At 44.0% G+C, this 144,179-nt stretch overlaps 2 long non-coding RNA genes across 4 annotated transcripts; one reads left to right on the top strand and one right to left on the bottom strand.

Annotated features, from left to right (window-relative positions):
- Positions 1-38,720: 38,720 nt before the first annotated feature.
- On the top strand, positions 38,721-143,979 carry LOC115098145. Of its 3 annotated transcripts, XR_003858431.1 has the most exons (7): positions 38,721-38,955; positions 97,043-97,083; positions 102,479-102,659; positions 104,950-105,159; positions 106,494-106,557; positions 119,787-119,873; positions 143,933-143,979. It is a non-coding gene; the product is annotated as an uncharacterized LOC115098145 (long non-coding RNA). The 3 variants fall into 3 exon arrangements; XR_003858433.1 differs by lacking the exons at positions 119,787-119,873; positions 143,933-143,979 and adding an exon at positions 114,572-114,736; XR_003858432.1 differs by lacking the exons at positions 102,479-102,659; positions 104,950-105,159.
- LOC115098154 lies at positions 81,234-85,969 on the bottom strand. The gene is made up of 2 exons (XR_003858435.1): positions 85,785-85,969; positions 81,234-81,918 (listed from the first exon to the last, which is right to left on the bottom strand). It is a non-coding gene; the product is annotated as an uncharacterized LOC115098154 (long non-coding RNA).
- Positions 143,980-144,179: the final 200 nt, after the last annotated feature.

Raw genomic sequence — 144,179 nt, 5'->3', positions numbered from 1 at the left:
TGGGGCCAGCACAGGAAGAGGAGCTGCAGAATATCTGCTCTCCACACAGAAGGAACAGGCTGGCAGCAACAGCAGCGAAGGAGAAATGACCCACGGACCCTGACTTCTGGGTCTGCATGTGTGTGTGAGTGAATGGGAGGCTGCCTGTGATGAATGTGTGTGAGTGTGTGTATATCTGTGAATGGGAGGCTGCCTAGAATGAGTGGGTGTATGAATGAGAGACTGCCTGTTATGGATGTGTGTGTGGGTGTGTGTGTATGAGGGACAGAGCGAATGAGCTGCAGGTGGATCCCAACCTGCCAGCAGCTGAAATTAAGATGAGGGCCTGGGGCTGCTGGCAGATCCCAATCAAAGAAGAGTGTTATGGCTGGGCTAGTGGACCCTTGGGCCGGCCGTGTGGAGGGGTGATAGAACGTGATGTGGACTCCGCAGAGATGGAAAGGCCGGGAGGCGGCACGGAGCCGGGAGACCGAGCAGGAGCTCGGTCTCCCGGCTTATTATTGTTTCATTTTTAATTAACAATTTTATTTTAAGCTAGTAATTACCTAGCTATTTAACTAAATTTATGTATTTTTATTTTATTTAACTTGCATTTTATTTTTCATTTTATTTTAAACTATTGTAAACCGTTTTGATAAAATTTTATTTTAAAAAGCGGTATATAAATACCTTTAAATAAATAAATAAATAAATAAACACCCTGGAAGCTCGAGGTCCCCCCAGCAGGAGCCCATGAGGACCCGGACCGCTGGGACTTAGGTGGGGTCTCCCGGGATGACGGGTCAGCAGCGTGAAGATGATCCAAGTACTAGGCAGGCGACAAACAAGGAACACCAACAGATGAACCGGAGTCAGGATCCAGGAAGTCAATCCGAGGGTGAAGCAAGGCTGGAACTGTAACGGAGAACTGGAGCAGGAGCGGAGGCTGGATCAGGAACGGAGCTGGATCAGGAACAGAAGCTGGAGCAGGAACGGAGGCAGGATCAAAGGTGAAGTAGGAACGGAACAGCAACTCGCTACTCACAGGAAGTGAACCTTGTTGCAAAGCGATTCTCTGGAGCAGGGACAGGGTTAAAATACCCTGCCGGCGTCTGACGTCACTCTGGGGGCCGGCCAAGGTTTCCCGCACCTGCAGCTTTAAGGTGCTTAGCCAAACCTTGTCCCCCAGCAGAAGACCAGAGCTGGCCGATGATGGCGGTCAGCAAACTGCTTTGCTGATGTTGCGGAATGTTGAAGTTTCCTCTGGATCATGTTCCAGAGTTTGTGAAGCCATTGTGCTGTCATTTGGGCGGCTGGAGAAGGAACTGTTACTGGCAGTGGTAAAGGTATCTGAGGTTGTTTCCCATTTACCAGCAGAAAGGGGGATTGCCCCGTGGCACCATGAGTATGGTTATTATAAGAGAACTCAGCCCAAGGTAACAAGGTCGCCCAGTTATCCTGAGTTTCAATGGCGAAGGTTCGTAAGAAGGTTTTCAGGGAACGGTTGGTGCGTTCCGCCTGTCCGTTGCTCTGTGGGTGGAACACCATGGTGAGATCTAACTGAACCGCAAACTTCTTGCATAGGGCCCTCCAATATCTTGCGGTGAATTGTGGACCTCTATCAGAAACGATATGTGATGGCAGGCCATGTGCTCGGAAGATGTGTTGCAAGAAGAGTTGAGCCAGTTCCGGAGCTGAAGGCAATTTGGGCAGAGTAACAAAGTGGGCCATCTTAGAAAACTGGTCCACAGTTACCCAGATTACAGTCTTTCCTTCTGACAGTGGTAAGTCCACCACAAAGTCCATGGCAAGGTGGGTCCAGGGTTCCATGGGAATGGGTAGAGGTTGAAGTAACCCCCACGGACGACCTGCTAGTGGTTTCTGTTTGGCACAGGTGGGACAGGAACTGACATAAAGGTTGACATCCTGCCTCATGCGAGGCCACCAGTAGTATTGTGTAAAGAGATTCAGAGTTTGAGCTCTACCGGAGTGCCCGGCAGTGAGAGAGTCATGAGCCCATGACAATACTTTCCTTCTGTGCTGGGGGGGTACTACCATTTTGCCTCCTGCTGTGACCGTAGTGCTGGCTATAGTGACTCTTGCTGGGTTGAGAATGTATTGGAGAGAACTGTTCTCCTCCTCCAGCTCGGTGATGCGAGATAGAGCATCCGCTCGTACATTCTTTGTTGCTGGCCGGTAATGCAGGGAGAAATTGAAGCAACTGAAAAGCAAAGACCAGCGGGCCTGTCTGGGGTTAGGCGCTGGGCCCAACACAGGAACTCTAGGTTCTTATGATCTGTGTATACAATAACAGGATGTTGGGCTCCCTCCAACCACTGCTGCCATTCCTTGAATGCCAGTTTGATGGCCAATAGTACTTTGTCGCCGATCCCATAGTTTCTTTCTGCATCCGAGAATTTTCAGCAAAAGTAAGAGCAAGGGATTAACCTCCCGCTCCTAGAGGTCTGGCTGAGTACTGCGCCCACGGTGAGATCAGAGGCATCTACCTCGGGTGATGTAGGCAGGTGTCTTCCAAAAATGCTTCTTTCAGGACCATAAATGCCTGGCGCGCTTCCGAAGGCCAATTCCTTGCGTCCACCCCTTTCCTTGTAAGTGCTGTTAGAGGAGCCACCTTGCGGGAGTAGTGTGGGATGAATTGCTTATAGAAATTAGCGAATCCTAAGAATCGTTGAAGCGCTTTTAGTCTTATGGGTTGAGGCCAGTCTCGGATGGCAGATACTTTTCTGGGTCCATCCTGAACCCCGTGGCTGAAACAATGTAACCCAAGAAAGGAAGTGATTCTTGCTCGAAGAGGCATTTCTCAAACTTTGCGAACTTTATTGTGCGTTGAGTAAAAAAGAATTTTCTCCAATTAGTCTTAAATGTGCTACTTGCTAACTTCATGGAATGCCCCCTAGTCCTTCTATTATTCGAAAGTGTAAATAACCAAGTCACATCTACTCGTTTAAGACCTCTCATGATCTTAAAGACCTCTATCATATCCCCCCTCAGCCGTCTCTTCTCCAAGCTGAACAGCCCTAACCTCTTCAGCCTTTCCTCATAGGGGAGCTGTTCCATCCCCTTTATCATTTTGGTTGCCCTTCTCTGTACCTTCTCCATCGGAACTATATCTTTTTTGAGATGCGGCGACCAGAATTGTACACAGTATTCAAGGTGCAGTCTCACCATGCAGCGATACAGAGGCATTATGACATTTTCCCTTCTATTAACCATTTATTTTTTCGAGTGTTATTTGTCGGGTCAGCTGTTTTGAAATATATTTTTGGTGTTTGGACATTTAAAAAACTTGTATATGAGTTTTTAAGTATTTGATCTTTTATTCATCAGATTTGTTTTAAATAATATTAGTATGTTTTTAGTATTATGATTATGTATTTATTTTATTTCTTGATTTTATTATTTGATGTTTGAGGAATGGTGATGGTTCTGTTTTTTCATTGTTACACTGAATAGAGTGTGTGGCTTCTTGTGATTTCCAGTTCTGTTTTGTCTGCATGATTGTATTTCTACTTTATGGTTCCTCTATTCTGTATTTGGTAAGGGTCTGTTTATGTTCTGCAAGTGTGACTGAGGTGAGGCATTTTCCTAATAGGAAGTGTGTTAGTGTATTTGGGCTTTCAGAGGGTCAAGCCCACACCCAACACACATCATAATAGGCCTTATAAGATATGGGTTCCAAATGTTCCACGTGAAGGTCCCCAGAAGGAGTCTCAATTGTGGATGAGACGATGGTGCAGGGAAGAGGGATTCAGTTTTGGAAGGAACTGGTTAACCTTTTGGGGAAGGGGGAGACTTTTCTGAAAGGATGGGCTTCACCTTAACCAGAGTGGAACCAGGCTTCTGGTGCTAACTTTTAAAAAGGAGATAGAGCAGCTTTTAAACTAGAACAAGCCATTCAGCAGTGCATGGTTTGGAAGAATGTTGAAATTAAGATGAGGGCCTGGGGCTGCTGGTAGATCCCAACTCCATCCTAAGGAGGGCCCTTCTGAAGAGCCCATGCAGTTGGGTCATGGGACTCTGTCTCCGAAGAATCGCCAAAGATGTCGGTGGGGCGGTCTCTGTCTCTACTGCGGGGCCACGGGGCACCTCATCGCCCGGTCCGGCCGGTAAACTCCCGTGCCTAGGTCTCCCCGGGGGAGTGACTCTAGGCCTAACTGTACCAGCTCCCCCTCTAACCCTGCCAGTAACCCTCTCCATAGGGGGCCATGATTTCCTTACTCTTGCCCTCGTGGATTATGGGGCAGATGGGAACTTCCTTTTACAAGAGATAGTTGACCAGTTGCTGATCTCTACGCACCCCTGCCCTGTTCCAATCATGCTCTCCTCCATCCATGGAGACCCCCTCCCGGGAAGGATTACGCACATGACCATACCCTTGCTATGCCACGTCGAGCCCGATCACCATGAGCATCTCTCATTCTATGTGATTCAAAGGGCCATTCATCCCGTGGTCCTTGGCATGCCATGGTTGCAATAGCACAACCCACACTTTGACTGGACCTCGTTGAGGCTCGCCCGGTGGGGTCCCTCTTGTCTCCAGACCTGCATGACTCAGCCCACAGATTCCATCTGCTGCATTTCCTCCCTGCTCCCTAAAGGAGTGCCTTCTCACTATGCTCACTTCGCTGCGGGGGGCTGAGGGGGGCTGCGAACATCTTGCCCCCCTCACCGGGAGTTCGACTGTGTCATCAACCTGCTGCTTGGTTCAATAACCACCTCGGGGAAGAGTGTTTCCCCTGTCTCTGCCGGAGACCCGTACCTGAGATCCCACATAAGTCCAGCCAGCCCCGGTACCCAAGTGCTCAACCTGTGGGGAATGAGGGCTGGTTGTGGTGAAGACTCCTCGAGGTCTCAGTCGCTCTTCAGCCTCGCCAGCCAATGGTGGGAACCTGTGGGGCTCCTCCCCATAGGTGGCGCCAACTCCCCCTCATCCAGGGATCCACAATCGTAACAGCCGTATCTCAAAAAAGTTATAGTTGCAGTGGTGAAGGTACAGAGAAGGGCGACCAAAATGATAAAAGGGATGGAACAGCTCCCCTATGAGGAAAAGCTAAAGAGTTTAGGGCTGTTCAGCTTGGAGAAGAGACTGATGAGGGGGGATATGATAGAGGTCTTTAAAATCATGAGGGATCTAGAACGGGTAAATGTCAATTGGTTATTTACTCTTTCAGATAATAGAAGGACTAGGGGGCACTCCATGAAGTTAGCAAGTAGCACATTTAAAACTAATCGGAGAAAATTATTTTTCACTCAACACACAATTAAGCTCTGGAATTTGATGCCAGAAGATGTGGTGAGTGCAGTTAGTGTAGCTGGGTTAAAAAAGGTTTGTAGCATGGGATCTACTTAGTGTTTGAGTACTTGCCAGGTTCTTGCTGGACTTGATGGACTCTTGGTCTGACCCAGTATGGCAATTTCTTATGTTTTGTTTTTTTATAATTTAAACTTTATTAAATTTTCCAATTCATGACAAAACACTGCCATATTACAGTAAAGATATCTACTTTGACAATACATCTGAAACCATTTGTTTTAATGAAGGAGACATAATTCATAATTTTCTAAAAAAAAAAAAAAATCAAAGTAAGCATTAGCATATCTCATTTTAGACATCCTATTACAATGAAATAAGCAAGAATCAGAATTTTTAGATTGAGCATAATTCAAAGAAGAAAAAAAACAACTTAATTTTAAACTGGAATAATATTATCCCCTCTATTTATTACTATGCAAATACCCTTATTCAGCTACCATATCCCCAATCAAATTGTTAGCCTCTAAAAACTTTTTTAAATCTGATGGTTTGAAATAGATGTAATTCGTATTATTCAAATTTAACATACATTTACTAGGGTAATGTATTATCATTTGAGCTCCCACTTGATCTACCAGTTGTCTCAACGCTAAAAATTTAGTTACGTCAGGGAAGATCCAGATTTGTTGGTTGCAATATTTAACAGTCCGGTTTCTCAAATATAATTTAAGTACCATATCCCTATCGGAGGGAAATATAAATTTTACCAGAACTGTTCCTCTTTTTTCAACTATCTCCTCATTCGATGACTCAAGCAGCTCAGTTACATTAAGAGGCCCCTGTTGCTCTTCCTCTTTCAGTCTTCTTTCAGATAGGAAATATATTTTTGCCAATGGTGGTGTAGATTCTACTGGTATTTTTAATACCCTATTCATGTATTGTTTGAATTGTTCTTGAATCGAGATGCATCTAATATGAGGAAAATCAATCACCCTCAAATTCAAATATCTCAGTTCATTTTCAATTCTTTCCATCTTTTTTAGCTGAACTGATTCCCCTTGTATTAACCCACTTTGTATCTTCTCTAGTTGTAATACCTTCTGGTCCAGTTCCTTCATTTGTGTACTCTGTAATTCATTCTGTTCCGTTTTTAACATCCTTTTATTTACATCCATTACTACATTTGTCAAAGTGGATATGGATTTTTCTAGGGTCATAATTACAGTCCAGACATTATCAAGCGTGATTACTGGTGGCTTTTCAAATTTTTGGGGGATAACAACAGCTAAATCTGGGACTCTGACACTAATCTCATCTTTGTGAGTGTCAGAGATTTCTCCTTCACCCCTTTTACTAAGTCCTACTCCAACTCCTTCTTGCAGGACCTTTTCCCTAGATGTTAAGGGGGTTGACTCAGACACTTCAGGTATAAATAATATTTCTCCATGAGGAGGGGAAGGAGTATTCTGTGCTCCCGGAATCAATGAAATGGCCGAGGCTGGTGAAACCACATTAAGCTCAGTTGTGGATATCACAGCGCCTCCTTCAATGGGAATATTTTTGGGGGCTAAGTTGAAAAAACTTTCAATTTTTGATGGGAAGGGTTCACTGGGGAGGATGTGGTTACTACCTCCCTCAGTTTCCCCTTCCTTTTAATACGTGGCATTTCTAAATACCACAAAGAAATAAACTTCAAGAAATCTGAAAGTATTCAACTTTTTCCAGTATTGCTTGTTTTAATTCTTGCTTATGGAGGCTTCGGAGAAAGATAAGAAAAATTTGCTTACTACAGGTGGAGGAGATCTGGGTAAATTGCCAAAGTTCAGGAATCTCGGGCAAAGCCGCGCGCCCCTTAGGCACGCGCAGCTTGGGTGGCACGCCGGCGTCGGCTGCGCACCGCAGGAAGGTAGCTTTTGAAGGCCTCTTCGCCGGCTCCTCCATAATGATGTCAGGCCCCGGAAGTTCCCTGCAGCTCCATCAGGGCAGGGCAACTCTCCTTACCCCTGGTGTCGGTTGCAGCGGGTAAGCAATGACAAGCAATTTCTTTCTCCTCCACCTCACCAGTCTGGCCGCAGGAGGGTCGGCTTTTGAAGGCTTCTTCGCCGCTCCCCCCTGATGATGTCAGGCCCCGGAAGTTCCCTGCAGTTCCGTTGGGGCAGGGCAGCTCTCCTTACCCCCAGTGTCAGCTGCAGCGGGTAAGCAATGACAAGCAATTTCTTTCTCCTCCACCTCCATGTTCTTATGTTCTTAGTTATTGCTAGTGGTCAAATCTCTCTTCTTTCTGGTATTGTGAATGTGTTATTACTGGCCTGTGGGCAAGTCTGGATTTAGGCATAGGCAACGAAGGCAATTACCTAGGGTACCAAAATTCGAAGGCACCAAATTCCCAGGCCAAAGAAGAGCACAATTATGAACAACATCTACTTCAAAGGAGCACTACTATGGTATTCTGGGACTCTGGAGGAGTATGGGAGGGGAGGAGGTCTCTTTCACTTTCTGGTCTCCAGAGTCTCCCACTCCCCATTCTCCAACCCTGCCTATGGATGTCGAAATCATAAACCCGACTCTGCCTCTGTGCTGCTATTGATTGGTGTGTTGATGAATGGGGAAAATAAACACCTCCTAATTTAAATGCATGCAAGTTTGATGCACTAATACAACAAAATGTGAAAAATGTTCAAGGTGTAGATTTTCGATAGATACTATATTCCCTCATAAGTTAAAGCAGGAACTAAGTGCAGCACAAATCCTTAACAAAAGCACAAACCACAAGACACCAGGACAAATATTGTTTTATTCAATAACCAATTATTACAAAAATAGAGTAGGTGTTCATATATTTCCAGTGATTCAGAGCACTTTCTATATTGGTTACTGTACAAATCCTGTTTAGTACAATCTCCTACCGTGATCCCTTTTTTAGCTTTTTACACTGTTTTGATCCTTTGGACACATTCAGACGTGCAGCCGTTTATGGCATACGTCAGCCTTTATTTCTGTGCCCTAACACTGCATGACCCTTCAGAAAGGAAGAAGGTAGAAAGAGCAGTGGGGTTAATTTATCCGGCTTTTGTGCTAATCCCCCATCACAGCAAAATTACTGAGGCAAAGTTATTCTTCCTCAAATTTACCTCCATTTTCTTTTTTTACATAATTTTTTTCCAAGCTATTTTTATGCTCTCCTTAGTAATGAATTGAGGAATTCCTACCATATTGCATATATTATATATGAACTCCTCTTAGTTGTCTGCATGGTTGTAAATCAAATCCTTTTCTATTTCCCAGCCTGCCACTGCCACTGATATCATCTTTTAAAGGGGAGGGGGTAGGATGAAGAGCACTGGGTTTCTCTGATGAACTGGACAAGAAGCTCAGACGTTTTTCACTGAGATGGCACTTGAAGAAAAATGGAGTCTGGTGATGCTTTTATCCTGGGGATCTGCATATGCTAGTAACCCTATGAGGAAAGACTAAAGAAGTTATGGCTCTTCAGACTGGAGAAGAAATGGCTGAGAGGAGATATGATAGAGGACTATAAAAAAATGAGTGGAGTGGAATAGGTAAACACGAATTGTTATTTACTTTTTCAAAAAATACAAAGACTAGGCGACATTCAATGAAGTTTCTAGGTGATACATTTTTAAGGCAAATAGGAGAAAATACATTTTTACTCAACACATAATCAAACTCTGGAATTCATTGCTGGAGGATGTGGTGAAAGATGTTAGTATAGTGGGTTTAAAAAAAGATTTAGATAGTTCCTGGAAGAACAGTCCATAAACCGTTATTAAGGCCGACTTGGGGAAATCCAGTGCTTATCCTTGGGACAGGCAGTATAGAATCTATCAACCTTTAGGGGTCCTGCCATGTACTTGTGACCTGGATTGGGCACTGTTAGAAACAGGATACTGGGCTTGATAGACTTTTAGTCTGACCCAGTATGGCAAGTCTTATCTTTTATTTATTTATATTTAAAAGGATGTATATGTTGCCTGTCCATAGTTCTAGGTGGCTTATAATGTGTACACACATAAAAAATAAAACAAAACAACACAGAAGCAAACACAAGGCAGCACAAAGGGTAACATCCTGCTCTCAACCATCAAATGCCTGGCAGAAAAGATGTGTCTTTAATAACTTTTAAAATGTTTTTGAGCATTCAGTTGTCCTTAGCTCCAAAGGCAAGGAATCCAAAGCACTGGTCCTGGACTGTTCTGAGATTTGGCCAAACGTACCTGCCGCATTAATGGGACATCCAACAGACCTCACTGTGATGAATGCAGCATGCACCCAAATTATAAATATGGAGGAGCTGGTTAATCCAAGGAAGAGAATCCATTTTAAGCACTTTGTGGGTTAGAAAAGCAGTCTTATATTGGATTCTATCTTCAATTGGGAACCAGTGGAATTCTCTCAAAACAGGGGATATATGTTCCAGTGTTTTTTTAGACCAGAAATCAACCTAGCTGCAGAGTTCAGAAGAACCTGTAGGGCATGCAGTGCATATTTAGGGTGGCCGATGAGCAGCACACTGCAATAATCAATAGTTGGTAACAAAAGAGACTGTATGACCATGCAAAAATTAGACGAAGATAATAAAGACTTCAAAGGTTGCAAAAGACAGAGCTTATAACCATGCTGATTTTTATACAGCTCGACATGTTCAAATTAGAATCCAGAACTGCACCCAGCTTCTTGATTTGAGATACAATCGAAGTTGCCTGAATCTGGTATGAAAGACAAGCAGGGACGTGTAATCGGTCAGACCACTGTAGAACGATCTCTATTTTCCTAAAAGGTTTGATGCTAACACGTTGTGTGCTAGCCAGCGCTGTACCTGCATCAAGACAAAAGCTCAGAATTCCAAATGACTCAGACTAAGCTGACCACACTGGGATAGAAAATTGAATGTCTTCCGCATAAATGTGGTATCCAGAATGAAGCCCAGCAAGAGGCTTAAACACGGGAACCATGTCTTAGATTCTGTTCTTACGTTCTTAATGAAATTAGTTCAGCACAAATATGTACGGTGCTCAGACTGCACGAAGGTAAAAGGTCTAAAGTCTCAAGCACTCCACCCAGAGTAACTGTTCTGTCCCTCAGTCCTTAGTCCTCTCTCTGAGGGTACAGTTGCTGCTAGCTGGACCCAGCGGTTAACAGTTGGGAGTTGGTGTGCTAGCTGAGAAGCACATCGCAGGCCTATTGCATTAGCACTAACCCCCCCCCTGAACACACTGCAAAGGACACCCATTCTTCAGACCGTCTCTGAGGAAGTTGCATTAAATGTACTGGCCCTTCCTCAGGCTTTCCATGCTACATTAATTTCCCTCTATCTAATTAAGGGCCTGATTCACAGAGCTTCCCCCCCCTCCCCCCCAATACATACAAAATGGAAAAAAGAAATCTTAGTATTTAGGCTCTAAATTAACAAGTGGGTATAAGAATATCTCCTTTTAACTAACAAGTTTGCAGTACAAGCTTCCAGTACAGTCCTGGCTCTGAGATATCTCTTCTCTTCACCAGAGGGCAGGTGCTTGCTCAGTTATCTGGCATTCCTTTGCAAGCAGACTGCTCTTCAGGCAAAAGGTTGCTGATGCTGCAAGCTATCACCTTCTCCAGCCTCTTTACGTGTTTGTAGCATGCTTTACTGGCAGTGGGTTCCTGCTCACTAGTTTCTGCAGACTCTTGGCTTGTTCCCCACTGGTGCGGCTCTAGATGTTGGTATCAGACTGCTACCCCTCTAGTGACTCTCTCTAGCTCCAGGTCCAAAAGTTAAGGCACACATGACAGATTCCTCTCCTTTCTTATTGACTTGGCAGTTTCTTTCTGTTCCTTTGGGCTTCCAGCTCAGTCAGACCCAGAACTGGGATGTGGTGCCCAGATCCTTCATTTGCAACTACTAGGGGATTTTTTTTCTCCTATGTAATATCCCTTCCCATCCCAAATTACAGTCCTCAGCTGGAGCCATGTATCAGGGGTCCTTCCAGAACCCTGCAATCATGGACTTTACATTCAGACATAAGGTGTTGCTGTTGGTCAATGACTATGACTTCCTCCCCTCAGGGGCCATGACAGCCATACTGGCAGCATTCCCAGCCCCAGCTGTCTCAGGGATCAGAAGACCTGAACTGGAAATATAACCCAAGGGCTTCCACATGAGCCAGATTCCTCTCCTCCTTGTGCTCGTGACTCAGAAGGCAGATCCTTGTCTCACATTAGTCATCAGGGATTATCAATCAACTGAAATGATTTCAAAATGAGCTGCTTCTGATCAGGGATGGATTAAGGATGTCTAGGACTCTGGGTGGTACCCCAGATGTAGGTCTCCCCACCCCCACCCACTTCCATTCACATTTATATAAAACCAAGTACTGTTTAACTTTACCCTTAAACTGACCTGGATGTAGCTCCTCTAGGCTTGGGTCATTTATCCTCCCTCCTCTTCCTTATTTTGTTATTGCTTTTGATTCAACTGGAAGCCTAAAAGGATTGGAGGAAAATCTGCCAGGTCAAAAAACAAAAGTAAATGCCTGTGCTCATGCAGTTCTGTTTGTATTTGTACATAAGAAGCTCATTTTATGTAACAGGAAAATGTTTCATTCAATGTGCTAGTGATTTGTGATGCTACACATTATGGGTCTCATTTAGTAAGCATTTTTCCCCACACACAAAATCAGAAAAAAAATTTTCAGGCCCTATATCAGAAATGTGGTCACAAAATTTCCAGCGTTAGCACATGTCTCATTTTTTTGTTTTGTCTGCACTCTGCTGTCTACTGGAGGTTGAGAGATGGAGCGTATGAGATGGCTGACTGCTAGGGAAGTTGCATTTGCTATGCATGTCAGTTACTGTACTCACATGAGACCATGACTATACACCAAGACGCTGCCTGATGACATCTTACTCTGATTCCTCAACCCCAGGGCCGGAGAGGTACTATATAATCATGCACACCACAAGGAAAGAACTGCGGTAGGGAAGACCCCTGCTACCTTTAAGGACTGGTGCAGGTGTCTTGATTGCAGTGAAGGAATCCTGCAATGTCAGCCCCAAGACAGTATATGACATCATATTCGCATCCTGCACACCTCATACTTTAGAGCTTTGTCATGGGATGCCTAGGTAGCAGGTTGTGATCGCCAGCTTTACCCTTCATTAAGTAATGAGCTTGGCACAGCGGAAGGGAAGGCAGCAGCATGGCGAGTGAGTCAACGCGGTGTTAATGGTAAATGCCATTTTAAGATATTGCATTGCAAGACTTCAAAGAGTTCATGAGGTGGTGGGAGATGGAAGAATCCGGGTGGAAGACCAAATCTACAGGAAAGTGAGATATTGTTAGTTATGTGCTCAACGGATCTGGTGGAAATTTAGCTAATCTAGCAGTGGAGGGCAGGTCAGAGGAAAGCAGCAAGGAATCTGGGGTGATGATGTAAAAAAAAAAAAGGTCAAGATCTGGAAACATGGGCAAATTAAAGAGGGAAGCTGAGCATTGCTGCATCATAGTTGCCAATTTTTGTTTCGAAGATAACACCAGATGATGAAGATGATGACGATGAGGACGATGATGTTGATGATGAAATAAACACAATTCTGTCAGGTGTTGATCTGCTGCTTGCTTATGGATTTGCTATCTGTGGCCTTCTCATGTATCCTCAGTAACGGATAAGGAGTTTGCACTGATTATAGAGTCTCTCTCTCTGTGACATTGGCTTGAGCATTGGCTGCTGCTATTGGTCTCATACTGATAAATAATACTAATGCCATTTGCAAATTATGGTTTATGGGGAAGGCAATTTTCAAAGGTTTTTACACAAGTAACACAAGTTTACTCATATAAAAACAGTATTTGAAAATACCTTCCCCTCCCCCCTCCTAAAATGTGAATAAAAATACACTTGCCTTCCCGGGCAATTTCAAAATTGTCCCTGTATGACTAAAGTACGATACGCTGTATTTAAACTAGATTTCTTTTACATTTCACATTAATGTTTTGAACAAAATTATTCTTGATCAATGCTGCCTTCACACCACTCTGAAATCTAATAGGCAATTTATTCCACTTTCAGACCTCTCTAATGCAGAAGTAATGCCTGTGTTAAACCTGTCCGTAGAAGCTGTTATGTTGCTCTCTATGCTGTTAATAGTTTTTTCACATTATGAAGTTTACTGTCCAGAACACTCAGACTGTCCCTTATAATTTTGCTTTGCTCCTAATTCAAAGAATTGTGCCTTCTTTTTTTTTTTTTTTTTAATGCCCTGATCTCTCTTATTAACTGCTGGATAATACCTTCGCCTTGCAGGCACCTTTGGTTGCTCACTCCTAATGTACCTATCGGAAGGATTACCCGAGAAGAATCCAAGGATTCCCGAGTGGCGTGCACTTCAGGTATGATTATTTCCTGGTTTGTACAGGTTATTTTGAAATATGGTAGTGTGTCTATCACTAGATGGCTTATGTACTAATGGATGTTAGTGTTGATGCCTGTGTTAAACACATGTCAATTTGGGCGTTAGCTAAACCCATGTACTAAGCGTATTGATGCACACTATTTTGTATATCTGTTAGCATTATAGCTGATTCCCCAATGGTAATAGTAGTGCACGTGCAGATCAGCCTTAAAATTAATAGTATCGGCCTCATTAAGTACTAAGACTGGATGCAATAGCCAGTGTTAATACCCATGATGACTAGCGCAGATCACTTAGGCAGAAAAGTTTTAATATACCTCAGTAGATGCAGTTTACTTTCTTTGCTAGAGGTCACTGAACCCCCTGCCCCGCTGCCCCCTCACCCTCACAAACACACGCACAATTTAGGGCTTCTGAGCCCTACCCCTCTCCCATCCCACTCCGCAAAGCGGTAAGCAGCCCTTTCAGGTCACTTTCCCCCCCCCCCCCCCCCAACTCCCCAAAACAGAATCGGTAAGAGATTTGAATCAGAGAGGTCAGGGATGCCATTTCGGAGCTGCTGCCAGCAGGAAGGAAACCCAAACCCCTCTCCTGCCAGCAAAGATTCAGAAGGAATTTTCTAGGGGTGAGTGGGGTCGGAGTCTTCTGGTCAGCCGTAAATGAAAGGGAACATCTATATGGAGATATGATTTTTATTAGAACACATGAAATTAAATAACCATGTCATATGGGCCGACTGGCTTGACCATTTTGGTCTTTTTCTGCCATCGTTTACTGTGTTACAATATGACATATACCCACTGTATTAAAAACCGAGATAATGAGTATGAAGCTTCATAGCATAATAATATACAAATGAATTTTCAAAAGAGTTACACATGCAAATGCAACATACTATCATAGCAATTTTCAAAAGCCATTTACCTGCATTAAGTGAATTTAAAGTGGGTAAAATCTATTGACATTCAACGGCATATATTGAAGCAATTTTCAAAAGCCCACTTACACAGATAAACCCCATTTAAAGCATGTAAATGCTTTTGAAAATCAGTCCCTAAGTGTATAACTGTTACTATTCTGATGACTAAGAGCACAGGGTCACAGTTCTTTCTCATTCTTATGTTTCCCTAGGTCTACAAGAAAGCTGAAACCCAACAAGTAAAAAAAGTATTTAAAATGTACTGCTATTGACACTACTTACATGGGCTGTATAATGAACACATAACTTGAAATTTTTATTTTTAAATGCCTATTATATTATATTGTAGCTCACAACAGTGTCACTCATGCGTTAACAGATTATGAAAAAGTCAATAGCTATTAATTTATCTCTTCATTCAGTCCTATGATTTCATTTTTTTAATCCACTTTTTTGTTCATACTAATATGTACTCTGCCACAAATAAGATTATGAGGCTTTATGTATCATTTTGTAAAAATTATGCCACAGGGTAGGGCAGCTCAGAAATTTGTAAAGCAGCCTGCTTTTATAAGCCCGGTCCTAAATAAATACTTGTCAAAGGAGAGGAGACCAACTAAAGAAGCACAAAATAACAATTGCACAAAAGCACTGATTAAAGATGATATCTAAAGCCAATAGAAAAGGCAGGGGAAAATGAATAACAACCCTGATACAATTTAAACATAATAATAAGTAAACAGAAATGTGCCTAACAAAAGAATGAATAACAAAACAAATAATATAACCAAATTAGAAAAAGTCCTAAGGAAAAAAAGAAAACAGAATTAACTTGTGTTGTAATCATCTGATCATTATTGGTTGTCCTGATAATTCTGTTTTCCTTTTTTCTTAGGATTTTTTCTAAGTTAGTTGTATTATTTGATTTTTTAAATTATTATTGTTGTTGATATAGTTTGGGTTTTTTTGCTTGCTTGTTATCCTCTGATTCCTGCACCATGAGCCTTCACTCACAACTACCGTATTTCCACGCATATAACCCGCGGGTAATGTGCGTTTTTACCTACCCCGCATGCCTCCGCGGGGTATAAACGTGGGCGGGTTATCCAGAAAAAATTTTACATGAAAACGACTAACAGAATACCTAACCAAAGGGAGACGTACCAGTATATCGGTAAACAAGCATGAATCAACTTTATTGTTATTGTTTAACATTATTGTTTCAGATTCTTATCTTTGTTGTTCAGAATCTGCTGCATTATTTGTAATTTTTATTTATTAAAACAAAGTTATATGGTATTTTGTTACTTTATTACTTCACTACTTTTAATACAGATTGTGAATCTTATCACTTAGCGGAAGCCCTACGGGAAGTTAATAGTAATTACGTTATATAGCGCATTTATAGGTAAAGCGTTAGTGTACAGAATGTTTGTATGAAAATTGAACAAATGGCAATATTAAAATAAAAAGAAAACATTTAATTAGAAAACATTTTCATATTATAAACGCATTCAAATCCGAACAGTAGTAATAAACAAAGTCAAAATATGAATAATTTTTAAATAAATCTCCAGTTCTTATACATCAATATAAAAGAGCCCTAAATAAGCAACCTAAATTAAACTTTATAAAATACTTGTCCTATAACTAGCAATTAATTTAAAAGACTTTAATTGTCCTCTTCTTCACTAGCTGAAGAAAACCCCTCGAAGTCATCATCGCCTGAATCATCATTAAGGGCGGCTAAAACGGTCTGCAGTCGTTCAGCCGTCACAGCATCTTCTATCAGATCGTCGTCATCTTCGTCTGCCGAGCTTAGGTCTGAAGCGTCTTCTTTTTCGTCAACAATGATGCCCGCCTTTTTAAATCCATTCTGGACAGTATCAGGAGAGATTTTGTTCCATGCATTAAGCACCCAGCTGCAGGCCTCTGCATGGGTTGCACGGCGTAAACGACCAGCCGGTGTAAAACTATGAGTCCCAGACTGCATCCATTTGTCCCATTCGGCACGAACATAGGTTTTAAACGGATGGTTTACTGCAATATCAAGTGGCTGCAGTTTAGAAGTTAAACCACCAGGGATAACAGAAACATGGGCCCCAAGTCCGTTCAATTTTTTTTTAACGTTTTCGCACTTGTGTGCTGCCATGCTGTCAAATACTACCAATGATTTCTTCGAGAAGAATCCGCCAGGTCGGGTTCGAAAACATTTATCTATCCATAACAGCATGACTTCATTGTCCATCCAACCTTTTCTGTTGCAGTGTACGAATACACCAGGTGGAAATTTTTCGCGGGGCATCGTGACTCGTTTGAATATAACCATTGGTTTAAGTTTTATACCGTTTGCGGTACATGCCAGAACCACAGTAAAGCAGGTCCGCTCATGACCGGTAGTCGATATGGCCACCGTTTTAATTCCTTTTTCAGCGACTGACCTCGTAGCAGGAATGTCAAAGGCCATCGGAACTTCATCCATATTAATTATTTCAGAAGGCAAAATTCCACGTTCTCTAATGCTCTCAATTGTGAAATCTCTAAAATTAGTGACTAGTTGCTCCCAATCATTCGGTAAATGTTGTCCAACTGTTGTGCGCATACGCACGGATAAATTGTTCCGTTTCATAAATCTGGCCACCCAGGTTAAGCCACATTTGAAATCGGGTATATTTCGTTCTACGGCAATAAGCCTAGCTTTTATTTGGATGGCCAATGTAGAAATGGCTAGGTTATTCACTCTCCTTTCTAAAACCCAGTTCTTTAGGTCTTCCTCTAAATGCGGCCATTTCGCTCCATGACCTCGTCTGGCGCGTTTTCTCGGATTCATTTTCTCTAATGCAGCCTTATCTTTTCTCCATTCTCTTATAGACTTTTCGTCAACTTCAAATTCTCGGGCAGCTGATCTGTTGTTGGTTGCTTCAGCACGTGCAACTATATTAAGTTTGAATTCGGCCGTGTATGACTTTCGCTTAGGCATGGTTCTCTAAAGAAAAAATTATTTGTAATTAGAATTTTTAAGTATTTAATAATCTTTAACATTTCTGAGAAATTTTAATTTGTCAGTAGAATTTTAAAGTCATATTGTTCATTTTTTATAATTTATTCAAGTGCAACGAAACTAAACATACCTCTTAGAATTCAGCGGCGGTGCGAAGAACTTTGTGAACTAAACTCGATCGACACATACTACACCACGCGCGCAATAGTTAAGCAACGCTATTGGGTGCAGCGTTGCAGCGTAAGCCCCTTGGCAGCCGCTATATATAGCTCACTCTGTCAATTGCAGCCGGCATACTGTTTGCTCCACTCTCTCAGCAACGTCCACTGAGCAAAAATTTCCTGATTCAGCTCTGCAGATCCAGCAATGTTGGGACGTAAGTCTGGTTAGTCTGTACGTCTGTACTTTTGCTGCGCTCTTTTTCATGATGTAATTTGATTAAAAGCATGATGCTTTTATTTGATGGACTCTACGTAAAAAAAGATCACCTAGGAAGGGGTACGCGACGACCTGAGCTTTTGCTAAAGGGTACGTATCAACGGTTCCCACTATTTTCTAAGGAAAAGCATGTGACTTTGTTAGGCCAACGGTTGGGCTTTAGGTCAAATGATGAAACAGCGCTTAAGTAATGGTTACCGATTATGAATGGGTAACCATTTGATTATGAATTCTCCCGGTTTCGATCTTTTGTTTATTTGTATGTCTTAGTTGCACACTATATCGTGATTGCTCCCAAAAAACCTTAAAGGTAAAAGGTAGCATATTTAACAAAACATATAACGACGATTGGTTATAATGGGGCGATCGGTATGGCTTCGTCGTTGAATATAACGGTAATCGGGCGTTGCGGGTTATATGAGGAGGCGGGGTATATTAAAACTTTCTTACATAAATCTTGAAAACCTGCGGGTTATGTGTGTGGGCGGGTTATATACGTGGGCGGGTTATTGTCGTGGAAATACGGTATTTGTGGATTTTTTCTCTGTTATATCACCTTATAACTTACTTCTAGTCCAGTGTTTGCAGTGATGGTCCTCAGCCAGGGTCTATGCACCAAGGCTCCTTCTGGAACACTGCAGTCATCTAGACATAGGGAGGTCCATATTCAGCCACCCAGCTAGTTAGCTGGATAAACTTAATCTGTCTAACTCAGCCTATAAATTCAGTGGCACAGCCATGCTGCTGAATATATATCCAGCTATCTTAAAGTTAATCAGATAAGTTTATCCAGCTAACTATAGGACAGGTTTACAGGCTGACCAGAGTTAGCTGGATAAGTTATCCGGCAACCTCAGCTCCTTCCAGTTACAGCCCCAAACGCCTCTGATTTATCTGGCCAAATTTATTTATTTTTTATTTTATTTTTAATTAAATTTACAATAAATACAAGATACCTTGTACCAGGAATAGGAATATCATAGAAATACAGTTTTAAGTAATTTCCACTCAATAATCAAAAAAGAAACTATTATTGACATTCCTCAATAGTTAAAGAAATTTGGGGAGACCAAGAAATATTATGGAGCGAAACTTCCAATGAATTATCATAAAAAGAAAAATGAGAGCAATCCCTACATTACATCTTTAGCGCCAAGACTACATAAGTGATCTTTAGGAGTGAGAATCCAGAAAAGCGCTAAGCTGAGATGGTTCAAAGAATACATAGTTAACACCTGAATATTTCACTAAGCATTTACGTGCGTAACGTAACAAATATATTGCCCCACAACGAGCAAGAACCTCAGTTCTCATGGACAAAAACTTCTTTCCTCATTCTTGTGTTGCTCTTGTCACGTCTGGATAAATCCAAACCTGCTTTCCATGAAAAGCAGGGTTTCTGTTTCATAGGAAAAACCTTAGAACAGTATTCCCTTCACTCAGCAAAGGAAATTAACATAGTTCCCCTTTGAGTAATCTCCGTCTCTTGAGAAAATTCCGGTAGATCTGTAATATCCATAGAATGTTGATCTTGAGATCCTGCTCCTGATGGTTCTGGCTCCTTTCGAGGTAGATAATAAGCCCTCGTTATGAGGGGCTTTGCATTAGATGGAATCTTGCGAATATTCAGAATATAATTTTTAAAGAAGTCCATTGGTGATATAGATTTAAGTACCGGGAAGTTGAGAACCCTTAAGTTCAAACTTCTTAAAGAATTCTCTATATTCTCAATTTTCTTCAAATAGAAAATCTCTGAATGCACCAAACTTTGCTGAATCTTTTCATATGAGGAAAATTTAGGGGGTTATTTTCTAAGGCTATTGCTCACAAAGGGGCAGATTTTATAAAACTACGCTTGCGCATACTTTTGTTTGCGCACCAGGCGCAAACAAAAGTACGCCGGATTTCAATAGATATGCACGTAGCCGCGCGTATCTGGTAAAATCCGGGGTCGGCACGCGCAAAGTTGCCCAAAATGGGCAGCCTGCGCGCGCCGAGCCGTGCAGCCTGCCTCCGTTCCCTCCGAGGCCGCTCCGAAATTGGAGCGGCCTCGGAGGGAACTTTCCTTCCACCCCCCCCCGCATCTTCCCGTCCCTTCCCCTACCTAACCCACCCCCCCAGTCCTATCTAAACCCCCCCTACCTTTGTTGCACAAGTTACGCCTGCCCGAGGCAGGCGTAAATTGTGCACACCGGGCCGGCCGCTGGCGCACCATGGTCCGGTCTGGGGGCTGGTCCGGAGTCCATGGCCATGCCCCCGGAACGTCCTGATGACACGCCGGCCGCGACACGCCCCTGGCACGCCCCCCAGGAAAGCCCCGGAACTTATGCGCATCCCAGGGCTTTGCATGTGCCGGCAGCCTATGCAAGATAGGCTCAGCGCGCGCAGGGGGGGGTTTGGGGTAGGTTTTCATGGTTGCAAAAGCTGGCAGCGATCACACCGCGGTGGTGCGATCGCTGCCAGCTTTTGCAGGTTCACCTCCCCCTTCGCCCCTCCCGCCCCCTGTTACCGCCGGGATTCACCATTCTCTGCGAGCACCACGTGGCTGCTCTTCGGCGCTCCCTATGGCTCGGCACCCTAGGTGATCGCCGAAGTTCGCCTAATGGACGCGCCGACCCTGGGTATTCCATGTTTCCACCACCCTCTCTGTGAAGAAATATTTCCTGACGTGGCCTCTCAGCCTATGCACTCCAAGCCTCATATTATGATCCATTGTTCTAAAGCTTCCTTTGTCTTGAAACAGGCTTGCTTCTTGTGTATTATTAATATCTTTCATATGTTTGAATATCTACCCTGTCTTATCTCTCCTCGAGGGGGTACATGTTTAGATTTCTCTCAGGGCTTCTGTTGCAAGCTCTGCTCCATTTTGGATGCCCTTCCCTGGACCACTTTATATCCTTCCGGAGGGAAGGCCTCAAGAATTGGGCACAATACTTCAGGAGATAGGGAAACACCTACAGTACCTGAATGTAATCCGCTTTGAAGCGTCTGAAAAAGCAGATTATAAATCAAATCAATAATAAACAAATAAACTAACGACTTGTACAGCACATTAATTATGTCCTCTGCATTTTTTGTATTGAAACTTAGCTGCCAAGTCAACCACTCTTCAACCTTTCTTAAATCACTCCTCATTTCACCTACTCCCTCAGGTGTGTCTGCTGCATGGCAGATCCTAGTGTCATCTGCAAAAAGTCAAATGTTTTTGCCTGATCTCTCTGCACTTTCACTTACTAAGGGGTGAATGCAACAATAACTGTGTTAAAATTGGAGTTAGATTTTAGCTTGGATTTTATTTAACGTGCGTCTTAAAAAATGTGCACCCCCCCTCGGGATGCAGGATGATATGCAAATAGACCAGGGGTAAAAAAAAGCATGCTAAACAGCTTTTGATATGGAATAGTACCAAACCCAGCACCAGTCACCTTTAAGCACTCCACTAATCACCTTTTCTTTCCTCAGAGTGAATTTCATTTATCATTCCCCACCATCTTTATCAGTCAGCCAGTTTCTAATTCAGTCCACCACCTTGGAGCCCATCCCTAGTGCCCCTCTGTGCAGGACAGCACCAAAACCTTTGCTGAAATGCAAGTAAACAGTATCCCGTGCATGTCCTTGATCCAGTTATCTAGTCACCCAATCAAGGAAAGTGATTAGATTAGTAGGCTTTAGGGATGTGCATTCATTTAAATTGAAATGGGAAAAAGTGATGAATGAATTTTGCAACAGAACCAAAAGAATAAGTTGCCCAAAAATATACAAATTTTTTCTGTTTCATTTGGTTCAGTTCCACTAAAGTCTTTGAGAGAAGCAAATCGGGAGCATTTTTAAAAAAAATCTAGCCAGACAGTATGGAGCCAGACAAGAAAGGAAGCAGTTTTCCAACCAGCCTATACCAGCATGATTTTCTCAATCCACCTTTTTTTTTTAGTTGAAAGCAAAAGCAAACACACAGCATTTTCACTCAGTCCTTCTGTGCTAGACATTGAGAGAGTCTGACATAGGTCATGAATGTCTTTGCTTCAGTATTCAGAATCCTATTAAAATTAACAAAAAGACTTGAGGCGTATGCTGTCAGTCACTAGTTTGGTACACAAAGGGACCTTCGTTTTCAGTTTTTATTTTATTTTGCCTAGGATTTTTAATACTATAACAAAATAAGTCAGTGGAAAAATGATTTTGATAAATCAGTGGAAAAGCCATTTTTCTTCTGGTTTCTTTTTTTCTTCCTAACATTGAAATTCCCAGGCAAAATAAAATAAAAACTGAAAACAAAGGTAATGTTCAGATAAACTGTGCTGCTCTTTCAGGTAAGATGCTGCTGCTTGTCCTCTAGTCTTTAGGACAAGGAAACTGTGCTACTGTGCTTGTTGCCTCACTCTGTACTCTCACGCTAATGTTCAGTAAGTCAGTCAGTGGACAAATTATATGGCTAAAGTTAGTCAGATAGCGTGTCCCGTATATTCAGCAGGATAAATGCCCCGCTGAATATACTTTCCTAAAATTATCTGGCTATAGGTAGCCAGATAATTATAAAACCTAGGCCTAGATTTATCCAAATGCTATAAATGTAGCGAAAATAGCGCCTGCGATAAAAAAGGGCATGGTTAGGATAATCTCCAGCCTACCACATTGCATAGGTAAGTAATGCACAGCGTGTTGCATCAGCGTGTGCGTCATTTTATGTGGCTAGCACTGATTAGTGCGTAGGTGCGTTATTTTTGCAGTTTATATAGCCTGGCTTCCTGCAGCTGCCTCTTTGAGGGTGTGTCAGGCATGGGAGAGAGAAGAGAGGAGAGTGGTTTTGTGGGAGTAGGAACTTTTTCTGATTGGATTAGCTGAGTGCATTGTCTGATTCTGTTGCCATCTATTTCCCTTTACCTTGGTCTTTTGTCTTCTTTGTTGGAGTGAAAGTTTTGGTTTGTTAGTCCAGTTTGTCTGTCTGTCTTTTGGAGTGGAGGAGAGAGGAGGAGTGGTGTTGGTGGAGGAGTGGAGGACTGAGGAGGAGGAGAAGTGGTGGTTGTGAGGAGGAGAGAGGAGGATTGCGCATGAGAGGCAAGTGTAGATGTGAGGAGAGGAGGGGGGAGGAGGCGGGGGAAGAGGCAGGAGGGCGAGGGTAGGATTGTTAGGATTAGGAGTAGGGACAGGAGTAGAGATAGGCAGGAGGGAAGGGATAGGAGGAGGCGGAAGGGCTAAGGCTGACAAGGACCGAGGGAGGAGGATGGCAGGCCAGGGATAGAGAGAGAGGGCAGAGGGGAAGGGAGTGGGGAGTGGGAGTGAGAGTGAGAGTGTGAAAGAGAGGATACCTCTCCGGAAGTGGAAGTAGCACCCCTTTCTGGTAGCCAGACAGCAGGACACTCTCATCTCAGGGCTATCAAGTTCAGTGTTCAGGACAATGAGATGATGATTGCAGGGGTCCTGGAGCATGAGGTCATGCTGTTCGGCAACCGTTCAGCCAAGACCTCGAAAGCAGCCAAGGGCCAGATCTGGTGCAACATAGCCCAGTCCATCTCCAGGCGCAGCAGAGTCCAACGCAGTGGGGAGCAGGTGGCTCACAGGTACCGGGACATCAAGGCACAGTTGAAGGCCAAAGTGGCAAGCAGAAATAAAATATATACGCCAGACCGGAAGAGGAGCCCTTTGTCCCATCATCCTCACACCCATGGAGGAGCACCTTGTTGAAAGGCTGAGACCGGATGTCTTTGAGGGCATGGCCGAGCAGCTGGACATCACGCGAGCTGCAGCTGATAAGTTCACCTCACCTGTAAATGGCCAGGCTACAATAGGTGTACACATCATTTGGCATAAGATGCCCACATTGCTTAAGAGGCAAAGTGCACCTCTGATGCCAAATACAAAACAGATACATGCTGCCATTGGTACTTATACCTTATTCTTTGTTTCCACAGCTCTTACCCACGAAGCTTTTAGTCCCAGCAAGCAAGCACCAGGGACCAGCAGCACACCAACCCTTTTGCAGAAGGCCTTCATGATGGATGCCCAGACCCAGGTGAGTGAGGAGGAGGAGGAGGAGCAGCAGCAGCAACAACCTCAGGAGGCATTTCAGATACTTCAACCCTTGGGTTCACCCAGCCCACTCAATGTGTCCCTCAACATCTGTGGCTTCAGGGAGGAAACCAGCCTCGACTGGGAGCCAGTTGATGAGCCAACCTCAAGCCAGTACACCACACCGCCAGCCTGAAGCACCACGTCCTCAGAGGGAGCAGCCCCCTCATGCCACATTTGGAGCACCAGCCCCGGCAGCAGCACTAGCACCAACAACATCCCTGCCACCAACAGAGGAGTTAATGCACGAGCAGTTGGACCAGCTGGAAAGGAGGCATGGGATACACCTCTGACACATAAGGGCCAAGCTAGTGTGCCTCAGGAGGGCTGTGCACAGGCAGAGCCAGGCCCTGCGAGATCAGACTGCTGTACATATGCAGAGTGTAATGATGCTGGACACAGCAGTCAATAGTATGACCAACGTGCTGACAAATCCTTCAAAGGATCCCTGAGCAGACAACTGAATCTTCCCCAGCATCACTAGAGTCCACACCCTGCATTAGTCCCTGGGCTGACAGATGCCCGAGGGGTAGGCCCCCAAAAGGCATGTCCCCCCCCCCCCCCCCCCCCAAGTGGCAAACCACAACGTGGCAAGGGGCCATGAAGCACCAGTGGCATTGAATGACAAATAAGATGATTTGTTTCAACAATCCTGGGTGGGCCTCACTACAGAGTTCCTGTGCCAGCCAGATGGAAGAAGCCTGCTGCACTTGTCCTCACTACAGAGTTCCTGTGCTGGCCAGCTGAAGGGAAGGTCTACTTTCATCCATTGTGATCCTGCAGTCTAACTCTAAAGCCCTCCTCAATGCTCAGCCAGTACTCCATCCTCCTTGATGTGGCCTCCAGTCACAGTTCAGCTGCTGCCTCTTCTCATCATGTCTCATCTCCTGCTCCTGATGCAGGTGTCTCATCTCATCTCAGCTTGTGCTGCTGTTGCCTCCCTGCTGCTGTGTCTCATCTCACCTCAGCTCATGACGCTGTTCGTTCTGCTTTGCTCCTTTCACGGTACTTGATGTGTTCCTGCCACTGTTGGTGCTGCTTTGCCCCTCTCTTGGTGCCATGAGATGTTCCTGCCTCTGTTTGGACCATTGTTGCCCTCTCATGGTGCCTTGGGGTGTTCCCAGTGCTGGTGGAAGGGTATCCAGTTGCCCTAGGCGATGATGTCATCACATAATCATGATCACGTTCTCTCTCTCTCCGCACACGACAGACAACCCCAGCTCTTCAAAGAAACACATACCCAAAAAGGGAAAATGCCTTCTAGCTGCATGCCTCACTCACGCCACTTCTTATCTCGTCCATCCTTTCAAAATTGCTGCCTTACCGGCTACGCTGCTGCCCTGCCCACTTCCGGTGCCCTAGGCCACTGCCTACCCAGCCTAATGCTTCCGCTGGCCTTGTGTGTCCCTGCCATTGTTGGTGCCCTGTACCCTTCTTCTGGTGCCTTGGGGTATTCCTGCCACTTTTTGTGCAGTTTTGCCTCCCTCATGGTGTATTCAGGTGTCCATGCCTGTGTTTGGGCTATTTTGTCCCTCTCACTGTACCATGGGATGTTCCTGTCACTGTTCCCCATTCTTGGTGTCTTGAAAGGCTGCTCCCTCTGCTGCTGATACCTGCCAGAAAGTTTCATTAAACCTGGCTAGAAAACATCCAGTATTAGGGTCCAAAATAGGATGCATTGTGTCTCCCATTAACTGTAATGGAAATTAATTAAATGAGAGAACAAAATAAACAAATTAACTTGGGAACCAAAATGAATGAAACAAATTCAAATGACAAATGAACCAAAGTAACAAATCAAATCAAAATCTTTTTCTGCTCACATTACCTAGTAGGCATACAGAGGCTGATTTCCATAGGGTTTAGACTTCTAATGTTTGGCTTAGGTTTCTAAATTGGCCCTTTTGAAAATTTAGTGGGGCTGAATCTGTAAATTTAGGCTCCTAGTTTATTAGGTTCCTAAATTTGGGATCTTAAAAAGTGAGTGGCTATAGGTTTGGAGTTAGGGCAGGAAAAAAGTTAAAAGGGTTAGCATGATTTTCAGCACTAGGCACATAACTTAGGGATCTAAATAAAGGCAAATAAATAGTAAGCCTAATTTTAGGATCTTAAATTTAAATGAATTTTCAGTAGGCAAGATTAGGCTCCTAAGTTCAACTGAAAATAGGTGACTAACTATGAAGTTTGTAGCCTTCAGCTGGGTCAAACGTATTTAGAACACAGCTTCAACTTAATCTTCCTAATTAACTCTGCAGTATCCTGGTATCAAAATGTTTTGAGACTCGGGGGAAAAATAACTATAGTTCATTTTAATTCAGTCCCCAGCTGAGCACAACAAATTTCTGTAGCAAAATTTCAAAATAGCTTCCTACAGATGCTTCAGCTTCACTTTACATTCTGGTATGAAACCAACAATTTCTCAACACAGTTCTGTGACTCTCACTCTTTTTGCATGTCAGCTTGGGACTTCACTCAGTTCTATGAAATAACTTAGCAAGTTTCTTACCCAAACTGGGCATAAGAAGTTAAGAACATAAGAATTGCCATACTGGGTCAGACTAAAGGACCATCAAACTCATTATCCTATTTCCAACAGTGGCCAAGACAGGTCCCAAGTACCTGGCAGGATCCCAAGGGGTAGACAGATTCCAAGCTGCTTATCCCAAGAATGAGCAGTGGATTTCTGCAATTCTACCTGAATAATGGTTAATGGACTTTTCCTCCAGGAACTTGTCTAAACCATTTTTAAACGCAGCTAAACTAATAGCTTTCACCACATCCTTTGGCAATGAATTCCAGAGCTTAATTATTCATTGAGTAAAAAAATATTTTCTCTTAGTAGTTTTAAATGTATTACCTAATAACTTCATTGTGTGCCCCTACTCTTTGTACTTTTTGAAAGAGTAAACAACTGATTAATATTTACTCATTCCATTCCACTCATTATTTATAGTCCTCTGTCATATCTCCCCTCAGTTGTCTCTTCTCCAAGTTGAAGAGTCCTAACCTGTTTAGCCTTTCTTCATAGGGGAATTGTTCCATCCCCTTTATCATTGTGGTCACCCTTCTCTGTACATTTTCTAATTCTACTATATCTTTCTTGAGATGTGGTGACTAGATCTGCACACAATACTCAACATGAGGTCGCATCATGGAGCAATACAGAGGCATTATAATATTCTCTGTTTTATTCTCCATTCCTTTCCTAATAATCCCTAGTATTTTATTTGCTTTCTTGGCTGCTGCTGCTGCACACTGTGCAGAACATTTCAAAGTACTTTTAACGATGACACCTAGATCCTTTTCCTGAATAGTGACTCCTAATGTGGAACCTTGCATTCTGTAGCTAAAATTTGAGTTACTCTTCCCTTAGTGCATCACTTTGCACTTGTCCACATTAAATTTCATTTTCCATTTGCGTGCCCAGTCTCCCAGTTTTGTAATTTCTTATAATCCTCTTGTGTTTTAACAACACTGAATAATTTTGTGTCGTCTTCAAATTTGATCACCTCACTAATTGCTCCCATTTCCAGGTTATTTATAAATATATTAAAAAAACAGTGGTCCCAGAACAGATCCCTGGGGCACTCCACTATTCACCTTTTTCTATTGAGAAAATTTGCCATTTAGCCCTACTCTCTGTTTTCTATCTTTTAACCAGTTGGCAATCCACAATAGGACTGCCCTCTATCCCATGACTTTTGAATTTCCTAAGAAGTCTCTCATGAGGGACTTTGTTCAATGCTTTCTGAAAATTCAGATACACTATATAAACAGGCTCACCTTTATCCACTTGTTTATTTACGCCCTCAAAAATGCAAAACATTTGTGAGGCAAGACTTCCCTTGGCTAAATTCATGTTGGCTATGTCCCATTAAACTATGCTTGTCTATATGTTCAGCAATTTCTATGATAGTTTCTACCATTTTGCCTGGCACAGATGACAGACTCACTGGTCTGTAGTTTCCTGGATCATCCCTTTGAACCCTTTTTAAAAATTGGTGTTACATTGGCAACCCTCCATTCTTCAGGTACCATAGATGATGTTATTGATAGTTTATAAATTTCCAATAGCAGATCTGCAATTTCATTTCTCAGTTCTTTCAGTACTCTGGGATGTCTACCATCTGGTCCAAGTGATTTGCTACTCTTTAGTTTGTCAATTTGCCCTAGTACTTCTTCCATGTTCACTGAGATTTGTTTCAGTTCCTCTGAATCATTAACTTTGAATATCATTTCTGGCATGGGTATATCTCTATCAGACAAAAGGAATGTGTGGAAAAAAGAATATATAACTGTTCAGTACATGTCCATAGGTTTATTTATTTAAGCTTCCTGGATAATGAGTGCATGTTGTATTACAAGCGGTTTTCCCTGTTTGCCTTAAATAAATAAACCTATAGACATGTATTGAACAGTTATATATTATTTTTGCCACACATTCCTTTAGCCTGATATTTAACTATATGTGTGTATTGTCTACTCCGTGTTTGTAGTGTGCTTCGCCCATGGGTATATCTCTTACATCTTCCTCAATGAATACGGAAGCAAAGAATTCATTTAGTCTCTCTGCTATGGTTTTATTATCCCTAAGTGCCCCTTTTACCCCTTGATGATCTAATGGTCCAGATGACTCCTGCACAAGCTTTTTACCTCAAATGTACCTGAAAAATTTTCTATTATGAGTTTTTGCTTCTATGGCAAGCTTCTTTTTGACTCTTTGCCTTTCTTATCAATGCTTTCCATCTGACTCGCCAGTGCTTATGCTGTTTCCTATTTTCTTCATTCGGATCTCTTTTCCAGTTCTTGAAAGATGTTCTTTTAGGTATCATAGCCTCTCTCACTTCACCTCACCTTTCATCCATGCTGGTAGTCATTTAGCCTCCCTTCCACCTTTTCTAATGCATGGAACACATCTGGTCTGGACTTTCGAGATGGTATTTTTAAACAATATCCATGCCTGAGCTAAACGCTTAACCTTTGCAGTTGCTCCTTCCAGTGTTTTCCTATCCATTTTCCTCATTTTATCATAGACACTTTTTTGAAAGTTAAATGCTGTCATAGTAGATTTCTTTTTTGTGCTCCCTCCAGTTATTAATTCAAATTTGATAATGTTGTGATTACGGTTGGCAGGTGGCTCCAACACTGTTACCTCTCACACCATATCCTGTGTTCCACTAAGGACCAGGTCTAAAATAGTTTCTCATCTTGTTGGTTCTTGTACCAGCTGCTCCATGAAGCAGTCATTTATTTCATCCAGGAGCTTTACTTCTCTAGAATGTCCTGATGCATCATTTGCCCATCAATACTGGGGTAATTCACATCACCCAGTGTTGCATTGCCTCCCAGGCAGCAGCAGCAGCATTATTTACTCTTCCCTGTTTGTCAATCGCTTTCACACAAAATACTTTTTTTAGGAATTTGCAGGGACCCTTCCCTATGCTGCAAGCTCACGTGGCTGCTCTAGCCAGTTTGTGATTCAAGGATTTTTATAATTACTCACATATAGAGTGAGATTCACGATTCAGCTGTTTTGCTTCGACGGAAGCCGTTTCACCTGATGGAAACCTTTTCCTTCGTATAAGCCTCTGCTTCTGGACACTTCTCAAGCTGTAACTGGTGGCATCTTCCTCTCCATTTCTTCCCCTTTGGTCTCGCTAAGGGAGGAAACCACACTTCCTTCCTCTCTTTTGTTGTTTTACCTGTGCTTGCTGGGTTGGGGGTTGGGACCTAGGCCCGCCCATCTCCCTGAGGTCCCATTCCAGAGCTTTCTTCAGCTTCCCAACCACTAGGCACGGTGGGAGTTGTAGTTTCTTCCTCTTGCATTTGTCCTACTCAGGGGTTCAAGCCGCTCCCTCACGCAGGTTGCCTGGAGTGAAATACCATCTAAGCAGTGACTTTATTTTCAGTCCTTTTTTCGCACCCCTGCGGGATGCAGGGGATGCACTGATTGGTTTATTAGTTTTGTCTGGGAGAGGCTAATTAGCCTTCCTCCCAGCTTATTTGGTTCTAGGCTGAAATAGGCCTACTCTGGGGTTTTCCTTTCTTTTCTGAGGCAACCTTGTACAACTCTCTGGTTCACCTGGAGTCGCCATGGTGATGTCTCTGTCACTAACATAGACGCCTAACATAGGGGCCTAAATTTAGGCGCTTAGCTGTTTTTGAATATTGCCTCCTAGTTTCCAGATCTAAAATAGCCAAATCCAAACTTCGAAATTGTGCATGTGCCAGTGAATCAGACTGATTATATAAATAATTTACTGTAATAATGAGTAACTTTAACTAATTCACAGAAAACAAATAAAAACCCTTCAATTTTAACTAGCAGAATCTCCTCATACAACATGTTCATAGGAAAAAAATTTGTAGCAAAGACATGTTATTCAAAGATGTCTCCCAATTACTCAATTGTACCTGAACTAATCCCATCACCAGTTCATCATATTTCTCTTTGTGTTTGTGCTGAAAGCCAGACAAAGGATTCTTCCAACTCTGCTATTTCACACGAAGTTCTCATTTATCAAATAGCATTCCTTTTTTTTTTTTCTTTCTTTTCAAATATTTGTTTCATTGGTAGTTAAATTATTTCTCATCACCTTTATCTGAATGTACTGTTTTTCATTCAGCTTTCCTTCGGGCTATCTTTGCACCTGGAGTTTGAATTTTCTCACCAAACTCTGCTTACCTGAATGCACCATGATTGCTAATAACTGCAGTATGAAATAGCCAGCCAGAGTAACAGAGAACACTGAAACAAAGCAAGTCAATAATGAACAGGTCTGACTTAGAAATATATATACTGTACAGAGCATGATAACCTTGATATCCTCTTCAACTATTGCTTTTAGATCAGCAGTTCCCGAACCTGTCCTCATGGCCCCATAGTCAGTTTGCTTTTCAGCAAATCACAATGAAGATGCATGAGATATATTTGCAAATATCGGAGACCAGTATGTGCATATTTAGTTCATGCATATTCATTGACGATATCCTGAAAGCCCAACCTTCTGTGAGGTCGCCAGGACAGGATTGGGAACCACCATTTAGATCATATCTTCATTTCCTTTCATTCCAAATATATCCCATTGTAATGGGCTGCATATCCCGCACCGTATACAAAGTGACATGGAAGAATGCATTGGGATACCAGAGGATAAAGTATACAGAAGAAGGCCCCCTCCAGATGGATAAAGAAAACTTGCGTAGGCAAGTGACTGTCAAGTGTTCTGGGGAGTGCTGTCCTTGAATAAGGAAGGGCCAGAATCCCATCGCCAGCCAAAACTATCAGGAGTGGAGATGAGAGCAGGATGGCAAAAAAGGGTTTTCCCAACCTGGCAGTTACAGAAGAAGTGTTGCTATGAAATAAAGGACTGCTTGGAGAAAAGACTTTCTAGTAATGTGCTGAAATTTACTTTGATAACAGGTACTGTGGGAGATTTGTGTGGTGTCAAGTACCAGAGATCAGACATGCTAAGGCCTTGAGGACAGGAATATATCAAAAGCATAACTGACCATAGTTATAGGAATGAAAGTCCAGCTTAAACTGTATATTTTCCTGAGAGAGACAGAGAGAGAGAGGCCTTTATGGAAAATCAGCTAAACGTGATGTCAGAAGAGTTGCAAGAGGTCAAGTCAGCTGACGGGCTGTGAGAAGAGAACACTAACAACAGAACTGGTGGAAGGTCTAGGTGAACTAGGCAACCGTCTTGAGTGCCACAGAGCTGGGGGGAGGTGCAGCAATGGCATATCTTTCTTCCTGCCCTCGGGAAAAGTGGTGTCCCATGAAGACTGCCACAGCCAGCAGGAGCAGCAGGATTATGGTGGTCGTGGGCTAGAGCAGTACCACAGGACATAGTGGCTCAGGCTGTCAGCCAGAGCAGACCAGCAACATGGACCCTCACCATTTTGAGCAGAAGCAGCGGAGTCACATGGCTGTCAGTAGCCAGAGCAATGGGCTGCGGGACCTGAGCAGTAGGCTGCAGCGATGGAGCCTTGCAGCTCTCAGGAGCTGTAGCGGGGGGCCCTGTGGGACACCTCATTGGAAGCTGGAGCAGATTGTCAGGAGGAGAAGGACATTGCCCAGGCAGAGAAGAGTCCTGTTGGTGGCTGGGACTGAAGGAGGAAGCCACTGCTAGTGCTCCCAGGAGGAAGGGGGGAGTGAGTGAGAGAGTCAGTGTGTGTGTGACTGAGCAGGTGTCTGTGTGTGTGCATGTGAGAGAGAGGCTATGTGTCTGTGTGTGTAATTGAGTGTGTGTATGAGAGGAGAAAGTCTGTGTGTGTAATTGAGTGTGTGTATGAGAGGAGAAAGTCTGTGTGTGTAATTGAGGGTGTAAGTGAAAGAGAGATACTTTGTGTGTAACAAGCTCCTTCTCCTCCTGCTAATCCATGATAATCATCGGGAAATCAAATGTTTTCAGGTATGGAGAGTGGGTAAAAAAACTTTTATCTGTATTAGTTTTAATTGTTTGGTCTTATATGATCTGTCTGCTGTTTTGAAACAATTTATTGGTGTTTGACACATTTTTATATGAGTTTTTAATAATTGGATGTTGTTATGTTTGTCAGTTGTTTTCAAATATTTATTCTTTATATTAGTATGATTTTACTATTATTGGCTTATAATTTTTTATGTTTTATGAGTACTGCTGGGGGAATTCTGCACTACTGCTGAATGCAGAATTTGTGCAGAATTCCTCCTTCGCGCAGATTTCCTCCCTCACCTCGCAGATTTCTTCCCTCGTCGCAGCTCCCGCAGATTTAATCGCCGCCACACAGATTTCGTCACAGTTCGCGCCGATTTCCTCCAACACCGGCAAAGGATAAAAAAAAAACGGAAACATGCCGCGCACAGACAGCGACGTCAGGTGGAGCACGGAGAGAGGGGGCATCGCATCGCAGCACAGCACCGGCGGCTCGAGGAGCAAGCAGCAAGGAGGAGAAGAGGGCGAGAGAGAAGGGAGGGGAACAGAGAGGAGGGAGAAAGAGAAAGAGAGAAGGGGGAAAGAGAAAAGAAGGGGGAAGGGGATAGAGAGAGAGAAAAGGGGGAAGAAGAGAGTGAGAGAGAGAAGGAGGGGAACAGAGGGGAGAGGGGAGGGAAGGGAAAGGAGAAAGAGGGAGGGGGAAGGGAGAAAGAGAAGGGGGAAAGAGAGAAAGAAGGGGGAAAAGAGAGGGGGAAAAAGAGAGGGGGAGAAGAGGGAGAGAGAGAGAAGGGAAGTCAGGTGGTGCACGGAGAGTGGGGGCATCGCAGCATACACCGGCGGCTCGAGGTAAGCAAGCAGAAGGAGAAGAGGGAGAGAGAGAAGGGAGGGGAACAGAGGGGAAGGGGACAGAGAAAGAGAGAAGGGGGAAAGAGAGAAAGAAGGGGGGAGAGGGAATGAGAGGGGCTAAAGGAGAGGCTCTGGCCCTGAGAGTGTATGTTTGTTGTGAGCCAGTGGGCAGGTGTCTACCTGGGAGTCTGTGTGTGCGTGTGCGCGTGCGTGTGTGTGTGTGTGTGTGAGACAGTTGTATGTGGAGATACAGAACATGTGTGTGACAGATGGCATTTGAGAGAAGGCATATGTCTGATATCATGTAAGAGAGACAGTGAGCAGGGATACTCAGGTGGAGAGGTTAGCAACAACTGCAGCAGTCCCTGCCAGCTTGGCTCATCTGCCAGCAGCAGCAATTGACATTGCTGGCAAATGAGCCAAGTTGCCAGGGACACTCATTGCACTGAAATGCAGAATAATTTGCAAAAAATATTGTGTTATTTTGAAAAATAAATGTGCAGAATTTTGCAGAATTTAGAAAATGTGTGCGCAGAAATTTCAATTTTTTTGTTGCAGAATTTTTAATTTTTTTTGCGCAGAATTCCCCCAGGAGTATATGAGGAATGGTAACATGTCTGTTTTCCCACTGTTGAACTGCATGACGAGATCAATATTCAAAGTGTGTTCAGCGCTACTTAGCTGCTTAAGTGTAACTTATGCAGCTAAGTGGCGGGCCGTTGAATATGCACCTATGTTCAAAGGCATCACTTAACTGCATACGTTGCGGGTGGGCAGTGAGTGGATCGGGATGGAGCTACTTAACCGCATAACTTATGCAGCCATAGAGCAGATCCAGTTTAGCCGGTTATAACTTATGCTGCTAAGGGTGAAAATAGCCATGCTGCTGAATATACCGTGTAATTTAGCTGGATAAATTATATTCAGCCAAATTACTTAAAGGCCAGCTATGAATATTGACCTCATAGAGTCTGGCTTCTTATATTTACAGCTCAGGTTTCCTCTGCACATTTCTGTTTATACTTTATGGTCTCCTTATTCTGCATTTGCTGTGGGTATGTCTGTGTTCTGCATGTGTAACCAAGGCAAGGTATCCTGCTAGTGTCTGTGAAGGGATCTATAGTAGTCTGATTTGTTCTGTTTTCCTAATAGGAGGTATAAAATTTCCACTCTTGCCTTTTCGTAGGTAGGGATGAAAGGCTTACCATATTGCAATTGAAATTCCGTTTACTCATGGCTTTCTGAGGGCCAAGCCCACACCCAACATGTGTTATAAGGCTTAAAGCCAAGTATCCTTTTTTGTATGGTTTTCTGGTTGGCATCAGAGCAGGCATGCAAATAGGTGATATATCACCTCAAAAGACTGTACTTTGAATGTCCAGCAACAACAATATTGAATTATATTCAGGTACTGTAGTTATTTCCCTAACCCCATGTAAGGGGGTCATTTACTAAGCATTTTTCCCAGAAGGGGAGAAAACCTTTAGTAAATAGGGCTCAAAGTTTGTACCTGAGACAATAGAGAACAAGTTCACAAGGAGCAGCAGTAGCATTTCCACTCTAAATTCTCTGGTTCATAGCCTGCTCTCTAACCACTAGGCTACTCCTCTACTCCTATGCAAAGTCTGTTGTAGTAGATACATGATATTATTTTTATTGTGTATGGGGAGGGTGTGGCTGGATGGGGAATGGGTGCAAGGCTGTAAAGTTCGCATAGGGTATCGAATATCCTTGCACCAGCCCTAACTCACTACACCTGTGAAGAACTCATCAACCTTTGTTGATTCTTTCAGCTGCTCAAAGATGGAAGTTTTATACAGACATCAAGCATATATTTAGTTGTTCTCATGTACCCTGTGTAGCTTATCTGCGACTACATCATTTATCCTCACTGAGAAAAACAGTGACAAGGACTCATAAGAACATAAGAAATTGCCATGCTGAGTCAGACCAAGGGTCCATCAAGCCCAGCATCCTGTTTCCAACAGAGGCCAAACCAGGCCACAAGATCCTGGCAAGTACCCAAACACCAAGAAGATCCCATGCTACTGATGCAATTAATAGCAGTGGCTATTCCCTAAGTAAACTTGATTAGTAGCAGTTGCCAGTTAATGGACTTCTCCTCAAAGAACTTATCCAAATCTTTTTTGAACCCAGATACACTAACTGCACTAACCACATCCTCTGGCAACAAATTCCAGAGCTTAATTGTACATTGAGTGAAAAATAATTTTCTCCAATTAGTCTTAAATGTGCTACTTGCTAACTTCATGGAATGCCCCCTAGTCTCTAAATCCTTTTAAACATTTTATAGGTCAATAATGGAACAGGCTTATCCAGGTAACTTTCAAGTTACCCGGACAAACCCCAAGATTTCAATTTCCTGCTCTATCCCACCAACACTATGTAGATACCACACAAAGAGGATCAATATAAATAATCAATTTATTTGATATATAATGTTCACCTAACAATAAAATCTAACTAACCCACTCATTCATCTCACACATACCCCATATAAAAACATAATGTTCATCAATAAACATGGAAAATCTGTCATATACAGAATATGCAAAACATCAATACAATTTTTGTAATGACATAAATTTTTTACCATTTATACAGTTATATTTCTGCAGATTTCGAAATATGATTAAAGTGCAATCTGTATTTAAAGAGCAATTGCTTTTATTGACCATATAATTAAAGTGCAAATGTTTTTATCCAATTCTATATAGACCCTATCGCATTTTCAACACTAAGTACAAAATACAGAAATATAAGATACAAATATATTTATATTTATTGATTAAACAACATAACAGTATAACAATGTTGATTCACCAATGATCCCATGACAGTATAACGATGTTAGTTCACAAATGATCCTACAAAGATCTTTGTTTCGTCCGACATCTCTCAAAGGCTTCCTCAGGGATGAACTATAACACCAATATAACCTATATCACAACGGGTGCATTTAGAACTCTCATCCACGCGTTGACAATCTTCATACGGAAGAATTATATTATAGCTCATAAATCTCTCAAACTCTGCCCCATTCGGGACTTCATATCTTCAAAAATGCTTCCTGATGTATATAAATCACTTCACTCAATTGGTCATTTCAGATATATTCATGATACTCCATCTGTAGACGAAACGCTTCAACCCACAATATCATCATATGTTGTTCAATAACTTCTTCTCCGAAGGTCTTTCTAAGAACACATCACCCGGAAATGACATCACACCATGTTTGAAAAAAGCGGACAATTGCCCTTTAAATACAGATTGCACTTTAATCATATTTCGAAATCTGCAGAAATATAACTGTATAAATGGTAAAAAATTTATGTCATTACAAAAATTGTATTGATGTTTTGCATATTCTGTATATGACAGATTTTCCATGTTTATTGATGAACATTATGTTTTTATATGGGGTATGTGTGAGATGAATGAGTGGGTTAGTTAGATTTTATTGTTAGATAGGTGAACATTATATATCAAATAAATTGATTATTTATATTGATCCTCTTTGTGTGGTATCTACATAGTGTTTGTCACTAAGAGGTAATTTAGTTGTTTATAACCCGTGTGTGATTATACTATCCCACCAACAAGCATAATTTTATCTGGATAAAATTTAGTCGCATAGAAAGAGGCAGGGTAGGAACCAAAAAGGGGAAGGCTATGGGGTGGAGTTAATACAGGAAACAAAGTAAAGATCTTAGCAATGATTTTCAGCACTAGGCACATAACAGGCTCTTAAATCTAGGCTAATAAATAGCAGGCCTACATTTAGGATCCTCCTTTTAATTTAGGTGAAATTTCCGCTGAAAACGTAGGAATCTAAGCTTGTTTGAAAATCAGTTTCTAACTTAGGTACCTAACCTAGGAGTCTAAATTTAGGGTCTCAGGTTTTGTTTTTTTTTAATAGTGTCTGTGTGAATTTTTAGTATTGATCAGAGAGCGCAGGAGCTTACCCTTTCAGTTCTCTTAAGCTTGTAAAATACAGGCCCAAAGCCCTGGAAGAAGAATCTTAGAAAGAAGAGATAAGAACATAAGAAATTGCCATGCTGGGTCAGACCAAGGGTCCATCAAGCTCAGCATCCTGTTTCCAACAGAGGCCAAACCAGGCCACAAGAACCTGGCAATTACCCAAACACCAAGAAGATCCAATGCTACTGATGCTAGTAATAGCAGTGGCTATTTTCTTAAGTCTACTTGATTAGTAGAAGTTAATGGACTTCTCCTCCAATAACTTATCCAAACTGTTTTTAAACCCAGCTACAATAACTGCACTAACCACATCCTCTGGCAACAAATTCCAGAGCTTTATTGTGCATTGAGTGAAAAAGAATTTTCTCCGATTAGTCTTAAATGTGCCCCCTAATCCTTCTATTATCTGAAAATGTAAATAACAGATTCCCATCTACACGTTCTAGACCTCTCATGATCTTAAACACCTCTATTATATCCCCCCTCAGCCGTCTCTTCTCCAAGCTGAACAGCCCCAACCTCTTCAGCCTTCCTTCACAGGGGAGCTGTTCCATCCCCTTTATCATTTTGGTTGCCCTTCTCTGTACCTTCTCCATTGCAATTATATCATTTTTGAGCCACGGTGACCCAAATTGTACACAGTATTCAAGGTGCGGTCTCACCATGGAGCGATACAGAGGCATTATGACATTTTCCATTTTGTTAACCATTCTCTTCCTAATAATTCCTAACATTCTGTTTGCTTTTTTGACTGCTGCAGCACACTGATTAAGTTCCAGCTCACCCCCAGCAGTTGGCTGCACATCTCCAGAGATTTTTGCAGTTATTTATTCTGTGTAGTTTTTGTTGGACGTTTTTGACCACCCTTCCTATCCAGAGACAGGAGTAAGGAAAGACGTTATCTCGGTCATTTTGATGTCCCCTAGCCTAAGGGATTCCATTGCCAGTCCAGCAGTTGGTGAAGAAGGAGTGAATACCCAACCTGTGCTATCTACCTGGTGAGAGTAGAGAACCTGAGCTACCACTCGGGATGCTCGCAAACAGCTGAAGAGGTGTTCTCAAGGTACAGTTTTACACAGGGAGGCTTGAAATTTTATTCAAGGATAAAGAAAGGACCATTGAGGCGTAGATCCAGGGATCACAGATTAACAAATTTACTACCGGTACTTTTAAATTGCCATAAGGATTTTACCAAAGAGGCTTGTGTAAAGTACAAACCTGTTCATAATAAGAAATGATCTCAGTGCAGTTTTATGTGGGAACAGAGGCACAAGTCCATGCCTGTCTATTGTGCTTAGAAGATAAAAATAGAATGCTAAGAGCGTTGGATGTTATCCTTCCCTTTCACCCTCCCTAAGAGAATTCAACATCTGCGGCAAGAAAAAGAGAGAAAGGAAGTGACAAACATAACTCCAGTATTACATGTGAGCCCTGCAACTTCCTGAAGTTCACCCGAGTTGGGGATTACTTAACTGTTGGGAAATGGGAAAGGAGAGGAGAGGCTGTTGTTCAGGTTTTATTACTTGGAATTTACTGTGGAATGTAACCTCAAAGTGAATCCTGCCAAGACAGAAGCTATGTTTGTGAGACGACAAAGGTCAGATTTTTTTTCCCATTCCTCGTATGGGGGGGGGGGGGGGGGGTGTCCCATCCTACTTAGGTATGACTCTTGATTCTGCATTTGGTTTCTCCACTATGAACCCCCCCCCCCCCCAAGGGAGATGGGGAGAATGAGCATGCTACCCGTAAAGTGAACTGAAGAAGAGAAAAAAAGGGCAATGCAGCTATGAGGCAGGAGCCACCAGACCAAGAAAGCCAGAACAAGATTGAAAAGGTTGCCAGACCTCTTACTGTGAAGATGCTTGAGTGACCATTGAATAGATGAGTCAGAGATTCAGGTAGGGGATTCGCATGTCATAGCCCTCTTGACTACTGCTGATAACTTACAGTGAAACATGACTTTAAAACAAAGGATGGCAAAATCCTAAGTTATAGCACTTGAAAAAGTTTTAAATTATAGAATTCTTACCGAGAGAGGGGATTTGTGAGAGAAATTTACTGAAAAACAGTACTCTCAAACAAATAGACTCTCACCCGGAGTAACAAGGGGAGTCAGAACCTTTGGGTACTTAGTTCTCAGTGCAGAAAAAAAAGGGCCAGGCAGGATAGAATGGCTTATACATATTCTTTTTCCATAATTCTGCCTGGGTCTCAGCCATTTTGCTGAGAAGAGGTGATTCCTTCAGGCTTGATAATAGCAAATGACTGGCCATGAGCTGGAATCATTGAAAGCCAAGATTGATAAGAGCCTGAATCACTAAGGTACAAGTCTAGTGGAGCTGTAAACCCAAGCAAAGCAAAACTGTCCCACCAAGGAAGAGAAGCCTAAGGACAGCGGTGGATTGGGAGGTAGAATTGGGTCCCCCAGGAGGGCGGGGACCCCAGCAGCAGACATAGAGTTGGGTCTCCCAGGAGGATGTGGGCTAAGGTGAAGCTGGGTATCCCAAGAAGGCGTGGACCAGGAGATGGAATTGGGTGCCTCAAGAGGGCGTAGACCAGGAGGAGGAGTCAAGTTCTCCAAGGAGGGCATGGACCTGTCAGTGGGGTAGAAGTGGGGCAGAGGAGATGGCAGCAGTTTAGACACAATGGACCCTTCCCCCCTGACCAGCAATGCCCACTGATCCAGTTGAATCTTTTCACATGGGTGAGACTTGGAAAAGAGGAGGGTAGGGTAATAATAGTAATTGATGAAGTAGGAACACAAGAGGTCCTGCCTATTCTATATGGTGGCACACTGTGGGGAACAACAACTCCAAATGGCCAAATATTAAATGTTGTTGCTATCTTGTAGAAATGTAGTTGCATGGCCTGAGACTAATAACCATGACTAGATAAGTGTGCTGTTTGATATCCTATTAGAAATGTATATAGTCTTGTTAGCCTTATTTGCAGTCCTGTTTCTATTCCTGGAGTGAAGGGAGGGAAATTCCATCTATACCCTGGAGGAGAGGAGGAGCAGGGGTGATATGATACAGACCTTCAGATACTTAAAAGGTTTTAATGATCCATGGTCATCAACAAACCTTTTCCATTGGAAACAATTTAGTGGAACTAGGGGTCACGATTTTAAACCCCAGGGAGGAAGACTTAGAACCAATGTCAGGAAATATTTCTTCACTGAGAGGGTGGTGGATGCCTGGAACGCTCTTCCGGAGGAAGTGGTGAAGACTAAAACTGTGAAAGATTTCAAAGGTGCATGTAATAAACACTGTGGATCCCTAAAAGGCTAGAGGATGGGAATAAATAAAAAAGCTAAACTGGCACAGAGCAGCAGTTACTACTCTTAAGAGAAACATGGGGGTAACCTGCATGGAGCGGCAGTTACTACCTTGGGAAGCTTGTTGGGCAGACTAAATGGACCATTTTGGTCTTTTTCTGCCGTCATTACTATGCTACTATGTTATTGACACCTCCTTTCCCAGGTGGAGGCATCAGGTGCCAAGAACACGAGGCCCGATGGAGTTTGCCCTAAGTAACCTCCCACCAGGTCAGTCCTGGATCCAGGAATGCCCTGCGAAATAAGTGGTCAAGGGAATATTACACTCATGTTTCTAATCTTACAGAAATCATATTTCTTCATTAGACAGCTCCAACCATTTTTTAGATGCCAGAGACTTGAAACTTTAAACTCACATTTTGATATTTAGCAGAATTGATTATTGTAATTCCTTATTTCATAGCCTAACATCTAACAAAATCAGGCAATTACAAACTGTTCAGAATGCAGCTACTAAGGTAATCTTCAATAAAAGAAAATTTGATCATGTACCTCCTCTTCTGTATAACCTTCATTGGTTTTCTGTTTCTTTCTGTGTACAGTCCACAATAGAAACTTTGACTTTTAAGGCCTTCCAATTCAGAACCCCGTTCTAATTATAGCACCTTAATATCCATCATCTACACTTTGATCTTCACATCAAGAACTTCTGACTCTCCCAACCCATCCATGATAAATCAAGTTACACTGTACACGGTAGATTTGTTTTTCTTGGCTGGCACCTAGTTTTTTGAACACTCTGCCACTACAATTACATTGTGAGAAAGACTACTTGAAATTTAGGAAGGCTTTTAAAGCTTTTCTTTTTTCCAGTGCCTTCGCTGACTTTTTAAACCTGTTTTATTTCAAATGGCTATTGTTATAATTAGTGCTATTCTGTTTGAATTTGTTTGTATACTAAATCTGTTTTATTTGATTGTATTTTTCCTGAAGTATTTGTCTACTTTTGTTTTAGGATTATATTATATAGTCTGTCCTTCCATGTTTCCTGGTTTATTTAACTAATATTTTTTTCTCTTTTGGTTTTATCTGTTTTTACATTTATTTTATAATGTTTATATTTTATTCTGTATAATTATTACTATTATAATATACATAGCTTTGATTTATTTATAAGAAATGCAATTCATCAAGAAATAAATTGGAATTGGAATGAGTGATTCATGTACTCTATGTTGTTCGTGTGGACCCTTGGACCGAGGTGAAGTTGACGCCACCTGCAGGAAGGAGCCCTGCAGGCCATCATTTTCAGCAGGCGAAGCTGGCTGGAGCAGAGGCCCAACAGGAACTTCACCAATACCAACCAACGTTCCCCGGGTTGGATATTGGTTGGGTGCCGGGGCTGGCTGGACTTAGGCACAGGCCTCTGGTAGATGAAGACTCTGTCGAGGAAGGGCGGTCAGCTGAAGAAGAAAACAGTACGGGCCAAGGTCAGGTCAGGCAGCAGACAGCAGAGTCGAAGATAGAAGGTAGTTGGGGCAGGTGGCAGGCAACAGAGTCAAGGACAAACCGTGGTTGTGGCAGGCGGCAGACAGCAGAGTCAAGAACAAACTGTGGTCATAACAGGCAGCAGACAGCAGAGTCGAAGTGGAGGTCCAAGGTCAGCTAAAGAATCAATCCAAGATGAGGGGTAGATGAGGCAAGAAGGAAAAACAGCAGGAACCAGGAGACAAGGATGGACCGTAGAAACAAGGCAGAAGCAGGAACAGTGAGGCAACTAAATACTTCCTGGAGTCGACCTGTTGCCAAGGAGCCTGAGGCTGGTCCAGGCTGCCCTTAAATATGAAAGCATGGTGATGTCATCGGCAGGTGCAGTGGTGGCGTTCCCGCTGCAGGTCCTTTAAATGCAGAGAAGTTGCGCGTGTGCTCAGAGCGGCTTCCCCAGCGCAGCATAGCTTGGACTGTGCAGTGGCCTGCCATGTCTTCAGAGCCTTCGCAGTGTCGGCAGTTCCTGCTCCATCCAGGCCAGAGGTGAGGGGTGGCCAACTGCAGGACGAGCCCGCGGCCGGCCTAGTGCAACTCTCTACTTGCAGTCAGGAAATGAAATTTATAATTGATACTGGAATGTTGTCAGGTTGCCTGCTGCAGAAGTACTCAAGAGTATGGGAAGATTCAGGTACGGTTGGATCCCATTAGGAGATTGGAGCAGAATCAAGAATGCAGCAGGGCTGGAATGCAGTAAGGATGCCCATTCGTTTAAAATTAATGTGCATTCCAAAATGAATGGGACTCTTTCATTTGTGGGGCCCCTGAAATGAATGGAGGGTCCCACAAATTAAACAAATCCTAGATGTTCCATTTGTTTCATCCCCCATTCATGCTTGCTGATTTTCTTTTGAAGAGTTCCAGTGGTGACATTCCTGAATACTCATGGACACACAGTCTTGGGTATTGTTGCTACTAGGTATTTTCTTGTGGTGACTGCAGGGGAAAATGGGATTTGTTCTCACAAGTATTACACTTTATGTTCTATGAAAGCATGAACTGAGGCATGGCTGCTTATATTCCCACCATACTGAAGGATGAGCCACATCTATTGTCTTTGCATGTAGGCTAATCACAGACATCTCTTGCTAGCCAGCCCTTACTATAATGGGCTGATGAAACCCATGCCAAGTTCATCTCAACCAGAGTAGGCAGAGCAGAGCTTCAGTGTGAACCTGTTTATGGGGGCACAACCCCAATAATCAAAGCCTTTTCCACATTGTTCAGTCTTACAATGATTTCCGTACAGGACTTAGTGCTAACCTCTATTGACTACTATAATTTCCTCTTTATTGGCTTTCCTCAGAACTCACTTAGATCATTGCAATTAGCACAAAATGCTAGATTCCTTATTAATATACAAACACATAAACATACTACACCTATCTCAGAGTCCCTACATTGGCTACCAGTCAAATCACGAATAACAAATACAGTCCTAGCTCTGGTACATAACCTCCTTCATAATGTCACTAGTCCCTGGGTCCACTCAAGTCTACACTTTTATTTTTTTTATATTTAACATTTTTTATTATAAAGTATAATGTAAAGCTTAGAAACAGTATATTAAATAGAGATGAGAATAGCAGTACAAACATATAGGCCAATACAGAACTTTTGTGTTGCCTCCTAAGTATAAAATACATAACATTTCCAGTGCAATATCTTTTCCTCAGGTGAACAGATATCCATATATAGAATTGCCATTTCCCACTCTTCCCTAGTAATCCCCCTCTACCCCCCTCTTCCCCCCTCCCCTTGCCATTTCTCAGAACCTCCTCATACTATCAGTTACGCTATTCCATCTGTGCTATGTATTGAATCAGCGGTGTCCACATCCTATAAAATTTGCGTATGGTATCCTGCCTATGGGCGGTTAATTTCTCCATATAATGTATTTGTCTTAATTTGCCGTAGAGCTGCGTGAGTGTGGGTGGGTTCGTACATTTCCACTGAGCGGCGATCACTAGTCTGACAGCAGTAGTAAGATAATAAAACATTTTTTGTTTTTCATCATCTAGATCTGGATAGGGGAGTCCGAGTAATCAGAACTCCGCTTGTAAGGGAACCTGAACTCCCCACACTTTATCCACCAATCCTTGACAAGCACTCCAAAACCCCTGCAGCTTAGGACATTGCCACCACATATGCCAATAGGTACCTCTCTGGGAACACTGTCGCCAGCAATTAGGTGAGCGGTCTGGGCACCATTTGACCACTCTCACTGGGGAATAATGCCAAGTCTACACTTGTATACACCTACACAAAATCTCAGATCAGCTAATAAATTTCTCCTCAACACTCCAGCTGCTAAACATGCCAGACTAGCAATAGTACGGAAAAGGGCTTTCTCCATTGCAAGTCCAAAACTTGAAATTCAGTCCTGCTAGAAATACACACTATATCATGTCACAAGGAATTCAAGAAAGCAAAAAAAAACGTATCTATTTACTCAGACTTTCCAAGCTGGAAATTAATTTACCCTTAGCAGAGAGTGTTGTTGACTTTAATTACGAAATTTCTTTTAAATTGTAAAATGTCATCTTTTGTTTCTCGTTTTACATTATGCATATTCTCTCATGTAACCCGCCCTGAACCTTGGAAAGCATGGGATAGAAGTAATCTCAAATAAATAGATAAATAAATACTTGTCCCATAAATGTAGAAATGTAGATGATCTCACTGATCTCATCCTCGAAGTATATGCATAGTCACTCTGTATGGTTCTACCTTTAGCAGTTTGCTTGAATGGCAAATAGCTCCAGAGGCTGCTAAGGATTCAGGCAGATAGCTTTCATTAATGCAAAGAATCATTTGTAATGAGATGATCCATGTCAGTGAGTACATTCAAGTAAACACAGAACATGTGACCATGTAGAGACCCAGTTAATATTCATCTGCCTCTGGGCTGTTCAAACCTGCAATTGTGAAATACCCACTACAGCTGTCATTTGTGAGAATTCTGTGGTACAGGCCATCATCTGATAGCTACCACTAGAGCTGGCACCTGCGGGAAGGCCATGGTATGGGCCATCATCTCACAACACCCACTACAGCTGTCACCTGTGGGAAGGATGCAGCATGGGTCATCCTCTCATAATACCTGCTATAGCTGTCACTCCTGGGAAAGCCAATGCTACCGGCCATCGTTTTGCAACACTCACTTCAGCTGTCACCATAGGAAATCTGTGGAATGAGCCACCATCTGGTAATCCCTTCTACAGCTGTAACCCATGGGAAAGACGAGCTATGGGCTGTCATCTCACAGCACTGGCTACAACAGTCTTCTATGGAAAAGCTGCTATATGGGCCATCATTGCTGACTTCTAATTTTTTTTGTTCCAGCTCAGCTCATACTAAATTAAAGCTACAACTCCCCTGCACAGCTTACTCTCTGCATTATGCGCTTATACTTACCATTCCACAGAAATACACTGGATGGGCACGCATGGTGCGTCAGGGTAAGAGGGCAAATACATTTTTTTTTAATCCAGCAGTTTCCTCCTGCTTCTTTGTGCTTCTTTTTTTTTTTGTCAAAATAATTTTTATTAAAGAGCAACACAGGGATAATCAAAACCAGACTTCGGGGAAAAGGAAGTACAGTGGGAGTCCAATAGTAACACCATGGTTCAATATCAGAGCAATCTCCCAACATAACAAAGTCGACTGTAACAAAACCCCGTGTACTCTCCTTTTAAGGTCCTTCGGACCAAGCTAAACAAATTAAATTCAACCATAACCCACCGTCCAGTCACATCACAGACAACCACAGACATTCCTCACACCACTCACCACCCCCACCCCACCCCGTCCCTGGGAGACAACCCCTCCATAATAAACATTGCCAAACATTTGTTGAAAATAGATTTCAAATGCCTGAACCAAGTTCAATCCCCATCATATCTTACAGTGAACTCAGGGCAAGTGTCCAGGCAGCCGGCCGTCCAGGAGTTGCTAGAGTTCCACTCACTTCCAGGAAGAATGATATCCAGAGGCAGCTAAAGTGGATTGGAGATCCAACGGCAAAAGGGCATAACAAGTAGACCAACAAGACTGGTAGATCAAGTCCCGTTCCTTCTCATTATTCAGGGCGACCAGCCGCTCCATTTGCATTGAAAAGGCCAGTCGTCCAAACCAAGCCCGCAGATTAGGCGGCGTGTCTGGTGTTATCCAATCAGCTAAGATCGTTCAGCATGCCAGCAATATTGCAGTATGCCCAAATTTATCCGACAACTTATAAGAAGGGAGAGCACCCCTTAATCCCGAAAGAAGTAACTTGCCCGTCCAACCAATAGAGGAGCCCATGCATTGGGCAACTACTGCAAGCACCTTCGTCCGAAATGCTTTTAGAACAGGGCAAGTAAACAACCTATGTGCCAAAGTACCCGTCGCTTGATGACATTTAATACATTTAGGGGAGGGTAACTTCCCCATCTGGCAGCGGCGAACATCGTCGCAAAAAATGTGATTCAAAAGCTTGAATTGTAGCTCTTGAAGAGAGAGGTCCGGTTGGCTTTTGGGCATAAGCTTGAAACATGAAAGCAAGTATGGAGTAGTGATAGTCATGGCCCACGCCTCGGTCCAGTACCGGGCTAAAGAAGCCACATGCGGCATAGAACAATAGGTTCTGCCAAACTCACACCAGCCTTTAATAGTGTTACATTTTAGGGCCCCATCAAAGAAACGTTGTGTGAAAGCTGACTCCTGACGGAAGGACTCCTCAGTGCAGTGAAAGGATTGGAGGTAATGACGGGTTTGCAAGTATGCATAAAAATGTTTGGCTGGTAAATCATAGTCTCTGGCCAAAGATGCGAAATCATGTACTGTTGGCGAGTCATTAACATAAAAGTGAAAAATGAATGCCAAACCTTTCTGCAGCCAGGCATCAAAAAGAAAATGGTTGATGCGGCCTGGGGGAAAATCCAGGTTACCCATTAAGGCCATGAAGAGAGATGGAAGTCCAGCCACTCCCCCTAGTGACCACAACCAGCGCCAAGCCTGACGACATGGCTGCACCAAACTGCGGGGGATAGTTAAGGTCCGATAAGCCGCAGGGCTGGCCAGGATCAGGTACAAAGGGGACCATGGGGCGACCATACTAATAACCAGGCCATCTTCACAATATGCATACTCATCAAGGAGCCATTCCCCCACATATCTGAGTTGGCAGGCAACGTTGTATAACCGAACATCCGGTAGGCCAAGGCCCCCCTCCCCTCTGAGACATCAACACCTGATAGCGTAACCTCGCTTTCTTCCTTGCCCACAGAAATTTTTGAAAGGAAGACTGCAACCACCGTATATCTCTGTTTGTAAGCCAGCAGGGCAACATATGCAATTTATAAAGCAGCTTAGGCTTGAGCACCATCTTAAGGAGGGCGCTTCTGCCAAAAAGGGAAAGAGGTAAAGTGCGCCAAGCTTTGAGTTGAGCATCCAATTCTGCTAATGTGTTTGTTATATTCAGGGCATAAAGATCAAGAGGATCTCGGGAGATCCAAACCCCCAAGTATTTCATTTTATTTTGAGCCTACGTAAACGGGAACCCTCCCGGCCAAATGTGTTGCACTCCGGGGTCCAGGACAAGTGCCTCCGATTTGGAAAAATTAATAGTCAGGCCTGTAATGGATTGAAAAACATGAAAACATTGAATAATAACAGGGATGCTAGTCTGGGGTTGCCCCACAAACAGCAGGATATCATCAGCGAACAGTGCTAATTTCAGCTGATGACGGCCGATGTGGATGCCCTGGAAACCATCCTCCAATCGTAACTTGATAGCCAGAGGCTCTATGGCTAATACAAATACAAAGGAGACAAGGGGCATCCCTGACGCACCCCACATAAAATAGGGAAAGATTCCGACAAGGTACCATTGATAAGTAACCGGGCACTGGGACTAGCATACAGTGCCTGCAGCCAAGATAGAAAGGCGCCCAATATTCCATATTCTTGTAGAGCCCAAAACAAATAGTCCCATGAAAGGGAATCAAAGGCTTTCTCGGCATCCAAGCTCAACACCAGGGCCTCAGTCCGAGGATGAAAATTTAAAAGGCCAATCAGGCGCCTCACATTTTTAACGCCCTGGCGCCCTTTAATAAAGCCTGTTTGGTCGCTATGAATCACAGACGGCAAAAGAAGACTTAATCTGGCCGCCAGCACTGCCGCCAGTATTTTAAATCCCCACTGATGAGAGATATGGGCCTATATGAGCCCACTTCTTGCGAATCTTTCCCAGGTTTAGGGAGTAACACGATAGTGGATTGATTTTCCATGGGTGTAACTGGGGTCCCCTGAACTAAACCATTATAATATGGTCGCAGCGCTGGCAAAATGGGAAATTTAAAAATCTTATAGAACTCTGGCCCGAGGCCATCTGGGCCAGCCGCCTTTCCCAATTTAAGGCCATGTATAATGGCATGGATTTCAGAATCAGTTATAGGCATATTTAACGAAAGGAGCTGCGCCTCAGTGATCTTTGGCCAAGGAAAGCTAGAAAAGAAAGACTCTCTGGAGGGGAGATGACTAGCCTTTTTCCCATAAAGCCCGCTGTAATAGTCAAGGAAACGGGCTGTAATGGCTGTAGAGGTTGTCTGGCTGGTCCCATTTCTATCTTTAATACTAGTGATAAGAGATTTGGGGCCCCGTGCTCTAACCAAACTAGCCAACATTTTACTAGGCCGATTACCATATCTGTACAACTGATATTTATAATATCTCATAGATTTGGATGCTCGTTGGAACAATAGCGCTTGCAGTATTTCCTCAATTCCTCTACTTCACGTTTGCTAAGCTCCGACATTGTGTTAATATGCCTGATTTGCGCTTGTTTCAGTTCCTCTGTTAGCTTAAGAATCTCAGCGTTACGTTTCTTATTCTGGGTAGCAACATAGGCTATAATGTGGCCCCGCATAACTACCTTTCCGGCCTCCCACAAAACCCGTGGCATAATACCAGGTGTGTTATTATGAAGCATATAATCTTCCCAGCGGTCTGTAAGGAAGTGGGAGAACTCCTTATCCAAAAACAAGCCCGGAGACATGCGCCAAGAAAAAGGAGCTCTAGGCAAGCACCCAAATGACACCGTGACAGAGACTGGCGTATGATCCGATAGGGCAAACGTGCCTATGGTAGCGGTTGTCACCCTGGGGAACAGGAACTCCGAAATCAAAAAGTAGTCCAAACGGGAATAAGACCCGTGAGGATGAGAAAAAAATGTGTAGTCCTGTTCTCCCGGGTGCAATGCCCTCCATATGTCCAGCAGGCGCAGTTCCTGGCATAAAAAGTTGGGACCTTTATGCATATCATTAGGTTCTATGGGTTTAGTAGGTTTGCAGTTTTCCAACTTATTGGCTACCATATTAAAGTCCCCTCCTACCAGCAATGCACATTCCGTAAGTTCACCTAAGATCCCCAGGAGACAAGTAAAAAATGCATGCTGATATACGTTAGGAGCATATACGTTACATAAGGCCACTCTTTGCTGGTTACACAATCCTTGGACTATAACATAGCGACCCTCAGGGTCTTTCCATACTCTTTCTGATTGAAAAGGCAGTTGTTTATGAATTAATATAGCCACCCCTCGCTTTTGGGATGAGTACGAGGAGAAAAAACACTGCCCCACCCATTCTCTCTGTAGCTTGGAATATTTACTCGCTGACAATTGGGTCTCTTGAAGAAACACAACCTGCGACCCCATGCGTTTGAAAGCCATTAATAGTTTCTTCCGTTTGATAGGGGAGTGTATGCCATCTACATTAAGAGATGTGCATTTTACCGTGGCCATAACAAGGGTTACTTAACGAGCATCACCAAGAGGATGCACCGAATTGGTTGCGACAATAAGGGATCCTGAGGCTCCCCAGCCTAAGCCACCGGGATCAAAGGGAAAAAACAGCAAAGGACATAGGCCATTAGCCATAAAAAACTGCCTTAGTACCATCTTGAGAGGAATGTCACCCAGGGTTTCCACCCTCCCCCACCCCGACCCCAACAAACCTAACTTCTCACCCCTAACACAACATTCATACCAAACATGCCATATCCATATCAACCCACTTACCCACAGAACCCACAACACAATCACTTGCCCCAAGAGGCTCACAGCCACTCCCCCCCCCCCTCCACCTCTGGAGCAATGGAGAGAGGAACTCCCCTCTAGACCCCCCACGCCCCCCCCCCCCCCCCGACACAACTACTGAACATTTTCAAACTGTCAAACTAGATCAACAGCACTTTGGGATCATTATGGAGCCCCGCGGACCCCCAGACCAGAGGACCCCAACACTCCAGCTTCACTTCAACGCCATGGGTATCATGGCAAAGTCAGGCCAGAACAATTTCCCGTGATCAAAACTTAAGATTCGTCCCTTTGATCAGCCAATGCAGGGAAAGATTCATAAACAGGAACCAGAGTCATCAACAAACCACCCCTTCGAAGATAACGAAGAAGGCGCCTCTACGATGACTAGCTGTTATTCTCCCCCTGCAGCAGGCAAGGTAGCTATAAACTGGTTCGCAGCATCCCTAGAGGTGAAGAGGAGAACTTTGTTATCGTGGAAGGCACGCAGCTTGGCTGGATAAAGGAGCCCAAATTTGATGCCCCTCTTATGTAACTCAGTACACGCCAGAGACATACTCTTTCGCTGTGCTGTCGTCGCTGAGAAATCATTGAAAAGAAGTATCTTATGGCCCTGGAATTCCATAGATGCCTGTTGTCTGGAAGCCCGCATGATCTGTGTTTTATGCGTTCAGTTCAGGATTTTTGCTACCACCGGTCTGGGCCTAACCGCTCCCTCTCGCAATATACCAATGTGATGAACCCGCTCACAAACCATTGGTACCGTGGAAAACTCCAGGCCCAACTGCCTCGGCAGCCAATCTTCCACAAATTCTGATAACCCACTGTCCTTGACTGACTCAGGGATCCCGATGATACATATGTTATTCCTCCGACTTCTGTCTTCTAAATCCTCAATTTTTGCCAACAAGTCTCGTTGGGTGGCTTGTAGCGCTACCATATTATGCTCCGACTCACCCAACCGCTCCCCATGGGCGGACAGGACATGTTCCACTTCATCCAGCCGTTTCGTCTGACCTTCCAAGGCTGATTTGATGTCGTCCATGGATGCCTGTATTTTAGTGAGGCGGAGGTCTAGGGCTGCTGTGACACTTTGAGAGATTTGAAGAAGAGCCTCTGCAGACAGCAAGTCAAGAACCTTGGCACCTACAGGGGCCTCCGCCATCGTAGCAACTGGGGTGCGGGACCAGCAGACGACACTCTTCCGCTCACTCCTCTGTCGCATCACCCCCCCTCCGACCAGTAGAGAGACCCCTGGGCAGCAGTACAACCACCAGGTGCGGAACGTACACTAATGAGATGTCTGAGAAAGAGAATTCCAAGTAGCCAGCGGAATGTCACAGTGAAGTCTGGGAATACAGTATGAGATGTCTGAGAAAAAGAGTTCCAAGTAGTCAATAACAGGTAACAGCGAGTGTTGGGAATGCAGCAGGAGATATCTGAGGAAGAGAATGCCAAGTAGCCAGCAGTATGTCACAGTGAAATCTGGGAGTGCAGTATGAGACGTCTGAGAAAGAGAGTTCCAAGTATTCAATAACAGGCAACAGTGAATTCCAGGAGTGTAGTAGGAGATATCTGAGAGAGAGAATTCCACGTAACTAGCGGGATATGACAGTGAAACTGGACAGCCACCACCGTTGGAGTAATAGCAGTCGAGGCCGGGCCGCAAACCGGGGCAGGGCAGAGAACCTCCAGGGAACATGAAATAATTCAGTCCAACCATACTCCACACCAGAAAAAAGAAGAGGAGGAAGGGCCCAGGAGGTAACAGCGCCCGGAGTGTTAAACAATAAAGGCAGTCTCAGAGATCCAGATCCAGCCTGCGCTCCCCAGCAGGCTCAGCCACCATACCTCGTGGTCACAGAGCCCTCTTGGTCCAGCAGCTGTCCCTGCAAGTCACTGGTCCCCCAGACACACTGACAGGTCCTCTGACCCTCCGGAAGGCATTTTTGGGGTCTCTTCTGCGAAAACACTGCTGGGCCACGTTGTTTCGGCTGCTAATCGAGCAAGCCGTGCAGCATGGCGGCCGCCATCTTGGCCGCGCCGCAGCAGCTCCGCTCCCGGACCAAATCCATCTGCAGCCAGCACCCTCAAACTTAATATCGACAGCCTCGGGGCCCCATCAATTTCCTAAGGTCCCCGAGGCAAAGGCTGTTCAAAGTGCCGTCAATCCGAGGGTTATCGGGGGGAGGGACCCGCGGGGGACCGCAGAGCTCAAGTTTTCTCTGCCAGTCGCGGTGACATCATCATCGGAAGTCCCCGTTCTTACTGCTTCTTTGTGCTTCTAATTCAATCAGAACTCCTCTCAACTTACTTTAGTGAAATCATAACTTAACTTTAGTCCACTTATTGCAATGACAGTTGCTGGCTGGGGTCCATGCACCAGGGCTTCTTCCAAAACCGTAGGGTTCTGAATCTGGCCACTACATATCAAGATTGTGCAATGACTGTGACCCTCCCCCCCCCCCCCCGAAGCTGTGAACATTTCCTCCACAGAAGCCCCATCCCTGGCCAGTCCAAACAGTGGAAGACTCAAACTGGCAATCAAATCCATACCATCTGCACTGCCACTGAGCCACGGGGCCAGCCCCAGACAAAATATTCATTAAAATCTGTTTTATGGTCTGACCCAGTGGCTCACTTGTAGACTTGCATGCTGCCACATGGGAAATCTGGATTTATTTCCTGAGCCCATAGTCTGGTCCTTGGGCTAGGAATGATGCCAAGCTGGCATTTACTGTCTCGTTGAAGGGGGGAGTCCTAGCCATGACTCAACAACAAAACATTGCTATGATAGCTGGGATGGAGGCATGATCAAAGGTTTCTGCTTCAGGGGCTGGTTCCAGTTGAACTAGAAGCCCAACAGAAAACTGTCAGGCCAAAAAGAAGAAAATTGGTTTAGCTTGTCAATGAGTTAACTGCCAACTGAGGGAGCCATGTAGGGTTGTGTGAGCAGCTGAATTTTACCTTGGCTGCTTCTAATTAATTAGCCTGTGCCTGGCCTACGAAGAAGAAGAAATATTTGTTTGCCCAATGTGGCAATGCTTCTGCAAAATGAGCTAGTTATCTTTTACCCTTTATATATGTTTTTGGGGGAAGTGGGAAGAGTGGGGATGGGCAAAACACTTCTGTGGTTTGGAAGGAGCAATTTTCTTTCCCAAAAAATCTGATAACTTGAGAAGCTGCATGAGACAGAGGTTACGAAGTTCCTTCATTGGCTCTGACTACATCACCTGGAGTCGATGTTTGCCATCATCAATATACATATATGTATGTATGGCCTATCGGCTGTGCTTTTTAATGTACAGTGTATCTGCTGCCTGTCTGCATATTTCTGGCTGGATTGGTCTATGTTACTGTGTATTGCAGACGATATCAAATTCTTTTTTCCGATGCATGCCATTTGGTTAACATTAAATATGTCACATTTTATTTAACCACAATCAAACAATAGCTTTCTCATAACAGATTATATTAAATCTCAAAAAAACAGAGGCAATAATTCTTGGCAGACAGTTTGACACAGACTTTTACTCTGAATTCTTGTTTGAGGGTCATTCCATTCAAATTGTTCAATATGCCCGTAGTTTTTATGTTTTCATTCAGCTATTTTATGTGTTTTTGGATCTCCTTATAGAGTCCTGTCTGTTCATGTAGTGTATTTTTTATTTTATTATGAATGTTTTATCATAAGCCATTGCGGGCTTCAGTATCAGCAGCCTATAAATGTAAATTAAGAAATAAAATAAATAAATAAATCTAGAAGTAATAATCAAGTCCAACCTGTCCATGAAGAGGACATCAGGATGATTAAATCTTCACTGTTTAAACAGCACATGCTTCAACGATTTTCTTCTTATCCTGCAAACATTGGTGGTATCCAGTCTTGATTACTGCAATTCTGTTTACATATGCTTACCAGCCTCTACATTAAGACCACTACAGATCATACTGAACTCAGCAGCTCAAGTTCTCACTAATTCTGGTAGAAGAGAACATATCACAACCATTCTGAAATCGCTCCACTGGTTACTGATCCAATGGAGAAACAAATATAAGGTCTGTTCCATCATAAAACAAGACATCAATAAGCATAATCAATAAAAAAATAAAACATTTCAAGAACAAATGTGTTGACAGATCGAATAAAGAATTGCTAGCATGTGTAATTCAGTTCTCTGGGAAAACAAGCTTAAAGAAGTGAGTCTTAAGTAGTAATTTAAATGTTTTCTGTGCAAAAGATTAATTGTAAACACTGCAGTAGTGAGCTCCACAAACAGGGACCCACAATAGATAAGGCACAGTCACGAACCTCACCAAGGTGTGCTTTCCAGATAGATGGTACTTCAAGTAGTCCGCAGTTGGATGAGCATAAAGATCTTTGAGGATGGTATACTCGGAGAGTAGAATTTAACACAGAGACTGCTTCATATTAATATGCAATTGATGTCTTGTTTTATAATGTCCATTATATGTTACTATGTTCATTTTTTATTGTAACCCACTGCGAACAAAGGGATAGTTGGGATATAAATGTTTTCTATATTACTCAAATGTAAACCAGCATTCATGTACCATCTACAAGACATGTTATAGTTACATCAAAACTTTATTTAGAATAATGAAAACTCTCACAAAGTTTAAAATATACGGAACAACTATCAATATATAAATAATTGACATATTGCTTGACAATATAGCTAAATGCATACAATTTAAAAAAAACCTTGGCAGATATTATATATAGATGGGGAAAAATATTGCTCCACAAGATGCACACATCCCACACACACACCAGTTGCTGGTTAATACACCATCAGTCTTCAATGTAAATAATTACTATCTCCTACATGGTTGAAAAATACAGTGGATACAAGTTACTACACTATGGGCTGGATTTTAAGAGGTATGCGCGGGCGTACATTTGTGCGCGCAACCCGGCGCGCACAAATGTACACTTGATTTTATAACATGCGCGCACAGCCGCAGGCATGTTATAAAATCCGGGGTCGGCACGCGCAAGGGGGTGTACACTTGTGCACCTTGCGCGCACCAAGCCCTAGGGGAGCCCTGATGGCTTTCCCTGTTCCCTCCGAGGCCACTCCAAAATCGAAATCGGAGCGGCCTCGGAGGGAACTTTCCTTCTGCCCCCCCACCTTCCCCTCCCTTCCCCTACCTAACCCGCCCCCCAGTCCTATCTAAAACCCTCCCCTCACTTTTATTTAATAAGTTGCGCCTGCCTCTGGGCAGGCATAGGTTGAGCGCGCCGGCCAAGTGCTGGAGCGCGATCCCCCAGCACGGCCGCTGTACCGGATGCCTTGGTCCCGCCCCACCCCTTTCACAAAGCCCTGGGACATACATGCGTTCCAGGGCTTGTGCGCGTCGCTGGGCCTATTCAAAATAGGCTTGGCGCGCATAACCCTTTGAAAATCTGGCCCCATATGTGGCAAACTAATGCATATATTCAAAACATACAGTAACCATTTAAGTACAATATAATATATATGTTGAAATTATTGAGTATAAATGTTTTTACATGATGCAGTGTTGAAATTCTGCTGTGAAGGTTAAGGCAATATACAATGGGGGCTTTCAGAGTATCCAATGTTATGCATACACTCTGCACCTGACAGTGAAGAGATGGTACGTCAATTCACCTGGCACACCCACACAAGCCCAAACCACCTGGAAGAGGTCTTGGAGGGGGCCCTTTGAAGGGGGATACTGTTGCGTCCGTTGGACGCAGACGGCTGTGATCACTTTGCCTTACCTCTTTTCTTCCTTTTTCTCTCTCCTTGGGCCAGATGGCTGCCTCCGCCATTGGTCTGAGCACTGGAGCTCTACACTCAGAATCTATTTCTTTTCTAGTATTGGAAAAAGCCATATATCCGGTGGTATTGGGGCTGCCGTGGCTTCAAGACCATATGCCACAATTTAATTGGGCTACCATGGAACTGTCCTGGTGGGAACCAGACTGTCATGTTCAGTGTCTCGCGGAAGTTTCACCACTCATCTGTATGCCCACTACCCCATCATTACCTGGCTTACCTCCACAATACGCTTCCTTCCAGGATGTTTTCTCAAAGCAAGCAGCTGATGTCCTTCCACCACACAGAGAGTTTGACTGTGCCATAAATCTGAAGCCAAATTCAGAACTTCCCAAAGGAAGAGTTTACCCTCTTTCAGTAGCTGAGACTAAAGCTATGTCTACCTACATACAAGAAAATCTACAAAAGGGATTTATCAGATCTTCCAAATCTCCTGCTGGTGCAGGCTTCTTTTTTGTAGGGAAGAAGGATGGCACCTTACGCCCCTGCATCGACTACAGGGGTCTGAATGAGATTACCATCAAGGACAGGTACCCCCTGTCCTTAATCTCTGAACTGTTCAATAGGCTCCAAAGAACCAAACTATTCTCCAAATTAGACCTTAAAGGAGCTTACAACTTGGTGCGTATTCGAGAAGGAGACGAATGGAAGACTGCTTTTAACACCCGTGATGGACACTTTGAATAACTCGTCATGCCCTTCGGCTTAAGTAACGCACCTGCAGTCTTTCAAAATATGATGAACGACATCTTATGGGAATTACTTTATCAATGCATAGTAGTATATCTCAATGATACACTGATCTTTTGTCAAGATCTACAAAGTCATCAGGAGGATGTTAAGAAAGTTCTTAGACGCCTGCGTGAGTACCACCTTTACGCAAAGGCTTGAAAAGTGTGAATTCCACAAAGAAGCTGTAACCTTCCTGGTATACATTGTTTCTAAGAATGGTTTTCAAATGGACCCCAAGAAACTTGAGAGTTTCTGGGACTGGCCTCAATCCACAGGCCTGAAAGCATTGCGTCGCTTCTTGGGCTTCACCAATTACTACCGATCCTTTATTAAAAACTACTCATCATTGATAGTCCCTCTAACTGCTGTGACCAAGAAGGGAGCCAACCCTGCCAATTGGTCTCCAGAAGCCATCTCAGCCTTCCTGATGCTCAAATAGGCTTTTCAGAAGAAGTCATTTCTCTGCCACTCTGACCCACACCATCCTTTCATCGTTGAGGTCGACACATGAGACGATGGTGTGGGGGCGGTTCTCAGTACAGCGAATTCAATGTGCTCCATCCTTGCTCCTTCTTTTCTAGGCAATTCTCACCTGCTGAGAGAAATTATGGGATCGGAGACAAGGAGCTTCTCGCAATCAAGCTGGCTTTTGAAGAGTGGCGTCCTTGGCTAGGAGGCGCACAACACCAAATAGTAGTGTACACCAATCACAATAATCTAGAGTACCTTTAACGTGCTCAACGACTCAACCACCTTCAAACAAGATGGACTCTGTTTTTCAACAGATTTGACTTCCTTCTGAAGTATCGTCCGAGAGAGAAGAACACCCGGGCTGATGCCCTATCATAATCCTTCTCATCTCAGGATGTGCCGGATGAACCCTGTCATATCATTGATCCCAAAAGAGTGGTTCTTGCAGCCACCCACACAGTACCCACAGGGAAGATGGTGGTGGCCAGGAGTTTAAGGAAAAAACTGTTGAAGTGGGTGCACGATTCCCGTCTAGAAGACCATCCAGGACAGAGTCATACCCTAGCTATGTTGCAAAGATACTATTGGTGGCCAACCATGAAGAAGGACGAACAAATGTATGTGGGTTCCTGTGCTGTCTGTGCTAAGCAAAAGCCACCACCCGGGTGTCCTTGGGGCCTATTACAGCCTCTACCATCACCGGATGAACCAGGGACCCATATCGCTACCTATTCCGTAGTGGACCTGCCATCATCCAACGGTAATAACACCATATGGGTCACGGTCGACCGTTTCTCTAAAATGGCACCTTTTGTAGTGCTACCAGGATTACCCTCTGCTACTGAGATAGCAAAACTCTTTATTAAACACATCTTCCGTCTTCATGGGATGCCTAAACATATCCTATCCAACAGGGGAGTATAATTTACTGCAAAGTTTTGGAGAGCTTTATGTCAAAAATTTGTCATCGCCTTGGACTTAACCTCTGCCTACCATCCTCAGTCTAACGGTCAGACTGAGAGGATGAATAAAACGCTGAAACAATTTCTGCAATCATATGTCAACTCTAGACAGAACGACTATCAATTCGCCTCCTGCTTCCTCGATGGGGTCTTCCCCTTTCCAGCTTGTCTACAGAAGACAACCATTACCTCCTCTGCCAATTCCACTATCAGTAGCCTCTCCTGCTGCCCAGGCTACCGCAGCAGAGTTATCCCAACTTTGGAGACAGACGAAGGAGCTTCTCCTCAAAGCAGGACAAAAGACAAAGAGAACCTATGATGCTCATCATCAAAAGGCACCCCAGTTTCAGCCTGGAGACAAAGTTTGGTTAAGCACCAAGTACTTTTGACTTAAGCTTCCTTCAGCAAGATTTGCACCTCGCTTTGTGGGACCCTTTGCCATCCTTCGGTGATTAGGAAATCTGACGTACAGTCTAAAACTGCTTCCATCAATGAAAATACACAATGCATTTCATGTATCTCTACTAAAGCCAGTGATACTCTCCGAGTTCTCCAGGAAAGACCCAGAATTTAGCAGCCTGGATACAGAAGATGACATTGAATATGCCATGGATGACATACTTGATGTACATAAAAGAGGCAAGACGTGGGATTATCTCATCTCATGGGAGAACTATGGCCCAGAGGAAAACTCCTGGGAACCACTGGCCAATATTACAGATAAAGAGATGGTACGTCAATTCCACCTGGCACACCCACACAAACCCAGACCATCTGGTAGAGGTCTTGGAGGGGGCCCTTTGAAGGGGGATACTGTTGCGTCTGTCGGTCACAGACGGCTGTAACCGCTCTGCCTTACCTCTTTTCTTCCTTTTTCTCTCTCCTTGGGCAAGATGGCTGCCTCCGGTGCCGAGGGTCTCGGTGTCTCCATCCTAGCATGGGCGTTCCAGTCCGCCATGCTCACTCCCGTGGCCTCCTAGGGCTCGAGCGCGCACATCTCCTACGCTCAAATACACGTCATGTTGGGAACCTCGGGGGCGGCCCCACCGCATGACGTCAATACCTCCGGGTATATCAAGCCTCCGCTTCGCCACCACCTTTGAGTTAGCAAGGACTTCAGTTTAGCTACTCTGACTGCCCTAAGCTGCATGCTTAGACGCCGCTTTCACTCCAAGGGCCTCGCTCCTTTAGAAGCTCTAGACACCCGCTCCTCGGGAGTCTCTCACTTCCAACTACCCTCGGGGCCTCTACTAACTAAGATAACTGCTCCTCGGGGTCTTTCTCTCTCTTTACCATTTCAGGATATCGGACTATCAGGTACTCGCTCCTCGAGGGCCTACCAGCCTATGTTTATTTATTTATTTATTTTAAAATTCTTCTATACCGTCGTTAAGTTAGATAACCATCACAACTGTTTACAGAAAGGCATGATAAAGAAAATTATAAGTGGTATAGTTTACAAATTAAACATGTGCCATCACAGTACGGTAACATATTTAATACGATAAACTATGTATTTAAGTTAAGCCTATATGTTTGGTTAGGAAACTGTTAAGCGGTTCAAATCTAACATTAATATGCATTTGTAGGTTAAAAACAACAACTGCTTGCTTGGTGCGTCCTTATCTATCAACTGTTTTTCTCCTTCTCTTTGTCTTTATAAAAAGCTTGTTTAAAGAACCAGGTTTTCAGGTTAGTTTTGAATATTTTCAAATTTCTCTGCAGCCTTATTTCGAGGGGCATGGTGTTCCATAGCACCATGCCCCTCGAAACACCAGCCAACAGTGCTCTTTCCCTTACTTGAGTGAGGCGTGCTGATTTAACAGAGGGGACAGTTAGTAGAGCCTTATTAGCAGATAAATGAATAAAACCCAATGATTTTTTTAAAACTAATGAAATGAATTGAGGTGCTCACAAAATGAATGAAAAAAAACAAAATGACTTGTTTCCTCTCAACATCCATAGAATTCAGTGAGTCCTGGAGAAAAGTAGGACTACAATGCAAAATGGAGATGAGTCACAGCAGAATTTTAAAGCTGGAGCAAAGCTAGCATAAGCAAAACACTGAGGGTTCACTGCAAGAGGTCTTGGTAGCCTTCTTGTTGCCGGGAATATTTCCTGATTCTCATCAGGCCCTTTCATCTGGCCTTTGGCCATTCTTGGTGCATCAGGGAAATGGCCACCTAGTTATTTGTCTTTGTCCCCATGGTACTGGTTCCAGCTCTCCCTGTAAAGTCAGTTGTTCTGGTGGCTAAAGTTTCTGTCTTTGCTCTCCCATTGTCCCTAGCTCAAATCCCTGCTGGTGCTTCATCTTGACAGATGTATGTTTGTTGCTGTAAAAGACTTACACCATGCAAGAATCCCAGTAAATAATTAAGTGAAAAGATGATAATAATGTGAGGAAGCTGAGCAAGGAAAAATTACCCTCCTGTCACTGGGTAGCACCAGCTACTGAAGTAGGCCCCTGCTAGGGCCAGGAGCTGACTGCTATGGCACAGCAAGTGTAAGGGATCTGGAGGTTTGAGCAAAAATTGGAAATGAGTTGGAGCACAAGATCTTGAGCAATAGCTGAAGGGAACTACTGAGAGACAGTAACATAACGATGCAGTTACATATGTTAATGCTTTAAGTCTTTCATATGATAAAGACAGAAAAGGGGGTAAATTTTCAAATGCTTAGTCAGAAGCGATGTGGTAAAATGGGGGCTTATGTGAATAGAATAGCTGAATCTGCTTAAGTGGATTTTCAGCTAGCTAAAAATATGACAGCTTTTAATCATAATACAAAGAGTTATTCCCAGGGGTGAACCTTAGTGGGAGGAGAAAGCTAGATGTGTACATTGAAATAAAATAAAATAAAATGTGCATGCAGTCAACCTGTATATTTTAAATCATCTTCAGTGGGAGCGTAACGTACACACATACTTATAGCCACATAAGTGCCTGATCTTCAAATACAAACTATAGAAACAGCTTGTATCTGAAGTTTAGGCAAGTTTGATGGACTGAATGTTATAGTAGTGGATCCTTGGACCTGGACGAGGGATGACACCCACCTGTAGCGCCCAGGTATGCTCGTCTCCGGAAGTGGTACCACCGTCTTACCTGGTGGTGCAGTCTCGGTTGTGGCAAGAATCAACTTGGCTGGATCTATAATATAGCTGAGAGTTTCTTGTGTGTCCTCCATCTCATATGATCTGGAAAGCGCATCCACACGAATATTCTTGGTAGCTGGACAATTTCGTAGTATAAAGTCAAAATGACTAAAGAATAATTACCAGCGGGCTTGGTGGGGGTTAAGGCGCTGAGCTCTATTGATGTATTCTAAATTCTTATGGTCAGTATATACTGTAATGGTGTGTTGCGCCCCTTCTAACCATTGTCTCCACTCTTCGAAAGCCATCTTGATGGCCAACAACTCCTTATCACCTATTCCATAATTCTTTTCAGTGGGAGAAAATTTTCGGGAGAAGTAAGAGCAGGGGAATAAGATGCCTCGATCCGAGTGTTGGCTGAGGACCTCTCCAACTGCTACTTCGGAGGCGTCTACCTCCACTATAAATAGCCGAGTGGGATCCGGGTGATGAAGGCAAGGTTTTTGTAGGAAGGCGGTCTTGAGTCTTTCAAATGCTTGTACGGCTTCACAAGGCCACTTTCTGGGGTCAGCTCCCTTCTTGGTTAGAACAGTAATCGGGGCTACAATATGAGAGTAATGTGGAATAAAGTTCCTGTAAAAATTGGCAAAGCCAAGAAATCGTTGTATCGCTCAAAGTCTCACTGGTTGTGGCCAATCCCGAATACTAGCCACTTTATCTGGGTCCATTTGGAACCCAATGGTAGAAACAATGAATCCCAAAAAGGCTATGGATTGTCTCTCGAAAAGACATTTTCTAGTTTAACGAATAACTGATTCTCTCTTAGTCGTTGTAGAACATGTCTGACGTCCTTGCGATGTGTAGCCAGGTCTTTCGAATAGATAAGTATATCATCCAGATAAATGATCACTTGCTTATATAACATGTCCCGGAATACCTCGTTCATTAAGTTTTGGAATATCGCAGGCGCATTACACAGGCCGAATGGCATAACAAGGTATTCATAATGGCCATCACAGGTATTGAACGCGGTCTTCCACTCATCTCTGGACTTAATTCGGACCAGGTTATAGGCACCACGAAAATCAAGTTTGGAGAAGATTCTGGCTCCGTGCAATTGATCAAGTAGTTCGAATATTAATGGAAGGGGGTATCGATCCTTGCGAGTGATTGCGTTGAGTCCTCTGTAGTCGATGCAAGGTCTTAAAGACCCGTCCTTTTTAGGAACGAAGAAAAATCCTGCCCCTGCTGGAGACGTAGAGGGGCGGATGAACCTCCGTTCGAGGTTTTCCTTTATATACTGTGACATAGCCTCTGATTCTGAACCGGAGAGGGGGTAAACCCGCCCCCTAGGTGGGCTGGTATTAGGAAGTAAGTTAATGGCGCAGTCGAACCTTCGGGGGATTGGAAGGATTTCAGCTTTCTCTTTAGAGATGACATCCATGAACTCAGCGTATTGTGGAGGTACTGGGAACTTAGTGGTAGTTACCAGTATCACCGGTTGAGGTCTCTGTTGGAGACAAGTCCCAAAGCAGTCTGAACCCCAGGCAGTGATTTGGAGAGTCTTCCAGTCAATAGTAGGAGAATGACTTTGTAACCAAGGAAGACCCAGTACCACTGGGTGAACAGATTTCTCCAAAATAAAAAAGGATATCTCTTCATGGTGGAGGATCTCGGTCTGGACAGTTATGGGAGCCGTGCAGGATGTGACATGACCGGGAAGATTCTCCCCTTGGATAGAAGAGATGAATAATGGCGTCTTGTGAGGAAGTATCGGGAGTTGTAGCTGATGGACCAATTCAGCCAAGATAAAGTTCCTTCCAGCTCCAGAATCAACCAGAGCCTGAATGGTAAGGGATCCTTGACCACACTGCAGAGTAACTGGAACGATAAAGTGAGGAGCCAGGTTACTCCCTAGGGTCTGCTCCTCGGAGACACCTAGGTTCGATAGTTTCCCGGGCGTTCCTGGCATTGAGCCAAGAGCTGTCCCTTGTTCCCGCAGTATAAGCAAAGTCCCATCCTTCTCCGGCGTTGCTTCTCCTCGGCAGTCAACCGACTTCTTCCTAACTGCATGGGTTTCTCCCTGTTTTCTGTTGGTGCTTCGGTAATGGTATGAGTAACCAAAGGTCGAGAGAAGGTAGGAGCCAGGGAAACCATTCGCCGGGGTGGTCTTGCTTCCTTTGCGCGCTGTTGTAAACGTCGGTCGATACGGCCTGCCAAGTCGATGAGAGCGTCCAAATCCTCCTGGATCTCCCGGCCTGCGAGTTTGTCCTTGATGTGGGTGACAACCCTTCAAGGAATATGCCCCGTAGACAGTCCGGACGCCATCCTAGTTCGAGGCTAGGGTGCGAAATTCGATCGCGAAGTCAGCCAGAGTACGGGAACCTTGTCGCAGGTTGAGGAGTTCAGAAGAAGCCGTGGATAGCCGTCCAGGCTCATCAAACACCTGACGGAAGGTCTGGACGAATCTGGATAGGTCACTCAAAATGGGATCCCCCCGTTCCCAGATGGGAGAGGCCCAGGCCATGGCTTTCCCATCCAGCAAAGAAATGATGAAAGATGTCTTCACCTGGTCAGTAGGGAATTGTTGCCCTTGCAAGGCAAATCTGATGAAACATTGGTTCAGGAAACCTCGACACTGTTTTGCTTCTCCAGAAAAGCGAGGAGGTGTAGGCATGTAGAAAACTGAAGCAGAGGTACTTGGAATTGTTGGTGCAGGAGCGGCAGCCTCAGCTCCATTAGCAGAATCGAGACAATGGACCAGGCGTTCCACGGTGGCAGTTAACGCCTCCAGACTCTGCTGCTGTTGTTGCTGCATAAGCTGTTGGGCTAGGCCTGGGATAGCCTGGAGACCAGTCAAATCCACCGGATCCATGGCCTTTGCAATCTGTTATAGTAGTGGATCCTTGGACCGGGACGAGGGATGACACCCACCTGTAGCGCCCAGGTATGCTCGTCTCCGGAAGGTGGAAGGTTCCCCAGGAAGGTGGCGGGCTTCACAGTCCAAGTTCCAAGCAAGGGTCCAAGGCAGGCGGCAAACAAACACAGTTCGAATTACAGGCAAGGGTCCAAGGCAGGCGGCAAACAACCAGTCCGAATTCCAGGCAAGGGTCAAGGCAGGCGGCAAACAGCAAGGTCCAACCCAATCCGAATCAAGCCAGAAAACAGGAAAGCCAGAAGAAAAGCAAACAAGCCCTGGAACCTGTTGCAAAGGCGTCTTCCATTCCTCAGAGGGAGTTTAAATCTCCCTGGCTGATGATGTCATCTTCAGGGGCGGCCTGGTTTTGGTGTCGCGGCCCCTTTAAGAGGTGGGACTCGCCGCGTCTCTCCCGACGCTGTTCCCCGACGTCCAGAGGCAGTCGCGCCGCGGCCCGTGCGCTGCTGCCTGCCAAGATGGAGACCCTGTGCCGGCAACGTGGAGGAGGTAGGGGTGTCTGGCCGCGGGTAAGCCCGGCCGGGACCCACAACACTGAATAGTGCTTGCGGGCTTTTGTCAGACTGCTTAGTGAAAATTTATACCATCATTTGTAGGCGAAATTGCCATCCTTTAAATGCAATTTGATGAAATATGCAATGATATAGAAAACCAGCAAATAATATACAGTGCCTGAATGTAATCCACTTTGAAGCGCTAAAAAAAAAATAAGTGCGAAAAGCAGAATATAAATTTAAATAAATAAAAAATAAATATTGAACAGCTTACACTTGTTTATCTATAGGCTCATGGCATTAGCTTGGTAAAATGCCTGAAACTGACTCTGATAGGGAAAATGTGGAGGATCAAGTGATCTTACTATTTTATTCACTTCCCTTTCAGGATGCAGAAGAGGGCACATCATTACAACATACTCGAGAAAGTTGCATGCTTTCTTTACTAACTCTGGTGCTTACATCCCCCTACATCTCAAGTGCTTCCTGTTGAACTCAGACATAACCTATAAATGAATGAAAAACTACTAGAAGTTATGCATGATGTAAATTGCAATTGATTACATTACATGAGTGTTTACAGGAAAGAAAAGCTTGGTGGCATATGAGGTCATCTATGACAGAAATGCCAGATGGAATAATGATCTTTCTTGTATCATTATTTGCATGCCCAAGGGTCCATATATCCATAGAACCAGATTTACAAAGAGCTAGGTGTCAACAAACAAGAAAAAAAAGAGAGTTTTCTGACTATTATCTCACCATTATCACACTATCACCAAGGAACACCAGTGTTATTTTTTAAAATCTCAAAACAGGATTAAAAATGAGGACTTCTGTTTTGGGCGACCATAATCTGAGGTGTGTTTCAAGTCGGCTCCCAGTTCCCCTCTATGTTATAATGTATTATCAAGGAAGTATTAATTTCTAAAACTTAATGTGGATATTATTGCACAGGTAGGGATCCTCTCAGTCCCCATTTTCTATTTTGTCCCTAGCTTAAGCCTAGGCTAGGATTTGGCAGGAGGTAGGAGTTGGCATATCTCCTGTGAGGTTGTCAGGCTTGGTCAGCTAGCCTGCAAAAATACAGGGAGAGTGGGAGACAGGTGTGGTAGTTTTGAGTTGAGTTTTGGAGAACAGGTGAAAAGGCAGATTCCTGGCCCAGTAGCAAACCAGTCTGCCAGGGAGCATCTCTGGGAGTGGAAAAGAGTTGGAGAGTCTGCTGTGTTTGATGTGAAGCCTGGTCTTGCCTTTGGGGGGGATTTCCCCCCCTGCCTGGAGGTCAGGTAAAAGAGCTGTGGTTTCCTGCCTGCACTGCCAGGGAGGAACAGCAGCATCTTTCCAGCAGAGAAGGGAGCTGAATATTTTAGCTGATGTTTCCTGTTTTGTTAGGAGGAAGTTTTGCCACCATTTCAGCCCATAAGAAATTGCCATGCTGGGTCAGACCAAGGGTCCATCAAGCCCAGCATCCTGTTTCCAACAGAGGCCAAAACCAGGCCACAAGGACCTGGCAATTACCCAAACACTAAGAAGATCCCATGCTACTGATGCAATTAATAGCATGAGAAGGAGTAAGGATTTTTGCTGTTTTGATGGAATTTTTATCACCCAGAGGTCCACTTTAATGCCATAGAAAGAGAAGGGAGATAACAGTCCCCACTAGGAGCCCGCCTTCTATCACTGGGGATGTTGGTCTTTCTCCTAGTGACTGCCATCTGAAGGGACAACAGTTCAGCTATGCAGGTCCGAGACAAAAAAGCGCATTTAGAATTTTGAAAAGATTAATTGGAGTATTGTTACTGATCAGTTTGAAGATATTTTTGGTTGCAATAAATTTTTGTTGGAATACCCCAGTGTCCAGTCTCTTTTTGAGAACTAAAGGTGACCCTAAAGCAAGGACATCAAAATTGTAAATTTACCTGTGAGAGAAGGAGATGAAGAGACTGTTTCCCCCCTTGGGCATTGGAGGGTTATCCTCCCACCCACTCCCTGGTAGAAAGGACCCTGGCACCCAAGGCCTGTGGATTGAGAGAGAGAGAGAGAGAGAGAGAGAGAGAGAGGAAGGGAGTTTGGGGCCCCAGACACTATGTGCCCCTGTATTCAGGACACCCACCAAAAAAGGGATATATATATATATGCAATACTTAAATCCATGTAAAAATTGGTATCATGGATCATGGATGGTACTAGCTGCAAGGAAAAGTAAAATTAAAGAAACTCCAATCAGGTAGGATCTCATTTAGCTGAAAATGGGCACCAAAATGTGAAATTCACTCCCTCCCAAGCTGTGATCGCCTCCCTCCCCTTGCCCAAAATTATAAAGATCCTCAAATGGACTCCACCCTACGCTGACCAAGGAGATCCCGGGCCCACCCACACTTCTGGAACCTCCATTTACAATTCCAAACGTTCTTCAGTCCTCGCCTGCAGAAAGTACACAATCTCCTTCTCGTTGGCACCATTAACTCGCACTGAATGAAGTTGCCTAGTAAAGTTTGGATTGACCCATCTTTCAAACACATAGCTCAAGCACATGGTTCTCACAGCAGAGTGATCACTTGCACCAACATGTACTTATTCATTTATTCACATTTATAATTTGTCCCTCTCGAAAGGCCCAAGGCAAAAATATACAACCTAAAGCATTAACTACATGCTCAAAATACTAAAATGGAGGACCTGTCGCACACATTTCCTCACTTCTGTGTTGCTAACATTGCCTTTTCCTGTTCACTACTGAAAAGCAAAAAAAAAATTAAAAAATTAAATACAGGATCTGCAAGTGAACTATCAAACTATAGCCGTGCAGCTAAACATATAGCAGCATCGAGAGCCCTAATCTGAAGTGCTCTCTCTCCCCTGCTCCCTACCTCTCTCCACCCCCAACGCACATAGAAAGAAACTGTCCAACAGATAAACAAGATTAAATCAGAAAACCTTTGGTTTTAAAAGTTAAAACTTAACCAGAAATTACAGCCAGCAGGGAAAGTAAAATAAAAAAGAATCCCGTGATAGTTTCATATCACTACCCTTTATCAGTGAATAGTGAAAAAATTCATTTCTTCCTACTCTTATGGCAGTTATCTCATGTGTACATATTCTTGCTATCATAATGATTATAGTCCCTGTTTCTTTGCTGATATAGTTAGCATACCTTACACAGCTAAAAAAAAACAAACCCCAAGCAAACAATATGTAATTGTATATATGTGGCACTTGTGTGCATTTTTGTAAATTACCTTGGGTGTTTTGTTGAGGTTCTGGGAGATGTTAAAATACTTTTTAAATAAATAAATATACATGTCATATAACAATTATGTCTTAGAGACAGATATTCAAAGGGATCCAGTTGTTTAGCTACTGGATCCCTAGATCCAGCTAGATCCTTGGGGTAAAAATTCCCCCACCCTAAATGGCTATGACACAATGATTCAAGGCAAGGCAATGTGGATAATGATTAACGAGACAACATCACAATGTGCTCAGGCCTCAATGCAATTCCAACTAACAATTGAACAAACAATGAAAACCAGATAGAAAGCTTTTACTTTTTCATTTGATAAGCAGTATTATATAAAGTTCATTTTGGTCCCAGGATATTTTTCAGAGTGCAATTATATAGTCCTTCTTACGTCTTGCGTGCTCTAATACTTTATCTTTCACTGGGTTTACCAGATTTCGGGTGGGTGAATCTGGAATGTTTGCTCCCAAGGTGCTGACAGTGAATGAGTGCTCTTACTGAGCAAGCATAAGAACGGGAGAACATAAGATACGTCATGTTGGGTCAGACCAAGATTCATCAAGACCAGTCTCTTGTGACAGTGGCCAATTTGGGTCACAAGTGCCCAAATGATCCCAAAAAGTAGATATATTTATTGTTACTCACTCCCAGAGTTATGCAATGGCTAATGTGCTATGGAATTTTCCTCCAGAACTTATCCAAACCATTTTTAAACCCTGCTATGCTCGTCGCCTTGACCACACCCTCTGGCAACAGAATCTATGCTTTGATTGTGCGCTGAGTGAAAAAATATTTTCTATAATTTTTTTTAACCTGCTGGTTGTTGGTTTAATGAGTTTCATGAAGTATCTGCTAGTTTGAAAAGGTAAATAATTCTTTATTTACCCAAACCATCCTACTCATGATATTATAAACTTCTATCATGTCCCCTCGCAGTCATTTCACTTGTCTCTTTTCCAAGCAGAAGAGCCCAAATCTGTTTAGCCTTTCTTCAGAAACGGGGCGTTCCATCCCCTTTATCATTTTTCTTGCCCTTCCCTGTACCTTTTCTAGTTCCATTTTATCTTTTTTTTAGATGGGCTACCAGAACTGCATGCAGTACTCAAGATGTAGTTGCACCATGGATTGCTAAGAGACATTCTGATATTCTCCTTTTTATTCTCTATACTTTACATATAATTCCTAACTTACTGAACTGAGAATTTCAATACATTGTCTACAAGGACTCCAAGGTCCTTTGTCTGGTTGGTGATTTCTAATAAGGAACCCAGCACTGTGTATCAATAATAGAGATTATGCATCCCTATCTGCATCACTTTCCACTTATCCTCATTAAAATTCATTTGCCATTCAGAAGCCCAGTCTCGGAGCCTTGCAAGGCCCTTCTGAAACTCCGTGCAATCAACTGCAGTTTTACAACTTTGAATTATTTTATGTTATCTGAAAATTTGAGCCCCTCACATGTTCCCTTTTCCAGTTCATTTATGAACATGTTAAACAGCACAAATCCCAGTCAGATCCTTGGGCCACTCCACTATTGATCTTCTCCATTTGGAAAACTGACCTTTAGTCCTACTCTATCTTTAACCTGTCTTTTAACCAGTTACTGATCCACAAGAAGACACCGCCTCCTATCCCACGACTTTTTAATTTCCTGAGGAATCCCTCATGTGAGCTTTGACAAATGCCTTTTGAAAATCCAAATGCACCTTATCAACCGACTCACTTTTATCTACATATTTATTTACCTCTTCAAAAAAATCAGAGATTTGTAAAGCAAGACTTCCCTTTGTAAAAACCATGTTGCGTCTTCCCTATCAAGCCATGTCTATCTGTAAGGCCAGCAATTTGTTTTTTAAAAATACTTTCTACCATTTTTCATGACACCAACATCAGGTTCACCAGTGCATAGTTTCCCAGGTTACCTCTTTGAAAACTAGCATCATATCAGCCACCCTCCATTCTTCAGGTACTGTGGCTGTATTAAATGATAGGTTACAGATTACTGGAAAAATTTGTAATTTCATGCTTGAGTTCTTTCAGAACTCTAGGGGGAATACCATCCAATCCTAGAGATTTTTTACTCTTTAGTTTGTCAGATTTATCTATTTCATCTTCCAGTTTCAGAATGATTTGCTTAAGTTGCTGAGAATTATCACCACAGAACTTTTCTGGTATGGGTATGTCCCCAATATCCTCCTCAATAAAGACCAAAGGAAGAATTAATTTACTTTTTCTGCTATTTCCTTGTCCTACCTGAGGCCTCTTCTTTAACCTTCAGTCATATAGCAGTCTGGGAGGCATCAACAAGTAACCATACCAGTCAATAAGAGTGTAGCTTTCATATGTTTGTCAATATGCTTCAGAATTTTCTAATTCTTTCCATGGAATCTACCCATGAACTACTGCAGGAAACTGAGAGGCTGTGCCTTGGACCTTCTGTTGTCTCTTATCTGACCTTAGAGTGAGGGTGGGAGATCTAGGGTCAGCAAAATCCTAAATGCATCATTGAATCCTTTAATATCAAGCTGAAAAGCTGTACTGCAACCCATAGTCTGAGAATAATTATGAAGAGGCTAATATTCAGTGCCGTTTGTCCAGATAAGTTCTGACTTAGCCAGACAAATAATGGAATTTGAAAATCATGTTGCGCTGAACAGCACCATGCTAGCTGAATAACGTGTTATCCAACTAAAAAGGTATCTGGCTAGCTTGGAGGAAGGAAAGGACGGAGGCATTCCACAGCAGAGCTGGTTATTCAGAAAAGTTAGCCAGATAAATGCCAATTTTCAGCAGTCCTAAAGTTATACGGGTAAACTTGGAGAAGAGGTGGCTGTGGGAATTTAGTATTGGGATGGCTGGCCCTCCACTCCAGGTGAACTTGCGGTTCTGGCCAGCCATTGTTGCCGCACTATTCCTGATCCTCCTGGCTCCATATGGCGGCTGAGATGCCGCCATATGGAGCCAGGAGGCTCCATATGGAGGCATCTTCGGGCCTTCCTAGGCACGCTCCATCTGTTCTCTATTTAAATGGCCAATGGTGGGAACCCCTGGGCTGTCCCCAACTGATGACATCATTACCTTGGGATATTTAAGCACCTCCTTTGGCTGCTGATACCTGCCAGTGAGGTTCATAAAGGTTGGATGGAAAACCTCAGTGTTCGAGTCAAAAAGAAGATGCATTATTTCTCCATTGACTTTAAATGAAATGAATGAGCACCTGATCCAAACTGAATGAAACAAATGAAACAGGAATCCGAACCAAAAAAAAAACACCAAACTGAAAAGCTTTTCCATGCATACCCTATTGTTTTAAGCTTATGCGGCATAATCACTCATTTTCTTGCAACATATTATTACTAGAGATGTGCATTCATTTCAAATTAATTTCAAAAACGGGATGAATAAGGGCATTTGTTTCATTTGGGGGGCTCAAATGAATCGTGGGTCCCCCTGAATAAAATGAACCTTATTCATTGTATTCATTTGAAAAGAATGCATTGGGCTTAAGTCTAGGCCCAAAACTGGGGCCTCACCTAAGGCACAAGCTGATGCCCAAAGCAGAGGCTATGGCCTATGCCCTAGTGCAACACCAATTCCTCGGCCTAAGCCTAGGCCTGAAGCTGGGGCTTTGCCTAGGGCATAGACCAAGGCCCAAAATAGGGGCCATGGCCTACGCCTGAGTGCGATGCTGGAGTCCTGGCCTAGGCCCAGCCCAATGCCAAGGTCTCAGCCGAGACCCTAAAAATGTCTTACCTGATCCGTTGGGTATCCAATGGCAAGTCTAGGCCTCATCTCAGACCCAGGCCCAATGCTGTGACCTGTCTGGAAGGCTGGGTCCTGACTCCTGGGCCTCAGCTTAGGCAGGAGCCCAGACCAGGTCAGGTCCCAATGCCAGGGCCTCGGCCTAGGCTGGCACCCGATACTGGGACCTCACCCTAGGTTGGAGCCAGGTCCCAGGCCTGATGCCATGGCTGCCTGGAGACTAGGTCCTGACACCTGGGCCTTGGCCCAGACACAGGCCCAATGCCATGATATGGCCCGGAAGCTTTGGTCTGGAACTTGATCCAGATCCATTCATAAAAATGGTGTTGTACACTGGGATGAATGCACCACAGTTATTTAACTCATGCAGCTGTGAGGCCCTGGCATCAGGACCTGGCCTGTGGGCCAGGTCTCAGTATCAGACTTGGGTCCAGGCTGAGGTCCAGATGTCAGACCTAGCCTCTGGGCTGGGTCGCAGAGGTGGTCTGGGATTCTGGCCTAGGCCAGGGTCCAGGCATTGGGATCCAGCCTTTGGGCTGAGTCACAGCATTGGTCCTTGGGCCAGGCTCCAGCCTAGGCCACAGCCTAGGCATCAGGACCCGATCTCTGGGCCTGAGTCTGGGCTAAGGCCAGGTCTAGGCCCTGGCTGAAACCACAGCCTTGAATAGGCCAAGTTCACGGCGACATTCAGCTCCCTTGGCTTATGCGAGGCCCAGGCTTTAGCCTGGGCCTAGGACTCGCCAGCGGATCCCCACTGAATAGAGTAAGTGGGGGACGGGAGGATCCTGGCCCCAGTATTTTTCCTGGCAGGCAGATGGACGGCTCTGGGAAGCATCATTTTTGTTTTTTGGCCATTTTGGGGTTTGTTTGGGTTTTTTTTAACTGATTCATTTTTTTCTCACAAATGAAACCAATCTAATTATCCATGAAAGGAGATTTGTGGGGAAAAAAAACCTCCCGAAAACAAATTGAAAATGAAAGTAATTCTTTTTTCCCTGCATATCCCTAATTATTACCTCCAAGCTGTTTTTGGAGTGATGATACATAAATGAAAAAAAAATTGTAATTAGCACTTTATTATTCTTTAATCCATGCCACAATATTAACCCAATGTCATATTAACCCAAGGCTACCTAACTGTTTCACTTGAAAAAGTTGTTTCACACCCATTTTGAAGAAACTAGACGCCGACCTCAGAATAGTTGATCACTGTCATTCAGTCTCCACCCTTCCCTTATCCAGACAAGTGGAGAAAGTAATCTACTTTAAAGTCCTAGATTTTCTAGAAGAGACCAGAATCCACCACACTTAGCAATCCAGTTTAGGAAAAGCTATGGAACAGAATCCATTCTATTAGCCTTAACTAACAGCATCTACCTACATGCTGACAAAGGTGGCAACTCCCTTATAGGCCAACTAGACCTTTCTACTGCATTTGACACTGTCAACCACCTACTCCTTTTACAGAGCTTGAGAGACATCAGTTTTGTGAGCTCTGCTCTCGAGTGGTTCAAATCATTCCTGACCAGCTGATCACAGTTTATCTCATGGTCCAACAAAACATTCACATCTAGGAATTTCATCTGTGCAGTGATCCAGGGTTCAGAGCTTTCCCAAATTCTCTTCAACATCTACAAGTGCCCAATCTGCAACCTTATCCACTCTTTCAACATCAAATCTCACCTATTTGCCAATAATATCCAGCTTTTCATTAAAACAGGGACTGACCAAACTGCATCTATTGCTAATTTATTTATTTAGCCATTTAGCCTTTTATTTAGCCATTTTATATATTGTCATTCCAAATAAAGATCACAGTCTCAGTGACTCTCTCAGAAGTGGCCCTATGGCTTAAACACAAATTCAAGCTAAACCTCTCCAAGCCCAAATTCCTCTAGTTAGGCCAACAAGGGTGTTCTATTAGCCTTACTCAACCTGCCAGGAACCCCCTTGCAACTAAAGACTCAGTATATAGTATGGGGGTACAACATGATCAGCATTTCACGATGGAAACCTATAATCTCAGTGGTGCTAAAGACCTCCTTGGTGTTGCATTTATAGAGTGAGGGCACACTTTTTCATTTGGCCATAGCTGCCAAATTGCCCGACTATAACATTGTAATTAAGAAATAAACAGCATGAGAGATATTAAGAACCAATTGAATACATTAGATTTATCAATTGTATAACTAATCTGAGAAACACAATCTAGCTACCGTCATACACTCACTGATCACCAGTCACATTGACTATTGTAACTCTCTATCCCAAGGCATTGCACACAATACAATCTCAAACCTCGTCAGCTTTTACAGAGCATAATACTTAACTTTTGGTAGGGTTCAAATCCACTGACTATGTTATGCCAAATTTGTATCAGCTCACTGCCTTCCAGTGGAGAGTAGGATAAAATTGAAAATTGCTTGCTTTGTCTTCAAATGCATGAATCAACTGGCACCTGAATATCTTTCCCAATTTCTGTTCTCCTAGAACACCATGAGGGAATTTCAATCATCCCAACAGGCTCCTCTCCCATCCATTACCTTCAGCTATATTAACTACATGAGGCTTTGTGCCATTCAGCTGCTCTGCCCTAAAATATGGAACAAGTTACCAGTAATGCGATTTCTGGAACTTTTGTTACCCTCGCTTTCTGGGAAAAAAAAAAAAGTCAAAGCTTGGCTGTTTAATCAAGCCTTTCCACTAGATTTCACAACAGCGACTCATCCTTTAGTACCTTGCCCACTGGATGGTCTTCATGACACGAATCCTACAAGGTTCACCCACTTCCAGGCTACCTCTATCAATTGGTTCTTAATATCTCTCATACTTGCTTATTTCTTAATTACAATGTTTATCAGCAAGGCAATTTGGCACCTATGGCCAATGAAAAAGTGTGCCCTCACTCTATAATGCACACCATGAGTGGGAAGACTCAGTTAAATGTCTTTTTAAAATTGAAAACATAACACTTCCTATTTGTAAGCTATAAGTAGACATAAGTGTGACCTTGGTCCCCAACACTATTGGCCATAGGCTAGCTATGGCTCTGCGTGCTTAACTGTATATATGGAATAATATCCACTGCACTTCCTTATTTCTTACCTAATGTTCTCCACTTCCTTATATGTACTTGAAGGCTACTTTATATCTGTACATCATACCAGAATGTATCTATTACTTATGTATTCACTGCCTTGTTACTTTATGCAACTCACCTTGAGTCTGTCTTTCGGAAAAGGAAGAATATCAAATGCTTCTAAAAAGTAAATATTAACATGACTGTCCCAAACAGTGTGTTACAGCATTGCCAAGCAAATGTTCCCCTTCATTTGTTTGTTTATGCCTGAGAGCTGAAAGGGGACTTTTTATTCATGGCCCATACAACTTCACATTTGTAAAGGATCTGAGAACATTTTATCTACATTACTCACAGAGCTTGACTTTTGGCTAACCCCTGTCATATAGTAATCCATACTGGCTGCGGACAAATTTCAATAGATAAAATTAACAGCAGTAAGGAAAACAATGTTGTAGTGAAATACACCAAAGAATAGCTTTATGTCAGGTCGATCCAGTAAGTCCGTGGGAGAGCGGACGACGGAACGCCCGCTCTCCCCAGCGCACGCACCGGCCCCTCGCCGGCTGCGAGCGATCCAGTATTTAAATGATGGCAACGCGGTGCAAACGAGGAAAAGGAGGCGCTAGGGACACTACGGCGTCCCCTAGCGCCTCCTTTTGGCCTGGAGAGGCGGCTGTCATCGGGTTTTTGACAGCCGACGCTCAATTTTGCCGGCGTCGGTCTCGAGCCCGCTGACAGCCACGGGCTCGCGAAACCGGACGCCGGCAAAATTGAGCGTCCGGTTTTCGGCCCGACAAGCCGCGGGCCGAATTCAAAATTTTTTTTTTTTTTTTTTTACTTTTTTTTACTTTTGGGGACCTCCGACTTAATATCGCTATGATATTAAGTCGGAGGGTGCACAGAAAAGCAGTTTTTACTGCTTTTCTGTGCACTTCCCTGGCGCCGGAAGAAATTAGCGCCGACCTTTGGGCGGCGCTAATTTCTTAGAGGTAAAATGTGCGGCTTGGCTGCACATTTTACTTACTGGATCGCTCGGGCATACCTAATAGGGCCATCAACATGCATTTGCATGTTGAGGGCGCTATTAGGTGCTGCGGGTGGGCCGCGTGTTTTCCTCCCCTTACTGAATAAGGGGTAAGGGAAAACACGCGCCCAGAGCAGGCTGACAGTGCGCTCCGACGGAGCACACTTTACTGGATCGACCTGATAGTGATGGAAATTTACGAGTATAGCCAGGGATGTTTTAGGGATTTTTTTCTTGTGACACCAAACAGATTGGACTATTTCCTGTTAAAAGGGAAGTAATATCTGCACAATTTTACATATTGTGTTCCTTACTTTAATAAAAGTTGTGAATGAATGGCAGGTTGATTTTATTCTGCTGGATTTTTTTTTTTTTTAGAAAAATTACTTTGGCGTCAGTATTGAAAAATTCCCCTTTTATGTAAGTTAGCTAGATAGACATTTCTGGCTAACTTAGATGGGATATTCAGCAGCACAGGTATGCTGCTGAATATCCCTGGACAAATCGCTACTTAGATGGATAAGTCTTATTCTCTATCTTTAGACCTGCTATTGAACAGGTCTAACTTAGGCAGATAAGTTATCCATCTAAAGCTGAATACCACTACTTTGCTGAATAACTTATCTGGCTAAGTAGCACCAGTCCGATTCGCTCATTGACCACCCACAAATTGACTGGATAAGTGACTTAAGTCAGGCCTCTCCGGGTATGGGCATGTGTGCATGCACAGCTTCCGCTCCCTGCCCCCCCCCCCCCAAGCAGGAAGATCTGTGGGCTGTATGGACCGAAGACAGCAGGAGGCCCGCGGGACCATGGTGGAGCTCATCCCATCACAGCCCAAAAACAGCACAGGAGGCCCTGAGGGGACCGTGGTGGAGCTCATCCCACCACAGCCTGATGATAACAGGTGTAATTTGATGATTCTGCTCTTTTGAATTTTGTTTTGGGGGGAGGGGGAATAGAACATTTTTTAATTGGATTTTTTTTTAATCATATCTTTATTCAAGTTTTCTTGTTTCAACCATACATCAATGAACAGTCATGTTACAATCTGCATAAAGTTCAAGTATCCCCCTGAACAGTCCCCTTACCCATATAAGAAAAGAATAACAAATAATATAACATAACATCCCCCTCCCTCCCCCAGTTCACCGCAACTGTTCATGCATTAGTGTTCGCTCCAGACAATCTAAGTCTACATGAGGGAAATCAACAGGGGATGCCTCTTGGTTACACTGGGTGTTTACTGATTGGGGTATGTGGCTAAACGTAGGATGCCTCAGGGGCTGCCCGCCGACCTCCAATTCCTGGGAATCTGGCTTGTACCTCCTCGGACATCAGACTAACAAACGGTCCCCAAACAGATGGTTCTCCAGTCTTGCAGGGCCCCCTGAGGTCTACACACCATGATCTGAATTCCATTAAAAGCAGATCGAGCATTTCTATACGCCATAGAGATATCATGTGTGGGGGGTCCCCTGTCACCCATCTGCTCAATATACATCGTCGGGCAACACATAGACCTTTGACAAGCACGGCCTTGGCGTTTTTTGTGTACAAGATTTTCTCTGGCAATATTCCCAATATACATAAAGTTGCACGTGCAGGGAAATCAGTTTGTAATTGATCTCCCATAGAGTGCCTTAATCTCTGCCCAAAACCTCTGGATCACCGGACAATCCCATTCTATGCATAATGCGCAGATACTGCTCCCATTTTATCCAGTGGGGGTTTCCCTCCCCCTTCCCATGGTCCATACTCACAATATCACAGCGATACCAGTCCCTTTGGGAGCCCACAAAGAGCTTTTTAGTCGCAGCAAATATCCCTCTCTGATCAAATTTCAGGGTCTGATGGAGCGCCCGATGAGTCCGTGGATTCCCCACTTTCAGGGTGTGGTTACTCCATATCTTTAGTTTAGCTGGGTATATCACCGCAAATCTCATCTGGCATTTCATCAGCTCCATGCAGATTGGTCCATATACTCTATGCTTGGCAGCTACACTCAGGGGAAAGTCCTGAAAAATTCTGATCTGGTGGACTTCATATGTAAGATCTTTGCGTTTGCAGTATTCTTGTAGTATGCGGATCTTGTGGGCAAAATTAAAGATTTTTGCAAGCACAATGCGTGTTTGGGTCATGGTCATGCTTGCCGCACCCACACGATGGACTCGTTCAATGCGCAGAGGATCTGGCATAGTTCCATTGGCAGCCATTGCTCCATTATTACCAACATATAGGCTTAACTTAAACACATAGTTTATCGTATTAAAATATGTTACCGTACTATGATGGCACATGTTTAATTTGTAATCTATACCACTTATAATTTTCCTTATCGTGCCTTTCTATAAACCGTTGTGATGGTTATCTAACTTAACAATGGTATAGAAGAGTTTTTAAATAAATAAATAAATAAATGTCGTGAAGTTTCCTGTCTGAAATCTGTTCCTTGAATCCCAGGAATTGCAGGGTTGGATCGCAGTGATCTATTCTCCAAGTCGTCAATTTTTAATTCCTGCACTTCCACTGCTTTTCTAGCTTCTCCATTTTAGCCGAGAGCGTAAGTATGTCATTTTCAACCACACCGACTCAGCCCTCGATGATTTCAAATCGCGTTTGAAAGTCAGAAATGGAATTTTTCACCTCGACTATCTGGGCAGATAAGTCATCAAAGCAGGTTGTCAGCACCGTTACTACCACATTGGTCAGCCCCAGTACAGTCGAGTCATTCAGAGCCACTTGCAGCACCGGCATCTTGTTGGTGGCCATTTTTCCCTCTATGCTTGTAGGCCTCTCCTTCACCTTTTTTGCAGTTCTTGTTGTCATACCCGTTCAGCAATTTCGCAAATCATGTTAGCAGTTAGTCCGGTTACTCACAATGGGTTTCGCGTGGAGAAGGAAGAGGTTGGGATCCTGAAGTTATTGGATCCCCGGGGGATGGCGCCTGGAGTCTCAAGGAAGACAACCTTCCACATTCACCGTATCACGTGTTCTTGGATTTTTATTCATCAGATTTTTGAAAATTTTGTTTGGTGCTTGGGACATTTTCGATATTCTATTCATTAATTGGTCATATTCTTTTTATGAATATGACTTTGCTATTATGATTAATGTTTTATATTTCTTGATTTTATTTAATGTTTTATGAAGAATGGTAATGCTTCTATTTTTCCATTATTGCTCTGCATATGGAAGCTGGCTTGTTGTAGGTTCCAGTTCAGTTCTCAGCACATTTCTGTTTATAATTTCTGATCTCTTTATTCTGTATTTGGTCAGGATCTCTCTGTGTTCTGCATATGTGACCGAGGTGAGGTATTTTGCTAGCATGTAAGTTCTATGTAAGGATCTATAGCAGCCTGGTTTCCTAATGCTTTTATTGGTGTTCTAGGCCTGATGTAATATGTGCAGTGTTGCCTTTTCATAGATAAGGTTGTTAGAGTTGTTTTGGTATGGGAGGTTTTCAATATTGTAATGGTAATTCTGTTTGTTCATGGCTTTCTGAGGACCAAGCTCACATCTAATACGCATTACAACAAATCTAATGCCATAGGAGCTCCAAGTGTCTTTTTTGCAGAGTTTTTTGGTTGGCATCACAGGAGTGCATGTAAATATAATATTTATGTTGTAAGTGATATTTTAGCCTCAGAAGACAGTATTCTTGAATGTTCTTTTTCATGTAAAATTTGTTATAAATGCGTAATTTAATTGTGTGTGTCTGAAAAGGGTGTGGGAGTGTATGTGTGTGTGTGTGTGTGTGTGGGGGGGGGGGGGGGGGGAGCATGTGTGCAAGGCTGTAAGGTTTGCATAGGGTACCTAATACACTTTCTTATCCATGGGTTCTGGGTGGGGACTTGTCAGTTTTTAAAAATATAGATTGCAGGATGGAGCTGGGCTTTATTTGATAGGCCCAAGACAGGCACTAAGTGAATTGGGGAGGGGGGGGGCAGCACAGTAATTTTTCCACACAGGGCAGCAAAAAAACTAGCACCAGCCCTGGCCATGTACAGGAAGAATAAAGGTTCACATCAATGAGTTGCCTGTTGGTCTCGACCGCGAGTACTCACTGCTTGCTCTATACTTCTGCCCTCCCCGGGTCTGCTCGCCACACGGGCCTGCCTGCATCACCGCATTCCTCAGGCATCTGCGCAGAGGCATGGACACCATCACTTCCTGCTCCAATGTTGGGTCCTCCTAGGCATGCTCACGCATCACAAGTCCCGCCTTTGAAGCTGCTTCGGCGGGAACCTCAGGGGCGTCTCCAGTTGATGATGGCATCAAACTCATATTTATGCTACATCGGCGCCCTCAGCCAGCTGACTTGGCAACAAGTTCCGTATGAGTCCTATACCTCCTTCTGGTTCCTGAGACGCACCTCTTGCCTGCTTCTGGACCCTGTCTGGCACCTGCTCCTCGGGGGTCAGTGTACGCGCCATCGGGGACTCGCTCCCCTGGCCTATCCCGGTCCTCAGGCTGGCTCTGCGCCTCTTGGGTTCTACCTGGCTACCGGTTCTACCACCCGGGCCTCCCTTGGAACTACTGCAGCGACTAGTGAATCATCGGCTGGCCTTCCCGCTCCTCGGGATTGTGCCTGTGTCATTCAAGACCGTCCGCGCTTTCCCGCTCCATGGGCTGCGCTTACTATTTCAGAGACTATCTTGGGCCTCCCTGTTCCTCGGGGTCTGCTCCAGGAAATACTTTCACTGCCAGCTGTCCTGCTCTGCGGGCCTGCTTCTCTACTACTCAGCTGGCTTTCCCTTGATCTCCGGGTACCTGCCTACTGGAGCTGCTGGAACCGGGCTTGGGCTTCCCGCCATGTGGGTTGGCCTGCACACTCCTGTCTACGCCCACCATACAACTACGCCCACCATACTGCAGCTCCGCCCTGTGGGGCTGTCCTACGGGAGAATCTCCACTACGTCTATCTCTGCACCCACAGTACTGTGGGTTGCCTTGCTCCCTCTCTCTCCTGACTTTCCAGGTGCCGCCTACAGTCTGCTACCCTATGGGGGTCACCTCCTGGTTCCTAGAGGTCCTTCCCCCGCTGTGCTCAGAGCTTCCTGCTACTCCAACACCTCGCCTCCTGACGGTATGGACCTGTGGGGCTCCTCCCTACAGGCAGTGTCAACTCGCACCTCAGGCCAAGGGTCCACATGCACACTAACCATAACACAATGGTGTCAAAAGCAGCAGATTGATCAATCCTTCTTTAGATGTTTCCAAAGGAGGACTTTTGAGGAGCGGTGCATCACACCATATTTCTAACCTACTGCTAAACTCATGTCTGCATTGAGCATACAAAGTTAATATAATAAATGAGTTAAAAAATTCTTACCATATATTATACACTTATACATTCATTTATTATTATTGCTTCATAGAAAAATACAAAACATAAAATCTAAACTCACTCACACCACATTCATACCATAAAAATACTGATTTAAAAAAATGGCAATTATGCTAATCAATACAAAAGCATGTCATATCAAGAACCAGTATCTCATATTAATGTGATTAATGAATCACAAGATGTCAATTATAACATGGCAAACAGGACATGAATAATTACAAAGTGGTGAAGTTCTTATATAACTAAACAGTGGTATTCATGTATATCAATACCTTTTCATGTATATCAGTGTCCTTGCTTCAAATACATAATGTTCACATGCTCAGTAATGTTAATATTCAAAAATATTCACATTCTCATGATTATGTTTATATGAACCTCACTGTCCTTTTTGCATATATCTACTCCTTTTCTTTCTTTCTTTATCATTTGGCTGATAATATTCACATGCCCAATGTTGTCAACACTCCTGGCCCATATTCACGTAACCAATGGTGATGACCTTCCCGTATTCGCATTTCCGATGTTATTTGCTTGTCTGATGTTATCAATGTTCCCGATGTTTATTCATAATCTCATGTTCTAGTGCCCAATAGAATTCACGTTCCTGTGTTCACATTCCCTACAAGGGACCCTTGTTTCGTCCTCTTGGGCTTTATCAGAGGAAATGTATATGTCTAAAATGATGAAACAAATATGACATTATCATATTCTAAGTACTTACATGTCAGGTCTCAATCTGAATTCAATATAGAGTGAACCATTAAACACTACTGTTCATAACTAACTCGATATAATCAACAAAATCACCTTTTAATTACTCCGGTCACATATAAAGCTTAAAATCTCCCACTGACCTCAGATCTCGCCCCTCTAAACTTCCAGAACTTAATTATGCATTGAGTAAAATTATTTTCTCTCATTGGTTTTAAGTGATTCACCTAATAACTTTATTGTATCTCCTAGTTTTTGTACTTTTTGAAAGAATAAACAACGAATTAATGATTACTCGTTCCACTCCCCTCATTATTTTATAGACCTCCGTGATATCTCCCTGTTGCACTTCTTGGCCTCGTTTGCACTGCGGCCGGGCCTGCTCACCTCGTGCTTCCGTCGACCAGCTCCGGGCACCCCTCCCTTGCGTCCGCAGCCAGTTCATGGCGTCCTCGGGCTCCCCGCTCACCATCCTCCTCACAGGCCTCATGGCGGAGCTCCCGTTGGGGCTCCGCGTCATCGACGTCCTTGGCCACGCCCCTAGGCGGCCGACATGCAGCCCTTTAAAAGGCCCAAGGCGGGAAAACCCGCAGAGGTGCCTCCCAATGATGTCACTTAGACTCACTACTTAAGGCGAGGCCCTGTTCCCAGGACCTCGCCTTGGCAATCGGGTCGACACAATCGGGTCGACACAATTGGTGTACTAGTTGGCCTTCATGTCCCAGTGTCTCCTGTTCCAGCGTCTCCGTGTACCTGCATCCTCCGTTCAGTGGCTCCGTGTGTCCTTGTATCCTTCTCAGGTAGTACCTCTCCGTACTGACCTTTGGTACTGACCACTGCCTGCCTGACCATTCTCTGCCTGCTGCTGGAACCAACCACTGCCTGCCTGACCATCCTCTTGCTTGCTGCCTGGAACTGACCATGCTTGCCTGACCACTCTCTTGCCTGCCGCCTGGAACTGACCACTGTCTGCGCCTGCCCCTTTGCCACCTGACTTTCTAACTCTGACTCTGCCTGACCATTCTCTGACCACTGTTTGCCTGCCGCCTGGAACTGACCACTGCTTGCCTGCCGCCTGGAACTGACCACTGCTTGCTTGACCATTCTCTTGTCTGCCACCTGGAACCGATCTCCGCTTGCCTCGACCCAGACTGATTCTGGTATTGACCCCTGCTTTGGCTGACCTCTCCTGGACTAATACTCTGGCTCTGACCCTTGCGCTTCACTCGGACACTCTCTTCTGGCCTACTATGACCATTAGACCAACCTGCTTGGAAACCAACCGCGGCTTCCACTTGGCTAGACCCACAGGCACTGCCTGTCTCGCCCGGAGAACCTTCCTGAACTGTTACCTCCCTGAGGTCTCCGGAGCTTCCAGTTCGGGTCTAGCCCATCCACTCTGCATCAGCCGTGCACTCTTACTCATGGTGGGCAAACCCCTCCACTATCTCTCCAGGATACCATCGGAGGCCCACCTAAGTCTAGGCGGTCCGGGTACCCAAGGGCTCAACCTGCGGAAACCCCAGACTGTTATTGGTGAAGCTCCAGTTAGTCTCTGTCTCCTCCTGTGCTCCACCTCCTGGTGGCAGGCGCTCTCTGGGTCTGACCAGACCGGTACCAATCCTGCACCAGGCCAAGGGCCTGGTGCAGGATTGGTCTGACCAGGGCGGTACCAATCCTGCACCAGGCCAAGGGTCCATCTCCAGCGCAACACTCCCCTTAGCTGACTCTTTCCCCATGCTGAAGAGTCTAAACCTCTTTTGCCTTTCCTCATAGTGGACTCATTCCATTCCCCCTTCTGTACTTTTTCTAACTCTGCTATATCTTTTTTGAAATGTGCTGACCAGAACTACACACAATACTCAAGATGAGGTCACACCTTAGAGCGACACAAGGGCATTATGTTTTATTCTCCATTCCTTTCCTAATATTTCCTAGCATTCTACTTGCTTTCTTAGCTGCTGCTGCACACTGAGCAGAAGATTTCAATGTATTATCAACAATGACCCCTAAATACTTTTCCTGAATGGTGATTCCTAATGTGGAAACTTACATTGATTACTTTTCTCAAAGTGCATCATGTTGCACTTGTCCACATTAAATTTGCATGCCCTGTTTCCCAGTTTTGCAGCTTCTCACAATCCCATGTTATTTAACACCTTGAAGCCATCAGTAAATTTATCTCACTCGTTGTTCCTATTTCCAGGTTGTTTATAAATATATTAAAAAGCAGTGGTTCCAGAACACATCCATGGGACACTCTACTATTCACCTTTCTCCATTGGGAAAATTTACCATTTAGCCCTATTATCTGTTTTATATCTTTTAACCAGTTCTCAATCTCAGTCCACAATGGGACACTGCCTCCTATCCTATGACTTTTTAATTTCCTAAGTCTCTCATGAGATACTTTCTCAAATGCTTTCTGGAAATCCAGATACACTATATCAACTGACTCACCTTTATCTACATGCTTATTTATCCCCTCAAAAAATGTAGCAGATTGGTGAGGCAAGACATCCCTTGGCTAAATCCATGTTTGCTTTGTCCAATTAAACTATGCCTATCTTTAAGTTCAGCAATTTTGTTCTTTATGATAGTTTCTACCATTTTGCCTGGGACAGATGTCTATAGTTTCCTGGATCCTTGGATCCCTTTTTAAAAATTGCTGTTACATTGGCAGCCCTCCAGTCTTAAAGTACCATAGACCTTTTTAATGATAGATTACAAATTACTAATAGCAGGTCTGCAATTTCATTCTGGGATACATACCACCTGGTTCAAGTGATTTACTGTTGCGTTCAGCCAACCCGGATCTGTCCTGCAACCGGCTGCCTTACCTCTCTCTCAGCCCGCAGAGCAGTCCCTAACAACGAAAATGTGGCCGACCACCACAAAGACCTAGCGCACAGAGCTATGGCTACCGCTCAGCTGAGCAGTACGTCCCTTCTTTATTTAAAGGGCTCACAGCGGGAAAACTACCGTGGTGCCCACAGATGACTTTACTGGCTCTCCTGTATTTAAAGCTTGTTTGGACCTGCTACTGACGCTTCGGCAATAGATCATGCTCCTTGGAGTAGCTGTTTGCCACATTGGTACTGGTTCCTGTTCCTGCCTGTGTTCCTGGTTCCTCCTCCTGCTTCCTCGGTGCTCCTGCATCTTGTCTTTTGGTCCCTCATCTGCCTTCGTTCCCCTCTGCTCTTCTCAGCCTTCCGCCCTCTGCATTGATTCTTTGGCTTGGACACCGGCTTATCTTCATTTTGGATTCTTGGCTGACCTCGGACCTCCTCTTAATCTCATTGTTTGCTGCCTGCCCTGACCTGAGCCTGAACTGACTTTTCTTCCTTGCTGGTCTTCATCTTTTGCATTGGATTCTTCATCACCCAGAGACCCGCGCCTAAGTTCAGCCAGCCCAGGCACCCAAGAGCTCAACCTGCGAGAAACATGGGCTGGTATTAGTGAAACTTTTGTTGGGCCTCTGTTCCGGCCAGCTCTGCCTGCCAAAAGTGAGAACCTGCAGGGCTACTTCCTGCTAACCTCATCTCGGCCCAAGGGTCCACATTTGGAAACATTTGCTACACTTTAGTTTGTCAATTTGCCCTATTACATCCTCCAGGTACACTGAGATTTCATTCATTTCTTCTGAATCGTCACTTTGAATATCATTTCTGGCATGGGTATCTTTCTTACATCTTCCTCATGAACACCGAACCAAAGAATTGATTTAGTCTCTCTGCTATAGCGTTGTCATCCTAAAGTGCCCCTTTTACTCTTTAATCATCTAATGGGTCCAACTGACTCCCTCACAAGTTTTCTACTTCAAATGTACCTGAAAAGATTTTTATTATGAGTTTTTGCATCCATGGCAAGCTTTTTTTCAATTTCTCTTTTTTCTTCCTTATCAATGCTTTGCTTCTAACTTGCCAGAGGTTATGCTGTTTCGTTTTCTTCATTCAGATCCCTTTTCCATTTCTTGAAAGATGTTCTTTTAGCTATTATAGTCTCTCACCTCACCTTTTAATTATGTCAGTAGTCGTTTAGCCTTCCTTTCACCTTTTCTAATGCATGGAATACTAGGGATGTGAATCGTTTTTGAACGATTAAAATTATCGTCAGATGGCTGAGGGGGAGGTCTAGAATGGGTAAATGTGAATCGGTTATTTACTATTTCGGGTAGTAGAAGGATTAGGGGGCACTCCATGACTCCATGGGGCACATTTAAAACTAATCGGAGAAAATTCTTTTTCACTCAACGCACAATTAAACTCTGGAATTTGTTGCCAGAGGATGTGGTTAGTGCAGTTAGTGTAGCTGTGTTTAAAAAAGGCTTGGATAAGTTCTTGGAGGAGAAGTCCATTAATTGCTATTAATCAAGTTTACTTAGGGAATAGCCACTGCTATTAATTGCATCAGTAGCATGGGATCTTCTGGGTATTTGGGTAATTGCCAGGTTCTTGTGGCCTGGTTTGGCCTCTGTTGGAAACAGGATGCTGGGCTTTGAGTGACCCTTGGTCTGACCCAGTATGGTAATTTCTTATGTTCTTATAGGGGACAACAACAAAAATGTTGTATTAAAAAAAATGGAGGTGGGGTGGGGCAGCACAGTAATTTTTCACATTGAAAAATATTCCCATTGAAAATATTCCTTTTGGGCCGGTATCATTCATTTATTTAATGTAAATGCAGACTATTTAATAAACATTTTTTAAGGAAAATTCAATAAAGCAATATTGGGAAGTGTTGTTCAGTTTGTGGTGATGAGCTGAAGGACATTGTTAGTTTTCTTCCCGTGCTCCCTTTCTGAATTGAGGCAGTGTATTCTTTTGAACAGACCAATTCTTCACCTTCTTTATTTGTGATTCTGAAATGGATGAGATAGATAAATTAGAGAGACATACTACATAATATAGTACTTATTTTGGATTGATTGTAGAGTAGTGGTATTGTTTGGTTTAGACCCTGCATTTGCACCATTAAATCAGAGGTGTCCATCTCCAGTTCCCAAGAGCTGCAAATCGGTCTGGATTTCAGGACACCCTTAATGAATATGCATGAGATGCATTTGCATACAAGTGAGGTACTACATACAAATATATCTAATCCATATTCATTAGGAGTATCCTGAAACCCAGATTGGTATGAAACCCTTGAGGACTTCTCTTTTAAGTGGTTTTTTAATTTGTATTTGAGCTTTATATAGCCAACAGTGAAGGGTTTTTTTTTCAGGTGTGTGGTTTAAATGGGATGCCATTGTTTAAACACAGTAGTGTTATTATATAGAACGAGCATTCTGGTCCTTGATCAGTCCAATTTTCAGGATACCAACAATGCATATGCACAAGGTATAGCTGCATACTTCCAGCGTACATAACTATATCTCATGCAGAATCATGAATATCTTGGAAACCAGACTGGCTTCAGGGCCCAGGCAAACTTGGTTGAGACCCACTGATCTAGAGGTCTTTTTCTGATGGTTTCTCATTTTTCACCTTATTTACTTTTCTTTTTTTTTGTCTCAGTAGTTCCTCTTTTCTTCTTTCAGCTCAGGTGGAACCAGTGCTGGGTTCCTGGTGTCATGAGCTTTTTCATTCACAGCTTCTCCTCCACCAGAGACTTTTGCCCTACTTTAATAACCCTCTCACTCCTGGTCTGGTCATTGCAGCATGGACTCTGAATCTGACCACCAGGTCACCGTTAACAATAACCAAAATTCCTTCCTCCACAGCAGCTGTGAAGACTGCCACCACAGCATCCTCGGCTGCAGCCGACGTAGGGAGAGTGTAAACTCCAGTTTGGGGAATCAAACCGGGGACCTTCCAAACTACATGCTATTTTCATATATTTTCTTCTTGTTTTTGCTTAGGTACTTTTTGAACACTTGGATCATCATTATTTCTTGTGTTGTTTTGGTTGATTTCCAGTTGCTGTGTGGCTGTGACACTTTTTGGTGTTTTAGTTTTGTAATAACTGAGCAAGCATGTAGCACATCATAATGCAGTACAGATTACAAAAGAAAAACCCCTATATATAACCTTTCTTCACAATCAAACATCCTTCTTCACTTTTCTTTCCTACTTTGTTGCTAATTAAAAAAAATACTTTACAATACAAAATATTTTCTAGGTAAGAGTTAAGTGATCAGAAGTAATCCTGAGTTAGTTTAATTTGTAGCATACCTCTTCAATTTCCAAGTTGGTGTTAGTGGTAGTGATGGCAGATATGTAGGACAGAATGGCAGAACCCTCCAGTCTGGCCGGCTGCTTTGTGTTCTGTTATCCTAAAGTTAGTCCTTGAAGAGCATCAGGGAACACAATACTGTACACATCCACTAAAGGGCCAACAAATGAAAATTGATTCTTACCTGCTAATTTTCGTTCCTGTAAAACCACAGATCAGTCCAGAAAAGTGGGTTGTGTATCCCTACCAGCAGGTGGAGTCAGCGAACAATTTGAACTTTGGGCACTGCTACATAACGAGAGTGCCACCTGCAGTCACTCAGTATTGACCTGTACCCAAGCCTATGCTAACAGAACTAAATAATGAAGGGTAGCACCCAACCAAATTTCCGGACTACCACTTTGCCGCTAGCAAAAACCAGACCGAACAACTGCTAAAAACAGCTCCATGAATCATGTCTGCAAAAAAGGAGCTTCAACAATAAAAAACTTAAGCAAGTTCTGACCAAGACAGTCTTTCGGTATCTGAAGAAAGGGGTGGGCCTCTGGACTGATCTGTGGTATTACAGGAACGAAAATTAGCAGGTAAGAACCAATTTTCATTTACTGAATATACCCAGATCAGTCCAGAAAAGTGGAATGTACCCAAGCCACCCTACACTGGGCGGGAACCCGAAAGACCTGCACGAAGCACTCTCCCTAAAGGACGGTTCATCAGAAACCTTAACGTGCAATCGGTAATGTTTCATAAAAGTGTGAATAGATGACCACACTACCACCCTACAGATCTCCTGAGACGACAGTAACTGACACTCTGCCCAGGAGGTAGCCTGAACCCTAGTGGAATGAGCTCTGAGACCCAAAGGCGCCTGACGCCTTCGGGCTATGTATGCCGCTCAAATGGCTTCCTTAATCCACCGAGATATGGTCGCCTTTGACGCTTTGTCCCCCTTCTTTGGGCCACCAAAGAGAATGAACAAATGATCAGAACGTCTGAAGTCATTGGTAACCTCCAGATAACGCAATAAGGCACGCCGCACATCCAAAAGATGAAGGTCTCTGTTCTGAGAAGACTCCCGGGACCATTTAGGGAACCCCGGAAGCTCCACAGTTTGATTGATGTGAAAGGCTGAAACCACCTTAGGGACAAAGGATGGAACCATACATAACAATACCCAATCGTCATAAATCCGAAGGAAAGGATCCCGACAAGACAGCACCTGCAACTCTATCCAATGGGCCGAGCACTTGGCCACCAAAAACACCATTTTCAAAGTCAAATCTTTCAGGAAAACTCCACAAAGAGGCTCGAAACGAGCACCACATAGGTCTCACAGGACTAAATTCAAACTCCAATCCGGACATACTGAATGGATGGGAGGGCACAAATGTTTGACCCCCTTAAGAAACTGAGCAATATCCGGATGCACTGCCAGCGAACGGCCGTCAAAGTTTCCCCGCAAGGCACCTAGAGCTGCAACTTGTACACAAAGGGAACTGAACGCCAAGCTCTTAGCGAGGCCCTGTTGCAGAAAGTCAAGCACCCGAGGAACATGCACCTCTAAAGGTCACAGGAACGCTGATGATACCACGTCTCAAAAAGCTTCCAAACTCTCACATAGGCCATAGAGGTGGCTGGACGTCTGACCTGTAGGAGGGTGAAAATGACTTGTTCTGAATAACCCCTCAAGCGTAAACGTCGCCTCTCAAAAGCCAAGCCGCGAGAGAGAAACGATCCTCCAGATCCAAAAATATGGGCCCCTGTCGGAGCAGATGCATTAGGTGAGCCAGCTGACGTGAACCTTCTAGAGCCAAGCGTACCAGATCCGTGAACCACGGATGACATGGCCACGCCGTCGCCACCAGAATCACCCTTCCTGGGTGCCGCTCTATGTGACGAAGCTGACCTATGAGGGGCCAGGGTGGGAAGGCATACAGAAGAATCCCCGTGGGCCAAGGACAAATGAAAGCGTCTATGCCCACTGAGCCCTGTTCTCGGCGATGGCTGAAAAAACGAACTGTTTTTGCGTTCGCCTGCATTGCCATCAGACCCAGCTGAGGAGTTCCCCATCTGGCGCAAATGAGATTCCACGCCTCAAGAGATAGCTCCCATTCCCCTGGGTCTAGTTGCTGATGGCTGAGATAATCAGCTTGCACATTCTCTACTCCCGCGACATGGGATGCGGCAATGCCCTCAAATGGTGCTCCGCCCAGGTGAACAGAAACGTGCCTCCAGTGCTACGGCAGGACTTCGATGTACGCCACCATTGTCGCATTGTCCGAGAAGACTCGCACCATTCTGCCTTGGATCCAGGGAAGAAACATCCACAGGGCCAGATGTACAGCCCTGGTCTCGAGTCGGTTTATGGACCAGGATCTTTCCATCGCTACCAGAGCCCTTGGGTGGACCTGTCTGCACACACCACCCCCCCCAACCTGAGAGGCTGGCATCGGTGGAAATTATCAGCCAATTCGGAGTGTCCAAATCCACCCCCCCCCCCATTCCAGATTGTCCAGGGACAGCCACCATGACAGACTGGCTCTGGATTCCGGAAGTAGAGGCATTGGTAGATAATTGCTCCGTCACCGGGCTCTAGCGAGACAAAAGCACATGCTGTAAAGGTCTTAAGTGAGTGAACGCCCAAGGAACCAAGTCCAAGGTTGAAGCCATGGAGCCCAGGACCTGAAGATGATGCCACACTGTGGGATTGTTCCTTCGAAGAAGGGAATGTATTTGTTCCTGCAACTTCCCTATTCGGTCCACCACTAGAAACACTTTGCCCAGCAAGGTATCGAATTGTGCTCCGAGATAAATCAACTTCTGAGTGGTTCCAAGTGACTCTTCTGCACATTGATTACCCAACTAGGGATTGCAATGTGAACATCACCATGTGCACCATCTCTCGCAGCCCTCCCGAGACTTCGTGCGAATCAACCAGTCGTCCAGGACGGGGGACTAAGATTCCTGCCTGACAAGGAAGGCCGCACCACCACCATCACCTTGGTGAATGTGCAAGGAGCTGTTGCGAGACCAAATGGGAGGGCTCGAAATTGGAAGTGTCGTCCCAAGACCTTGAACCGCAGAAACCTCTGGTGATTCAGCAGGATCGGAATGTGTAAATATGCCTCCATGAGGTCCAGAGAAGCGAGAAACTCCCCTTTTCGAACCGTGGCCATCATGTCCTCAGGATTTCCATACGAAAGTGAGGAATCCGAAGGCAACAGTTCACCTTCTGCAGATCGAGATGGGCCAAAACGTGCCCTCCTTCTTGGGGACCACAAAGTACATGGAGTACCGACCTCGTCCCTGTTGACTCTCCGGAACTGGGACAATAGCTTTGAGCTCGAGAAGTCGTTGTAGAGTCACCCGGACCACCTCTCGCTTGACACTTGAGGCCACTCGGGACTCCACAAAAACCTCCCGGACCAGGCGAGAGAACTCCAGTGCATACCCGTCTTTGATCACTTCTAAGACCCAGTGGTCTGATGTAATTCTTGCCCATTCCATGTAAAAGTTGGATAATCTGCTTCCGACAGCTTTGATGACAGAATGGGTGCTTGTGGCTTCATTGGGGGTTTTATTACTTCCTGCACCAAGATGTCCCGAATCTCTTCCGAGCCAGCGACTCCCTCGAAAGGATTGCTGGCGCCCCGAAGCAGGTTTAGAAGCAGGAGGTGCAGAGTATCTACCCGCTCTGAAGCGGCGAGAGTCCCGAAACCTAGCTCGAGGAGGAAGACTTTCTTAGAAGATCTTTTATCTTCCGGCAACCGATTGCCCTTGGATTCAGCAACAGCTTTACCAGCTGATCCAGATCCTCCCCAAACAGAGCTTGCCCTTAAAGGGTAGATTACAAAGCTGGGACTTGGAGGACAAATCTGCCGCGCAATTTCGCAGCCAGAGGAGACGCCGCACTGACACCAAGGACACCATACCTCTCGCCGAGGTCCTCACCAGATCATACAAAGCATCTGAACATAAGTGATGCCTGCTTCTAGGTGGGCGGACTGCAGAGCCCCACTGTCACCATACCGGCCCCAGCAGCTGACTCCTGGACCCAACACATAGAAGCCCTCTGCACGAGGCTAGCGCAAATCCCGCCCGAAGGCTTAGCACAGCAACCTCGAATGCTTGCTTCAACTGGATCTCCAGCTTGCGGTCCTGCATAACCTTAAGGGCAGCTGCCCCAGCAACCGGGATAGTGGTCTTTTTTGTGACTGCCGAGACCGCAGCGTCCACCTTTGGAATCTTCAGTAAATCCAAAACATCAGACGATAACGGGTACAGTTTTGCCATAGCTCTGCCCACCTTCAAGCCGGAATCCGGAGTCTCCCACTCCCGGGTCTCTAGTTTGCGAACCTTCTTAGGCAGAGGAAAAGATGTTGTGGGACCCCTAATGCTGTCGAGGACTAGATTGATGCCCTCATTGTCAGACTATTCTTGAGAAACCTTAAGTCCCAGAACTTCAAGGACCTGAGGAATAAGGGGTCTTAACTCATCCCGCTTGAACAAACGCACCACGCTGGGGTCATCCCCCTCCACAGGAGGGTCATCGGGCTCATCCGATCATCAGTATCCAAATCAGCCGGATCCGGCCGCGGATCCGGGTCTGCTGCCCCTACTACCCCAGAAGCCGGCGTCGCCCCAGACCCCAGGATTGGATCTCACGTACCCTGGGGAGAATCCCCTGTGGGGTGCGCCTGATCAGGGAGGCGCTGATGAGGGTCCGTACCCCGACCTCTTTTCTCAGACGGGTCCGAACCTGCCCCCAGGAGACTGGGCCACTTTACCGCTGAGCGTTTCCTTGCCAGGAAAGCCTGGTGCATAAGGAGGACAAATTCTGGGGAAAACCCTCTCGGGTCCCCATCCCCCACTGGAGAGTCGGCTGGGGTGATATCATCAGTTCCCCCTAAGTCTTCCCTCACCGGGGCTAGAACAGGCGGAGAATCCTCTTCCCGCGAAGCCGAAGGCGAGACAGACGTTCCCTCCCAGAGGGAGGAGGCAAGAAGCCCTGAAGAGCCCTCTAACCCTGGGGAACACACTGTGCATAAGGAGGCTGCATCTAATGCCTGGCCATGTGACCCACACGCACGGCAGGCCTGCGATTCTGTTTTCAGTCCCATCCGCAACAGTGCACCGATAGTCTGAAGTGAAATAGAAAAGGGCGCGAATAAAAAAAGAAAAGCTCGGCGCTGCGACGCGGAGAAAATTTCAGTCAGGCAGGGCCGGAAAAACAAACTTTTCATGCTGCGGGCTGAGACTACCGGCTGAGGAGAAAAAAAAAAACGCACGCAGCCGTGCCGTGGGAAAGGAGCCTGTCTATAATGAAATCGCAAGGCCGCCAGCAGGGAAGCAGCAAGTAAACGAGGTACACAGAGAAAAACTCACCCTTGCCCTCAGAAAACGACCCAGAGCCCCGGGAGCTGAGGGGAACACTGCTGACAGCTTCCGTGGCCGGCCTTAAAAGACCCGGTCCCTCCTGCACCTCTCCTTACCTCAGCACTGAAGACTGTCAGTCAGCCACAGTGAAAACAGCTTCTTTTTTTTTTTTTTTTTTTAATTAAACTTTACCAAGACACAGAGAAAAAGCTGTTGCAGGAGACAAGGGAGCAGCTGTAGCAGAGACGGTGGTGAGGAGCCAAGAGCCCCTGGTCGTCAGACACCGAACTGTGGCGGGTGAAACCCTGACAAGAATATCCAATTCCATGGACGCCCAGCTTCTACTGAGGGTTGGCCCACAAAGGCGCCTAACACCTTAGGAAGAGGTGTTAGGCGCCTCTTCCTGAGGTGTAAAACTGATACTTCATGCATATCCAGCATAGCTCTCTGCTTCAACGGCAGGGGAGAAGTAAAACTGATACTTCACGCATATCCAGCATAGATCTCTGCTTCAACAGCAGGGGAGAAGAGAAACTGATACTTCACGCATATCCAGCATAGCTCTCTGCTTCAACGGCAGGGGAGAAGAAAAACTGATAATTCACGCATGTCCAGCATAGCTTTCTGCTTCAACGGCAGGGGAGAAGAAAAACTGATACTTCACGCATATCCAGCATAGCTCTCTGCTTCAACGGCAGGGGAGAAGAAAAACTGATACTTCACGCATATCCAGCATAGCTCTCTGCTTCAACGGCAGGGGAGAAGAAAAACAACCAATAAGGGCTGAATAACATAGTCTGGGTAAAACAAATAAGCATGGGTGTAGCTTGCTTATTGCGGCGGTTACTACCATTTCACTTGGATGCAGCTACATCACTGCTCTCTACATTAATGGTGGGGGTGGAAGGGAAATAGAACCAAAAGGTTACTAAGAGCCAAGAGAAACAGATAAGTATGAGAAAAAAGAAGTGTGAAGCTTGCTGGGCAGACTGGATGGGCCGTTTGGTCTTCTTCTGCCGTCATTTCTATGTTTCTATGTAAGAAGCGACCGTAAACAAAAAAATTAAATTCAAACTAAATAAAAAATATAACTAAAGACTGTAGGTGTGTGCATCTGTACCACCCGCTGGAGTCAGAGAAATACTGAGTGACTGCAGGTGGCACCCTCGTTATGTAGCAGTGCCCAAAGTTCTAATTGTTCTCTGACTCCACCTGCTGGTAGGGATACACAACCCACTTTTCTGGACTGATCTGGGTATGTGGAGGAATGGCAGGTGAAACATGATCACTTTCCACTAAAAAAAACTGGACATGTATGGAGGCCTTTATTTCAAGATCACTCTTGCATCACACATGCACATCATTGGCATTACTAATTGGTGGCCATATGAAACATTATTGTGGTTTTAGTTTGACAGTTTTGCCAATAATGGGCACACAACAGAAAAGCCAAGGAAAGGGATGTGCTCACTTCCATAAGAGAGGTTCATGAACCAGTTTGGTGAATCCATGGAAAACCCTCAGATTTGTCAAATTGATTCACAAGCTTTCAAAAAAGAAAAGAAATTAAGTAATTTGGGAAAATATGCAGTAGATACATGGAAATCTACAATGCACTTTCATGGATCATTGGATTCCTATAGATCTACATGCAGAGTTCAACAGAGTTTTCTGAGATGCACCATGGACAGTCTGCAGGTTTTCTTTCAAGATATGAATCAGGCTTAAATCTGCCTTGCTCAAGTTCAAGTCAAACTATTTTACACAGCCCCAGTCAAAGATGAATCCCCATCCCCTACAGGAAACTCCTTCATAAACGGTTTATCAGGACTGAGGCATTTTGTCAGAGCAGGGCAAGAAAGTGTTCATTGGTGCTGAGTCCCCACCATATCCCATCAGTGGATCAGAAAAGGAGTTTTCCCATATATTTCTGGCATCTTTCCCAGCATATGTAACCCCCTTTCTCAAGGGCCACCTTCAGATGCTGCAGAGCACTGATCAACTTGGTAAATCTCTGGAATCAGGATTCTTCCAGTAGGGATCAGCTTGTGCTGTAAGGCCTAAGAGGATCATGTCGGTCTTTTATTGAAAGTTCCACATATTGAGTGTCCTGTTCCAAAAAAAAAAACTTTACGGTAGTAAATATCAAGTAAAACAGCACAAAAATATAAAAATACAGGAAAATACTTCTTCAAACAGTATTCAAAAGGATGAGAAAAAAAAAATCAAATCCTGAGAAGTCAATTTCTCAGACTGCTTGAATAACAAGTGCAGGAATTAGGATCTCCTTTGTGCACTATTGGCTTCCTCTCCTTTAGGACCCACTTGGAACTTGAAATCCTCTTCTCTCGCAATCAGTCTGCATCACCGTACCTGGCTGGTTATACTCAGCCCCCTACACTAATACCTAAACCTCACCTCGAGTTACTAGGTGGGCCTACCATAGGGATACAAATACCTATCCAAGGAGAGGACACTATGGCTAGTCAGTCTGTGTCTCTCTCTCTCTCTCATATTAACAATGGTCCCCCAGTGGTTGACTGCAGGAAATACAACAGGTATGGCACTTATCACAAAGTCTGAAAATGTTATCACCATTTGTGCTAACTTAGCTCTTTGCATAGGTAATTAGTGCAAATTGTGATAAACTGTATATTAGCGTAAAACACACCCCTTTTGCTATCGAATGCAATACTTATCGCATTTTGATAAATCCAGGCCTTAGATTGAGAGCCCTCTGGAGATAGGGAAATATTTACAATAGTTGAATGTAAATCTGCTTTGAGTTGTCTGAAAAAGCAAAAAAATAAGTAAGAGGCATCACTTGTGAGGCATATTAACTTATTATATTAACACCTAGTGGTAAGTGGACCTCTGCCTTCCACTTTTTTCCCAATAAGGAATAGAAAGCAGGTTTTAAAATGTCCCGGGTTGGTGACAGGTAAACAATCACGAGTGACAACACCTGAGAATGTCCTATTTCAGAAATATGTCATAAATATCAAAATATCAAAAAGTCAGAGAAGTAGTTTCTCCTCTGTTAAACAAAGTGGAATGGAGGAGCTGCTGGTGGTTTCCTGCCTGAAGCAGAGACTGCATCGAAAGCTGAGTGATCTGAAAAGCTGGCTGCTCCCGGTTCCTACACAATGAGAGCTCCCATTATAGCAACTGCATAGGCTGCGCCTAGTTAAAAAGACATCCCACGCCCACCACACATTCAGGCTGGAAGACACGAGGCACCAACTGCTTTGTTTTTGCCACTTAGATTAGTACTGGGATAGAGTAAACGGAAAGCTAGTAAGGAGGAATTATAGTTTCAGGACATCCAGGTCAAAGGCACGATCATGGATAACAGAGGGTTCAAAGAAAGATATAAGCAAGGAAGAGATTCAGACGCAGACCAAGAAACCAGGAAGAAGGGAGCTCAGCCGCAGCTTGGGAATATTATAATTGCTGCCCCACCCAACCCACGCCTCCCGTCACTGGATTTACAAGCTCTGTAGGCTTGACTTGCCTTTCTATTCTTTTCCACAGGGTGGATCTCAGCAGCAGATCACAGAGTGACAGCGACTCTGGTAACAAGTTTCAATTTGTTTTTTGTTTTTTTAATATATAGAAGGCCTTTTACCTCATATTTGTAGTGTTCGGTTGAAATCCTGTCTGGGATCCTAGCCAGGTGTTCAGTCAGACCTTTGTTGACAGGACAGCCAGAGTTCATCCATCCTGAGGTCAATATTCAGAAAAGGGGCAAGCGGACACATTTATCAGGCTAAAATTAGCTGGACAACTGGTCACGGATATTCAGCAGGTCCAAATATGCTTGCCTAAAGTCATCCGGTAGCATTACCCAGGAAACCTTAAACCTAACTGGATATATTAAGAATATAATACTGCCAATAACGCTGGGAGCAAGCTTTTCTCCACAAACACAAATCAGTAAATAACACACAGCTCAATACTGTAAAGTGCGGCCATGGTTAGCCTGCTCCTAACCTGCTTTCTACTCACTTTCCGGCCGCGTTATAGCCCTTCTGCGATACACAATCCCCTTTAACCGATTCTTACCGCCTCTTTAAATCCCCGGGTAACCCCTTCCGCACTCGGCATGTATATCAGATGTAAATGAGCGAATTAGCTATTCCCTCCCATACAGTAACGCGCGCCCCGACTATCGCTTTTTTAACCTGCAGTTTTGCCGCGCGTTTATCCTGCTAACTTACTGCCTACCCCTACCCCTGCGTTAGAGACAAGGCAAACTTTCCCACAAAAGAAAACCTAAAAACCTAAAATGGGTATAAATACCTTGGATGTCACTTTCCGAATCCCCATCTCCGGGCGGGCAGGCGGTCATCGAGGCGGGAGCCGGCGGGCGCGTGTTTATCCAGGCGGCGGCAGTGGGAGCCGGCGGGTGCGCGTTCATCCGGCGGGCTGTCATCGAGGCGGGAGCCGGCGGGCGGGCGTGCTGTCATCGAGCCGGCGGGCGCGCATTCATCCGGCGGGCGGGCGTGCTGACATCGAGGCGGGAGCCGGTGGGCGGGTGGGTGCGCGTTCATCCAGGCGGCGGCGGGAGCCAGCGGGCGCACGTTTATCCAGGCGGCGGCGGTGGGAGCCGGCGGGCACGCGTTCATCCAGGCAGTGGCGGAAGCCGGCGGGTGCGCGTTCATCCAGGCGGCGGCGGTGGGAGCCGGCGGGCGGGCGTGCGTTCATCCAGGCGGAGGGAGCCGGCGGCGAAAGCAGCCTCCAGCAGCCCCTGCCGGCAGTGAACGAATGCACGCCTGTGTACGCCTGTGCAATTTCAGCGCTCAAGGCAGGGCATTAGAGAACGCCGACGTCATGTGCCGTGACGTCAAACGTCGTGACGTCACGCCTTGAGCGCCGAAATTGCACAGGCGTACACAGGCGTGCATTCATTCACTGCCGTCGGGGGCTGCTGGAGGCCGCTTTTGCCGCCGGCTCCCTCGGCCTGGATGAACCCACGCCCGCCCGCCCATCGCCTCCCGCCGCCACCGCCTGGATGAACGCGCGCCCGCCGGCTCCTGCCGCCGCCGCCTGGATGAACGCGCGCCCGCCGGCTCCTGCCGCCGCCGCCTGGATGAACGCGCGCCCACCCGCCCGCCAGCTCCTGCCTCGATGACAGCACGCGTGCCCGCCGGCTCCCGCCTCGATGAACTCGCTCCCGCCTCGAACGCGGCGCCCGCCGGCTCCCGCCAGTAAGTTTTACTTTTTTACACTTATTCCCTTGTTTTAATTTTCGCCCGCGCCTTGCTTTGGGAGGGGGGGGGAAACCTCCACTTCCTTCGGTACTGTCATTCAAATGTCAGTTGAAATTGAAATTTGAAATGCAGGGTACCAGCGCACCCAGGATACTGTATAGGCGCTGTATTAAGCGCCTGTACAGTAAATGGGTTTGCGCTGGCCATACGCTTTCACCTAATGCTTCGCAGAGCCGGCTTGCATTTGCAAGCAATTTAAATAGAGCATCGAGCGGTATGTGAGCAGGACTGTGCGTGCGGCGAACGAGGGTGCGCCCGGCACTGCCGCACTCTTTCTAACGCGGCCTTACTGTATCGACCTGACAGTGAAGAAAAATATTTTAAACAAACCAACCAAATGTGCTTTACAGTCAGGAAACTGCAGCTCTTATTGCTGCATGGGGGTCAGCAACGGCAGACAGTTGTGCACCAACATATCATATACCACCTAGAAAGTCCAACTTTTTATATTCTTTTTTTACTATGTTCACATAAGTTGAAAATCAGAGAGGAGCTTCACATATAATTGTTGAGCATCCCTTACAGAAATAGCTGAAAGTGTCATTTAGCTCACAAAAGATGTTTATAGATGCTTCAAAATGGAAGTAATACTACCAAAAATAGTCACTGTTTAAAATGTTAAAATACCTACAGCTGTATTACTTCCATGCAGCAATAAGAGGTGCAGTTCTTGACTGTAAAGCACACTGTATGATACCACCCTAGCAAATGTAGTCAGTGTTTTATAATATTTTTCTAGAAAAAGACGCAGACTTGGCAAATCAAGTCAGCCCCAGCTCCTTCTATGATATTTAAATCAATGGGTACCAAGCCCCCTCCTGCTGTCCACCACATCCTCTACCCCACAAGCCTCACCCATCTGGAACTCCAACCTAAAGCCCTAAACTTGAATTAGTACACTCTTACCATTCTCCGGCCACTTATGGTTTTGCTCTGACAGCAAACAGTGCAATCCTATGTTTCTGGGGGAAGGGAGAGGGGGTGCTGGCCTCAGGTCTCTATGGCCCATGGGGGGATTGGGCACTACCCCCACATTTTTAAGTATTTGTATTTTGGTGGGTGGGCAACTGGGGGTGGGGGGGGACTAGGCCTGCAGGCCCAGAGTTTTGGTTTGGTTTTTTTTAATTTTAAATATACTTAACCGGCTATATGCTATATTCTGAATATTGCCAGGATCAGCTTATCTGGGTACACAATCCCGGATAACTTTAGGACTGCTCTGAAGGTAACTTAGATGCATAAGGCTGAATATCAGTTTTATCCTGCTACATTACCCGGATAACTTTGCTCCACCCCGGAATGCTTACTGTCTGCTCCCAAGTTATCTGGCTAAGGGGATCATTTATCAAAGTGCTGTATGGCGTTTTTGCATGCGTTGGCTTTTTTGCATGAAAAAAACGCCTTTAACACATGCGAAAATGCCTTAACGCATGCAAAAATGCCATTAATGTGTGTGAAAGCACCATAATGCATGGTGTGATGCAAATGAGAGGATACTGGGGTGGGAATTTTGGCTAAGTGGGCTGGGCTCACAGTTTTGCAAAGCTGTATTCACCTCTTTTATTTGTGTAAAGCTGTGTGATAGGGCTTTATTGCATGTTGTGATGTTTTGGAGAGAGAGAGAGCCATAATGCCCTCACACTAGATAGGTATTTATATCTGTATGGGAGGCCCACCTAGTAACTCTAGGTGAGGTTTAGGTATTACTGTAGGGGTTAGGGGCCACTTTGACATTCAAAGTGAGAAGTATGAACAGAACAGTGCTTTCTTGTGAAGATTTGATGACCTTCAGAGTGAGGAAACTCACCCAAAGATGAGATTTGTGCAATGTTCTCTCAACCTAGCTTGATGTTACCCAGGTAGAGTCCATCAAGCTAGGTTGAGAGAACATTGCACAAATCTCATCTTTGGGTGAGTTTCCTCACTCTGAAGGTCATCAAATCGTCACAAGAAAGCACTGTTCTGTTCGTATGTCTCACTTTGAATGTCAAAGTGGCCCCTAACTCCTACACTAATACCTAAACCTCACCTCGAGTTACTTGGTGGGCCTCCCATACAGATATAAATATCTATCTTGGGTCAGGGCATTATGGGTAGGTGTTCTCTCTCTCTTTCTAAGTTATCACAATTTGCACTAAGAGTGCCTATTACAGTAAAACACACCCCTTTTCCTATTGCATGCGATATTTAGTGCATTTTGATAAATCCAGGCCTAAGTTTTTAGCTGCCTAACAACATAGCTGGAGAAGTTGGAGTGGTCAAATTGGAGGGAAATTCAAATCCCCGGGGTTTGTCTGGCTAACTCCCAATTTAGCCGAACAAATCCCTTTGAATATAGACTCCCCTGTGTTTCAAGGAAAACCAAAGGGGCAGGCAAGAGATTGCTGTGAAATATTTTTCTGTAAGTGAGCAAGCAAAGAGTATAAACTGTATGAAATCCGCAGAATGCTCCTTCAAAAAAGGGCTCCAACAGGGCCCTTATAAGCTCCCCTATGCCACTCTTAGGAATATATTTCCCTTATTTGTTAAAAGAAGCAAAATCCATTTTTAAAACATTTGATATCTTTACTACTAGCAAAGCAGTAACAAAAACCTTTGTTTCTTTAAATTATTTTGCATGACTCTCTTAAGAGAGCAGGTGTAGTACTGTGGTATATTGCATGCGAAAGGCAGCTGTGTTTTATTTTTAGCTTTCAATATTATGAGAGAAGGAAATGGTTTGAAAGAGAAATTAGTCAAAGCTCACAATGGTAATCTTGTTAATTAGCTTCCAGGCAGGCTTGTGTTCAGAAAAGAGAAATAATAATGTGCAGATATATTTACAAAGCCACAGAGAATTCATTAACCATAAATCTGCATCAGGGATTAAATAAAGCATCCTCTCTCTGCAGTGAATTTCAAATATACAAATAGCAAGCAATAATATTCACCCTGTTTCAATTAAAATTTTACTGTGCAATCATAATTCTTAAAATTCTTTCAGCTACTCCCTCAGAACACCCCTGAGCCCCAGCGAGGCATCTATATTTGTAAGAGTCTAAAATTAGTTTACACTTATTGAAAATGATTGGTCTATATTGATTTTGATGTCATGAACCACAACCCATTTTGTGCAAGGTAATTTGTAATATTGTTCCCAGGGGAACAGGGGAACTGCCTAAAGAAATGAAAAAATGACTTAGTACTAAATGCTTTTGAGTGTTAGATCGTGAGTATCTTTACTGGCTGTGTGTACGTTTTCAAATATCAAACATGGCCCAGAGAGAACAACTTTCTTGTAATTATAGAAAGCATTATTACTATTCTCATATAAAGGATGGGTTTGTTCCATAACTCAGGATTTAGAATTTTTAACCAGCTACATTATTATATTAAAGATTGAGGCCTCATGGAGATTTTTTAGATCATCATTATCCTTATACATGTTTTAATCACAAGCCCCAATTGCAAATTCGTTTGTGCAATTTTGTCTCCCTTTTAGACGATCTGCATCAGGGAATTTTGTCTCCCCTTTGGATGATCTGCATCAGGAAATAAGACATTTCTACAAATACATAGCAAGAAACTCCTTTTACTTATGCCATTATTAATTATGCTGCTTTTGCTTGCAGAAAAGCGCTGAAAACACAAGTTTCCCAGCACAAGCCATTGCTCATTTATCTAAACCACTTTGTCTTCTTCCATTTCTTTCATTCAGATCATCCAACAGATTTGTAAAACATCATTAACGAACATCCCATTTTAATAATAATCCAGTGGTGGAACAACAAAGTGGCATCACCTAGGAGGTTTTCCCCATCATGCAACAAGAGGGGCGCCTACCTTGAGTACTCTATTGACCAATCAAAACTGATTCAGTCAATAGTGTCCACATTTAGGTATATGTGTTACTAATAACTCAGGTCCTACAGTCAAAATGTTTCTGAAATGAATGTAGTCAAACTTTACTAAATCTGGATCACTGAGAAAGAAAATGATTCTTTAGTTTTCAAGATATGCCACTGGGTCAATATATTCGACTTTTGACTTGGGAACTACAGAGTGGGTTAAGAAGAAAAAGGATCTCAAAGTTGTGGAATGATGTGCCCTTGGATGTGAGGCAGGAAAGTGAGTTAATGTGTTTTAGGAAGTGTCATGGAATGTGAGTCCTTTGGGCTATGTCGAGATTGGTGAACCAGCTAAGCCACCGCCAACTGCAGGTGGACTTGCAAGGACAGGAACAGAAGCTAGGCTTCAGCTGTACCACATAGCTTGAGCCCTTGCGTTCTGAGGCTGGCAGGACTTAGGCAAGAATCCCATAGAGAGCAGTCAGGCAGTGTCAGTAACAGGCCAAGGTCAGGACAGGCAAACAGCAGGCAATGTGGTATCCAGTCAATGATCAGGGCAAGCAGAGAGCAGGTAAAGAATGGGCAGAGTCGGTATTCGGGCTGAGGCCAAGACACAAGATGTCAGTCAAGGGGGCAAGGAGGACGGAGACAGTGAGATAAGACAAAACAGGGAGACAAGGCAGAGCCAAGACTGGGACATGGCAGGATGAGGAAGCAAGCAAGGAGAGAGGCAAAGACAAGCTAGGAACAAAACAAGGAGCAAGGCAAGAAAAGGGACTGGAACAGGACAAGGAGCATGGAAAGGTAAAGCAAGGAGAGGAACAGGAGCAAGGCAAAGAACTGGAACGAGGCAAACAGGATCAGGATTGGGGCAAGGCAGGAAGGACTGGAACAAGGCAAGCAGGAACAGGCAGGCTGGACTAGAACAAGGCAAGCAGGAACAGGATCAGGAAAAAAGAGCAACATGCACTGCAGGCAGTTAGGCATGGCAGGAGGACCTGTTGCTGAGAAGCTGGATGGTTGTGCCGAGTTTCCTTTTATACTAGAGCAGGGATGACATCAGACACAGTGCTCACAGGCAGTGTTAGCTGCCTGGCCTATAAAAGGGCTTTAGGAGGTGTAGGCAGTTCTATTCAGACCCTAGTATGCAGCACATTGTGGGAAGCTATGCAGGACCGCTTGAGATAAGGGGTTTTACAGGAAAAAACTGAAAGCCTGGTTGATGATGTCAGAAATAAAGAATCTGAATGATGGAATATGTTATTATTTCCTTTTGATGCACATTCAAGTTTGTTTGAAATAGACGGAGCAGAGACTTTTTCCTTCTTTTGTGTTGTGTTTTTATTGTTTTAATTATATTGGGGCAGATTTTAAAAGCTCTGCGCGGGTAAATCCAGCCGGATTTACAAGCGCAGGGGACTTGCGCGCCGGCGCACCAATGTTGCATAGGCCGCCGGCGCGCGCAAAGCCCTGGGACGCACGTTAAGTCCTGGGGTTTTGCTTGGGGGGTGTGTCAAGGGCGTGTCGGGGGTGGTGCGGTATTTGGGGGCATTCCAGGGGCGGGGCTGTGGGCATGGTGCCGGCCCGGGGGTGTTTCGGAGGCGTGGCCAAGGCCTCCGAACCAGCCCCCGGGCTGGGGAATGATGCACCGGCAGCTGGCCGGCGCGCGCAAGAAGGTGGGGGAGGGGGGGGCGGAAAAAAAGTTCCCTCCAAGGCCGCTCCGATTGCGGCCTTGGAGGGATTTTATAACATGCGTGCGGCAGCACGTGCATGTTATAAAATCGGGCGTAGATTTGTTCGTGCTGGGTTGCGCGAACAAATCTACGCCCGCACATAGCTTTAAAAATCTACCCCATTATATTGTGTTTTAAATTCTGTACATCGGTTTGGATGATTCTTTTGAATCTGTAAGGTAATTCATATATTTTATTAAATTAATTAATTAGACCAGAAATTATTAATATACATTTTTTGACTGAATCTATGAATAAATCTACGACTGGATTTGGACAGTACTTGCTTTTTGGGCACAAGGTCTTGGACAAAACTAAAGCAGCCTTCAAGTACCTTGGTGGTAAATTTCCAAGGTTGAGTGAAGCTAAGATAGAGGAAGGGGTCTTTGTTGGCTCTCAGGTTCGTGATCTTCTTTGAGATGATGCATTTAACCATGCATTCCGTGGTAAGGAAAAGATGGCATCGAAAGCCTTCCATTTAGTGGTAACAAATTGTCTCGGGAACAAGGCAGACAACTACAAGGAGTTGATGGAAAACCTCCTCAAGGTATACAAAAGCCTTGGTTGCAACATGTCACTAAAGATACATTTTTTGCCCTCTCATCTAGATTTTTTCATACCAAAGAGTGGAGCAGTATGTGATGAGCATAGTGAGCGATTTCACCAGGACATTGCAGCAATGGAAAAACTATCAGGGCAAATGGAGCCCATCAATGCTTGCAGACTGTTGCTGGACAGTGTCAAGAGATGTTCCATTTAATGAATACAAGAGATAGGCCAAGAAGAGCCCAATAGCCACTGAATAAGGACTAAACTAAGTACATATATATATGCATAATAGTTTTTTGTCTTTTCTTTCATAGTAAATTGTATTTCTGTAATCCATTTGCTGATTTAATTTTTAAAGTGTTACATAAACAACACAGGTGAAATATTAAGCAAGCATAAATACACAGAAAGACCTCAGTTTACAATTTATGATTAAAACTCTATCTATGCAATAGACATAGATGTAAAATGTAAAAACTTGAATATCATGGAAACAATAGCCAATTGGCTGGTTTAATTGTCATATCTGAATTCAGCACATCAACATCAATAATAAAAGACACATTTTATCACTGAAGCAGATGACTTCTAAAAATGTGTATACCAGTGTATACAAATATACAGACAAAATAAGTACATCCCACTCATTAATCAATCAGAAAACATGCCATTCGATATTTTGACTGAGTCCATAGTGATAACAGAATCAAAATTAGAAATTCACTGACATTCCACTTTCTGCAAGTGGTGCTTATGATCACCATCTCTTGTATCAGCATTAATAATCTGTTCAATCACAAAAGAACAGACATCATCAAAATCCATGTATGCAGTGGGTAAAACCAGATCCTGATCAGTCTGACCTGAAAAAAATAAAAAAGAATGGAGCCAGTAGGCAGCCCTCACTAGGTACTTTTAAGCACTAAATTGCCAGGCTTTGATATTCATATGTAAACCACCATAACTAAAAATTGAGAGGTTGAAGAACCTAAATATGGAGGAGAGGAGGAGCAGGGGTGATATGATACAGACTTTCAGATACTTGAAAGGTTTTAATGATCCATGGTCAACAACAAACCTTTTACGTTGGAAAAAAATCAGTAGAACAAGGGGTCATGATTTGAAGCTCCAGGGAGGAAGACTCAGAACCAATGTCAGGAAGTATTTCTTCACAAAGAGGGTGGTGGATGCCTGGAATGTCCTTCCGGAGGACGTGGTGAAGACTAAAATTGTGAAGGATTTCAAAGAGGCATGGGATAAACACTGTGGATCTATAAAGGCTAGAGGATGGGAATGAAGAGAAGAGCCATGGGGGTGGAGTACTGGAATGGTGGCTACTACCTGGTGATTACTACCCTTACTCAATAAGGCTTCGCACAGTTAATGCAACTCCAACATTGCTCTCTGTGTCAAGGGCAAGGGGAAATGTGGAAAAGAGGATTTGCATTCAGATAACAACCAAGAAGGACTTAACTTCACAGTCTGGGTAAACAAATAAGCATGGGGATAGCTTGCTTATTACGGCAGTTACTACCCTAAACCAATTAAGCCTGATACATCACTTTGAATGCATATACAGCGTTGCCCTCTGCTTCTATTTCAGGGGGAAATGTGGAAAAGAGGATTTGCATTCAGACAACAACCAAGGACTGAACTTCACAATCCAGGTAAACAAATAAGCGTGGGGGTAGCTTTACATTCAGACAACATCCAACAAGGCATTGATCTGTGCATCTGGGTAACCAAGCATCAGAGTAACTTGTTTGATGCGGCGGTTACTACCCTTAACCATTAAGCCTTATGCTTACCTTTGATGCAATTCCAACATTACTATCTGCATCAATGACAGGGGATGGCAGGAAATTTGAATCAAACAGTTACCAACAAGAGCCTGAACTTGGTGGTTGATGAAACAGATAAGTATGGGAAAATAAGTGTGGGAGCTTGCTGGGCAGACTGGATGGACCGTTTGGTCTTTTTCTGCCGTCATTTCTATGTTTCTATGTTAATTTAATGAAGATTAATATAAAACCAGATTCTTATGATGAACCGAATATCTCACTATTGGATATTTCTGTTTGTGGCCTGTGGAGATTGATTGATTGATTGATTTAGCCATTTTATATATCGTCATTCCATAATGGTTTACAAAGTGACATTCATTGCTATAACTCAACAAACAAACAAATAACGATTGGCTACAGAAGTGGTATTCATTGGCAGGCATTATCAAGTGAAAATTTTCTAGCATATTTTAATTGATCTAGCACATACTAAGGGTACAGGTAATTGACATAAAATGATAATTTTCATGTCTTAGTCAGTGAGCTGTTTTGAGCCTTCTAGTAGAGGAGGGTTTACCATATGTTTAAGTGACAATAATTGCTTTTGTAATGAAGACAATTAGCATGAAGTGAAACAGGCTCAGCTGTCACCTGCTTGGCTAGCTTGGGCATGCGTCCAAAAAACACTACCCACAAGAAAATCACCCACTGGAAGGAAACCTAGCAGCCTCAGGTGCAGAAGTGCAAGGCATTCATCCAAAGAGTGCTATTTAATGTCCCTGGCTATTCACCGGGGGACGGATTATTCCTGTTGCAAGTTTTTGTGGTAGCATGTGTTGGAGGAATTTATTAGGGATGCACACAGCAATTTGTTTCATTTGTTTTTCTTGTTTGTTTTTCATTTTGTGTGTTTCTTTCATTTAAACGTGATCAAAAACAAATGAAAGAAAAAACAAGGCAAAACCAAATGAAAGAAAAAAAATTTCTTACCAACAAACATCTCCCCCCCCCCCCCACCCAAGATCTATCTTACCCCCATCTGGAACTTGAAAATTGGGACAGGAACAATCTCCCGGCCACTCCTGCCCCTCCAATGCTTAACTCTGAATGGTGCCGGCCGATCTCAGGCCAGTGCAATTTTTACTCTTTTGTTTTCTGAACGAGAAAATGGCACCGGCCTCGGGTAGGCTGACACCATTCAGAGATAAGCTGCTGCCACAGTGGGGCAAGAGAGGACGGGGATTGCTCCTGCCCCAATTTTCCAGCTTTAGAGGGGCTAAGATGGGTGAGAGGTAGTGGGGACGGATGAGAGGTAGTGGGCAGTGGTAGAGACAGGATCTTAACTTTGAAAATGAAAGAAAAAAAAATTGAACAAAATTGTGGTTTTTTTTTTGTTTTGTTTTATTTTCAAAATAAATTGAATCAAAATTGGAAATTTTGATAAAATTTCTTTCTCATTTCAAACGAAAGCACATCCCTAGAATGCATGAATATTAATGAAGAAATCCTTTGGTGAAGGGGGTGGGCAAAAAAAAAATAGAAGAGGGGTTTGGTGAGATGTTTTGGGATTATAATTGCTTTTTGTATTTTATTATATATGAAATGTATGCTCTTTAAAATGCATAATTTTATTGTATTTATTATACTTTGATGTCATTGCAAGAAAAGTGAATTACAAATCAAAGGACAGAATAGAATAGATTCAGTCAGTGCATGAGCAAGCCCTGCACCAAAACAAAACAGGGAGCATTCAGTTGTGATATGTTAAGAATGCTGTAAGACAGTAATGAAAACAAACAGCCAAATTTAAATAAATCTTACACAAGAAAACAGATCAGAGATAAAAACCTACAGGACTATAATCAAGAATACATAACACAGCATACACATGAATACCAGAGATATTAATCATTTCTCCTTATAAACTGGAAACAGAGAGAGGAAAAGCCATGGGAATCCTGACTGTAAATACCAAAACATAGAAATGTGATGTTATAAAATGAAAAAGAAGCATATTGCTAAATTAACCAACATCGAATTAAAATCAATCAATGAATCTGTTGGAACTTAAATGTACTCATTTTTCCTCTGATCCCTTTCTGTAACTTTCCCGACACAGTTTATTGGGATATCAAAATAAACACATTTCCTGATGTCGGAATAATATGAACTCGTTTGACCTCCAGACAGGCTTTTACCAGCTGAAACACATGACTTTGGTTAATGGATGATTAATTTTTTGATTTGTTTTGATTCCATGATTCCATCTATAGAGAAACATAGTTGGGAATTGATGATAGATATCTCATAAGCAATAAATGTCTTCTATGATGATTTTTAAAAAGCATCCAATATGTAAAAGTAAGAGCGCATATTGATACAAATAATTTTCCCCACTCTCCCTGCTAAGTACACTGGGATCACTTAGATATAAACCAGTTAGAGATATTGATTATCTTAATGAACATTCTGTCCTAGATCAGTATCAATTTGGTTTTTGACCTCACCACAGCACCGAAACTCTACTATTATCAAGCACCGATATAATCCATTGTGGTTTTCATTCTGGAACCTCATATGTTCTCAATCCACTAGATTTTTCTGCCGCTTTCAATACTATTAATCATGACATACTCCTTTCTCGACTCACTAGCATTGATATTACTGGCACTGTCTTCTCTTGGTTCAAATCCTATTTACAGGACCGTTCACAACAAATTTGTCTTCACACTACAACCTCTACATAGTTTCCAATCATCACGGGCATTCCACAAGGATCAGCTCTCTCAGACATTCTATTCAACATTTATTTTCCACCTCTCTGTAAACTTCTTACTGCTCTTGGTCTCTCATACTAGCTTTACGCAGATGAATTAAGTTATTTTTTCCAGTTTACCAGACTTGGCATTTAACATCTCAGTTCATTTCTCTTTGCTTATCCTCTATCAACAAATGGTTATCTCACAATAAACTTTGTCTGAACCTGTCAAAAACAGAAATAATAATTCTTGGTAATCTAGCTTTTTCTGATCAACCAACAACTTTCTGCCTTCACAACACTACACTCCAAAAGCTCACAATCTGTTCGTAATCTTGGAATTATCTATGACTCCAAATTAAACATGAAAACACATATTAAGTCAATACTTGAGACTTCATACTACAAGCTCCATCTTCTCAGGCATATTAAGCCCTTACTTGAACATGACGATTTTAGAACTGACCTTCAGTCTCTGAATTCTTACCAATATTGATTACTGTAACTTTCTTTATGTCAGTCTTCCTCAGTCTACAATTAGATCCCTCCAAATTGTCCAAAACTCAGCTGCTAGATTACTCACTAATACTAGACTATATGATCATATCACTGGTGTTCTCCATTCCCTCCACTGGCGACCTGTACAATGGAGAATAATATATAAAACACTGTCCACAATACACAATCTAATCCACAATGTCAATAGTCCATGGTTGTATGCAGTTCTTCATTTCTATGTTCCTACATGAAATCTTAGATCACAAAACCAGTTCCTGCTTGAAGTACCCTCACCCAAATCAACCAGACTCTCAGCAACTCAAGAGCATGCTTTTTCCATCGCTGGCCCCATAATTTGGAACGCTATACCAATCCACTTAAGGTCTATACCTGGTGCTAGAGACTTAAAAAAAAAAAGCCCTGAAATACCATCTATTCAATCAAGCATATAAAGATTTTAACAGACCCTAATTATTTTTTTCTCTTCCATGTCCACAGTCCAATCTCCTTAAACCATCTAAGTTTTTCTTTCCAAGTCTATTCTTGTATGATGGTCCATTTTCCTTTGTTTTTATTTTATATGTTTTGTTATCTCATTGTGATTATATTTTATTATGAATGTTTTATTATGTTTGCATTGTAGCCCACCCCAAACTTTGGAGGGGGGCAAGCAATAAATAAATAAATAAATATTGCTTATCGCCAGAATTCCTTTCTGGACTGAGAGAAAAAAAAGACTAGTTGTTGATAAAGTATGCCGATACTCCTTGAAGACTTGGCCTGTGAGGTGTCTGATGCCAGAGCCAGGAGAACTTCTACCCTCCTGGGCTTGGAAAATTGAGTCCCCAGATGGGCAGGGTGTCCTTTGGATGGGCAGAACACTCCTTCCGGATGGCCAGAATATTATGCTGCTGCACAGAGAATTAAAATTTTCCCTTTCCTCAGAGTTCACTGAAGCACAAGATGGGTTGCTCCACGGATATTAGGCATGGTCTTTACTCACTGTTCTTATGCAGTCCTTGTTCTTTCAGTCCCTGATAGGAGGGACCCCTTGCAGCAGGATTCTCAATGCTCCCTTCGGAAAGGAAGAGCAGTCAGAACTTCCAACTTGGATCTTGAAATTAGGCTTAGAAAACTGAAGATGATTCCAGGGTGGCTCGCAGCAGGTCACTGGCACCCCTTTCCTCACCGAGGCAATGGGGGGCAGGTCTTCCCTAACTTGCCCAGGCCCAGACCCAGGGTTCCCCATGCCCTGAGCCCAGGAGCTGAACAGGCTCCGGCAAGGCCCCTACACTCAAAAAGGTAAAAGTCCAACAAATGCACTCAGAGAGATCTCCCACCAGACAGGTTGTGTACTGGCTGGGCAGAAATCTTCCAGATCCTGGCAAGGACCACCAAACAGGGCTTGCTTGGCTAAAACTGGCTGAACCTGTAAAACAAAAACTTAACTCATTCTCTCTCTCTTAACTCTGTTCTAAACTCAAAGGACTGCCTCCCACGCTGTAGCAAGGGCATGGTTATATACCGTAATAAATGGGCTGGCCATTCCAGACCCTGCAGAAGGAGGGGATGCATTTGAATGGATCCTCCTATTATCCACCCTTCTCTGGCTAACTTACTGATTCTAAATACCCAGGGCATACTGGTAACCCGAGAAGTGCCCGAATTACACCAGTATCCCCTTATACAACCAATCTTCTCTTCTCTCAGCTAGCATTCCCTCTCCCACTCTCCCTATCTCCCAGCAGGTCTCACAGCCCCTCGCTCACCCCCCCCCCCCAATAACAATTCTGGATGCACGCACATGTGCGCTCAATTTTAAGTGGGCAAATGCCACTTCAACTGCATAAGTAGGGGGATTTTAAAAGACATGCACACCAACATCGTTGCCCCTTTACCCAGTTTGTTCCCAATTCGCCCAGTTAAAGGAAAGGATTTCCAACCCCCCCCCCCCCCTGTTGGATACAACCCTTAAAACTCCACTGATCTGTTTAGACTTTTTTGGTTTATGACTTGACACCATCCAGAGCAGAAGTAAAGTTCCACAGCAGGAGACCCCCAACACGCGCTATTGCGCGTAAGTATTTACACGCTAATTGCAATGTAAAATCCAGGAACGCCCATGCCTCGCCAGACCACGCACTCGACCTGTCCACTAAACCATCAGGGAGGTTTGTTTGTGTAAGGGGGTCCTAAGGGGGTGGGGGGTTGGAGGGTTGTGCAGTCCACTGAACAACTAAGGCCATATATTTTCAACAAAGGGGGTCCTGGAGCTGGGGTGGGAGGAAGGGGTCCTGACCTACAAGCTTTTGGAGGCCATATTTTTCAATAAGTGACGGGGCTGGGGGGAAGGGGCGGGTCTTCTGCCTTGCATAGAAAATGCTTTTTTTTTTTTTACTTTTTTAAACAAATATGGGACGTCTGCAAAGGAGGCAAGAGGGTGGGACAGGGGGGGTCTAAACATACCCCCAGCGGGGTTTTACAACACACACATGGGGGGGGGGGGGGGATTCTCACTGACTTGTTAAGGCTTAGCTGCAGGGGCATCTGAACAATTCACCTGTGGGAAATTAGCTTCCATCTCCTGAGATCTAGTTAATTTCTAGTCAATTTTTGGGCAAGCCATGTTATTTGATCAGCATAGTTTGCATACTTAGCATAGTTAGGTAATAATGAGCTCCTTAGCATGCATTTGCATGCTAAGGAGCTCATTATTGCATGCTAATGAGTTCATTTAAATATGTGCGGTGCTGGGGCTCAGCTAACACGAGATATTTCAAATAGCTCGCGTTACCTTTGCGTTAGGCCTTTCACTACAGCATTTTTCTTGCAGTAAATGATCTAACGCAGCGTAGTGAATGAGGTCCCAAGATTGCCCTGACAGCAGGTCAATTGGCAATGTTCATCCTGTCTTAAACACATTGTAAAGATTCAAAAAAAAAAAAAAAATATCCAGAAGTGCAGAATTTTTGTGTAAACACAAAAAAATATTCACTATGAAAGATGGCTAAACAAACATCCATCAAAACTGAGATGAGAAAACAACAGGATGTGCTCAGAAGACACGTACAATTTTGTATAGTCATATTATAGTTAAATGCGATGAATAAAACCCTCATCCCCACAGCAAGGAATAGAGACGAAAAAATTCCAGGAACTCAGATAATACCTCTGCAGGAGGAAGCACAGGGCGGCACTAATGGGATTATCATAAACAAATCTGTTAATCCCTGTGAGACTTTACTCAATTCTCAAATTTTGCACTTTAGGCTATAGTTTTTTTTTTCTCTATTGATTACTTTCCCTGCCTTAAATTCCTTGAAATTAAATCCTTGGATATGTAACCCTCACCCCCACCCCTCCTGGTCAGCTCTTTGGCATGGAGACACATGGGAAGGGCCACGAACCATTGCAAGGCCCATGACCTCCAAGGGTTTCCACAAGGGGGGGGGGGGGGAGACAGCCTTTTCAATGCCCCTAAGGTTTTGTCTCCTTCTGGGGCTCTTCTGCACAACAGCTAGTAATACCACAAAATCACTCTTCACTCCCAAAGGTATTGTTCAAAATAAAAACTTTACTGGTAACCGGTGGCAGGTAGAACAAAAATCCAAACTCTGATACACCAGAGAGTAAGTGCACCCCAATAACATGGATCAAAAGCACAAAAAAATAAAGCTCAGTCTCTCTTTTTTTTTCTGCGCACCAAATCCCACATAGATGAGCTTCTTGGAGCAGGCACCCTTCCACCCTGGGCCCTCCCAGTACCTTTTGGGTGATGATATCTTCCCTCTTTGTTCGTTCTCTCTCTCTCTCCTCTCCTAGTGGAATCTCCGACCACTGGATTTAGTCAGCCAGCTCTCCCGGTGATTCTCCTGAGCAGCTCACTTCTCTTTCCCCTCTCCACTGCGCTCTGCCTCTATAGAATTTCCTCATTTCTGGCCTCCTCGGATGCAGAGTTGTTGGTTGGTTTTTTTTTTTTATTCACAAAAACACTTCTCTTCTGAGCTGTCTGGAGACCCCAGTACTTCACCTCCGTTAGGCTTTGGAACCTCTCTCCCCTTCTGGGCACCCCATTGCCCAAAAGATCTCACTTCTTCAGGCCCCTTCAGCTGTGGAAGGAGAAACCCCTGCTCCCTCAGCCCTGTGCTAAGGCTGATGCTCATCTCCCCAAATCCTTCAGCTTCAAATGGATGCATAGGTTTTATAAGAACTCAAACCCATCCCAATGGGGAGTGGTTCACCTCTCTAATACACTGGTACTTCACTGACATCACTTTAGGGGCAAGGTCTGGATAAAGACCTCCGAACACACTGCTGGCAAGCTGCCTATTGACATCTCCCGTTCAGCTTTACAGTCCCTTTCTCTCCCTCAGAGATTGTCAGGGGGAAGATGTTAGTAGGGTTTGAAGTAACAACAATTGGGAAATGAAGGTTCAGAGCCTAAGTAACAGAGCTAACCAAGAAACTGGAACTAAACAGGGCCCTATCCTATAAGTACAAACAGGAAGTAAATGGCCACTCCCCCGGGAGACCAGATTAGCTGAAGCCAGACTAATAGGGGTTGCTGGGAACAGGAAGCTCTCCCCCACAAACAGAAGACTACCCAAGATACTTAACAAGGTGAGCTCCTTCCTTCCACAGTGACGTTCTGCTGCATACTTGAAGTTCCAGCTCCTGCCTTGTTCCAGTCTGCCAAGTGCCAAACCACAGTTCCAGTCTTTGCATCAAGATACAGTTCCAGTTCCTGTGTCACGCTCTGTTTCTGGTTTCCTATACCAGCGAGTCCAGCTACGTTTCCCACTGTGCCAAGTCCTCAAGGCCTACTCTGAGTAAGCCTCCATTTCCAGTCACTGCTCTAAGCCTCCAGATTCAGTTTCTTTTTTTTCTTTTTTTTTCTATTTAATTAATTTATATTTTGCCTTTAGCCACTTCAAAGCAGGTTTTTTTTAATGATGTTTATTCTATATGGAAAGCTATGATTATGTGTCTTTGCTATGGGTTTATCAAGACTTGGACATGACTGGCTATTTCTGGCCACATAATGTATGGATCCTGGTTTGGAGATATCCTATACTGCTACAGACATAATTGATTTTATTGGCTGTTTTGGACCATGTGATTTATTCATGTTAGGAAGAGAATAGTATAGAACACTTTGAGGATTTGAGAATATCCCTGAAATTTAATGCATATTTTGCGGAGAAGATTAAGATTCATAACAGTGCAGATGCATGAAAGTAAATAATTTGTGATATTTATCTTACACTAGGAGCTATAATGTGTATAAAAGATGTGCACACGTTGTCTTTCTGTTGTTGTCTTGTCTATATCAAACTAGGAGCCACCATGAAAGGGTAAATACAAGTGAGTTTCCTGCAGAAAGATAAGACCAAAAATTGTTGTTAAATAAATATTTATAATATCATTTACATCCCTCCCTGCTCCATTCAGGCCTATTACTGGGCTGCCCAGTGCCCCAGGCAGTGCGGGTAGCATGGCTGGCCATGGGGGGCAGGGGGTCCTTGGATGACACGACTGGCCAGCTGAGCCAGCAGCCACACAGAGGCTAAGGATTGCTTGTTCCACTAGGATGGTGGCATGCGGTACAGGTGCCCAGCCCTCTGATGTGGTACGTTAATGCCCCTGGGCCTGGCACTTGGGTAGTTGCGTGCCCCTCCTGGCAGCCCTGGCTCCCCTCTATTTCCTGGCTGCCCAGCATGTTTCTTACCCTCTGAGATCGAGTTTTTGAGAGAGAAAGGAGCACGTGTGAATGAGTTGTGTTTGTGTGTGAGAGAGAATGAATGTGTAGAAGTTTGTAAACCCCCCACCACTATCCCCTAATAATCCATGAGATAAGAAATGGGGAGCAGCTGAGTGACAGCTGAGAGGCTGGAAAAGAAACTGTTGGCTGTGCGCAGCTTGTCAGCTGGTTATTGCCCTCTAATCCACACATAGATACACTGTTCAGGCAGTTAGCTGGCAGGATCTAACATTTATACAAATGGGGGGGGGGGGTGTTACCATCTCTTCCCCACCCCCTCCCCTTTTTTCAGCCCTCAAGTGCCCATTCCTGGTCTATGGAAAAGTTGGCAACCCCAGTGGCAGTGCTGCGTGTTGCCTCGAAGAAGACCTGGTTTTGATTCCTGGCTCTGGTCTTCCATTTCCTAGGCCAGCTAGGGATGTCGAGGTTGCTGCCGAGACAGAAGTCACAGATCCAGCCATCATACAGCAGCAACGCCTGTTGGCCGGGCTTGGGGGGGGTACATGCAGATCAGACCTTGTGGTCTCCATGCCCTGTCACTGCAGTGGCTGTATAAAACAGAGGGAAAACAGCAGCTGGTTCCGAATGAAAGCTCATGGCACCATAGCCCAGTGAAGGTCGGTTCTGACTGAGCCGAGCAGGAAACTGCCAGCCCTAAAAACTCAAACCCAGTAAAATAGAAAGTTCATGCACCTGCTCTGCCTCCTGTCCTATGCCAAAGAATTTCAAGAAACAATATTGAATTTCAGGGCTGCTCCTCACATTGTTGGTGTGAAGGTTTCCCACACCTGTCTGCATAAATGCAGGCTTCTGACTTCAATTCCAGGTGAGAAACTAGATGGATTTTTCAGCAAGTGCCTCTTCTAAGTGCAAAGCCATGCTTGTCTTTCCACCACATTCCAAGGACGTTTTAAATCCATTTCTGGCACAGTGTACGGCCTACTATATCGTTGCTTGTACAATTGCTATGTCTAGTACTTGCATGATACATGGGTTTTTTTTCCTTATGTCAGATCCATGGTATGTACTATGATGAATAGTAATTTAACAACTGAGAAAAAAAATCCCTATACTGCATGCCTCTTTCTTTCCTTATTAATCCTTAGAACGAATTAATAAGACAAGTCCATCTGGTTCATTCTTGGTATATTAACAGAGTTGTTTGTATACCAGAGTACTTCAGTGTATCACTCTCTCTTGAGATTCGTAGATTAGTGATGTGAGCGAGCCTTTAGTGAAGAGCGCGGAAGCTTAAACCCTCAAAATATATTTTAAATGTTAACCACACTCTACACAGAGTCCTGAATCCTTAAAAGACTGCTTATCAGAAAATCACTGGTTTTAATTACGAAATCAGATTTTTTATAAAATGAATATAGCCTATGTGTATTTGATTGACAGTATATATCCACTTGTTCATTTCCCTTCATTCACATAAAGATCTATATTTGCTATTGTACAAAATGGTTATTTCTTCATTAAATATACTTAAACATTAGGGCACTGGAGAACCTGAAGAATAAGCCAACCTTTTCCAGTCCAAGTGCATCCCTTATTTTCCCATCATCCCTGGCATATGCTTCAAATGTGAAGTCTCATGTGTGTAGGGACCTTCTAGGTGTCCACTATCCAACTGATCCTAGCTTAAGCCCTAGGCTAGAATTAGGTAGGAGAGGTAGTTTGCAAACCATCCCTTGTAGGCTCTTCCTGTGAGAGTGCATGGATTGGTCATCAGCTTGCACAAAGGCAGGTAGAGCACAAGGAACAGTGTGGTTTTTTTTTGTTTGGAGGTTTGGAATATCAAGAGATGTTTGGAGATTTCCCCATTTTTATGCCCCCACAGCCTGATACCAGGGGAAGAGACATATTTCTGATCAGTTCCTCCTTGGTCGGGCCAGGAGTGTCTCTGGGAGTAGAAGAACAGCTTTTTGAGAGTCTGCATTTGGGGTGCAGAAATGCAAAGGAGCTGTATGTGCTGGGGGGATGTAAGTCTAATGTGCACGGACTGGGAAAGAGACTTTAGGGTGATGGCATTTAATGATTTGAAGGCGGCAAAGCAACGTGACAAGGCAGTGGCTAAGGCCAGAGGGATGCTGAGCTGCATAGAGAGACATAACCAGCAGGAAATAGGAGGTGATAATCCCGCTGTACAAGTCATTGGTGAGGCCTCATCTGGAGTACTGTGCTTAGTTCTGGAGACAGTATCTCAAAAAGGATGGAAGCAGTCCAGAGAAAGGTGTCCAAAATGGCATGGAGTCTGCAGCAAAAGAATTGTAAGATGAGATTGAAAGACCTAAGATGTATAGACTGGAGGAGAGAAGGGACAGGAGGGATATGATACAGATTTTTAAATACTTGAAAGGTATTAATAATGCACAGGAATCAAACCTTTTTTGATGATTTATTGATTTTTTTTATATATCTTCATTCAGACAAGCCATCATAATGGTTCACAAATATCATAGAAACAAGAAATACAAATATTTGCATAAAGGATTATAAATAAAACAAATTATATAAGAAACAATAAATAAAAAACATATTACAAAATAAAACAAGATATATTACTTATTATAAGTAAAAATAAAAAGATAATATTATGATTAAAAGGTTCATACTGGGTGGAATATGTAGTGTGTTGTTTGGATGTTATCTTATTGTGACTCTTCAAATGTTTTAGTGAATAACCAGGTTTTTAAGTTCGTTCTGAATATCTTGGGGTTCGCTTGAGTGCATAAGGCAGCTGGCAATGAATTCCAGATTTTAGGGCCTGCTACAGAGATGGCTCTGTTTCGTACATCAGATAGATGAGCCGTTCTTATCGAGGGGATTGTTAACAAATCCTGATCAGCGGAACGAAGATTTCTACTAGGGAGGTGAAGCCTGATTGCGGCATTAAGCCAGTCTGTTTGTTCATTATTAATGATCTTATATATTAGATAAAGGATTTTAAATTCAATGCGCTGTTTTACTGGGAGCCAATGTAAAGATATCAATACAGGTGTAATGTGATCTATTTTCTTCTTCCCTGTCAGTAGTCTTGCTGCTGAATTCTGAAGAATCTGTAAAGGACGTAGTGTAGACGCTGGGAGTCCCAGTAGGATAGAATTGCAATAGTCTGTGTTGGCAAAGATTAATAGTTGTAATACGGTTCTAAAGTCGTTTAGAGACAGTAGTGGTTTTAGGCGTCTAAGGGTTAGTAATTTATGATAACCATCTTTTACTTTTAAGGTGATATGTTTTTTTAAATTAAGTTCAGCGTCCAAAAAGATTCCAAGGTCTCTGGTGAAGGTTGTTAATTCAGTTTTGGTCAGAGTGTTATCGACTTTGAGCAGTGGAAGTTTGTCAGTAACCATTTTTCTATCCAGAAAAACTATTTCTGTTTTGTTGACATTAAGAGTAAGTTTCATATGATTTAATAGGTTTTTGATTACCATTAGGTACATTGAGGTTGTTTTAAATGCCTTTTCAATGGAGTCTTGAATTGGTACCAGGAATTGGATGTCGTCGGCGTATATGAAGTAGGTTAAATCCATGCCTGCCATTAGATGACATACTGGTAACATATAGATGTTAAATACGTGGCAGACAATGAGGACCCTTGGGGCACTCCGGTTTCTAGGTTTATTTTCTTTAATGTGCAATTTTGAATTTTGACTTCAAAAGATCTATTGTTAAGGTAGCATAGGAACCATTTTAAAGTTGTGTCTGTTAATCCAATTTCTGTGAGTCGATGATGCTTCAAGAGGGTCAGATCAGGATCAACGACAGGAAGTATGGATGCATGGAATGCCTTCCCGGAAGAGTTAGTAAGGGCAAGGATGGTAAGACAATTCAGAAGGGCATGGGATAAACACAGAGGGTACCTAGTGGGTAAATGATGGAGACAAAGAAAAGGATAATCTGTGTTGACTGGGGTAACCTGCAAAGAACCACAATTACCCTAAAAATATTTTTAAAACAAAAGTTTCCTGGGCAGACTAGATGGACCACTTGAGACTTTTTCTACTGACATGCACAGTGTTACTATGTTACTCTATATGTTAGTGTTGTTGTGAAGAATTTTTGTTTTTGTGTGGTCTGGTCCTGCCTCAGAAGGACGTTCCCCCTGCCTGGAGAAGATCAGGATAAGGTGCTGTGATTCCCTGCCTGCAATACAAGGAGGAACAGCAGTGTTGCCAGGTAAGAAGAGAGCAGAAATGTTTAGATTTTTTCCAGTTTTGTTTGGGAGGCATTTTTGCCACCAGTTCCTGCTGTGTAGAAGGAGGGAAGATTTTGGTTTTTGTAATTTTGGGACTTTTTAACCCAGAAGTCCAGTGTAGCATCAGAGAAAGTGACAGGAGATCCCAGTGCCCGCTAGGAGCCTACATTCTATCACTCAGGGGTGCTGAATTTATTTCCTAGTGCCTGCTACCTGAAGGGACACTAACTCAGCTGTGCAGCTCTCAGACAAGAAGTACATTTTTGAAGTTTGTGACGATCATTTGAGATTTTTGTCGCTAATTGGATTGAAGATATTTTTGGTTGCAGTAAAATTTTTGTTGGAACACCCCACCAGCATATCCAGTGTCGTTTGTGAGAATGTAAGGTGCTCCTAAAAAGCAAGGACATCCCAATTGTGAGTACAGCGGAGATAGAAAGAAACGGAGAGACTTTTTTCACCCCTGGTCTGCTTTGGGTCTTAAGAACATAAGAACATGCCATACTGGGTCCATCAAGCCCAGCATCTTGTTTCCAACAGTGGCCAATCCAGGCCATAAGAACCTGGCAAGTACCCAAAAACTAAGTCTATTCCATGTAACCATTGCTAATGGCAGTGGCTATTCTCTAAGTGAACTTAATAGCAGGTAATGGACTTTTCCTCCAAGAACTTATCCAATCCTTTTTTAAACACAGCTATACTAACTGCACTAACCACATCCTCTGGCAACAAATTCCAGAGTTTAATTGTGCATTGAGTAAAAAAGAACTTTCTCCGATTAGTTTTAAATGTGCCACATGCTAACTTCATGGAGTACCCCCTAGTCTTTCTACTATCCGAAAGAGTAAATAACCGATTCACGTCTATCCTTTCTAGACCTCTCATGATTTTAAACACCTCTATCATATCCCCCCTCAGCTGTCTCTTCTCCAAGCTGAAAAGTCCTAACCTCTTTAGTCTTTCCTCATAGGGGAGCTGTTCCATTCCCCTTATCATTTTGGTAGCCCTTCTCTGTACCTTCTCCATCGCAATTATATCTTTTTTGAGATGCGGCGACCAGAATTGTACACAGTATTCAAGGTGCGGTCTCACCATGGAGCTTCACAGAGGCATGATATTTTTTGTTTTATTCACCATGCCCTTTCTAATAATTCCCAACATTCTGTTTGCTTTTTTGACTGCCGCAGCACACTGAACCGATGATTTCAATGTGTTATCCACTATGACACCTAGATCTCTTTCTTGGGTTTAGCACCTAATATGGAACCCAACATTGTGTAATTATAGCATGGGTTATTTTTCCCTATATGCATCACCTTGCACTTATCCACATTAAATTTCATCTGCCATTTGGATGCCCAATTTTCCAGTCTCACAAGGTCTTCCTGCAATTTATCACAATCTGCTTGTGATTTAACTACTCTGAACAATTTTGTGTCATCTGCAAATTTGATTATCTTACTCGTCGTATTTCTTTCCAGATCATTTATAAATATATTGAAAAGTAAGGGTCCCAATACAGATCCCTGAGGCACTCCACTGGCCACTCCCTTCCACTGAGAAAATTGTCCATTTAATCCTACTCTCTGTTTCCTGTCTTTTAGCCAGTTTGCAATCCACGAAAGGACATCGCCACCTATTCCATGACTTTTTACTTTTCCTAGAAGCCTCTCATGAAGAACTTTGTCAAACGCCTTCTGAAAATCCAAGTATACTACATCTACCGGTTCACCTTTATCCACATGTTTATTAACTCCTTCAAAAAAGTGAAGCAGATTTGTGAGGCAAGACTTGCCTTGGGTAAAGCCATGCTGACTTTGTTCCATTAAACCATGTCTTTCTATATGTTCTGTGATTTTGATGTTTAGAACACTTTCCACTATTTTTCCTGGCACTGAAGTCAGGCTAACTGGTCTGTAGTTTCCCGGATCGCCCCTGGAGCCCTTTTTAAATATTGGGGTTACATTTGCTATCCTCCAGTCTTCAGGTACAATGGATGATTTTTATGATAGGTTACATATTTTTACTAATAGGTCTGAAATTTCATTTTTTAGTTCCTTCAGAACTCTGGGGTGTATACCATCCTGTCCAGGTGATTTACTACTCTTCAGTTTGTCAATCAGGTCTACCACATCTTCTAGGTTCTCCGTGATTTGATTCAGTCCATCTGAATCATTACCCATGAAAACCTTCTCCATTACGGGTACCTCCCCAACATCCTCTTCAGTAAACACCGAAGCAAAGAAATCATTTAATCATTCCGCGATGGCCTTATCTTCTCTAAGTGCCCCTTTAACCCCTCGATCATCTAACGGTCCAACTGACTCCCTCACAGGCTTTCTGCTTCGGATATATTTTTTAAAGTTTTTACTGTGAGTTTTTGCCTCTACGGCCAACTTCTTTTCAAATTCTCTCTTAGCCTGTCTTATCAATGTCTTACATTTAACTTGCCAACGTTTATGCTTTATCCTATTTTCTTCTGTTGGATCTTATCTCCCCGCTCCCCACACACACACACCAGAAAGGACCCCAGCACCTGTTTCTATGTATGATATTGTGTTTTGTCCTATTCTGTTTGTTCTATTTGCTTTTTATTTGTTCATTTTGCTTTATCTATTGCCACTTCCCATTATAATATAATAGTATAAATATTAGGGATGTGAATCATTTTTTGACGATTTAAAATATCGTCCGATATATTTTAAATCGTCAAAAATCATTAGAGGCGATATATAATAGGACTTCCCCCGATTTATCGTCAAAAATCGTAAATTGGGGGAAGGGGGAGGGCGGGAAAACCGGCACACTAAAACAACCCTAAAACCCACCCCGACCCTTTAAAATAAATCCCCCACCCTCCCGAACCCCCCCAAAATGTCTTAAATTACCTGGGGTCCAGTGGGGGGGTCCCGGTGTGATCTTCCACTCTTGGGCCACGGGTGCGTTGATAGAAATGGCGCCGGCGCTACCTTTGCCCTGTCATATGACAGGGCAAAGGTAGCGCCGGCGCCATTTTGGTTCCTGTCCCCGGACGTCACGAGCGTAGGAGATCGCTCCCGGACCCCCGCTGGACCCCCAGGGACTTTTGGCCAGCTTGGGGGGGCCTTCTGACCCCCACAAGACTTGCCAAAAGTCCAGCGGGGGTCCGGGAACGACCTCCTGCACTCGAATCGTGTTGCCATAATGAAAAATGGCGCCGGCCGGCACCATTTTGCAGTACGGCAATATGGTGCCGACCGTATGGCCGGCGCCATTTTTCATTGCGGCAACACGATTCGAGTGCAGGAGGTCGTTCCCGGACCCCCTGCACTCGAATCGTGTTGCCGTAATGAAAAATGGCGCCGGCCATACGGTCGGCACCATATTGTCGTACTGCAAAATGGCGCCGGCCATACGGCCATACGGCCGGCGCCATTTTTCATTATGGCAACACGATTCGAGTGCAGGAGGTTGTTCCCGGACCCCCGCTGGACTTTTGGCAAGTCTTGTGGGGGTCAGAAGGCCCCCCCAAGCTGGCCAAAAGTCCCTGGGGGTCCAGCGGGGGTCCGGGAGCGATCTCCTACGCTCGTGACGTCCGGGGACAGGAACCAAAATGGCGCCGGCGCTACCTTTGCCCTGTCATATGACAGGGCAAAGGTAGCGCCGGCGCCATTTCTATCAACGCACCCGTGGCCCGAGAGTGGAAGATCACACCGGGACCCCCCCACTGGACCCCAGGTAATTTAAGACATTTTGGGGGGGGTTCGGGAGGGTGGGGGATTTATTTTAAAGGGTCGGGGTGGGTTTTAGGGTTGTTTTAGTGTGCCAGTTTTCCCGCCCTCCCCGATTTACATGATATTTAAAAAAACAAAACCGCGACGATCCGATTCCCTCCCCCCCCAGCCAAAATCGATCGTTAAGATGATCGATCAAACGATTCACATCTCTAATAAATATAGTATTAATTTCTTTCTTAAAACCATCTATTCAGTTTGCTCTGCTTTTTTTCTCTTTGAAGACTTTGTAGCACGTGGACTATTGGACCTACACAGGTCTCTACTTCAGATCGGAGGTCCTGCGAGTTCATAAATACTCCATTATCATGTTTGTTGAGCCTTAACAAGCTATCACAACCTATAAAGACTCTGGTTTTCTCCAGGGGCAATGTGGCTATTACAGTTATATTCTCTTTTCAATTTTTCTCCTTTGCAACTCTGCACACTTTACGCCATACTTCTTTAGCTGTGCCTTTTCTTTTGCTCCATTTCTCAACTCTCTATTTTACCATCTTTCTTCTTCTTCCTTTCCTCATTCTACCCCCCATCAGTGGTGATTTGTTGCCAGGTCACCAACCTGGGACCTTTTTGAACTTGCTTCATTCTCCCCATTGGAAAATGAATTTACTACTGACCCTTATCAAGCTCCCTTCCCACCTCATGGTTCCCCATCTAATACTCTTCCCTTACCATATGCCCCTCTACCAACTTTCCCTGTTGTAATTTTCCTGGCACCCTGGTTCCTCCTCTGGGATTTTCACCATCATCACACGTGCACTCTGTTCTCACCTCCACTAAATATCCCTCCCTCCCCTGTGTCTTTCATCTCTCTCCATTGTGCACATGCATCTGCAATGGTGGTGGGGGGGGGGGGGGGGGGGGGGGGGGAGCTGTGGCAATCAGCACTACAAGGAGAGTTTTCCACTGTTCCCACCGGTAGTGGGCTGATGGATTCAATCGTACTCAGACATAAACTTTACAGTGAGCCACAGTTCAGGTATAGGCAATTCAGGGTTAAGATTCAAAACCTTGAAACTCTGGGATAAACCCAAAGAGTTCACAGCTAACGAAAATACATAATCCACAACGGGAAAGGATCAACTAATCCACCGAGGGGGATACCTAACATCTAGAGGTCAATATTCAAATGCTAGATAGCTGGAGAAGTAGGACTTATCTGCATATCTAGCAGCCATTGAATATCTGATTATAGTCAGCAGCCGCTAGATAGCCGGAGAAGTCACTTATCCGGCTATCTAGTTATTTTATTTATTTATTTATTTATTTAATTCTTTTATATACCGACCTTCATGACGAATGTCATATCAAATCGGTTTACATGGAACTAGGGGATAACACTCTTAACAACCATATAACAATAGAGCAATCAGAGGAGGCAAAGTTACATTTAACAAGGAGATCAAACTTGGGAATTGAAGAAAAAGAGAGGAAAGGGAGAGACAACCATTAAGAGTATAAGAGGGCTTAGCAACGTATATTACAAGGTAGGCTTAAGTTGTAAAGTTCCTAAAGCGGAACGATTATGGGAACGCTTGGCGAAATAGCCAGGTCTTGAGTTTTTTTTTTAATGTTTGTAGGCAGGGTTCCTGTCTGAGGTCTGGTGGCAAATTGTTCCAGATAGTGGGTCCTGCTATCGAGAATGCTCGTTCTTTGGTGGCGGAGAGGCGTGTGGCTTTGGTTGAGGGGGCTTGAAGAGATCCTTTGTATATTTCTCTGATGGGTCTGGATGAGGTGTGGAGTTTGAGGGGGATCTGGAGGTCCAACAAGAGTTGTTTGTGGATAGTTTTGTGGATTATGGTGAGGGATTTGTGTAAGATTCTGTAGTTTATTGGTAGCCAATGTAGGTTCTGTAAGATGGGGGTGATGTGATCTCTGTGGTTTGTATTAGTCAAGACTCTAGCTGCTGCAGTTTGGAGCATCTGTAGTGGTTTTGTGGTGGAGAGAGGAAGTCCCAGAAGAAGTGTGTTACAGTAGTCGATCTTGGCAAAGAGCGTGGTTTGGAGGACTGGATAAGTTAGCTGGATAAGCTGTGGGCGGGCAATGGATGGATTGGGGGAGGGGTGCTACTTAGCTGGATAAGTTATCCGACTAAGTAGCAATATTCAGCCTTAGACAGATAACTTATTCAGCTAAGTTAAACCTTCTCAATAGCAGGACTAAACTTAGATAAGACTTGGGTTGGGTGAGAGTGGCCTCAGGGAGAGAGAGGAACTTGGAGGATGTAAAGGGGTTTTATGATTGAAGGATCCAAATTGTGTTCAAGTGTAGACTGGGAGTATGTTATGCCAAACCTTGGGGGTACCAGATAGTTTTAATAGTGTTTGTTTTACTCTGACTACGTATCCTATGAACTCTGAGAATTCAGTACAGACTTTTTAACCCTCTATTAAAATATAGATAGTTGCCGGCTGGAACATGCAGATAAACAGAGGTAGGAGTTTAATTAAGCCTGTGAGTGGTGTGATTTTGTTTGTGAAACTTTATGCGTGTCAGCAGTAATTGAGAATCAGGGGGACCAGGTTAATGGAGAGAAGGATAGGCAATGCTCTCCCTGTACCAACCAGGAACAGTTATTCTGCCCCACTGTTTCTGACGGGGACCATCTCATCATGTGCATAACCCAAACTGTTGAACCCACAAAATAAATTAGAGATTGACCCTCACCATATGGGGAAAGATCCTCTCAACATTTTATGTGCCCAGTTGGTGGGTCACACCAGATTCAAATCCAGCCTGAAAACTCATCTCTTCAAAGCTACTTTTAATACATGCACTCCATATATTATCATGTAGTTAATTAAATCTATAGTTTTGCGTATTTAAGTAGAGTTTGTTGTTATTGATGATGTTCTAGTTAGATTTATTTGCTGTTTGCTATTTAATCAGAAATTTATATGAGTGGTCCTCACAGATTAGGTGATTACAACGTGTTTTAAATACATACTTACATACATTCCTCCTGCTCATGTAACTGATTTATCAATGTGGGCTCTAGAATGGAGAGTGAATTTCTCAGTTTCTTAAACAGGACTGGGGAGGATATTCCATATCTACTTCACTACACAAGAAAAGAGTGATTAGCTATAATGTAGATAACCAGAGTTCTCCTTAAAACATTTCCCAAAATTCATATTTGATGATACTCAAAAGCTGCTCCCACATTCCTTAAGGCCTCTGTTTGTTTTGTCTTCATGGCTGGATTTAGGAATAAGCAATATATAGGCAAGAGCCTAGGGCACAAAATTCTGAATGCACTCAAAAACTGGGTCTGCCCCGCTGCGCTTTCATTTCTACCCATGGGCACCGTAATCTTAAATCCAGCCCTGTCTGCGTATATCTAGCGTGCTCTGTACAAATGATAATAAGATTAGTAATAAATCCACCACTCGACCGCTGTTTCAAATGTAACAGAAGAAGCAAATTTGTTGAGCGGAGTCCGCTCTCTTGGCTGCAGTCACTTGCTAAGCACTCCTCACCTCAGGCACGTACGAAAATACGCAGAAGGCTGGAGAAGGGGGCGAAAGAGACGTAATTATTTCCTTGACCTTGTCAGATGATTGCTCATCCATCAACCAGTTTCAACAAGGGAAAACAATATAGTAATAAAGGCAAATTAATTAGCAGCTTTGCATGAAGTCAAAACGCTCTGTAGCCTGTGACCCTGGCACCAAATCTCCACATTCAAAACATTCCTGAGAGCAAACGGGGAGCTCTGCTTCCCTCCCCTTCCTGCCACTCTGCCTGCAGTTATACACTGCTGCTGCTGATATCCTCGCCCATGTAGCTTCTGGTTCAGTACAGGATTTACAACAGTGTTGGGTTTTTTTGCAAAATCATTACTATGCAAGTTCAGTGTCACTGCTTACTGTAGGAAGCTGTGATTTTAGAAACAGAATCTCTTTCAAAACAGTCCTTTCTTCATAGCTTTCAATGTGGTACTTCAGCCATGGCTTCTAACAATATTACATGCATGACATTCCTGACATGTATTTATTTTAGCTCTCAGTTGTTCACTAGTAGCTCAAGGTGAGTTACATTCAGGTACACTAGGTATTTCCTTGTCCCCGAAGGCTTAAAATCTAAGGGGGGGGGGGGTGTCAATTACTAAGCCATGGTATTTTCCCCCACAGTAACATAGGGCACAAATGCCATTCAATAGCAGCCCCTATACATGGGGGCTGCCATCGTCTTAAAAGGTCATAGCAGTCCACATGACCTGCCCCCCCCCACCCCTATCACTGTGTGTAATCTCCTGGGAGGGGGGGGGGATCTTGTGAGATTACCATCTATCTCACCACCACCTCTAGAGACAGCCCTCATTAAAAAAAAAAAAAAAAAAACATTTAAATTTTAATGTCACACCTAGAATGCCCTTTCACCACCCAACCCCATCCCTTTTAAATAAATTCCCGCCCCCCCCCCACCCCAGCAGTAGAATTCCTCCAAATCTCCCATCACCCATCTCCATTCATTATGGTGCTAGCTGGCTGTGATACAAATTATATTCCTATCACGTGATGGGGCATAACTTGTATCATGTCCGGCGCCATTGTGAAGGAGATGGCAATGGGCCCGGAGCTTAGGGGGATATGAATCTCACTAGGGCCACCAGATATGCCCAAGGAGGTGGGGCTACCATGGGTCAGGGGGGATGGGCATTTGCTATGCGACAAACTTTTAAACAATTTTTTTACATGAGGGCAGGGGTCTCACAAGACCCCAAAAGGAAAGGTTACATATGGTAGGGGAGAGGTCCTGAGTTATAGCTAATTTTCGTGAAAATAATGCAGCTTGTGATTTGCTAAGCATCTCAGTACCATTTATTTCAAGATTATTGGTTAAATAAATATGTTATTGAAAAAAAGATGTGGTAAACGGCTAGCACAGTTTAGTAAATGGGGCCCTAAGTTTGTACCTGAAGCAATAGAAAGTGAAGTGACGTGCCTAAAGGGATTTGAACGGTGGCTTCTCTAGTTCTTAGTCTGCTGCTCTTATCACTAGACTACTCCTCTTCTCAGGGCTAGTACTGATTGTGGGAAAACATGATATGTGAGAAGGGAAAAATGATTGTTTTTCTCTGAAAAAAAATAATTATCTTCATTATCCCAGTGAGTGAGCAGAATGGTTTTATTATAACAGTAACCTTTTTGGAGGCCAATGGTTTCAGGGCATTTTCCAGAAGAAGCACAAGAGAATGAGTTTGGAGGCTGAAACTTGGCTGCCTTCAGTCAGGAATTAGCAGACTCAGAGCGCGAGGTAGTGAAGTGATTTTACAAATTTGTGTCCTTGGAGAAATACTTAGTACAACTGGCCTAGAGTGGTTTCAAGTATTAAAAAAGCATGGCCTACTGGAAATGCAGGGAGATGGTTTGGAAACGCTAGGAGATGGATTCCATGTTGCTTCACTCTGTTTAAAGACTTTCTGACTCCCACTGTACCCTTCAGCCTAAAGTTTAAGCTCTTGTTACAAGATTAGAAGCCCAGCAAGGCCTTCTAATGGTAGGAGATACTCTTCTGACAATAATCCTACCGCTGCGGTTGTTTCATGTGGAAGATGATGTGTGGTGCGGGTGCCCCTTCCTCGCACCGTGAGGAAGGAAAAGAGATGGTGCGCAGCCCTGTGTTTCTCCCATCCCAGCAGAGGAGAGAAGCAGATGGAATGGTGCTCTGTACCGCCACTCGTGGGATGGAGCACTAGTGGCAGGGAAGCAGGATTCTGAAAAGAAGTGCATGCAAACATTTAAAAGTGGAGGGAAACAGAGAACAGGATCTGAGTGGACAAAGGAAAAGACTGCCAGATCAAGAAAAACAAATTTAGACTCTTAGGTAGAAAGCTGAAATCCAGAACCTCCAGGGTAGCGTTCTCTGAAATGCTCCCTGTTCCACGCGCAGGTCACCAGAGGCAGGCAGAGCTCTGGAGTCTCAGTGCATGGATGTGACGATGGTGCAAGGAAGAGGGATTCAGTTTTGTTAGGAACTGGGGAACCTTTTGGGGAAGGGGGGAGTCCTTTCCGAAGGGATGGGCTCCACCTTAAACAGGGTGGAACCAGACTGCTGGTGCTAACCTTTAAAAGGAGATAGAGCAGCTTTTAACTAAATCAAAGGGGAAAGCCAACAGTTGCTCAGCAGTGCATGGTTGGAGGGAAGTATCTTTAAAGGATACTAAGGAAGCATTAGAGTTAGGGGATCCCAACAGAGAGGTTCCACTAATAACAAAAGTATTCCAAGTGCATGTAATTAAAAACTCACCTGAGTAAAAAATTCCAATTTATCCCTAAGAACTGAAAAGCAGAAATGTTAATACAAACAAAAAACACACTTTGAAATATTTGTATGCTAATGCCAGAAGTCTAAGAAGTAATATGGGAGAATTAGAGTGTATAACAGTGAATGATGCCATAGACTTAACTGGGACAATACAGAACAAGAAAACAACCTCTTATGTGAGAAAAACAATGTATACAATATTAAATCCTTATTTCTCACTTATGTTAAGCTCTTAAGACAGATACACTGTAGAGATGTGAATCGGAACCGGAATCGGTTCCGGTTCTGATTCAAATCGTGCAATTTTTTTCGTCTGGCCCGATCGCGGTTTTGTTTATCGGCTGCGCCCGATCCAATAAACAAAAAACCCACCCCGACCCTTTAAAACTGCTCCCTTAGCCTCCACCACCCTCCCGACCCCCCCCCAAAAATGTTTTAAAATTACCTGGTGGTCCAGTGGGCCCTGGGAGCGATCTCCCACTCTCGTGCCATCGGCTGCCACTAATAAAAATGGCGCCGATGGCCCTTTGCCCTTACCATGTGACAGGGTAACCATGCCATTGGCCGGCCCCTGTCACATGGTAGGAGCACTGGACGGCCGCCGCCATTTTAAAATGGCACGGTTACCCTGTCACATGGTAAGGGCAAAGGGCCATCGGCACCATTTTTATTAGTGGCAGCCGACGGCCTGAGAGCGGGAGATCGCTCCCGGGGCCCACTGGACCACCAGGTAATTTTAAAACGTTTTTGGGGGGTCGGGAGGGTGGTGGAGGCTAAGGGAGCGGTTTTAAAGGGTCGGGGTGGGTTTTTTGTTTATTGGCCGACAGCCCGAGTGCGAGAGAACCCTCCCGGGACCCCCGCTGGACCACCAGGTAATTTTAAAATGTTTTTGGGGCTGTCGGGAGGGTGATGGAGGCTAAGGGAGCAGTTTTAAAGGGTCAGGGTGGGTTTTTAGGTTGTGTCCTAACTCCCGTTAGTGTGCACTAACCCGATTAATGATTTTTTCATGATAAATCGGTGGAATTTCTATTGTATCGCACTCTTTAACGATTAATGATGATTTAAAAAATATCGGACGATATTTTAAATCTTCAAAAAATGATTCACATCCCTAATACACTGTGTAAAATCCTGCAACCTTCATAAATGCACGCTGGTTCCCATGAATGTATCGGGAAACCTTCTGGAGCTTGAAATCGCTTCAACGTGCTAGCGGTTGAATCATTAGTTGCTTATGGATTAAATGTCTCTTATATAGCCGGTGTGTAAACTCAGCTGTTTGCAAGTTAGAAATATACTTAACTTGAATATGATGACAGAGAAATATCTTCCGCATTAATTCATTGTAGAATGCCGCATTAGGTGATGTTCAAAGTGAAGTTCCCTTTCAGGTACAAGTCTGCAATGTGCCGATATGGCTATTTAAATGCCTGTCCTGTCAAAGGGTTCCTTTCCGGTCCTCATGCCACTCGCTGACATAAACACCCGACTCTGCAGGGTGTTAATGTCAGAAAAATCCTCCTGCGGTGACAGGAGGATTTTTCAAAATCAGTGCCGATCTCAAGATTACAATTTGCTTGCTGCACCCCTGAGGAAGGAAAAATGGCGCCGGCCATACGGTGTATGGCCGGCGCCATTTTCCGTATGGAAAAACGATTCGACTGCAGGAGGTCGTTCCGGACCCCCGCTGGACCCCCAGGGACTTTTGGCCAGCTTGGGGGGGCCTCCTGACCCCCACAAGACTTGCCAAAAGTCCAGCGGGGGTCCGGAATGACCTCCTGCAGTCAAATCGTGTTGCCGTACGGCGCCATTGTCATATGACAGGTCAAACGTAGCGCCGGCGCCATTTCTACAACGCACGGAGGTCCGAGAGTAAAAGATCACACCGGTACCCTTCCTCTGGACCCCAGGTAATTTAAGGCATTTTGGGGGGGTTCGGGAGGGTGGGGGATTTATTTTAAAGGGTCGGGGTGGGTTTTAGGGTTGTTTAAGTGTGCCGGTTTTCCCGCCCTCCCCCTTCCCCTCCCCCTTCCCCCGATTTACGATTTTTTGACGATAAATCGGGGGAATTGTTATTGTATCGCGGCTCTAACGATTTTTGACGATTTAAAATATATCGGACGATATTTTAAATCGTCAAAAAACGATTCACATCCCTAATTACTATGCATTGTACATTTGACAAAAGAAAGAGGAATCAATTGGAAGGGGTAAGATGGGTAACGGGAGGGATGGGTAAGGGATGGCAGGGCCCACGGGAGCTATGGGAGAGTGTGGTGTATTTGTTTAAATTTCTTGGCAAATAGTGTGCAGTATTTGTTAATAGTATGTACTATTTGCTGAAATGAAAAGAAAATAGTTTTTGGTTTGTTTTTTTTAACCAATTAGGCATTTGTTTCAATTGAGAAGAGCCAGACAAAAAATGGGATTTTTTTGGTTCAGATTCCACTTTTGTTTCAAATGTATGCACATAACAGAAAATCTCTGCTGGAGGATCCTATCATCAAAGGATTTAACTTGGGACACATTTAGAATGGAAAAAAGGGTCAAATTGTCCATTGGGATCCTCAAGTGTCAGGAATGCATGACAAATTCCTAATATTGGGAAAAGAGAGAAAGGACTCTGAAGATGATGCCATAGTCCTCTCTGAGACCAGTGACCTGGCAAAAAATGAAGCCAGTGTAGCATGAGGAATTTAGGAAAGGACCTCAAATGGCCGGAAAAGATCATAGCATTTTCTGAGGTATTTCTGTTGCGCACCCTGGTTGCGCTAAGGCCACTGCTGGGCCGGCTCACCTCTCTCGTCCCTCCGGTGGTCCTGTTCCCTCCTCGCCGGCTCCCGCAATGAGTCATCTGCGCCCCAGATGCCTGGCGCCCATGTCTCCAGCTCCTTCCAGTTCCCAGGCCTCACAGCGTGGTTTGCGTCGGGGCTCCGCAGCCTCGGCCTCGCCCCAGGCAAGCGCGTGCATACTAGGCCGACCTTTAAAGGCGCCGCGGCGGGAAACCTCTCCGCGGCGCTCGGCAATGACATCACCTGAGCCCTGCATAAAAGGCAGGGCTCAGCCGCTCACTATTTGGTTTGGCAAACGGGTCGTCACCTCAGAGTGAAGCTAGTTGCCGTACTTGTTCCTGTGCTTGTTCCAGTGTTCCTGCGTTCCGCGTTCCTGTGCTTGTTCCAGTGTTCCTGCGTCTGTTTCTGAGTTCCTTCATTCCTGTGTCTAGTTCTACGTTCCGCTACCCAGGTAGTACCTCCTTGGACTGATACCCGGTACTGATCTCGGCCTGCCTCTGACCTTGCTTGGACTGATTATCTGGAACTGACCTCTGCTTGCCTTTGACCACGTTTGGATCAATACCTGGAACTGACCTCTGCTTGCCTCTGACCACGCTTGGACTGATACCTGGAACTGACCTCTGCTTGCCCTGACCACGCTTGGACTGATTCCTGGAACTGACCCTTGCTTTGGCTGACCACAAAAGCACTCTCTTACCACTGGATCCAGAGGGTAAAGCCTTCCAAAATCTGGTCCTCTTTGAAATTAGGCTCTGGGACACCCCACTCATGATCAATCCAATCTTGAATGGATTCCATCATGGGAAAAAAACAAGAGGCTTTGCACAAAGAGACCAAAAAAGATTTGTCTTTGGCTCAGAAGTGGAATCTGCCTCAAGAACGCCAAACATAGTCAAGGTCTGGGAATTCAAGCCTGGAAGTTCATCTTTATGAAAGAACCGCAACATGGTTCCTTATGGCTCCAATCTGGGGGGAATTTCCCCATCCTCAAAGGAGGCAGGATTGGCGTCATCACCCATGCCATCTGGTTCTCCAGCCAAAAGAACCGCTGCCATCAGGGGGTACTCCAGTGCGAAGAGAAGGCAAGGTTCCCAACTGTGCCTCTGCCCTAGGAGCTTGGGACAGAGTTGAGGACTGCGCCTGAAGAAAGGATTAAACTTCTTAGACACATGACTATGCTTGGCGTTCTTGGGGTAGATTCCGCTTCTGAGCCAAACACAAATCTTTTTTGTCTCTTTGTGCAAAGCCTCTTGTTTTTTTCCTATGATGGAAGCCATTCAAGAATGGATTGATCATGAGTGGGGTGTCCCAGAGCCTAATTTCAAAGAGGGTCAGATTTTGGAAGGCCTTACCCTCTGGATCCAGTGGTAAGAGAGTGCTTTTGTTTTCTGAAGGTAGATGAACTTGTGTGTGCAGTCTCCAAGTGGACCACTATTCCCGTTGAAGGAGGAGTGGCCTTGAAGGATGCTCATGATAGAAAGATTGATACTATCCTTAAGCAGCCATTTGAAGCTGTGGCAATGACCTTGCAAATTGTTTCTTGTTGTTCCTTGGTGGTTTGCTGTATTTGCTTCTCTATCAGGAGGTTGATGATTCTGGGGTACATTCCGGCCAGGCATCACTTATGGTTGAGAAGTCGGTCAGCCAATGCAACCTCCAAGGCTAATCTCACCAAGTTGCCTTTTAATGGCTCGCTCTTGTTTGGTAGCAAGTTGGGAAAGATGGCCAATAAGTGGGGTGAACCTCGTTTTCCGGAAGATAAGAGACTGGCACAACGCTCCCTTGTCATGGGAGGTCGTGCTAGAAGGTCCGGATGCTTTCAACCCTATAGCGGAGCGAGCTTTAGAGGACTCAGCCCTTCGATAGATCTCAGTCCTTTTCACGACAACCCAGAAAAGGCGCAGGCTGGGGGTGGTGGATCCTCCTAACCCTCCCAAAGAAGGTTTGCCAATCCACCCCTGGGAATAGGAGATATAGGGTTGCCTCTCTCTTTTCTCAGAAGTGGGTCGAGATCACATCATTTCAGTGGGTCCTGGAGGTGATACAAGCAGGATATGAGCTAGAGTTTTGCAGTACTTCTCAGGATGTGTTCATGGCATCTCCCTGCCACTTCCCGCAGAAGAAGTAGGCGGTGAAGTATTCATTAGCAAGACTTCTCAGGCTGAGGACTGTGGTTCCAGTGCCCACATCTCAATAAAATATGGTGCGATATTCTATTTATTTTGTTGTGCCAAAGAAGGGGGACTCCTTTCTTTCCAACCTGGACCTCAAGGGCGTCAATCATTATCTGCAAGTGAGGCATTTTCGCATGGAAACCTTGCGCTCTGTGATCATGGCAGAACAATTGGGGGAATTTCTGACCTCTCTGGATCTGTCAGAGGAGTATCTTCACATTCCCATCCAACTGGAGCATCAACGATTCCTGCGGTTCGCAGTTTTGGGATGCCACTTTCAGTTTTGGGCGCTGCCCTTTCGTCTGGCCACCACTCCCAGAACCTTTTCCAAGGTAATGATGGTAGTTGTGGCAGCGTTGAGAAAGGATGGAATACAAGTAAACCCGTAATCAGACAATTGACTGATTCATGCCAAATTGCTGGAAGAGAGCCACCTCATGACTTGCAAGGTGATTTCCCTGTTGTGAGAGCTCGGCTGGGTGATGAATCTAGTCAAGTGCAGCCTTCGGCCTACTCAGTCGCTGGAATACCTGGGAGTTTGGTTCTACATGCAGCAAGGCAAGGTGTTTCTGCCGGACACTCAGATTCAGAAGTTGCTAGCCCAAATCCGCCTCTTGTTGTCAATTCTGCACTGGACTGTATGGGTTTACCTGCAGGTCCTCGGCTTAATGGTGGTGACCCTGGAAGTGGTACTGTGTGCGAGGACCCATTTGCGTCTTCTTCAGCGCTCCTTGCTGTCTCAGCAGAATCCGCAGTCTCAGGACCAATCAATTTAGCTCCATTTGCCACTGGAGGTCTCCTCCCAATCGCAGTGGTGGCTGCAGGAGGATCACCTATAGAAGGGTGTCTCCCTATCCCTACTGAACTGGCTGTTACTGACAATGGATGCGAGTCTCCTTGGTTGGGGTGCTCACTGTTAGGAGCTGATGGCGCAAGGGCGGAGTGCAGAAGAGTCTCTCTGGAACATCATTCAACTGGAAGCCAGGGCTGTCTGGTTGGCATGCTTATAGTTCAGCGGCAGACTGCAAGGTTGATCAGTCCACATAATGTCAGACAATGCCACTACCACGGCTTATGTTAATGGCAGGGAGGCACCAAGAGCCAACAGGTGTAGCTGGAAATTGATCAACTTATGGAATGGGCAGAAGTGATCTCAGCCTTGCATATTGCAGGCAAGGAGATTGTATGAGCAGACTTTCATAGCAAAACACTTTTGCCTTTGCCCAAAAGAATTTGGAACAAATGTCAGAGATAGCTTTTAAATCATAATAGACTTTTCTATCTCTAAAGAATATGAAATTGGAAACAAGGTCTTTTACTATAATTATAGTAAAAACAGAGCCAAAGATAGCAAATTTTTGCCTAGCTGGAAAGGACCTTTTGCAATTGTGGATAAAGTCTCACAAATCGCATATCTTATTCAAATTAAGATAAATCCTGATGGTGAAAATGTCCTTAAATGGGTCCACATTAACCAGCTCAGACCTTGTCACCCTCGTAAATTTGTGCATCAAACTGCTGTGCCCAATGACACTGACATTAACAATAAAGCAGAGGAGTAGTTCTCTACTGTTTTTCAGATGAAGAGCCAATCCCTGAGGGCGATCATCCTAGTGCTGCTGGTGATAGGAGCATAAGCTGCCAAGCTGGTCGAGCCTGGTCCTTCCTCCAGTATTGTAATGCAAGACACCCTGGCTTCCTCATCACGCAGTCCCAGAAAGATATTGTGTCGCTGGACACCCAACATGAGATTCAGAAACATTTTAACCTCACCAACATGCATTTGTCTGCAACTAAAGCTTGGTTCAAAGATCACCTGAAATATGCTATTCCAAATGTCCAGAACATTCTTAGCCAATTGGACAAAATCATGATCCAGCCCATTAGAAAAGACTTTGACCCAAAAGGTTTATTGGACTAATTGTGGGATCCATTATCTTTTCTGCCCTGGGTTCCCTCTTTGGTACATCCATGTCCATTGCCAATACAGTGTCCATAAAAAAATTGTAGAACACTGTTAGAGTTGCAGGATGATATGAAAAGTATCTCTAAACAAATACGACACCAACAAGAACAGTTAACTTCTCAACATAAAACACAAAGTAATACTGTCACCTTGGTTAACCTACATTCTCAAGCAATGAAGCATAACTAAGAGGACATTACCAACATTAAAACCATGCTCAGCGAAGACTGCACTTTTATCCAGCCCATTCAAGTGCTTACCAATGACTTGTTTAGAGAGCTGGACAACAGCATGAGTAATTAAATGAAAGGACAGATTCCAATCTAATTAGTCTCTCCAGATGTCATTACAGACATTCGCTAAAATTACCCGAAGTAACATTGAACCTATCCAGGTCCAGATTGCTTATCATATGGGTAATGCTATACTTCTGTATGTGGACAATGAGAATATGGAGGTTGCGTATGTTTTAAATTTGCCTTTCATTTTACCTGAGAATGTTTACCAATTGAAACACGTAATTAATATAGGTACATGGACAAACAATGTACACCTGCATGTAGACATCCCTACCCTACTAGCCTAATAGACTGACAACACACAGCACTATTTAGTTCCCAATTTAGGTCTATGCCAACAAATAAAGGACATACATTAGTTGTGTCCTATTACGCCTTTCCTTAAGGATACTACCGAAACTCTGTATGGTTTGTCCTCGGTCAACGTCCAAGTGAAATGTAAAATTACCATGACAAAGTATGATGAATTCTCTGAAACAAGGTTGCTGTTGTAAATAATGTTTGGTTAATTAGCTCCCCTCTGAAAGAACTTGCTGTTTCTAACAAGTATGATGTTATCAGAAAGATTCCCTTACCCAGTAATGTTTCTGTAGTCACAGTATCAAAGAACTTAATAGTTACTGTAGAGGGTATGTCCTTATACTACCTAGAACCAGAACTGGTTCCCACAGAGGTAGATGTGTTTCGGGACCATATCTACACTATGGAACTGTCTGTAGACCAAGACTCAGCAGAAATTGCTGACTACAATTATGATTCCAGAGATGAAGATATTTTACAAACTGACTATGGTTTATGGTTTATTTGGTTTTTTAATAAAACCATCACAATTCTGTCTTGTGCCTTATTTGCCCTAGCCATGATGATCATAGTCCACATCCTATTTTCAATCACCAACTTTAAAAGGGTAAGTGCCTAATGAGATACACATATGAGGTTCCAGATAATCAGTGATCACACTTCATCACTTTCCAGACTAGGGAAAGGTGGGTTGCACACACTCTACCTCAAGTCTGAAATGATGTCCATATCTCATATTTCTACAACATTATTTCCTTACTCCTTATCACATACATATATTTTCTGTTACTATTACCCATTTATTTTTCTTCATTACACTTTTTGCCTTTCCTCATTATAACATGATTTTATTCACTATTATCCTATTACATTATACCACTCCCATTCTATTATTACTATTATGATTTCTTATAAATGTCATGACTATTATTATTGTTGCATTATTTCTACCTCATGTTAATGATGCCATCATTGGTGGTCACAGCCAATACAAAATGGAAATGATGAGCGGTGTACGTTAGTGGTAATTAACCAGTAGAAATGGTACAGCACTGAAGGATCACAGATCCTTATAGTAAATTTAATCCCAAAATGAAAGTGAAGACTTAAGGTAAACGTTTCCACCTTTATTCAAGGATACTTAGGGCCGGATTTTAAAAGGGTTACGCATGCCAGGCCTATTTTCAAAAGGCCCTGCGACGCGCGTAAAGCCCCGGGACACGTGTAAGTCCCGGGGCTTGCAAAAAGGGGTGGGGCATGGGCGGTCCTGTGCGGGGTGGGGGCAGGGTCAGAGGATTACGTGCCGGCAGTCTGCCGGTGTGTGCAACCTGTGCCTGCCTCCAGGCAGGCGCAAAAGGTGAAATAAAGGTTTGGGGGGGTTAGAGTAGGGCTGGGGGGGTAAGTTAGGGGAAGGGGTGGGAAGGTTAGGTTAGGGGGAAGGGAATTTCCCTTCCAGGCTGCTCCGATTTCAGAGAGGCCTGGGAGGGAACGGAGGAAGACAGCACGGCTCGGCGCACGCAAGGTGCACAACTGTGCACCCCCTTGCACGCGCTGATCCCGGATTTTATAACTTGCATGCGCATATTATAAAATCTTCCCCTTAGAGTAGAGTTTCGGTCCCCCAACACAGGCCATGTTTCGCCACATGGGCTGTGTCGGGAGAGACAGGGGCTCAGAGGACACTGTCAGCAAAATCCAGAGAAAATAATGAATAAACATGAAACAATAAATATGATCAAGGATCCACATAACAAAAAAGACACCATATAGCAAGCAATTCTAATTAAAAATTTAATAAAATGAAAATAAACATAATAACTTTGTGGCTCTATTTATTATGTTATTCACTGACGAATTATTTTACCGTTGCTTTTTATTGTTAACTTGTTCTATGTTCATTGCCCAAATGTTCAATTGCTCAAATGTTCTATGTAACACCATAGCCGCGACTGTTCTGTTATATGGAAACCAACATGATTTGATATTTTATTCAAGAATGTCGGTATAGAAAAATTCTAAATAAATAAATAAATAAATAACTTAAAAGGATGAAAACCTGGCATCTATTAGAAAAGGATCAGAGAACATAAAAAACATATAAAAGCATATAAATATGTGGTATTTATTTATTTTATTATTTAAAAACTTTTATATACCTGTATTTGGATGTAACCATCATATCAGTTTACAATATTTATATTTATCTACCTAATAACAAACATCATATACAATAACCAGTAACATCAATCTCTCCCTTTTTAAAATTAAACATAATTTACAATTTGAAGTCAAAACTTGAATCATTCACCTAGACATTCATACCATAACAGTTTCTCAGGTCTCTGCTGTGTGCTGGCAAAAAATTATTATTTCCATAGTTTTCTGTCATGTGTCACTTTTCTCTGTGCCAAATGCTTGTTTGTATAACCATGTTTTAATTTTTTTCTTGAAATGTAGTTGCATATGAACAAACATATATATCAAAGGAATAATGGGCCGTGGAGGGAGAAGGGAAAGGGGAGGAAAGAAAAGAAGAGCAGAAACCAAAAACGAAGGGAAGCGGGGCAGAAGGAGGGGGAAAAAGGGAAGAGGGAGAGAGGGGAGGGGGGAGGGGGGAAGAAAAAGAAGAGGAAAGAGAAGAGAGAGAGAGGGAGGGTGGTAATAGGAGGGGAGGAGGGAGAGGGAAAGAGAAGATAGAAGGAAAGGGAACAAGAACCAAGAACAAGGGAGAAGGGAAAAGAAAGGGAGATCTTCAAATGACATATGTTCAGAACAACACTCGAATATTTATTGTTTCATGTTTATTCATTATTTTCTCTGGATTTTGCTGACAGTGTCCTCTGGGCCCCTGTCCCTCCTGACACAGCTTATGTGGCAAAACACAGCCCATGTCAGGGGACTGAAACTCTAAGCATCCTTGAATAAAGAAGGAAACGTTTACCTTAAGTCTTCACTTTCATTTTTTTATTAAATTTACTATAAGGATCAGTGATCCTTCAGCACTGTACCATTTCTACTGATCATTGGTGGTCATACATGTCATATAGCTGAGGTCTGCAAAGTAGCGGTAGTTAGGCTTAAATGAGATAAGCTCCATTACTGGCTCATCCTGCTTAAGAAGGGGGAAATGTAGGGAGATAGCTCATGTTTTACCACTGAATTACCAATATGAATCATATAGCAAAAGAAATGTACAGGCCAGTGTGGTGGCAGGTCCCAGGCACTGTCACGGCAAGAGAAAGACTTATACCCAGGTGAACTTTAAACTGTACTGTCTCAGTGGAAAATGAAGAACTTTCATCCTGATACACTGAAGGATACCTTATTAGATCTGCCTATTTGTAAAGGTCTTTCCAAATAAAACAAAAAGCAGACAGAGAGACAGCAACTTAAGCCCATAAGCCGGAGTTATGGGTGAACCAAAGGTCAGACTTATGGGTGAAGCAAAGGTCAGAAAGACCCCTAACTCTAGAGGGGAGGGGGCAGTCAGAGATAGAGAAAAATGCTGACACTAGCAGAAAACTTGGCATACAGACATGGCAGTTCTTTCCCTGAAGAAATGGGGAGGGGGAACAAGACCTGCAATGTGGCAGGACCCCTCTCAAATTAATGGAGAGGGGGAAAGACCTGCAATGTGGCAAAAGACCCTCCAACCACCGCATGGTTATGCATGAGGTTATGCTTATTCATCAGCTGGGAAGTATAAGACAGTGGGCAAAGAAGGGAGGTAGAAGCAGTGGACCCCCGGGAGGGAGCGACCCTGAAACCAACGAGAGGAGAAAGGCTGAAGTGAAGGACCCCCTGAAGGAGGAAAATGAGAAAAAGAGCACCAGGAGAAAACCCAGACAGCGAATCCTGAGAAAGTAAGAGGGGGCGAGAAGCAGACCAGCACTCCCTGCTATCAAGAAAGGAGAAGACTACCGTAGGTGAGGCCAGGTAATTGGAAAGAGGAGACCCCTGCTCAGGTGCAGAGTGACATGGAGTCATAGACGGTAAGGGGTGAGAGCAAGCCTAGACAGCCAGCAAGCACCCGGGCCAGAAGCAAGTCTCCTTTCTGGACAGCCTGCCTGCTCTGCCAGTACCAATCCTAAGAAGCAAGCCTCTACCCTGCCCACATTCTCCAGCTCTCCAGCCGGAGCCTTCTTCAGAGGTGAACAGAGGTATCGTCTGAAGTTGGAATCAGGGGTAAGTAAGTTAGCCATAAGTGTTAATATATTAAGCAGGCTAAGGTTTATGGCATGTCTGTCATGATACAGGATACAGAACTTTCTTTAGGGAAAACTGATGCTTAGTGGCCAGGATGTTAGAGACAGGAATTGTTGTTATTTTCTAAATGCTGTGTGCTGCCAAATCTGACAAATAAAAGTCTATTTCTGAGGAGAATATATGTTGTCTTTTCCTGACTTCGGATTGCAAGTAAGGTGGGAGGGCAGCTGGCAGTGTCTTGTAGCAGACAGATCCCTGCACCCCTAAACTTTTTTACAGTCACGGCTGCATACATGGATGCTGGGAAGCCGCTGCCTAGTGAGGTTTGGGCTCATTCCACTCGGGCTCTGGAAGTGTCATGGGCAGAAGTGAAATGGTTGTCTCCTGTTGACATTTGCCAAGCTGCGACGTGGTCCTCCTTACACAACCTTTTCCAGGTATTATCACCTGGATGTTCAGGCCCGGGAAGATGCAGCCTTGCATGTGTGGTTTTGTATGGACCACGGGCAGCCTCCCACCCTATTTAGGAGTAGCTTGGGTACATCCCATTTGTTCTGGATTCATCTGTCTGGATGCTAAGAAATGAGCAATTACTACTTACCTGATAATTTCCTTTTCTTTAGGACGGTCAGATGAATCCAGCTTCCCTCCCTTGGCTGCCGTACAGTTGCATATTGCTTCTCCTGTATACCTACATGTTACAGGGATTACTGGCAAGTGTTACTCCAGTCCCTTGACTAGTGTTCTTATGTCCTTATCTGTGCTCAGTGTTGCCTGTTGGCTGAGTATTGACATGGTTATCTGTTTTTAATCAAGTCTTTTGCTAGTCTGTTCACAGTTGCTTTTGAAGAGAATACTGGCAGGCTGATGTCACTGCAAGGGTTTATATACTGTGACGTCAGCTTGCTCCATCTCCATCTGCTGGTAAGAGTGCATAACCCACTTGTTCTGGATCCATATGACTGTCCTACAGAAAAGGAAATTATCAGATATGTAGCAATTTCTCAACTTTTTTGTGAGCCTCTACAGAGTCTCTCTCTTTCTCTCTCTCTCTCCAGCTTGCAATATGTTGTGGTAAAATAGTTATGCGCTATTTTTGCTATATTTATCGCAAAATGATTAATCTAGGCCTTAGCCAGCTGCCCGCACCACACAGACTTCTTTCTTATCCTGAGCTTGTATATAGAGGAAGATGGTCCATTGTGACAAGTTCACCTGTGCCTCTGCCTCCTCTTACCCTGTTTTTTAAAATTAAAGAAGAGAGACTGGTGGGGCTTTCAGTGCTTTCCCAGCTCTTCTTTTGGCCATATGAGTTCTCACCATGTCCACATTGCCTGTTCTGTAAAGGATGCATGCCACACAGCATTTTTGTTAATGTAGGTGTGCCTTGGGTTTGAAAAGTTTGTGAAGCACTGGTTTGGGAGGTCTAGAACCCAACATAGCAGGATCAGAATGCAAACACTGAGTGAGTAACGATAACCGGGTAAATCTACACTGTTATCTTTAGCCAGATACTCAGCCACATATATCTGGCTAATTTGCAGCTGAATATCTGGCTAAATCTATTGGCTCAAAGTTTCTACATCTCCTGAACTTTCAGCCACATTTAAGGAAGGCATTCCCAGGGACATGTTTTGGGCAGAAACAAAAAAAAGAATATTCGTAGATTGTATTTTCAAATCTACACGGGTTGTTTTCCATAGAAAATCTACCCACACACAAAAAAAACCAGGAGGAAATGTCCATGGGTACTTTGCATCAACAGCACATTTGACAGGGAAAATAAGCCCTATATATTTAAAAATAATTGTATTTTCCAATATATCAACTGAGGCCAAATAAAGGATCATTACTATGTGTTTCTCCACATAGGGAAACTTGAAAAGCACATTTGAGAGTAAGGGCATTCTCTGTAGTGGCTCCATCACTGTGAAATAGGTGTCTAGTAGAGATCAGACTTGAGCATAATTTCCTCATCCTTCAGGAAAAAGTTGAAAACGTGACTGTTTCCTATGGTTGTATTCTGAAGGGCATGTTTTTATAAAAGTATATGGTATGGTATTTATGGAACTCTGGGTGATTGTGGGTTGGATTGGGGATGTGGAGTGGCATTTGCTGATTGGCAATTATATTTAATATTTCTGTTGTAGTTGTAATTTGTTATTGCAGTGTCTGATGACATTGATTTTAGTTTTCTACTGTTGTGTTTGTAATGGTTTTAAGACTGCACAAAGTGATGTACAGAATTCAATTTTAGGGCCTGGAAGGCTGTTTAAGAACATAAGAACATGCCATACTGGGTCAGACCAAGGGTCCATCAAGCCCAGCATCCTGTTTCCAACAGTGGCCAATCCAGGCCATAAGAACCTGGCAAGTACCCAAAAACTAAGTCTATTCCATGTAACCATTGCTAATGGCAGTGGCTATTCTCTATTATTATTATAGAATATGTGGCTATTCTCTATTATTATTATAGAATAATAAATGAAACGTACTTTCTCTTT

Source organism: Rhinatrema bivittatum, chromosome 1, assembly GCF_901001135.1.
Source record: "Rhinatrema bivittatum chromosome 1, aRhiBiv1.1, whole genome shotgun sequence".
In the NCBI taxonomy this organism is placed as follows: domain Eukaryota; kingdom Metazoa; phylum Chordata; class Amphibia; order Gymnophiona; family Rhinatrematidae; genus Rhinatrema; species Rhinatrema bivittatum.
This window is presented reverse-complemented; position numbering and strand designations above follow the sequence as displayed.